The following is a 125,726-nucleotide window of genomic DNA, read 5'->3' as shown; positions in this document are numbered from 1 at the left end:
CACAGTCGGACATCTGAGCAACATCACAAATTGGGCCTTAAAAGAAATACCACAGTCGGACGTCTGAGCGACATCACAGACAGGGCTTTAAACCAAATACCACAGTCGGACGTCTGAGCGACGTCACAGACGGGGTTTTAAAAGAAATACCACAGTCGGACGTCTGAGCGACATCACAGACAGGGTCTTAACAAAATCAAATAACAGGTCTGCCACCATCGGACGTCTGAGCAACATCACAGACAGGGCTTTATAATAAATGTAAATAATGAGATTAGTCCATCCACAAGAATAATCTTTTAACCGGATTTATTACACATAAATCCCACCGGAGTTTTTGTCACTGAGGCTGAATACCTGACAAGATAAGATAATTATAGTACTTGAACAAAGTACAAGATAATTGAAAGATTGAGACTCTGCAGAGTTTGGAAGAACTGAACACAGCCAACGGATTTCCGTAGTCACGAAGGACTAGTTCCGTTTACGGTATTTCAGTAGAAACATATTTAACTAGTACACACCCATTTCACCTCACGTGGCCAGGAGTCACCCTGGACAACGTCCAAAAAAAACTTTGAGACGGGGAGGCCACAACCTCGAATAGCATGGGATCAAATTTCTATACGCGCGCTCTAAGGGGTGCCCCCCTCTCGGTCCCAACCGGAAACACCCATGCCCCCTGACCGGATGACGGGCTTTAATCCAGGGCCATGGAACCCTCATCCCGGCCTCTCCACTTGGTGTGTACCAGGAAAACGATTTGCAACTTACTATGCCATATTCCTTTCGGAAAACATGTGACAGTAGAGGATGGAATGAATGGGAATGTGGATTGTGTCATGACGACACGGAATTCAAATAATCTGGCATAAGACTGGCATGTCACAACACTACCATCTTACCCATCCTCATACTAACACATGGCTTTGCAAATATGTATCCAACAACATAATGCTTTCCGAAACTTACTTTCCGATTATGTGCATGAGATATATCATGCAAAGTGATGTTCATAAACATGCCATGACCATACTAAAATGCAAACACGCAATAACACTCATCATATCAAGAGTTCAAACATGCTTGCCTGGTTCGGAGTAGTCGGAGTCTAACTGGGCGAAGTTTGCAGCTCCGTCACCTCCTCCGGTATCTACGGTATAAAGAAAATACGTACGCAACGTAAATACCGTGAGTGTACAGAAAAGTGTTCCAAATATTTTTCAAATAAATATGATAAAAAACTAGACAAAAAATCTAAAGAGAACAGAAAAAGAATTAATTAAAAATACTTTTCTGATCATAAGTTATAAGAGTTTTGGTCCAAGGACCCATCTGTAATGAAACAGAAAACTTCCATGGGGCTAAGCAGAAGAATCCAGAAAAAATGGTTCAGAGAGGAGGCGTATTTGCCAGAGTACGCCTTCTGCAAACGATTTAAAAAAACAAAAGAGAGGCTAACAGGCAGGTCCCATCCGTCAGGTTTGAAAGTTCAAACAGGGGAGTCGGGGCTCGTCGGCGCCCGAGAGCCGCGGTGGTCGCCGGCGGCGATCCACGGCAAGGCAGGGCGATCAGAGCGTACCTCCGTGATCAGGGCGCCATTCCGCGTCTATGGGAGGTGGTGGTGGTCGCCGGCGAGTACCACGTCAGTGGTGATGCTTGCTCCGGCGGACGGGGATTCGGGTGGTCGTGGATCTCGCCGGTGAGAGCTGCGGAGGTGGAATTGGTGAGGGGGTTAGACTCACGATAGTATGAGGAGGTATCCGACGAGGATAGGGCGCCGGAGATGGCCTTACCGGAGTGAATCACGGTGGGGGCCGAGGCGGAACGGAGTGGCCGAAGTCGGGGAAGGAGAGCCCCTCGTGGCTCGTTCAGTGGCTGAGCGGGGTCTGATGAGGTAGAGGAGGTGTGTCGCGGGCGAGAGCAGGCTCGGGGTGCTATATATAGCCGCCCCGAGGCGGTTGCCGAGAACGGGGTTCTCTGGCGAAGTGATTACGGCAGCGCTGCGGTTGTACGGGAGGTTTCAGAGGCTGAACGTCGTCGTGGGAGCTCCGTGGTTCCGTTTTGGTGCTAACCTCGTCGGGATTTGGGGGTTTAGGGGGAGCTCGACGGAACGGGATGGCGCGGGCCCGTCGGTGGCTGGGAGCGCGCTCTGCGCGTGCCGCGCCATGGCAACGGTGCTGCATGCGTGCGCTGGCAAGGGGGTGGCCACGCGGAGCCACCAGGACGCTTGGGCGGCGCCGAACGGCGTTGTGCCGCCGTTCTTCTTCCTGTCGGCCGCTACGGCGCTACAGCCGCCGCAAGACACGCCGGCGCAGGCGGGCCAGGGTGCTACCGACGCCAGGAAGGCGCCAAGCGTGCGTGTGAGGCTCCGGACAAGCAAGCCTGGCCGTGAGCTACGTGCCAAGCGCACTGTGAGCTCGTGACCGAAGTTACTGACGAAGATCGACACTGAACTTCTGAAGTTAACTGAATATGACTAGAACAGTGCATGCAAGGTGTTCGACAGAATGATCCAGGTATGTAGGGATTTTTCCTTGAGCTGGTTTTTGGTGGAGGGGCCTCTCATTGCATCTAGAGGCTGCCTGAATATTTGTGGAATTTTTGGAGAGGTATAGATATGAATTTCACCAAATTTGGCAAATCTGGTCCAAACTTGCAGTGAGTGCAATTTGAAATATTTGAACAGGAGAAGAGTGGATCAAGATGGTTCTGGGTTGTGGGTACAAAGGACTATCCAGGGGTGTTGAGATGAGGTCAAAAATCAAAAGCATTAGGGCACTTGCTTTGCAATCCACCTAGGCTCAAAAGAAAAGACAGACTTATATTGGGAGGAGAAATAATTGGAATAAAATCCAAAAATGGATTTTATTAGTTTTGACAAAATGTTTGGGTTGAACTAAAGTGGGGGGAAAGGTTTTGGGAAAATTTCACCATAGGAAGCATGGTGAATTTTTTTTGAAGAGATCAAAACCAAATAAAAGCCCAAAACAAAAAGGGTTTTCTTTTTAAAAGAAACAAAATCCAGGAAAAGGATTTTTGAGAGGGCAAACTTAGAAGGTGGTTTTTAGGAAGGGTTTAAATGACCTCCTTCAAACCAAGCAAGGCTCTTTTGAAAAACAAACCACCAAAAAATTTTGGAGTGTCACACCTTTGCGGGCCTGCATCCTGGCCCAACAAAATGTTGAGTTTCTAGTCGTATGCAGGCCGCTTTGGCCCAGTAGGCGGGCTTTTTTATTTTCTTAATTTTTTTTGCTTTTTCATTTGTTTTATTTATTTTTGAGTTGTTTTTTGCTGTATTTAGAATTTCTTTGTGAATATTTTTGCTTTAGGTACAAAAATTTACAAACTTTGATCTGTTAGTGCCGGTAGTTTTCAAATTTGAATAGTTTAAATTTTGAATTATTTGAAATTTGTGTGAATCACTAGTTTGTGAATAACTTAACTTTGGAAAAAGATTTTTCAGTGATTATTTTTTCTTATGTTTAATATTAGTGTGTTTTATCATTATATTCAATTTGGTAATGCTTAGGTTATTTAAAAAATGAAACGCCTTTGTAACATTTCAGTTTTCGTCGGAAACCCTGATACTTCGAAAAAGATTGTCCATTTTGTACATGAAGTGTATCCAGTTTTTGCCGTAACCCTCTCTACTTTTTTGCACATGCTATTTGTATGAAATTATGATACCATGCCAACTTTCAACCTTTTCTGAGTTCATTTCAAATGCTTTTCAATTTCAGGGTCATTTAGCTGGAAAAAATCAATAAATGCATGAAAAAGAATTTGTTTGCACATAAAATTTCTTCGCGTTTCAAATGCCAAAACACATAATTAACTACCCTAACTATTACAGACATTCCCTCCTGGGTGTGAAACACAGAAGAAAGTGATGATAGTGAAGCCGATCACATCCCAGATCTTTGGGTGTGAAACTTTTTCTTCTCGTGTGTCCCTTTGCGCCGTAGCCAGGGAAAATCTTCATCATTTAACTGGATGCTCGGGTCAATATTCACTGTGAATGGAGCAATTTCATTTAACTGGATGCTCGGGTCTTCATCATGTTTCTTTTTCCTGAAAGAACTATGTGGCGCTTTGGCTCGTCGTATGATCCATTCGCTTCCTTATCTTTTCTTTTTCTCGGCCTGGTAGACATGTCTTTCACATAAAAAACCTGTGCCACATCATTGGCTAGGACGAATGGTTCGTCTGCATATGCAAGATTGTTGAGATCCACTATTGTCATTCCGTACTGCGGGTCTTCCGTTACCCTGCCTAGTGTCATATTGACCCATTTGCACCGAAACAAAGGGACCTTCAAATCACCTGATCCATAGTTAAGTTCCCATATGTCCTCTATGTAACCATAATATGTTTCCTTTCCCGTGTTGGTTGTTGCATCAAAGCGGACACCACGGTTTTGGTTGGTGCTCTTCTTATCTTGGGCGATCGTGTAAAATATATTCCCATTTATCTGGTACCCTTTGAAAGTCATTATATTCGAAGATGGTAACTGGGACAGCGAGTACATGTCATTTTGAATATCGCCATCATTCAGGGCACGTTTCTGCAACCAACCGGCGAAAGTCCTCGTTTGTTCGCATGTAATCCAGTCGTCAAACTTCTCCGGGTGTTTGGACTGTAGAAAATTCTTGTGTTCCTCCATATACGGAGCCACCAAGGCGGAATTCTGTAGAACTGTGTAGTGTGCTTCAGTGAGAGAATGCCCGTCCATACATATTATTTGATGCCCTCCTAGCGTGCCTTTTCCTTCCAGTCTGCCCTTATGCCGCGATTCAGGAACACCAATCGGCTTAAGGTTAGGAATAAAGTCAATACAAAACTCAATGACCTCCTCATTTTCATGGCCCTTCGAGATGCTTCCTTCTGGCCTAGCACGGTTATGAACATATTTCTTCAAGACTCCCATGAACCTTTCAAAGGGGAACATATTGTGTAGAAATACAGGACCCAAAACGTTAATCTCTTCGCAAAGGTGAACTAGGACGTGCGTCATGATGTTGAAGAAGGATGGTGGGAACACCAACTCGAAACTGACAAGACATTGCACCAAATCATTCTGTAACCTTGGTATGATTTCTGGATCGATTACCTTCTGAGAGATTGCATTGAGGAATGCACATAGCTTCACAATGGCCAATCGAACGTTTTCCGGTAGAAGCCCCCTCAATGCAACCGGAAGGAGTTGCGTCATAATCACGTGGCAGTCATGAGACTTTAGGTTCTGGAACTTTTTCTCTGCCATATTTATTATTCCCTTTATATTCGACGAGAAGCCAGACGGTACCTTCATGCTGAGCAGGCATTCGAAGAAGATTTCCTTCTCTTCTTTGGTAAGAGCGTAGCTGGCCTGACCCTGATGTATGTCGTCTTTTCCGTGCATACGTTGCTGGTCCTCCCGTGCCTCTGGTGTATCTTTTGTCTTCCCATACACGCCCAAAAAGCCAAGCAGGGTCACGCAAAGATTCTTCGTCACGTGCATCACGTCGATTGCGGAGCGGACCTCTAGGTCTTTCCAATATGGCAGGTCCCAAAATATAGATTTCTTCTTCCACATGGGTGCGCGTCCGTCAGCGTCCTTCGGAACAGGTTGTCCGCCAGGACCCTTTCCAAAGATTACCTTCAAATCCTTGACCATATCATGTACATCAGCACCAGTACGGTGGCGAGGCTTCGTCCGGTGATCCGCCTCACCTTTGAAATGCTTGCCTTTCTTTCTTACGGGATGCCTGCTCGGAAGAAATCGACGATGTCCCAGGTACACATTCTTCTTACAACTATTCAAATATATACTGTCGGTATCATCCAAACAGTGCGTGCATCCGCGGTATCCCTTGTTTGTCTGTCCTGAAAGGTTACTGAGAGCAGGCCAATCATTGATGGTCACGAACAGCAACGCCTTTAGGTCAAATTCTTCCCCCATGTGCTCATCCCACGCACGTACACCTGTTCCATTCCACAGTTGTAAGAGTTCTTCAACTAATGGCCTTAGGTACACATCAATGTCGTTGCCGGGTTGCTTAGGGCCTTGGATGAGCACTGGCATCATAATGAACTTCCGCTTCATGCACAACCAAGGAGGAAGGTTATACAAACATAGAGTCACAGGCCACGTGCTATGGTTGCTGCTCTGCTCCCCAAAAGGATTAATGCCATCTGCGCTTAGACCAAACCATACGTTCCTTGGGTCACCTGCAAACTCCTCCCAGTACTTTCTCTCGATTTTTCTCCACTGCGAACCGTCAGCGGGTACTCTCAACTTTCCGTCTTTCTTACGGTCTTCTGCGTGCCACCGCATCGCCTTCGCATGCTCTTTGTTTTGGAACAAACGTTTCAACCGTGGTATTATAGGAGCATACCACATCACCTTGGCAGGAATCTTCTTCCTGGGGCGCTCACCCTCGACATCACCAGGGTCATCGCGACTGATCTTATAACGCAATGCACCGCATACCGGGCAAGCATTCAAATCCTCGTACTCACCGCGGTAGAGGATGCAGTCATTAGGGCATGCATGTATCTTTTGCACCTCTAACCCTAGAGGGCAGACAGCCTTCTTTGCTTCATACGTACTCTCGGGCAATTCGTTGTCCTTTGGAAGCATATTCTTTATCATTACCAGCAACTTTCCAAATCCCTTGTCAGATACACCATTCTCTGCCTTCCATTGCAGCAATTCAAGTGTGGTGCCCAACTTTTTTTTGTCAGCTTCGCAATTCGGGTACAACAATTTCTTGTGATCCTCTAACATGCGCTGCAACTTCGTCCTCTCCAGATCACTTGCGCAGTTTCTCTTTGCATCGGCAATGGCCCGACCTAGATCATCAGCGGGCTCATCTGATGCCTCTTCTTCAGCTTCTTTCTGCATTGCCGGCTCAGCTTCTTCCCCCATTGTTGTATCATCGTATTCAGGGAACCCATGGCCAGGATAGCCGTCGTCGTCCTCTTCTTCTTCATTGTCTTCCATCATAACCCCTATTTCTCCGTGCTTGGTCCAAACATTATAGTGGGGCATGAAACCGGACTCAAATAGGTGGACGTGAATGGTTCTTGACGTAGAGTAACTGTGACCATTCTTACAGCCAGCACATGGACAAGGCATAAAACCATCCGCCCGCTTGTTTGCCTCAGCGGCAAGCAGAAAAGTATGCACGCCATTAATGAACTCGGGAGAGCATCTGTCATCATACATCCATTGTCGGCTCATCTTCATTACACAACACCGAATAGACCAAATTAATACAAGTTCATACATAAAGTTCATACATAAAGTTCATATACAACACTTAATTAAATGCAACATACAAATAACTCTCTAGCTAAAGAATTTAAATGCAACAACAAATGCGATGAAGATCGCAATTAAGGTAACAATTGATCCAACAGCATAATGATACCAAGCCACACTATCAATGGCATATTTTCTAATCTTTCTAATCTTCAACCTCATTTTCTCCATCTTGATCTTGTGATCATCGACGACATCGGCAACATGCAACTCCAATTCCATCTTCTCCCCCTCAATTCTTTTCAATTTTTCTTTCAAATACTCGTTTTCTCTTTCAACTAAATTTAACCTCTCGACAATAGGGTCGGTTGGAATTTCCGGTTCACATACCTCCTAGATAAAAATATCTATGTCAACTTGATGGGCATAATTTGTCATAAACACGAAATGCAACAACTAGTTTTAAAAGAGAATATACCACATCCGAATCATAACAAGGACGAGGGCCGACGGGGACGGATATCAAAACCATGGCACTATGTATAACAAACAACGTACGGGTAAGATAATTATACGAGTAACTATATATCCAAATCACATAAACATCAATTTGGTAATGTAAAACATTCATGAACAAGAGCCTCACCAGAAGGTGGTGCCGGCGACGGGACGGTGCGGGCGATCGACGGTGGTTACGACGGAGATTTAGAAGGCACTAAGTAAACCACACCTACATATGCAAACTAAGTGTTATTTTTGTGCTCAAATTGCATATAAATCAAATACTAGCAAATATAATTATTCCTCCCAAATTAATCACTATACAAAGCATTGCAAGAGCTAATCTAGCAATGAGAGTTGAAAGGACAAAGTTGCTAACCTTTGTGATCATTTGAATGGATGGGGGCCTTCAAATCTTGACAAATTTTGGGCAAAATTTGTGAGGAGCTCGAGGAGAGAGGGGGAAGAACAGAGGAACTGAGGGGAAAGGGGAAGAATAGAGTGGCTCGGGGGGACGAAGGGTTTATGTACGTCGACCTTTAGTACCGGTTCGTGCCACGAACCGGTACTAAAGGTGCTGGACGGGCCCCGGACTGACAACACCCTGCCACCACCCTCTTCAGTACCGGTTCGTGGCACGAACCGGTGCTAAAGGTTCGCCACGAACCGGTACTAATGAGGACGGCCGGCTAGCCGTTGAAACCAGCACTATTGGACACATTAGTGCCGGCTCAAAATCAAACCGGCACTAATGTGTCTCATATTAGGTCCTTTTTCTACTAGTGGCTATCTCCCCAACGACACCACGAAGCTTCACCACAATGGAATATGGCTCCGAAGTGACCTCAACCGTCTAGGGCGCCCAAGCACCCAAGAGGAACAAGCTCAAGGGTACCAAGCACCCAAGAGTAATAAGCTTCTCAACTTGTAACTTCCACGTATCACCGTGGAGAACTCAAACTGATGCACCAAATGCAATGGCAAGGGCACACGGAGTGCCCAAGTCCTTCTCTCCCAAATCCCACCAAAGCAACTAATGCTAGGGAGGAAAATGAGAGGAAGAACGAAAGAAGAACACGAAGAACTCCAAGATCTAGATCCAAGGGGTTCCCCTCACTCAGAGGAGAAAGTGATTGGTGGAAACGTGAATCTAGATCTCCTCTCTCTTTTCCCTCAAGAACTAGCAAGAATCATTGGAGGCATTGAGAGTTAGCAAGCTCAAAGAAGGTCAACAATGAGGGAAGAACACGAGATCGAAGGATAAGACTCAATGGGGAAGAAGACCCCCTTTTATAGGTGGGGAAAAATCCAACCGTTATGCTCACAACCCGCACAGAGCGGTACTACCGCTAGGGCAGTAGTACCCCTTCGAAACACAACGGCGAGGAGGCAAAAAGGCCAGAAGAACCGTCGGAGCGGTAGTACCGCTTGACCTCACGGTACTACCGCTAGGGGTAGCGGTACTACTGCTAAGGGTAGCGGTACTACTACTTGTGAGCGGTACTAAAAAATTACATCCGTGCCTACCACCGCTGGACTTGTGACGAGTTTTTGGTCCCGAGAGGAAGTAGCCACGGAAGTAGCTGCGGTAGTACTGCTCCAAGAGCGGTAGTACCGCTCCCAAGAGCGGTAGTAAAAAATTACTTCCGCTCCTACCCGCAGTAGTACCGCTGCAGCCTTTTCAGAACACCAAAACTACCACAACTTCTGCAAACGGACTTCGAATTTGACGAAACCAAGTTTGTTGGAAAGCTAGCGACAAGGGCTAACACAATCTTGATAGAAATACCAATAATAAGCAAATGAGAAAAGTCCCAAAAGAAAATGGTGAGAACCCTTCCTCAGATAAGACCGGTAAAACCTCTAACATCGAAAACATCATAGAAGACGCATGCAAACTCCGTTTTCGATGAACTGAAGCGTGTCATCAAGATGATCATAAGCTCTAGGACTCACAAAGAGAATCAAACAAGAACCAAGAAACATGATGCAAGGATGCAATGGTTTGAGCTCTCGACGAACGATACGATCAAGCTACTCACTTGAGAGCCCCCCTTGATAGTACGGCTATCGATCCTATAACCCGGTCTCCAAACTATGACCATGAGACCGGTAAAATATAAAACCTATCAAGGGCAAACCTTTGTGTTGCACGAAGTCCACTTGAGCTAGATTATGACAATCTTGACTCCCTCAAGTTGGACCACCTTTCTTGATTGCATTCGCTCGATGAAGACTAGTTGATTGCTCCCCCATACTCCACTATGGGTGAGCCACTCTTTAGCACATCTTCACAAGTCCATTGATACTATAATGGACGGCAAGCTGCAAGCATGATTTCTTCGTGATGCTCCACTTGAACTTGCACAACACAACCTTGATTTGATGTCATCCTCCATGGGTTGTATGTGATCTTCCTCTTGACGCAAGCCCATGGAAGATAACCTAACCCCACATAGAGCTCTCACAAAGACCATGGGTTAGTACACAAAGCGTAATTGACAATGCTTACCATACCATGGGATCGCTTGATCCCTCTCGGTACATCTTCTATGCTTTGTGTGTTGATCAACTTGAAACACTCTCTGTACTTAGTCTTGATCAACCTTGAATCTTTCCAACTCTATTCATTTGGATGATGTAAGACCAATCTTTGGATAATTCCTGAATAGCACCTTGGTCATCACAAACTCTCCTTGAAACCAACAAATGGACTCCAAGAAAAGCCTATGGACAAACCCTTCAAATATAACTCAAGGCAACCATTAGTCCATAGAGATGGTCATCAATTACCAAAACCAAACATGGGGGCACCGCATGTTCTTTCAGCTTCGCTTTCACCGGATCTATCTTGTCCGCCGGAGGTGGATGTTTCTTAGTTTTTACCGATTCAAAGAAGTTATTCACTTGACCTTCACAGATCTTTTGGTTTTCCTCCTCGCTTCTCTTGTATGGTAACTTCTCTAGAGGCTTGAGAGACGATGGACCGTACCTGTATTGCCTCCCGCCTCTGGATGTACTGCTAGACGCTGGAGCAGCCGGAGCGACTACGGCTGTCTTCTTTCGTTGCTTAAGAGACGGAGCAGCCGGAGGCGGACTGCTACTACGCGCTGGAGCAGCCGGAGCGGCAGCGTCTGAGTTCCGCCGTCACTTACGAGGCGGCGAAGGAGGAGGCAGGCTGCTCGGACGCGCCGGAGCAGGCGGAGAAGGAGGCGGAGTACTGCCTCCCTCATGCGCTGGAGCAGGAGGTGGAGTGCCCTGATCACTTGCCGGAGGAGGAGGAGGAGGCAGAGTGCCCAGCTGACTAGCAGGAGCCGTGAAGTCCAGAAGCTTGATGTGCTCCTTCCGCCATAGACACGGAGTATGTATAGCAAGACCCAACTGAGTCTCCCCATCACCTGTAGGGTGGTCAAGCTCGAGCTCCTCAAATCCCTCTGTTATTTCATCCATCATAACAACAACATAGCCTTGTGGAATCGGATGACAGTGAAAAGTTGCTCCGGGTGAAGGAGGGAACATAGAGCCGACAACCGCCTCGACTTTGAGCTGATCCCATTGCGTCATAAGGACCCGTCAAGTCAGGCTGCTGAACGAGCTCGGTGGAAGCCAGGCTGCTTCCCCGCTGAGATGGGGGGGTAGCTTCTTGGGCAGGATCTCGCAGCTGCTGGTTCTCAACATCTCGTTCCTCTAGCTTTCTTACCCTTGCCTTAAGCTCCTGCAGTTCGCTCTGCTCCACTTTCCTCCTCCTCTCTTGGGTTTTGTAACCGCCTGTGTCGGGAAACCAAACCTTCCACGCAACGGAGCCTGGCGTGCCTCGTGTTCGTCCAGGGTGCTCAGGATTCCTGAGGGCCCTTGTGAGCTCATCGTTCTCTCTGTCGGGACCCTCGGCATCATTCGAAACAGATAGTCCACCGGGACCCTTTCCGAAGATTACTTTTAAATCATTGACCATAGCAAGTACGTGATCACCGGTACGCATGGCGGGCTTCTTCCGGTGATCTGCCTCACATTTGAAGTGCTTGCCTTTCTTTCGACATTGATGGTTGGTCAGAAGGAATCGACGATGCCCCAGGTAAACATTCTTCCTGCATTTGTCCAGGTATATACTTTGGGTGTCATCTAAACAGTGCGTGCATGCGTGGTATCCCTTGTTTGTCTGTCCTGAAAGGTTACTGAGAGCAGGCCAATCATTGATGGTGACAAACAGCAACGCATGCAGGTCAAATTCCTCCTGTTTGTGCTCATCCCACGCACGTACACCATTTCCAATCCACAGCTGTAAAAGTTCTTCAACTAATGGCCTTAGGTACATATCAATGTCGTTGTCGGGTTGCTTAGGGCCTTGGATGAGAACTGGCATCATAATGAACTTCCGCTTCATGCACAACCAAGGAGGAAGGTTATAGATACATAGAGTCACGGGCCAGGTGTTGTGATTGCTGCTCTGCTCCCCGAAAGGATTAATTCCATCCGCGCTTAAACCAAACCATATGTTCCTTGCGTCACCTGCAAACTCCTCCTAGTACTTTCTCTCGATTTTTCTCCACTGCGACCCGTCAGTGGGTGCTCTCAACTTTCCGTCTTTCTTACGGTCATCTCTGTGCCATCGCATCAACTTGGCATGCTCTTTGTTTCTGAACAGGCGTTTCAACCATGGTATTATAGGAGCATACCACATCACCTTGGCAAGTGAAGGAAATATGCCCTAGAGGCAATAATAAAGTTATTATTTATTTCCTTATATCATGATAAATGTTTATTATTCATGCTAGAATTGTATTAACCGGAAACATAATACATGTGTGAATACATAGACAAACAGAGTGTCACTAGTATGCCTCTACTTGACTAGCTTGTTAATCGAAGATGGTTATGTTTCCTAACCATAGACATGAGTTGTCATTTGATTAACGGGATCACATCATTAGGAGAATGATGTGATTGACATGACCCATTCCGTTAGCTTAGCACTCGATCGTTTAGTATGTTGCTATTGCTTTCTTCATGACTTATACATGTTCCAGTAACTATGAGATTATGCAACTCCCGTTTACCGGAGGAACACTTTGGGTGCTACCAAACGTCACAACGTAACTGGGTGATTATAAAGGAGTACTACAGGTGTCTCCAAAGGTACATGTTGGGTTGGCGTATTTCGAGATTAGGTTTTGTCACTCCGATTGTCGGAGAGGTATCTCTGGGCCCTCTCGGTAATGCACATCACTATAAGCCTTGCAAGCATTACAACTAATGAGTTAGTTGTGAGATGATGTATTACGGAACGAGTAAAGATACTTGCCGGTAACGAGATTGAACTAGGTATTGAGATACCGACGATCGAATCCCGGGCAAGTAACATACCGATTACAAAGGGAACAACGTATGTTGTTATGCGGTTTGACCGATAAAGATCTTCATAGAATATGTGGGAGCCAATATGGGCATCCACGTCCCGCTATTGGTTATTGACCGGAAACAGCTCTAGGTCATGTCTACATAGTTCTTGAACCCGTAGGGTCCGCACGCTTAATGTTTCGTTGATGATATAGTATTATATGAGTTATGTATGTTGGTAACCGAATGTTGTTCAGAGTCCCGGATGAGATCATGGACATGACGAGGAACTCTGGAATGGTCAAGAGATAAAGTTTGATATATGGGATAATAGTGTTTGATCTCCGGAAGGGTTCCGGAATTCACCGGAAGGGGTTCCGGATGTTTCCCGAAATGTTTGGGTACGTGAACACGTTATTTGGGCCAAAGGGGAAAGCCCACAAGGTTTATGGAAAGCGCAAAAGGAAGTTTTGTGGAGTCCACGGGCCAGACGTCAGGGTCCCTGGCATCTGGGTCCAGACGCCGGGAACCCTGGCGTCTGGCCCTGGAGTCTGAGAAGGACTCTTGCCTTTCGGGTGAAACCGACTTTGTGGAGGCTTTTACTCCAAGTTTCGACCCCAAGGCTCAACATATAAATAGAGGGGCAGGGCTAGCACCAAAGACAGATCAAGAAACACCAAGCCGTGTGCCGCCAACCCCGTCCCCTCTAGTTTATCCTCCGTCATAGTTTCCGTAGTGCTTAGGCGAAGCCCTGCGGAGATTGTACTTCACCAACACCGTCACCACACCGTCGTGCTGCCGGAACTCATCTACTACTTCACCTGTCTTGCTGGATCGAGAAGGCGAGGACGTCATTGAGCTGAACATGTGCAGAACTCGGAGGTGCCGTGCGCTCGGTACTTGGATCGGTCGGATCATGAAGACGTACGACTACATCAACCGCGTTGATAAACGCTTCCGCTTAGCGATCTTCAAGGGTATGAAGATACACTCCCCCTCTCATTGCTATACATCACCATGATCTTGCGTGTGCGTAGGAATTTTTTTTGAAATTACTACGTTCCCCAACAGTGGTATCAGAGCCTAGGTTTTATGCGTAGATGTTATATGCACGAGTAGAACACAAGTGAGTTGTGGGCGATACAAGTCATACTGCTTACCAGCATGTCATACTTTTGTTCAGCGGTATTGTTGGATGAAGCGGCCCGGACCGACATTACGCGTACGCTTACGCGAGACTGGTTTTACCGCCGTGCTTTGCACATAGGTGACTAGCGGGTGTCTGTTTCTCCAACTTTAGTTGAATCGAGTGTGGCTACGCCCGGTCCTTGCGAAGGTTAAAACAGCACTAACTTGACGAACTATCGTTGTGGTTTTGATGCGTAGGTAAGAACGGTTCTTGCTCGGCCCGTAGCAGCCACGTAAAACTTGCAACAACAAAGTAGAGGACGTCTAACTTGTTTTTTCAGGGCATGTTGTGATGTGATATGGTCAAGACGTGATGCTATATTTTATTGTATGAGATGATCATGTTTTGTAACCGAGTTATCGGCAACTGGCAGGAGCCATATGGTTGTTGCTTTATTGTATGCAATGCAATCGCCCTGTAATTGCTTTACTTTATCACTAAGCGGTAGCGATAGTCGTAGAAGCAATAGTTGGCGAGACGACAATGATGCTACGATGAAGATCAAAGGTGTCGCGCCGGTGACGATGGTGATCATGATGGTGCTTCGGAGATGAGATCACAAGCACAAGATGATGATGGCCATATCATATCACTTATATTGATTGCATGTGATGTTTATCTTTTATGCATCTTATCTTACTTTGATTGACGGTAGCATTATAAGATGATCTCTCACTAAATTTCAAGATAAAGTGTTCTCCCTGAGTATGCACCGTTGCCAAAGTTCGTCGTGCCCAGACACCACGTGATGATCGGGTGTGATAAGCTCTACGTCCATCTACAATGGGTGCAAGCCAGTTTTTGCACACGCAGAATACTCAGGTTAAACTTGACGAGCCTAGCATATGCAGATATGGCCTCGGAACACTGAGACCGAAAGGTCGAGCGTGAATCATATAGTAGATATGATCAACATAGTGATGTTCACCATTGAAAGCTACTCCATTTCACGTGATGATCGGTTATGGTTTAGTTGATATGGATCATGTAATCACTTAGAGGATTAGAGGGATGTCTATCTAAGTGGGAGTTCTTAAGTAATATGATTAATTGAACTTAAATTTATCATGAACTTAGTCCTGGTAGTATTTTGCAAATTATGTTGTAGATCAATAGCTTGCGTTGTTGCTTTCATATGTTTATTTTGATATGTTCCTAGAGAAAATTATGTTGAAAAATGTTAGTAGCAATGATGCGGATTGGATCCGTGATCTGAGGTTTATCCTCATTGCTGCACAGAAGAATTATGTCCTTAATGCACCGCTAGGTGACAGACCTATTGCAGGAGCAGATGCAGATGTTATGAACATTTGGCTAGCTCAATATGATGACTACTTGATAGTTTAGTGCACCATGCTTAACGGCTTAGAATCGGGACTTCAAAGACGTTTTGAACGTCATGGACCATATGAGATGTTCCAGGAATTGAAGTAAATATTTCAAGCAAATACCCGAGTTGAGAGATATGAAGTCTCCAACAAGTTCTATAGCTAAAAGATGGAGGAGAATCGCTCAACTAGTGAGCATGTGCTCAGATTGTCTGAGTACTACAATCGCTTGAATCAAGTGGGAGTTAATCTTCCAGATAAGATAGTGATTGACAGAGTTCTCTAGTCACCACCACCAAGTTAGTAGAACTTCGTGATGAACTATAATATGCAAGGGGTGATGAAAACAATTCCCAAGCTCTTCGCAATGCAAAAATCAGCGAAGGTAGAAATCAAAGAAAAACATCAAAGTGTTGATGGTGGACAAGATCACTAGATTCAAGAAAAAGGGAAAAGGAAAGAAGGGGAACTTCAAGAAGAACAGCAAGCAAGTTGCTGCTCAAGTGAAGAAGCCCAAGTCTGGACCTAAGCCTAAGACTAAGTGATTCTACTGCAAAGGGACTGGTCACTGGAAGTGGAACTACCCCAAGTATTTGGCGGATAAGAAGGATGGCAAAGTGAACATAGGTATATTTGATATACATGTTATTGATGTGTACTTTACTAGTGTTTATAGCAACCCCTTGGTATTTGATACTGGTTCAGTTGCTAAGAGTAGTAACTCGAAACGGGAGTTGCATAATAAACAGAAACTAGTTGAGGGTGAGGTGACGATGTGTGTTGGAAGTAGTTCCAAGATTGATATGATCATCATCGCACACTCCCTATACTTTTGGGATTAGTGTAGCACCTAAATAAGTGTTATTAGGCATTTGTGTTGAGCATGAATATGATTTGATCGTGTTTATTGCAATACGGTTATTCATTTAAAATCAGAGAATAATTGTTGTTCTGTTTAAATGAATAAAACCTTCAATGGTCATACACCCAATGAAAATAGTTTGTTGGATCTCGATCATAGTGATACACATATTCATAATATTGATGCCAAAAGATGCAAAGTTAATAATGATAGTGCAACTTATTTGTGGCACTGCAGTTTGGGTCATATCGATGTAAAGCGCATGAAGAAACTCCATAAAGATGGATTTTCGGAATCACTTGGTTATGAATCATTTGATGCTTGTGAACCGTGCCTTTTGGGCAAGATGACTAAAAACTCCGTTCTCCGAAACAATGGAACGAGCTACTGACTTGTTGGAAATGATACATACCGATGTATGCGATCCAATGAGTATTGATGCTTGTGGCAAGTATCGTTATTTTCTGACCTTCACAGATGATTTGAGCAGATATGCATATATCTACTTGATGAAACATAGGTCTGAAATAGTTGAAAAGTTCAAAGAATTTCAGAGTGAAGTGGAGAATCATCGTAACAAGAAAATAAAGTTTCTACGATCTGATCGTGGAGGAAAATATTTGAGTTAAAAGTTTGGCCTTCATATAAAACAATGTGGAATAGTTTCACAGCTCACGCCACCTGGAACACCACAACGTTATGGTGTGTCCAAACGTTGTATCCACACTTTATTGGATACGGTGTGATCTATGATGTATCTTACCGATTTACCGCTATTGTATTGGGGTCATGCATTAGAGACAGCTGCATTCACGTTTAATAGGGCACCATCTAAATCCGTTGAGACGACACTGTATGAACTATGGTTTAGCAGTAAACCTAAGCTGTCGTTTCTTAAAGTTTGGAGTTACAATGCTTATATGAAAAAGGTTTTCAACCTAATAAGCTCGAACCCAAATCGGAGAAGTGCATCTTCATAGAATACCCAAAGGAAACTGTTGGGTACACCTTCTATCACAGATCCGAAGGCAAAACATTCATTGATAAGAATGGATCCTTTCTAGAGAAGGAGTTTCTCTCGAAAGAAGTGAGTGGGAGGAAAGTAGAACTTGATGAGGTAATTGTACCTTCTCCCTTATTGGAAAGTAGTTCATCACAGAAATCAGTTCCAGTGATTCCTACACCAATTAGTGAGGAAGTTAATGATGATGATCATCAAACTTCAGATCAAGTTGCTACCAAACCTCGTAGGTCTTCTAGAGTAAGATCCGCACCAGAGTGGTATGGTAATCGTGTTCTGGAAGTCATGTTACTAGACCATGATGAACCTACGAACTATGAGGAAGCGATAATGAGCCCAGATTCCGTGAAATGGCTTGAGGCCACAAAATCTGAGATATGATCCATGTATGAGAACAAAGTATGGACTTTGGTGGACTTGTCGGATGATCGGCAAGCCATAGAAAATAAATGGATCTTCAAGAAGAAGACAGATGCTGATAGTAGTGTTACTATCTACAAAGCTCGACTTGTCGCAAAAAGGTTTTCGATAAGTTCAAGGTGTTGAATACAATGAGATTTTCTCACTCGTATCGATGCTTAAGTCTGTCCGAATCATGTTAGCAATTGCCACATTTTATGAAAATCTGGCAAAAGGATGTCAAAACTGCATTCCTTAATGGATTTATTAAAGAAGAGTTGTATATGATACAACCATAAGGTTTTGTCAATCCTAAAGGTGCTAACAAAATGTGCAAGCTCCAGCGATCCATCAATGGACTGGTGCAAGCATCTCAAAGTTGGAATATACGCTTTGATAAGTTGACCAAAGCATATAGTTTTGTACAGACTTACGGTGAAGCCTGTATTTACAAGAAAGTGAGTGGGAGCACTACAGCCTTTCTAATAAGTATATGTGAATGACATATTGTTGATCGGAAATAATGTAGAATTATTCTGAAAGCATAAAGGAGTGTTTGAAAGGAGTTTTTCAAAGAAAGACCTCGGTGAAGCTGCTTACATATTGAGCATCAAGATCTATAGAGATAGATCAAGACGCTTGATAAGTTTTTCAATGAATACATACCTTGACAAGATTTTGAAGTAGTTCAAAATGGAACAGTCAAAGAAAGAGCTCTTGCCTGTGTTACAAGGTGTGAGATTGAGTAAGACTCAAAACCCGACCACAGCAGAAGATAGAAAGAGAATGAAAGTCATTCCCTATGCATCAGCCATAGGTTCTATAAAGTATGCCATGTTGTGTACCAGATCTATTGCATACCCTACCACTAAGCTTGGCAAGGGAGTGCAATAGTGATCTAGGAGTAGATCAATGGACAGCGGTCAAAATTATCCTTAGTGGAATAAGGATATGTTTCTCGATTATGGAAGTGATAAAAGGTTCATCGTAAAGGGTTACATCGATGCAAGTTTTGGCACTAATCTAGATGACTCTAAGTCTCGGTCTAGATACATATTGAAAGTGGGAGCAATTAGCTAGATTAGCTCCGTGTAGAGCATTGTAGACATAGAAATTTGCAAAATACTTACGGATCTGAATATGACAGACCCGTTGACTAAAATTATCTCACAAGCAAAACATGATCACACCTTAGTACTCTTTGGGTGTTAATCACATAGCTATGTGAACTAGATTACTGACTCTAGTAAACCCTTTGGGTGTTGGTCACATGTCGATGTGAACTATGGGTGTTAACCACATAAAGATATGAACTATTGATGTTAAATCACATGGCAATGTGAACTAGATTATTGACTCTAGTGCAAGTGGGAGACTGAAGGAAATATGCCCTAGAGGCAATAATAAAGTTATTATTTATTTCCTTATATCATGATAAATGTTTATTATTCATGCTAGAATTGTATTAACCGGAAACATAATACATGTGTGAATACATAGACAAACAGAGTGTCACTAGTATGCCTCTACTTGACTAGCTCGTTAATCGAAGATGGTTATGTTTCCTAACCATAGACATGAGTTGTCATTTGATTAACGGGATCACATCATTAGGAGAATGATGTGATTGACATGACCCATTCCGTTAGCTTAGCACTCGATCGTTTAGTATGTTGCTATTGCTTTCTTCATGACTTATACATGTTCCTATAACTATGAGATTATGCAACTCCCGTTTACCGGAGGAACACTTTGGGTGCTACCAAACGTCACAACGTAACTGGGTGATTATAAAGGAGTACTACAGGTGTCTCCGAAGGTACATGTTGGGTTGGCGTATTTCGAGATTAGGTTTTGTCACTCCGATTGTCGGAGAGGTATCTCTGGGCCCTCTCGGTAATGCACATCACTATAAGCCTTGCAAGCATTGCAACTAATGAGTTAGTTGCGAGATGATGTATTACGGAACGAGTAAAGAGACTTGCCGGTAACGAGATTGAACTAGGTATTGAGATACCGACAATCGAATCTCGGGCAAGTAACATACCGATGACAAAGGGAACAATGTATGTTGTTATGCGGTTTGACCGATAAAGATCTTCGTAGAATATGTGGGAGCCAATATGGGCATCCAGGTCCCGCTATTGGTTATTGACCGGAAACGTTCTCGGTCATGTCTACATAGTTCTCGAACCCGTAGGGTCCGCACGCTTAACGTTTCGTTGACGATATAGTATTATATGAGTTATGTATGTTGGTAACCGAATGTTGTTCGGAGTCCCGGATGAGATCATGGACATGACGAGGAACTCCGGAATGGTCCGGAGATAAAGTTTGATATATGGGATAATAGTGTTTGATCTCCGGAAGGGTTCCGGAATTCACCGGAAGCGGTTCCGGATGTTTCCCGAAATGTTTGGGTACGAGAACACGTTATTTGGGCCAAAGGGGAAAGCCCACAAGGTTTTTGGAAAGCGCAAAAGGAAGTTTTGCGGAGTCCAGGGGCCAGACGCCAGGGTCCCTGGCGTCTGGGTCCAGACGCCGGGAACCCTGGCGTCTGGCCCTGGAGTCCGAGAAGGACTCTTGCCTTTCGGGTGAAACCGACTTTGTGGAGGCTTTTACTCCAAGTTTCGACCCCAAGGCTCAACATATAAATAGAGGGGCAGGGCTAGCACCAAAGACAGATCAAGAAACACCAAGCCGTGTGCCGACAACCCCGTCCCCTCTAGTTTATCCTCCGTCATAGTTTCCGTAGTGCTTAGGCGAAGCCCTGCGGAGATTGTACTTCACCAACACCGTCACCACACCGTCGTGCTGCCGGAACTCATCTACTACTTCGCCCGTCTTGCTGCATCGAGAAGGCGAGGACGTCATCGAGCTGAACGTGTGCAGAACTCGGAGGTGCCGTGCGTTCGGTACTTGGATTGGTCGGATCGTGAAGACGTACGACTACATCAACCGCGTTGATAAACGCTTCCGCTTAGCGATCTTCAAGGGTATGAAGATACACTCCCCCTCTCATTGCTATACATCACCATGATCTTGCGTGTGCGTAGGAATTTTTTTGAAATTACTATGTTCCCCAACAGCAAGAACCTCCTCCACGGGCGCTCGCCGTCAACATCACCAGGGTCATCTCGTCTGATCTTATACCGGAATGCACCGCATACCGGGAATGCGTTCAAATCCTCGTACGCACCACGGTACAGGATGCAGTCATTAGGGCATGCATGTATCTTCTGCACCTCCAATCCTAGGGGGCAAACAACCTTCTTTGCTGCATACGTACTGTCGGCAATTCATTATCCTTTGGAATCTTATTCTTCAATATTTTCAGTAGCTTCTCAAATCCTTTGTCAGGCACACCATTATCTGCCTTCCACTGCAGCAATTCCAGTATGGTAACCTAGGTTTGTGTTGCCATCTTCACAATTGGGGTGCAAACCTTTTTTGTGATCCTCTAGCATGCGATCGAACTTCACCTTCTCCTTTTCACTTTCGCACTGACTCCTTGCATCAACAATGACCCGGCGGAGATCATCATCGGGCACATCGTCTGGTTCCTCTTGATCTTCAACAGCTTCCCCCGTTGCAGCATCACCCTATTTAGGGGGCACGTAGTTGCCATTGTCCTCTTCTTCTTTGTTGTCTTCCATCATAACCCCTATTTCTCCGTGCTTGGTCCAAACATTATAGTGTGGCATGAAACCCTTCTCGAGCAGGTGGATGTGAAGGGTTTTCTGGTTAGAGTAAGACTTCGTATTCTCACAGATAGGGCATGGACAACACATAAAACCATTCTGCTTGTTTGCCTCGGCCACTTCAAGAAAATCATGCACGCCCTTAATGTACTCGGAGGTGTGTCTATCACCGTACATCCATTGCCGGTTCATCTGCGTGCATTATATATAATTAAGTGTGTCAAAAACCATTACAGAACATCATGAATAGATAATTAAGTGACCAAATTAATATAAGTTCATCATCACATTAAAACCGAAGTACATACATAGTTCTCGCTGAACAACATATAGCTCTCCAGAGCATCTAATTAATTAAACCATACATTGAAACTATGTAAAACATTTCAATGCGAAAACAAATGCGATCATAATCGCAACCAAGGTAACAATTAATCCAACGGCATAATGATACCAAGCCTCGGTTGAATGGCATATTTTCTAATCTTTTCTAATCTTCAAGTGCATTGCATCCATCTTGATCTTATGATCAATGACGACATCCGCAACATGCAACTCCAATATCATCTTCTCCTCCCCATTTTTTTATTTTTTCCTTCAAGAAATTGTTTTCTTCTTCAGCTAAATTTGACCTCTTGACAATAGGGTCGGTTAGAATTTCTGGTTCACATATCTCCTAGATAAATAAAATCTATGTCACGTTGGTCGGCATAATTGTCTTAAACAATAAATGAACTAAATAGTTATAAAGATAATATATACCACATCCGAATCATAGACAGGACGAGGGCCGACAGGGGCGGATACCAAAACCATCGCACTAAATAATAAGAAGCAATAATAAAAGTAAGAAAATTATACAAGTATCTATCTAAACATACAAGTAAGAATTTTTGTTCGTTTCAGAAAGAAGATAAAAAAAGAGGCTCACCACGGTGGTGCTGGCGACGAGATCGGCGTGGGCAATCGACGGTGGTGAAGAAGGGGACGGGATGTGACGGATCGCTAAACCTAGACAAATATTGAGGAAAATGGAGCTTGGAGGTCGAGCTTGTAGAGGAGAAAGCTTAAGTAGTGTGGCTCGGGCATTCCATCAAACACCTCGTGTGCATAGGAGGTGAGCTAGAGCACCATAAAGCTCTTCAATGGCCGGCCAGAAAAACAGAGCAGTGGAGTGCTCTGCTCGCGGGCGAGGGGGTATATATAGGCATGTCATTGGTCCCGGTTCATGGCATGAACCGGGACTAAAGGGTAGCCTTTGGTCCCGGTTTAAGCCACCAACCGGGAGTCCCGGTTTAAGCCACCAACCGGGAGTCCCGGTTTAAGCCACCAACCGGGACCAATGGTGGTGGGCCAGGAGCGAGGACCATTGGTCCCGGTTTGTCCCACCAACCGGGACCAAAGGGGCCAGACGAACCGGGACCAATGCCCCCACGAGGCCCGGCAAGCCCCTGGCCTCATGAATTGGGACCAATGGGCCCATGGGTCCCGGTTTGTGACTGAACCGGGACTAATGGGCTTATCTGGCCCGAACGTAAGCCCTGTTTTCTACTAGTGGTAGCAACCACACAACAAACGTTTGCGTGTGTTTTGCTAAGTTCAAATGAGCGAAGCTCAACGTACTCGTAGCCTAGCTATGCAGGCCCGCCAGAGGCAAACGCACTCACTACACACGGGTAGTCCAAATTAGAAAACATAAGAGCATATGCAAATAGATGATGTATATTTTGGTGGTCCAAACCGGTGATGATCCAAATTTGAAGCACCAAAAAGTGCTTTTTACATCTTCAAAAAATGCTCAACTCCAATCAGATGGTCCAAAACGGTGATGTAAATAAAAGAGCAACTTCAACAGATGGTCCAAAATGAAAAATGCAAAACCGGCCGGCGGCCGCGCGGCTGTTGTTCAGCCACTGTACAGCTGCGATTTTGCATTCAAATATCATTTAAAATTTGAAATAAAGTGCATCATCATCATAATTCAAATCATAACAAATGTGCATCATCATCATAGTTTGAAATCCCTCTACCAAAAGTGCAACGTCCCAATCAATGTTTTTCGGCCTACAAATTATAATACACATGAATATCATTCATGCGGATCATCAACACCACCGGTGTTGTGAACCGTGGTACAATCATCATCATCGCCAGCTTCTTTGTCGACGTTGTGAAGCGGTGAAGTATCATTGTCGAGAGCACGACCAGAAGCACCTTCATTGCCTCCCATGCTGGTCATGTTGCCGCCATAGCCACCCAACGTGTTGCCGCCAATGCCACCTCCCATGCCGGTCATGTTGCCTCCGAAGCCGGCTCCCATGCCACCAAAGCCACATTCCATGTTGCCACCGAAGCCACCTCCCATGTTTTCGCCAAATGCACCATTCATGGCACCTCCCATCATGTTCATGTAGCCACCCATGGCACCTCCCGTGCCTCCTCCGATGGCACCTCTCATGCCTCCTCCCATGGCACCTCTCATGCCTCCTCCCAAGCCTCCTCCCATGCCTCCTTCCATCAACATTTGCCTCATGAGCATTTGCTTCTTCATGAGCATTTCATCGCGACAAAATTCAACATAGGCCTTTGCCTTGGGATTAAGACTAGATATGTCCATGAACATAAACTTGAGTGCCTTCTCCTCGACCATCTTCATCTCCTCGGCCGCCTTTTTCTGTTGGGGAACGTAGCAGAAATTCAAAAATTTCCTACGAGTCACCAAGATCTATCTATGGAGAGACTAGCAACGAGGGGAAGGAGAGTGCATCTACATACCCTTGTAGATCGCTAAGCGGAAGCGTTCAAGAGAACAGGGTTGAAGGAGTCGTACTCGTCGTGATCCAAATCACCAGAGATCCTAGTGCCGAACGGACGGCACCTCCGTGTTCAACACACGTACAGCCCGGTGACGTCTCCCATGCCTTGATCCAGCAAGGAGAGAGGCAGAGGTTGAGGAAGACTCCATCCAGCAGCAGCACGATAGCATGGTGGTGGTGGAGGAGCGTGGCAATCCTGCAGGGCTTCGCCAAGCACCGTGGGAGAGGAGGAGGACTTGGGAGAGGGGGAGGGCTGCGCCAGAACTTCGTGTGCGGCTCCCATGCGCCTCCCCGCTATATATAGGTGTGGAGGGGGCTGGTTTCTTTCCCTCCAAGTCCATTGGGGCGTTGGAAAAGATGGGAGGAAAGAAATGCCATCATTTCCTTTCCCACAGATTGTTATCCCCCCTTTTTAGGGATCTTGATCTTATCCCTTCGGGATATGATCTTACTCCTTCTAAGGGGGGATCTTGGTGCGCCTTGACCAGGGGTGTGGGGACTTGCCCCCACTACCCACATTCATGTGGGTCCCCCCATGCAGGTGGGCCCCACTCCGGAACTTTCTAGAACCTTCCCGGTACAATACCGAAAAATCCCAAACATTTTCCGGTGGCCAAAATAGGACTTCTCATATATAAATCTTTACCTCTGGACCATTCCGGAACTCCTCGTGATATCCGGGATCTCATCCGGGACTCCGATCAACATTCGGTAACCACATACAAACTTCCTTTATAACCCTAGCGTCATCGAACCTTAAGTGTGTAGACCCTACGGGTTCGGGAGACACGTAGACATGACCGAGACAACTCTCCGACCAATAACCAACAGCGGGATCTGGATACCCATGTTGGCTCCCACATGTTCCATGATGATCTCATCGGATGAACCACGATGTCGAGGATTCAATCAATCCCGTATTCAATTCCCTTTGTCCAGCGGTATTATACTTGCCCGAGATTCGATCGTCGGTATGCCGATACCTTGTTCAATCTCGTTACCGGCAAGTCTCTTTACTCGTTCCGTAACACATCATCCCGCGATCAACTCTTTGATCACATTGTGCACATTATGATGATGTCCTACCGAGTGGGCCCAGAGATACCTCTCCGTCACACGGAGTAACAAATCCCAGTCTTGATTCGTGCCAACCCAACAAACACTTTCAGAGATACCTGTAGTGCACCTTTATAGCCACCCAGTTACGTTGTGACGTTTGGTACACCCAAAGCATTCCTACGATATCCGGGAGTTGCACAATCTCATGGTATAAGGAAATGATACTTGACATTAGAAAAGCTTTAGCATATGAACTACACGATCTTTGTGCTAGGCTTAGGATTGGGTCTTGTCCATCACATCATTCTCCTAATGATGTGATCCCGTTATCAACGACATCCAATGTCCATGGTCAAGAAACCGTAACCATCTATTGATCAATGAGCTAGTCAATTAGAGGCTTACTAGGGACATGGTGTTGTCTATGTATCCACACATGTATCTGAGTTTCCTATCAATACAATTATAGCATGGATAATAAATGATTATCATGAACAAGAAAATATAATAATAACTAATTTATTATTGCCTCTAGGGCATATTTCCAACAGTCTCCCACTTGCACTAGAGTCAATAATCTAGTTCACATCGCCATGTGATTAACACTCACAGGTCACATCGCCATGTGACCAAAATCCAAAGAGTTTACTAGTGTCATTAAACTAGTTCACATCATCATGTGATTAAGACTCAATGAGTTCTGGGGTTTGATCATGTTTTGCTTGTGAGAGAGGTTTTAGTCAATGGGTCTGCAATATTCAGATCTGTATGTACTTTGCAATTCTCTATGTCATATTGTAAATGCTGCTTCCACGCTCCACTTGGAGCTACTCCAAATGGTTGCTCCACTATACGTATCCGGTTTGCTACTCGGAGTCACTCGGATAGGTGTTAAAGCTTGCATCGACGTAACCCTATACGCCGAACTCTTTATTACCTCCATAATCAAGAAACATGTCCTTATTTACTCCAAGGACAATTTTGACCGCTGTCCAATGATCCATTCCTGGATCATTCTTTGTACCCCTTGACTGACTCATGGCAAGGCACACTTCCGGTGCGGTACACAGCATAACATACTATAGAGCCTACGTCTGAAGTATAGGGGACGACCTTCGTCCTTTCTCTCTCTTCTACCGTGGTCGAGCTTTAACTCTTAACTTCATACCTTACAACTCAGGCAAGCACTCCTTCTTTGACTGATCCATTTTGAACACCTTCAAGATCATGTCAAGGTATATGCTCATTTGAAAGTACCATTAAGCGTTTTTGATCTATCCCTATAGATCTTGATGCTCAATGTTCAAGTAGCTTAATCTAGGTTTTCACTTGAAAAACACTTTTCAAATAACCCTATATGCTTTACAGAAAACTCTACATCATTTCTGACCATCAATATGTCAACAACATATACTCATCAGAAATTCTATAGTGCTCCCACTCACTTCTTTGGAAATACAAGTTTCTCATAAACTTTGTATAAACCCAAAATCTTTGATCATCTCATCAAAGCATACATTCCAACTCCGAGATGCTTACTCCAGTCCATGGAAGTATCGCTGGAGCTAGCATACCTTTTATAATCCTTAGGATCGACAAAAACTTTCTGATTGTATCACATACAACCTTTCCTTACGAAAACTGGTAAGGAAACTCGTTTTGACATCCATCTACCAGATTTCATAAATGCAGCTAATGCTAACATGATTCCAACAGACTTAAGCATCGCTACGGATGAGAAAATCTCATCGTAGTCAACTCCTTGAACTTGTGAAAAACTCTTCGCCACAAGTCGAGCTTCATAGACGGTGACATTACCGTCCACGTCCGTCTTCTTCTTAAAGATCCATTTATCTCATGGCTTGCCGATCATCGGGCAAGTCCACCAAAGTCCATGCTTTGTTCTGATACATGGATCCTATCTCGGATTTCATGGCTTCTAACCATTTGTTGGAATATGGGCCCACCATTGCTTCTCCATAGCTCGTAGGTTCATTGTTGTCTAGCAACATGACCTTCAAGATAGGATTACTGTACCACTCTGAAGCAGTATGCATCCTTGTCACCCTACGAGGTACGGTAGTGACTTGATCCAAAACTTCATGATCACTATCATAAGCTTCTACTTCAATTGGTGTAGGCGCCACAGGAACAACTTCCTGTGCCCTGCTACACACTTGTTGAAGTGACGGTTCAATAACCACATCAAGTCTCCACCATCCTCCCACTCAATTCTCGAGACAAACCTTTCCTCGAGAAAGGACCCGATTCAAGAAACAATCCCTATTGCTTTCAGATCTGAATTAGGAGGTATACCCAACTGTTTTGGGTGTCCTATGAAGATGCATTTTATCCGCTTTGGGTTCGAGCTTATCAACCTGAAATTTTTCACATAAGCGTCGCAGCCCCAAACTTTTAAGAAACGACAACTTAGGTTTCTCCAAACCATAGTTCAAACAGTGTCGTCTCAACGGAATTACGTGGTGCCCTATTAAAGTGAGTGCGGTTGTCTCTAATGCCTAACCCATGAACGATAGTGGTAATTCGATAAGAGATATCATGGTACGCACCATATCCAATAGGGTGCAACTATGATGTTCGGACACACCATCACACTATGGTGTTCCAGGGAGGATTAATTGTGAAACAATTTCCACAATGTCTTAATTGCGTGCCAAAGCTCGTAACTCAGGTACTCATCTCTATGATCATATCATAGACATTTTATCCTCTTGTCACAATGATCTTCAACTTCACTCTGAAATTACTTGAACCATTCAATAATTCAGACTTGTGTTTCATCAAGTAAATATACAACATCTACTCGAATCATCTGTGAAGTAAGAACATAACGATATTCACTGCATGCCTCAGCACTCATTGGACTGCACACATCAAAATGTGTTACTTCCAACAAGTTGCTATCTTGTTCCATCTTACTGAAAATGAGGCTTTTCAGTCATCTTGCCCATGTGGTATGATTTGCATATCTCAAGTGATTCAAAATCAAGTGAGTCCAAATGATCCATCTGCATGGAGTTTCTTCATGCGTATACACCAATAGACATGGTTCGCATGTCTCAAACTTTTTCAAAAACGAGTGAGTCCAAAGATCCATCAACATGGAGCTTCTTCATGCGTTTTATACCAATATGACTTACATGGCAGTGCCACAAGTAAGTGGTACTATCATTACTATCTTATATCTTTTGGCATGAAAATGTGTATCACTACGATCGAGATTCAATAAACCATTCCTTTAGGTGCAAGACCATTGAAGGTATTATTCAAATAAATAGAGTAACCATTATTCTCCTTAAATGAATAACCGTATTGCGATAGACATAATCCAATCATGTCTATGCTCAACGCAAACACCAAATGACAATTATTCAGGTTTAATACTAATCTTGATGGTAGAGGGAGCGTGCGATGTTTGATCACATCAAACTTGGACACACTTCCAACACATATCGTCAGCTCACCTTTAGCTAGTCTCTGTTTATTCCGTAGCTCTTTTATTTCGAGTTACTAACACTTAGCAACCGAACCGGTATCTTAATACCCTGGTGCTACTAGGAGTACTAGTAAAGTACACATTAACATAATGTATATCCAATATACTTCTATCGACCTTGCCAGCCTTCTCATCTACCAAGTATCTAGGGTAATTCTGCTCTAGTGGCTGTTCCCCTTATTACAGAAGCACTTAGTCTCGGGTTTGGGTTCAACCTTGGGTTTCTTCACTAGAGTAGCAGCTGATTTGCCATTTCATGAAGTATCCCTTCTTGTCCTTGCCCTTCTTGAAACTAGTGGTTTCACCAACCATCAACAATTGATGCTCCTTCTTGATTTCTACTTTCGCGGTGTCAAACATCGCCAATATCTCAAGGATCATCATATCTATCCCTGATTTGTTATAGTTCATCACGAAGCTCTAGAGCTTGGTGGCAATGACTTTGGAGAAACATCACTATCTCATCTGGAAGATCAACTCCCACTCGATTAAAGTGATTGTTGCACTCAGACAATCTGATCACAAGCTCAACGATTGAGCTTTTCTCCCTTAGTTTGCAGGCTAAGAAAATCGTCGGAGGTCTTATACCTCTTGACATGGGCACGAGCCTGAAATCCCAATTTCAGCCCTCGAAACATCTCATATGTTCCGCGATGTTTTGAAATCGTCTTTGGTGCCTCAACTCTAAACCATTTAACTGAACTATCACGTAGTTATCAAAATGTGTATGTCAGATGTTCGCAACATCCACAGACGACATTCGAGGTTCAGCACACTGAGCGGTGCATTAAGGACATAAGCTTTCTACTGTCCGCATAATCGCTACTGTCAACTTTCAACTATATTTTCTCTAGGAACATATCTAAATAGTGGAACTAAAGCGCGAGCTTACGACATAATTTGCAAGAATCTTTTGACTATGTTCAGGATAATTAAGTTCATATTATGAACTCCCACTCAGATAGACATCCCTCTAGTCATCTAAGTGATTACATGATCCGAGTCAACTAGGCCGTGTCCGATCATCACGTGAGACGGACTAGTCATCATCGGTGAACATCTTCATGTTGATTGTATCCTCCATACGACTCATGCTCGACCTTTCGGTCTCTTGTGTTCCGAGGCCATGTCTATACATGCTAGGCTCGTCAAGTTAACCTAAGTGTTTCGCGTGTGTAAATCTGGCTTACACCCGTTGTATATGAACGTAAGAATCTATCACACCCGATCATCACGTGGTGCTTCGAAACGACGAACTTTTGCAACGGTGCACAGTTAGGGGGAACACTTTCTTGAAATTTTAATGAGGGATCATCTTATTTGCTACCGTCGTTCTAAGCAAATAAGATGTATAAACATGATAAACATCACATGCAATCAAATAGTGACATGATATGGCCAATATCATATTGCTCCTTTTGATCTCCATCTTCGGGGCTCCATGATCATCGTCGTCACCGGCATGACACCATGATCTCCATCATCGTGTCTCCATGAAGTTGTCTCGCCAACTTATTACTTCTACTACTATGGCTACCGGTTAGCAATAAAGTAAAGTAATTACATGGCATTGTTCAATGACACGCAGGTCATACAATAAATAAAGACAACTCCTATGGCTCCTGCCGGTTGTCATACTCATCGACATGCAAGTCGTGATTCCTATTACAAGAACATGATCAATCTCATACATCACATATCATTCATCACATTCTTCTTGGCCATATCACATCACATAGCATACCCTGCAAAAACAAGTTAGACGTCCTCTAATTGTTGTTTGCATGTTTTACGTGGCTGCTATGGGTTTCTAGCAAGAACGTTTCTTACCTACGCAAAAACCACAACGTGATATGTCAATTTCTATTTACCCTTCATAAGGACCCTTTTCATCGAATTCGATACGACTAAAGTGGGAGAGACTGGCACCCGCTAGCCACCTTATGCAACAAGTGCATGTCAGTCGGTGAAACCTGTCTCACGTAAGTGTACGTGTAAGGTTGGTCCGGGCCGCTTCATCCCACAATGCCGCCGAATCAAGATTGGACTAGTAACGGTAAGCATATTTAATAAAATCAACACCCACAACTACTTTGTGTTCTACTCGTGCAAAGAATCTACGCATAGACCTAGCTCATGATGCCACTATTGGGGAACGTAGCAGAAATTCAAAATTTTCCTACGAGTCACCAAGATCTATCCAAGGGGAGTGCATCTACATACCCTTGTACATCGCTAAGCGGAAGCGTTCAAGAGAACAGGGTTGAAGGAGTCGTACTCGTCGTGATCCAAATCACCGGAGATCCTAGTGCCGAACGGACGGCACCTCCGCGTTCAACACACGTACAGCCCAATGACGTCTCCCATGCCTTGATCCAACAAGGAGAGAGGGAGAGGTTGAGGAAGACTCCATCCAGTAGCAGCACGACGGCGTGGTGGTGGTGGAGGAGCGTGGCAATCCTGCAGGGCTTCGCCAAGCACCGCGGGAGAGGAGGAGGACTTGGGAGAGGGGGAGGGCTGCGCCAGGACTTCGTGTGCGGCTCCGATGCGCCTCCCCACTATATATAGGGGTGGAGGGGCTGGTTTCTTGCCCTCCAAGTCCATTGGGGCATTGGCAAAGGTGGGAGGAAAGAAATCCCATCATTTCCTTCCCCACCGATTGTTATCCCCCCTTTTTAGGAATCTTGATCTTATCCCTTCGGGATATGATCTTATTCCTTCTAAGGGGGTATCTTGGAGTGCCTTGACCAGGGGTGTGGGGCCTTGCCCCCACTACCCACGTTCATGTGGGTCCCCCCATGCAGGTGGGCCCCACTCCGGAACTTTCTAGAACCTTCCCGGTACAATACCGAAAAATCCCGAACATTTTCTGGTGGCCAAAATAGGACTTCCCATATATAAATCTTTACCTACGGACCATTCCGGAACTCCTCGTGACGTCCGAGATCTCATCCGGGACTCCGATCAACATTCGGTAACCACATATAAACTTCCTTTATAACCCTAGCGTCATCGAACCTTAAGTGTGTAGACCCTACGGGTTCGGGAGACACGTAGACATGACCGAGACAACTCTCCGGCCAATAACCAACAACGGGATCTGGATACCCATGTTGGCTCCCATATGTTCCACGATGATCTCATCGGATGAACCACGATGTCGAGGATTCAATCAATCCCGTATTCAATTCCCTTTGTCCAGCGGTATTATACTTGCCCGAGATTCGATCGTCGGTATGCCGATACCTTGTTCAATCTCGTTACCAGCAAGTCTCTTTACTCATTCCGTAACACATCATCCCGCGATCAACTCTTTGATCACATTGTGCACATTATGATGATGTCCTACCGAGTGGGCCTAGAGATACCTCTCCGTCACACGGAGTAACAAATCCCAGTCTTGATTCGTGCCAACCCAACAGACACTTTCGGAGATACCTGTAGTGCACCTTTATAGCCACCCAGTTACATTGTGACGTTTGGTACACCCAAAGCATTCCTACGGTATCCGGGAGTTGCACAATCTCATGGTCTAAGGAAATGATACTTGACATTAGAAAAGCTTTAGCATATGAACTACACGATCTTTGTGCTAGGCTTAGGATTGGTTCTTGTCCATCACATCATTCTCCTAATGATGTGATCCCGTTATCAATGACATCCAATGTCCATGGTCAGGAAACCGTAACCATCTATTGATCAATGAGCTAGTCAATTAGAGGCTTACTAGGGACATGGTGTTGTCTATGTATCCACACATGTATCTGAGTTTCCTATCAATACAATTATAGCATGGATAATAAATGATTATCATGAACAAGGAAATATAATAATAACTAATTTATTATTGCCTCTAGGGCATATTTCCAACATTTTCTCCTCTAGTTCCACCTTCCTCTCCTCGGCCGCCGCCCTCTTCTCTTCGGTCGCCACCCTCCGCCACTCGGCCTCACTCCTCTCCTCTATTTCCTTGAGCTTCAACATTCTTTTTTCTTCGGCATACTCTTTCCTCGCCGTGACAATGGCATCAAATCCTTCCTTGAGATCATTGTCTTCGGCCTTTGTTCCCTTCACTTACTTCTTTCCATCAGGCCTATAAGATTTTGTCACGGAGTGAGGAGTGGGGCTCCTATCCTCACTGGCATCATCTTCTTCATCCTCAGTCACCACATTTTTCTTCTTTGAAGCATCAAAAGTCTCTCTAGTTTTCCACTTCTCATCCTTGAGCTCTTTGTAGCAATGATGAAAAATGAAAGATTTTCCTTTATTTTTCTTCTTCTCGCCTTTCATGTTCCTCTCTTGAAACAATCCTTGGGCAATCATTTTCTATAATAAAACAACCAACACATCATCATCAAAATGTGGAACAATCCAATATTTGAAAAGGCATACACGAAGAGGAAATTTTTACCAAGTCACTGTCACCCCAAACCACTTGGTTTCATGCGAGTAACATTTGACAAGCAACCGACCCACTTTTGGCATTCGACGTTGATGGTCGACCAATGTTGGCGAAGAGAGTCGCTCGAATGAAAGCGACCACTTGTGTTGCGCTCATTGAAGTAATCCTTGATGCGTTGCCAATAGGTGTTTACCGTTTGGTCGCTTCCAACGGATGCATCTTGAGAGGCTTTCTTCCATGTGGTGCATATCAACACATCCTCCGCGTTGGTATAATTTCCACTTCTCCCCTTCGCAACAAAGCCTTCATCGTCCATGTCAAGATTGTCATCGACATATTGGGTTTCATATTCTTGTGGCACATACTCGTGCGACACATAATCATCATTTGCCACATTTGTTGCGTGCAAAAAAGCTTCATCATCGAGACTACAATTGAAGGTACAAACATTCAACATCACATTCAATTTGAAACAACAAACGAGAGCACAAAATATATTTTTTACCTTTGTGACATATCACCGAACATGTTGGAGGTGGTGGTTGTTGGCGTGGCCACATCTTCCTCCAAGGCCGGCGGTGGCGGCGGTGGAGGTGGAGGAACGACTCCTTGGCTGCTCGAGGACGCCGCTGGCCGTGGTTGCAAATCGGCGGCCCGAGCTGCCGCGACTGCCTTCGAGATTTTGGTCAGCCGAGCCGCACTTTCGGATGGGTTCCGGCCGCGATTCGCCAGCCGTTTGCCTCCGCCTCGTCGCTTTCGTAGGAACCGCCGGCATGGTGGCGACTGGCCGGGGCGGCGCGAATCCGGGGCGGGGGCGGGGACATGGACGTGGCGGCGGAGGGTGAGTTCGCTGCGACAACGGAGGCGACGAGGTCGCCGTCTTCGGCCATGGCAGCGGCGGAAGGCGAGAGGGGGGGGGAGGGGGCGGTCGGGCGGGCCGCGGGTGGGCGGGCGAGAGCGGGAAGGCAAAGGAACTGGCGGTTGGTCGTTTCAGGGGCGGCAGCGGTTTTACGTCACTTGTATCTCGTGATGTAAATTTGCATCATGAAGTTTTCAATTTTACATCTTCAGGAGCCGGTTATCCAATTTTTTAACATATGGACCGTCTGTTGGAGCAGCACTTTTTGCTCTAGAAGCTCCAAAAGTTAGTTATTTTTACATATGGATCGTCTATTGGAGATGCTCTAAGGGCCATTGGTGCTACGACTCTTTCTTTCGCCTTCGCAAGGCTACTAGGGTCAAGGCTTCCCTCCCCTCGATCATCACCGACAAGTCCATGGATTCGCCATCCTTTTCACGACCACTTCGACGATATATGGCGGGGAGGGGAATCCTGATGCCTCGACTTCGACTAGTCGATATGTTAGGCTTTTAGTCCTCGTAGGAGCAGCACTTGGGCGGATAACCCCGCTTCTTCTCCGATTCAGTCTTCTGGGCACCGATCCTCCTTAAGTTTGTCCGCCTTGTTGAAGTCGACGTAACCACGACATGGATTCCTTTCGGTTCCAGGACGACGAGGTTAGGATTCCTCGCCATACGCACACAAGGGCAAGATTTTTGTGTGAGGTTTTTCGGATCAATTCAAGGGTTCAACAACGAAAACTATGGTTTTGGGGTGACAATCCATAGGGGAAGCTGCACAAAGTCCCGAGTGTCATCAATTAGGCGAGTTTGACTTCAATACGGAAGCGGTGACAACGACACGTCATTGGCTCGTTCTGATGGCAGCAATGGTCGTTCCATGGTCCAGATGCTTTGATGTATTTTTTTATTATATTTTAAATGTTTTGTACTTTTGACATTTTTTCATAACAGATCTGTGTCCTTTTCAAGAAAATAGAGAACAAAAGACAGTACTATATTACGATGATCAATAATAGAAATTTAAGTTTCTTTTTTGAGAAAAATAAAAAGCAAGCAATTTAAGTTTTTTAGGGGAACAAGCAAGATATGTAAGTTTTCTTTGGAGCAAAAAGGAAAATAATATTTTAGTTTTTTTGTAAAAAACTAGAAAATTAAGTGGGCGTCTTTTGAGTTAAGGTTAGCACACTCTTGAAAAAGCACAATTAAGTGCACTCATGTTTTTTCACCGTACCATCTGTTTAGGCTATTTTTTGTCGTACCTGGATACTACGTGCACAACTAAAGGCAGAATATCTGGTGCACCAGTGTTTGTGGTGCTACTGGTGCATATTTTAACTTGTTCAAAATTTTTAATTTATTTTAGCAAATTCACACAACATAAATGCAGGCTGTCATAAAATTTGAAACATAGCTCAAAATAATTTTTTTTGGCAAATTCAAAACTGAATAGTACATAACGTAAGTTGGGCTTTAGATTTGGCCCAATATCACACTAATGTCAAATTTGTCATTTTTTATCTCAAGAAATGTATCAAATTTTGATATGAATATTTTTGACAAAATACATTGATGTTGTGTCAATGTTTTTCTGATATTTTGAAATGTATTATGGCATTCGGTGCACTGCTTGCACCATAATTGTTTTTTTAGACATCACACGTTTTTTTACACTCCCCACAATTAAAGCCTGATAGATCCTCTGCCCCGGCCCATACTGGCCCAACAAGTGCCAGCTCGGCCTGGAAGAACTCGTTGTCTACCTCAGTCACTGGAACACACGCGCGCCGGAGCGAGGGAGCGCGTCTGCCGCCGGCGGGCTGCGCCGTGCGGCCGGCCCGAATCCCATCAGTAGCTGGATAGGGCTTCCCACCAACCCGTGGCAAGTCCTGAACGGAGCAGGCCGCACCCGATTCCGCCGTCGGAGGGGCTCGATCTCGCCGGTGGACCGCCTCTTCCACAACAAGGTGCGCAGCCGCCAGTCCAAGCGCGCCTCCAGATCCAGTTCATGGCGCACGAACTACGAGGCCGGCCGACGAAGCGACTCCGGCCGAGAGGTTCAGCACCCGTCTCTGCTCCCTCGATCCCCCCACCCCTCTGTGAATTGTCATGCGACCTTCGATTGAACTTAAATCGTTAGAATCAAGTTCGAATGATTGATTATGTTAAATGTATATAGAAATTTGTTATGCTCTTTGGCGGATCTGTTGATCATAGATAAATGCCACTCTACTGTTTTAGTGTTCGTGTCTGCTCTGTCAAAAAAATTGGGGAAAATCCTGCCAGTTAAGCTGGCTGATTAGTATATATTTAGTCATTTTTAGTGGTAATATATGTCACTCCCTGTGCATGATTGCTTCTCAACAAGTTCCGGAAACTTTGTGAAATATAATATACCACTTTTTATTCATGTATTAGAACTCAGTGTCCATAGCTCAAAATACAGAAACAAATTGTTGTTTACTTGTGATGTTGATACAACTGTAATGGTCTGCGCAATTGGTGATTTTTTCAAAATGTTTTCTATTTCCATGGGGATAAATTTATCTTATGCCTTATGTTCATGCGATTCAGTTCATTTGTTTTGAGTTGTGCAGTAGGGCAAAGCCCCACCCCCCCTGTTATATTTATTTAAATTAAGATTACAAGGCTACAAGCAGAAAATAAAATGTACATGAGAACTATATTTGGAAGAAAAGAAACAAGGGCAAACAAATAAAGGGCCAACAAACACCCACACTACCAGCTACCTAACCAGTCTCTAAGTTGAGAAAGATGTCTTTGTTTTATCCTGTGGGCAACCACTGAAATTCATTTTAATTTGATAATTAGGTGGAAATTTTGAGGTCCATCGAAGGCATTTAGAAGATTCATTACGAACACATAGTTGGGCTTTTACTCCATTCTATAGCCGTCAAATGCTTGATCTTTCACATGTCACATGATGGCAGTACCTTTTTTTTTTATCTTTCGCATGTCACATAATGGCGGTACCATTTGTGATGCAAGCTATGGATGTTGCATTTTTCTGAAGTGAAAAGCAAATTTCACCCTTTGCTGGGGAGCAATTTTTTCCAGCTTGGTTCTTGGTTTAGGGCCCTTGAGTCCAGGTGTAGCTGTTCTTAAGTTCTTCAGGCTACACTACTGTTACAACTTACAGATTTGATAACTTGCCATCTCTACTGATCAACCTTTGAAAGGGATTACATATTTGTTTGTTCCTGTTACGAGGTGGGGTCATGGAGACCGGAGTGTTTAGCCCGTGCAGATACATTCTGAGTCGCATGATTTCAGACTAGACTACAATAGGGTGGATATTGGTTCATTTTTACACATATAATATAATTTCTTGGGAATTATTTATTGATTACCCCTTTTCTCTATTCTGGTCGGATTTTCATACTAGACTAGAATAGGTTGGATATCTAAGAACAATTCTGAAGGAGTGTTACTCACTTGCACTCAGGAATTATTGGAGATCATCTTGTCTTGTACTAGTATTAAGCGTGAAACATATAATGCAACTTATTAGGTATTGTACTAGCACATGGAGGGGCTTACATGCAGTCTGATGAATCACTAACATGCCATCTTGAGCTGAGGAATTAAAGGCGAGGATTCCATATAACAGTCTGGAGGGTGGTGCGGCAGTGCCTGAAGCTGAGCCGGGTCATTGGTCTCCAGCATCTGCACCACCTGGTGCATGGTTGGCCGCAGCAGCGGGTTTGGCTCGATGCACCAGAGCGCCACGCGCGTGAACCGCTCCACCCTCTCCATGTCCTCAACAGTGTCTACGTCAGCATTGCCGTGCAGCATCAGCTCTGTCCTCTGCGTGGCCACCAGCTGCGCTGCCCAACCGAACAACGTGACCGTCTCATCATCCTCCTCCTCACCCTGTGGCAAGTCAGGATGAGACACCGGCTCCTGACACCTCCGGCAGCAGATCATCTCCAGCAGCACGACGCCGAAGCTGTACACATCCGCCTTGGTATCCACGCGCGCGTCGCTGCGGAGCCACTCGGGCGCAATGTACCCTCTGGTGCCCCTGATGTGGGTCACTGTTGTGTGCACCTGCTGGCTCCCCAGTAGCTTGGAGATCCCAAAGTCGGTGATCCTCGGGACTCCACGGTCGTCCAGCAGGATGTTGTCGGGCTTGATGTCGCAATGGATGATCGGTGCGCTGCAGCCATCGTGGAGGTACTCAAGCCCCCGGGCGATGGCAAGGGCGGCTACAGCACGCCAGCGCCACGAAGGCCGCCTCTCTGGGTTGAAGAGGACGCCACGGAGCGACCCGCCTGGCATGAACTCGAAAACCAGCATCCGGTGCTTGCCTTCTTTGCAGTAGCCGATCATACGGACCAAGTTCCGGTGGTGGATCTGCCCGATGGACTGTACCTCGTTCGTGAACTCCTGCTCGCTATACTCGTTTGAGTCGATGAGCTTCTTCACTGCGATGAGATGCGGCTGCGGTGATCTTATCGTTCCTTTGTAGACCTCCCCGAAGCTCCCTTTGCCCAGCAGTTTCTCGAAGCCATTGGTGGCTTGGTAAAGCTCCTTCCAGCTGAATGCTCTTACGCTCGAGCTCAACAACCTCTGGCTATCTCTGTTCCTGACGAGGTAATGATGTGCCAGAAGTCGGTGGCCACCGACTGTGATCAACAAAAGAATGCCCAAGCAAATGGCCACAACCTTGTTGGCCAGTACATTTCTCATTCTTGCTGACGTAATCACCTGAGAATTCCTTGTCCGTACCTTGATCAGCGCCTTTGTCGTCAGGTTGTTTCCCTGCCGTCCATACGCGAGTGCCCCCAACTCTGCACAGTCGGACCCACCGATCATCAGCGCGGCCACGCAGAAGCAGTCGCTGAGGCAGTAATCCCGGCATTGCTCCTCCGAGACTGACGGGAACTTCTTGTAGTATATTGACACCTCCCAAGTGGTGTTTGGCAGCTCTACGAGCGAGAACTTGTCGGGGTTGTTCTGCTCGCCACAGCTCTGCGGCTCCAACTCTGGCGTGCAGCCGCTGTCGCTGTGCTGCGCGTCGATATAAGTGTACCCGCTCGGGCTCAGGCACTTGAGCCGTTCTTTGGTCTCCACACAGTAAGACCCGGGGCCGCACATGCCTTGCATCCTGGTCGTCTTCATCTTGCAGCCCCCTTCACTAGGGAGCGTGCCCGACATGGTCCAAGATGTTGTGTTCTCGCGGCCGTCACCGTTCTTAGGGCGGACGTAGGCACGGACGATGCCGTCGGGGTCCATCCTGACGAACTGGAAGTAGTTCCTGTCGGCGGCGACGGGAGAAATCAAGCTGTGGACGGTGCCATCGTAGAGTGTGTAGCTGAGGTTGCCACGCTCGTCGAAGGTGATAGTTGTGTTGCCATTGGGGCCGTTGGTGCGCGTATCCCAGTATGCGTTTTCCAATATGTTACCGGTGAAGAGGTCGACGCAGAGGACGACGTTACCGTCGTTTTGGGCAGCCAGGCTGAACCGACCAGTGGTGAACTCTGTGTCCGCGCGCTTGGAGAAGAGAAACCCCTGCAAAGATTGCCCCGACAGGAGCGTGTCTGTCGGGAATCCAAAGCTCTCCCAGAGCATGCCGCCATCTCCGAGGAACTGGACATTTCCGGAGTCTCTTAGCACGAGGACGAATCCACGCTTCATGCTGGGGGTTGGGGCCTTCCACAGCTCTACGCTGCCATCGGTGAGCATGAGCTGGCCATCGGCCGGGATGCTGAGGACGGACCGCGCCCTGGCGTTGGGCGTGGCGCCCATGGAGGACGCTTTTGCAAACCACACCACCGACTGTGGGGAAGAGTTGCCTTCACCGAAGCGGAACCATGTGGCGAGGAGGAACTTGGTCGGATCGGAGTCGTGGGCACGGAAACCGAAGGCAAACCCGCCGGACGGGCTGGTGATGCAGTCGGGCGGCCTCAAGGTATCCCCCGCAGTCAGATTGGTCCGCGCCACAGCCACTGGGAGCAAACGAGCTTGTTGCACCAGCATGGCAATCAAGCTAGCGAGCCGGAGGAGCGCAAAGCTGGGCAGTGCCGACATGATGACCACAGGCCACAGCTTCGTGCCGAGCATGCAGCGTGTGTTGCTCTGTTGCCTTAGTGCCGCCTAATTGCATAATATACAACTTGGTCTTGTAGTGCTTCCATATGTCTTCATCTTCTCTGTTCACTTCATCAAGTTGGGAGCAACACGTTTGTCTTACTTCTTCAGTGATTTATTGGTCTTGCTTCCTTTAGTTGGATGACTTTTTCAAAGCGTGATTTAGTCCTCTCTTTGCATATTTAAATCTCCCAGGTGCAGATATTTCCAAGAGTTGTCAACCAGTCTTCCGTTAGACCTTTCAACCTGAGCATTGATAGTTGTGGATGACACTAGGAGAGTTGGGACAATTTTCGTTGGTTTATTTCTCACACAATGCCATGCCAACCTGAGGGGTTGGGGATACATATTTATAGGCTGCTAGCCAGCCAAGGCATATGCTAAGATGCCAGTCTAAGATGCTAGTCTAAGATGCTAGTCTAAGATGCTAACTGACAGTCCTTGATGGTCAAGAACAGAACTCTATCCTAACAGCCAGTCCTTGATGGTCCAGGACTTTATCCTCCTAACTGCCACAAGGACCCTAGTACACAGACTTATCCATCATTCTCCCCCTAAGTCTTGTACGTCGTCTTGTGGGAGAGTTGAATCATCCCAATCCTGGAGCAAAGTTCGAGGAACTTGACCCTCCCAAGGGGCTTGGTGAGCAGGTCTGCGAGCTGATCCTTGGTGTTGATGTAGCTCGCCTCGATGCTCCCTTCTTCCACACAGCTGCGGATGAAGTGATACCTCAGTCGGATGTGCTTGCTCCGTTCGTGGAACACGGGGTTCTTTGCCAGGGCCAGGGCGGACTTGCTGTCCACCAGGAGCTGCACCGTTCTGGTGTCTTGAACGAGAAGATCACCAAGCAGTCGAGCAAGCCAGAGCGCCTGAGTACAGGCGGTGGAGGCCGCTATGTACTCAGCCTCACAGCTGGACAGGGCCACCACCTGCTGCTTGACTGATTGCCAGCTCACGAGACACTTGCCGAGGAAGAGGAGGATCCCGCTCGTGCTCTTGCTGGTGTCGATGTCGCCGGCGTGGTCGCTGTCGCTGTACCCGACGAAGTGTGCCGCCCCAGGGCACCTAGGGTAATGGAGGCCGTGGTCGAGGGTCCCTGCTATGTAGCCGACGATCCTCTTCACTGCCTGCTGGTGTTCCGACGTTGGTCGCTCCATGAACCGACTGACATAGCCGACGGAGAATGCCAAGTCCGGCCGTGTGTGAGTGAGGTAGCGAAGGCTCCCCACAAGGCGTCGGTACTGCGTAGCATCCACTTCCTCCGTCGTGCTGTCGCGACTTAGTTTCAGCCTCTCCTCCATCGGAGTGAGAGCTGGATGGCAGTCGGTGAGCCCAGCTAGCTCAACGATGCGCTTGGCGTAGGCGGACTGTCGAAGCGCGATCCCGGAGTGGTCCTGGTGCACCTCAATCCCTAGATAGAAGGAGAGGAGCCCCAGATCACTCATCTGGAACGTGGCCTTCATGTCTTCCTTGAACGCCGCCACCTCTGCATCTTTGGTGCCGGTGATCACCAGGTCGTCAACGTAGACGCCCACCAGCAGGGCATTTCCTCCACTCCCCCGTCGGTAGACGGCAGCCTCATGCGGGCTCTGCTCGAAACCCATCTTCTTCAGCGTGGAGTCCAGCTTGGCGTTCCACGCCCTGGGTGCCTGCCGCAGGCCATAGAGAGCCTTGCGCAGGCGGAGCACCTTGCCCTCCTGGCCGGGAATCGTAAACCCCGGTGGCTGATGCACGTAGACTTCCTCCTTCAAGTCGCCATTGAGGAATGCCGACTTAACGTCCATGTGGTGGACACGCCAGCCCTCCTGGGCAGCCAGCGCAAGGAGAAGTCGCACGGACTCCATCCGTGCCACGGGAGCGAAGGCGTCGTCGAAGTCGACTCCTTCCTGCTGCAAGAAGCCTCGGGCCACCAGGCGAGCCTTGTGCTTGATGATGGCGCCGGCTCCATCCCTCTTCAGCTTGAACACCCACTTAAGGGTGATTGCGCGATGACCACGGGGGAGGTCAGCGAGCTCCCAGGTGCGGTTTTGCTCGACCGCATCCATCTCCAACTGCATCGCGGCGCGCCATGCCGCATCTCTCTCGGCCTCTGCAAAGGACCGTGGTTCGCCGTCTTCACACACGAGCTGTAGCTGCGCCTCCAGGTCACGTGGCACCAGTCCTGGCACCGGCTGGTCGCCGAGCACATTATCCATCGTATGGTACCGCAGCGGTTCGCCTCCATACCATGCGTCGACCCGCTCCTCGTCGTGAGTGAGCGGGGAAGCGAACTTCATCGGGTTGTGCTCTGCGTGAGCTGGTGCTGATGAAGACGAGCCCGGAGTGGCGACCGCCGGGGCTGGAGTATGCGGCGTCGTTGGTTGTGGTGTCGTCGGTGTAGCAGGCGCCGGAGTCGATGTAGTTTTGGGGGCCGGGGTAGACGTGCCCGGTGAAGAGGAGCTGCTTGCTCCCCCAGCTTCCTTGAAGTGAGCGTACTCGACAATGAAGTCGTCATACGTCGGCGTCGAGCCGTCGTCCACCGCCTTGTCCCATTGCCACCCTCGCCCTTCGTTGAACACGACGTCTCGCGCTGTGCGCACACGTTGTGTCTTTGGGTCGAGGATGCGGTAGGCCTTTGAGCCCTCCGCGTAGCCGATGAAGACTCCCGGAGTGCTCCTGTCATCGAGCTTGCCGATGTGGCCGAGCTCCTTGGCGAACGCAAGGCAGCCAAAGACCCGCAAATGAGAGACCGCCGGCTTCCGCCCATGCCAGGCCTCGTACGGAGTTCTGCCGTCGAGTGCCTTAGTAGGAGAGCGGTTGAGGATGTAGACGGCCGTTAGCACCGCCTCTCCCCAGAAGACAGCCGGCATCCCTCTCTGCTTGAGGAGAGCCCGAGCCATCCCCACAACCGTCTGGTTGCGCCGCTCGACGACGCCGTTTTGCTGCGGGATGTACGGCGCGGAGTAGTGGCGCTGGATGCCCTCATCGGCGCAGTACGACGCGAATTCAGCCGCCGTGAACTCGCCGCCGTTGTCAGTGCGCAACACGCGCAATTTGCGGCCGCTCTCCGCCTCCACACCAACCTGCGCGCGCCTGATGGCGTCCGCCGCTTCTCCCTTACTGCCGAGGATCATCACCCACATGTAGCGGGAGAGATCGTCGACGAGCAGCAGGAAGTAGCGTCGACCTCCTGGTGTGGCTGGCGTCACCGGGCCGCACAGGTCTCCGTGCACGAGCTCCAGCTTCTCCTTAGCCCAAAAACTCGCCTGTTGGGGAAAGGGGAGTCGTCTCTGCTTTGTCAGTACGCAGATGTCGCAGAACTGCTCCACATGGTCGAGGCATGGCAGGCCTCGCACCATCTCCTTGGCACTTAGACGCTTCAGGGCCTCAAAGTGAAGGTGCCCAAAGCGCTCATGCCACTGCCACGCCTCGTCGTCTCGACGGACAGCGAGACAGACCGGTTGTGCCACCTGCACATCAAGGACGTAGAGTCGATTTTCACCTCTGGGCACCTTGGCGAGAAGGCGACGCTGGCGATCCCAGATGCGTAGGACCCCATGCTCAATCAGCACGCGTGAGCCGTTCTCATCCAGCTGTCCCAAGCTGATGATGGAATTCCTTAGCGCGGGGATGTAGTAGACACCGGTGAGCAGCCGGTGCTCTCCCATCTTGGTGGTGAAGATGACGGAGCCGACGCCCTTTATCTCCACAGCGGAAGCATCCCCGAAATTGACGGAGCCTCGCGCATCGGAGTCGAGCTCGGCGAAGAATTCCCTTCGACCGGTCATGTGGTGGGTGGCGCTGGTGTCGAGGCACCACCCCGTAGCCTTGTCCTTCCCGGAGCCATCGCCGAGAAGAGCGTGTGCTTTTGGCTCATCGACGTGGATGAAAGCCTTTGCGACTGGAGTCGCCGAGGGTAGCTCAATGCTTGCATGCGCCATGAACAGAGCCGTCTCCTCCTTCGCCTGTGCGACGTGAGCCTGGCCTTGTCGTGGTTGCCGACACTCATTGGCCCAATGGCCAAACCGGCCACAGTTGTGGCAACTGTTGTCTTGTGCCGGCCTGGGCTTGCCAGCGGCGCCGTCCTTGGCGCCTCCGCGGGCGTCACCTTCGGCACGTCCTTGTGCCCTGCCCGGGGGGCCTCTTCGCGCCTTACGCTGCTTGCCACGCTTGCGGCCGCCCGTCGAGGAGGAAGGCTCCCCCTTCTTCTTGTCACCAAGGCTGGGATCCCATTGCTCCCGAGTTAGGAGCAGCTTCCCGCCGGTGGTGACGGGCCCCGAGGGGGGCTGTGGCTCGTCGGTGTCGACGACCTTGAGTCGACCTATCGCCTCCTCGATCGTCATCGTGGAGAGGTCCAGCAACGACTCGATCGAGCGAGCCATCTGCTTGTACTTCTCGGGAATGCACCGAAAAAGCTTCTCGACAGCTCTCTCCTCGGTGTAGGTGGCATCGCCAAACTTCACCATCTTCTGCAGCAGAGTGTTGAGACGGAGAGCAAAGTCATCAACGTCCTCACCTGGCTTGAAGCCCAGGTTCTCCCACTCCTTACGAAGTGCCTGCAGGGTGGACTTGCGAGCACGGTCGCTGCCGATGCGTGCTGCGGCGATGGCGTCCCAAGCCTCCTTGGCAGTCCGCTTGTTGGAAAGCGAGAACTGCATCTCGGGCGGGACTGCGGCGATGAGGGCGTCCAGTGCCCGTCGATCCTCTAGGTGGTCGACGTTGCTGTCCTGGACTGCCTCCCACATGCGCCGCACCTGGAGCCTGACCTTCATGATCCCGGCCCACTCGACGTAGTTGGTTTTAGTGAGGGTAGGCCACCCAACACTGGCACCAACATCCCTGACCACAGTCCGGACCTCGTAGAGGCCGCGGTCCTGGTCGTTGCAGCCGCCGTCGCGGTGGGCGCCTCCACCTGGAGCGCGGGCGTGCTCGGCTGCCCACTGCGCCGTCCGCTCCTGCGCCACTTTGGCGCGATCTGCGTCGGCGCCGTCGTCCGCAGGCGCGGAGCTGCTGGAGCTGCCGGGGCTGCCGCGGAGTGCCTTGGCATCCGCCGTAGCCTCACGGGCTGCTTCTGCTGCTGCTGCTGCTTCTACCTCCGCCCTGGCTGCTTCTACCTCCGCTCTGGCTGCTGCCAGCTCCGCTGCAGCCAGCCTCGACACCCTTGCCGCCGCCGCAGCCGCTGCTACAGCCGCTCGCTCACGCTCCTCTGCCACGGCGCGCTCGGCCTGTTGCCGGCGCCGCATGCTCGAGGTAGCCGTGTGCTGAGAGCGACCTGCAGACATGGCTCGCTGCAGGGGGGCTGTTGCGTGAAGAGGAGGCTGAGGAAGACGAGCTGCTGCTCGACAGTCCGGAGGGAGGAAGGTAACCAGAGGCAGAAGGAGCAGCTGCTGCTACCGACTTGGGCTGCTCACAGGAAATGCTCAGGGTGCAGGTTAACTTGGCTCTGATACCACTTGTTAGACCTTTCAACCTGAGCATTGATAGTTGTGGATGACACTAGGAGAGTTGGGACAATTTTCGTTGGTTTATTTCTCACACAATGCCATGCCAACCTGAGGGGTTGGGGATACATATTTATAGGCTGCTAGCCAGCCAAGGCATATGCTAAGATGCCAGTCTAAGATGCTAGTCTAAGATGCTAGTCTAAGATGCTAACTGACAGTCCTTGATGGTCAAGAACAGAACTCTATCCTAACAGCCAGTCCTTGATGGTCCAGGACTTTATCCTCCTAACTGCCACAAGGACCCTAGTACACAGACTTATCCATCATCTTCATCTGCAAGAGAGCGACAGCAGTAGGTGGAGTCCATTGGCTCGGTCTTGCACCGCATGGGGAGAAGAAACTTGAGAGCAAAATTCGGTTTCTGCGCAAGCTCTGTTTTCCTTCTCAGCAACAGGCTCTGTAAGGGACTGGTACACAGAGGATGGACCTAGTATGTTGTAATCACTTTTGCACCATCCTTCTCTGGCTTAAATTTGCTGAAGGAAATGGCACACCTTATCTGATTGCGACTGGAGTAATTAAGTAACTAATGATGCATGACTTCCGGGACCAATCCTTTTTTTCTGTTAGTTTATTGCAGAACAGGCAGGTGCTTTACCTTTTCAGTAAGAAAAAAAAATCAACTTGAACTATTGGTAATCTCTGTTTCTATTATGTACCGTTGACTGTTTTTGTCTACAATGTTTTCTGTCCATCTGAATTCTAGTCTACTGATTTGCCTGAAGAATAATTTATGGTTGCAGCTGTACTGGGTTCGTAAAGAAAGAACTGTCAACATTATATTTCTGACTGCTGTTGAATTGAAGTAAGTTGTGTATATGGTATTATGGTATGACAATTGCTATTGTGCTATTGTGGAATATTGGGGTTTTATTGATACCGGTGCAAAGAAACACAGCTCTGGCAAGAAATTTGTGTGAGAAGTAGAAGAAAAAAAACAGAGCAATTTCAATCACCTGTGCAAAATAGCCATTAGAACCTCAAAATCTACTTGATCTATATGATTTCTAGATACTCTTATTTGTATTTTCTGGAAAGATTATTGTTATGCAAAGTCCCCAGTCCGTTTGCTCGTGTCTTCAGCAAGAAGATTGTTGGTTGTCTTAGATCTCGGTGGATTGCAGTGGTTGCCAGTGGTGAAGATATTCTATCTGCAGCAACCCACATGCTCAAGGCAAGGCTCACTATGTTGTTTCCAGACTAGCTTGGTGAGTACCTTATCAACACAACAGAGAGAGCTAGTTTTTTTGCTTGATATAGAGATGTCATATAGTTTTTAAATCTATTTGTGTTACACATTGTTAAGCCCGTCTGTTTTCAGCCGAGATCATCCTTTCAGCTGTTAAGATAACATGATCTGTCCAAATTAGTCCAACCCTAACAGGACGACCTTCTCTTCCTCACACTGCCTTTTGACAACCTTGCTCCACCAGGCGGCTAGGGTGCGTTTCTTTCTGTGGCTCGGCTTGCCTAGCATGGCAAAGTAAACCTAGCTCATTCTAGATTGCTCCATGATAGGGTCCCACGATTTTGGTTGTTGCTCATGCATTAGAGTTCCACGATTTTGGTTGTCAGTTGACGCTGCCATTATTTCCATGCATCGTTCTTCCAACGAGAGCTAGCCAATTTGGCTCTCCTTGGTCAGCTAGCTTTTCCTAGCCACGTGAGGCTAGTTTGCCCCCGAAAGCTACATTTTTTTCTTGGTTCCAGATGCAAAGCCTTGCCAGGCTAGGCTAGGAACTAAGATCCAACCCCCAAAATTCCACTTCCTGCGTTCTGAAATATAAGGTGTTGTAATTTTGTTCCAAGTCAAACTTAGTAGCATCATTTCCCTTGCCACTGGGCTACAGCCCAGTTCTCACATCAGTTTTTTTATCTCAGGGTGATAGGACTTATTCTTGTGGTCCATAACCGATAGGTACCGCTAAATTTCTCCACCAGTTGAGTAACCAAACAGATGGCGATATGTCATTTTCTTCGTCGGTTTAGCCATCCAATCGATGGCGACACTCTAACCACTATACACAAAATTAATTACGGTAGGTTTCATTGCCCATATCAAGATCCAGTCATGCCTTCCCCAAACAGCGCAGCAAGCTCCATTGCTAACAGGTGTGTGCAAGTTTTTATTTTGCTTCGTTCTGCCCATGTTTTGTTACTGTTTAAGATCTGCCAAAATCCCCACTGATCATGTATAGATCTGGCATCGATTTTCATCGTTCTGTATTTTAGTTTGATTTGCATCAATTCCAATTCCATCTATGGTGCTCTTTGGGAGTTTATTTCTATTTATCAAATATTTTGTTCAACAACACAATACAGATTTTGCATCTTCTTTTTAATGCAGAGTTTATTTAATGACATGATTCGACATCTGCATAGGCAATTCCCGTTTGTGCTCCGTTGACCACCAACAGGGCTCAGCCCAAGTCTCCGCAAGTATGCAGTTCCGTGTTTCGAGCATGCCGGGAGGCTAAGACATAGCCATGTGACTCTGCCATATCTTCCAAAGCTATTTATAAAGAAAGGGAACACTTTAGGGTAGGTTCCACTGCATATATATCACGCTAGCTTTATTTGGTCATTTCTTCCCCAACCAGCGCACTCCATTGCTAAGAGGTACGCCAAGTATTCACTAATCAATTTACATTGCTCAGTATTTTGGTTTGATTTGCATCGCTTTCCATTCCATCTACGTTGCACAAAAGGAGTTTATTTCTTTTCATAACAAATTTTAGTCTGCATCTTCTTTGATTCAGGGTTTGTTTCATCACATCATTGGAGCTCTGCATACACAGTTCCCAGTTTGTGCCCCGTTGACCACCTACAGGGCTCAGCCCAATTCTCCTCTAGGTATGCAACTCCTTGTTTAGATGCGCAGTTGTTGCTATGGATCTCTGTAAGTATGTCGAACTTAGTAAAATTAACTTTTACCTCCTAATTTTGAAAGCGCACTGTGTACTTAGGATGGACGACTCGGACATGGAACATGACCTACTGGAGCATATACTTGACGGAAGCATGAAACCAAGGGATCTACCGTTGTCACTTCTGAAGAACATTACAGGCAATTTCTCCGAAAAGAGGAAAATTGGTGAGGGTGGATTCGGAATAGTCTACAGGGTAAACTTCACTTTTCAGAGAAAATTAGTGTTACACCACCTAATTATTTGAGTTTTATACAAGAAATATCTCAAATTTAGAAAAACCTCCCTTTCTTTGTTTTGACAAAAGAGCAAAATATTACTAGTAGAAGAATGTTCCATCAATAGATGCAGATTTTTGTCAAACTACTACAGTAATATGTTTCTGTGCTTTACTGACAAGCCAAATTGTTTGGGTGGTATGCTACCAACGTTAAGTTGTATGCAGACCAAGTTTTCTGATAAGTTGCCGCACTGCATGTTCAAATATTTCCTTATTGATGTGATCCAAGTTTAAGTAGGGTGCCCTCCCAAATGCGGAAGTTGCTGTGAAGAGGATTATTAAGAACGTCCAGACAAATGATGAGAACCTATTTCGTCGGGAAGTTGACAGCATGATGGAGGTCAACCATCAAAATATAGTTCGGTTTATTGGCTTTTGTTCTAATACAGAGCATAAAAGGATCCAACATGGAGTACCAGGAGGATACATTTACGCTGAGGCTAGAGAGCGAATACTGTGTTTCGAGTACATCAGCAATGGCAGCTTAGATAAATATATAACAGGTACCACTATGTGGAATGGGATTGCAACTCTTCTTTTTTACTTACATATTTTTTCCACTTAGATGTACATACTACAATTTCAACTAGTCGCAAGTGGTCGACTAACAAACGACAATATAATATATGGCACTATTCAATTTAACATACACAAATCAAATGTTAGAAGATCCCATGCTCTGCTTTTTTATATTTTTCAGATGAATTAAGAGGACTTGAGTGGGATACACGCTATAATATAATCAAAGGAATATGTGACGGTTTGGAATATCTTCACATGAAAAAGCATATCATTCATATGGACTTGAAACCGGCTAATGTTCTATTGGATAATCATATGGTGGCCAAAATTACTGACTTTGGTCTAGCAAGAATGGACGGGAATTCACACACTACAAACCAGGTTTTCACACTGTAAGCAATGAACAAAACTGACCGTTTGTTTTTGTGACTTTCACTAGATTATGTTTTCTGTATGCTATGATGCAACAATATTTTTTTATCTTGATGCAGGGGATATTGTGCTCCAGAATACCTACTTGGTGGGAGGATGTCAGTCAAATCTGATGTGTATAGTTTAGGGGTCATAATCATCGAACTCGTGATGGGACGTAGGGGCACTCCAGACATCAATAATGTAAGTGTGCTTCATATCACCTTGCACATGGATGGCTCCTTTTATGGACTTGTGCCTACAAATTCAGGTTGTTTGCTGTTATTATTAGGGTAATCTAGCTGGGTGACCCACGCAATAGATATTATATAACTATAATAATACTTTCTTTGTGCCATAATATAAGACGTTTTGGCAGGCTTAGCTAGTCTCTGCTCCAACATTTTATATTATGGCGAGAGTAATATTTAAGAGTTGCTTCTTAAATACTAGGATACAATAGAATGATATGATCACTTGCCAATGCTTATGGTTTTTGATGGGTTTATTTGAGGTTGTAATCCGATCACTTAAAAGACATGAATTGTGCAATGCTGAAGAGGACAATAGCAACCTAACTCTGAGCTGTAGCACTAGGAAATCAATGTTTCTTTCTCTTTGATATTTCTCAAAACTGAAGAAGTCACCTATAAGTTCTGACTTTCTTAAAATTTATTGTGTAGATTCTGCTCCAACTTCCTTCCAGCTAGTTGAAAGTTGAACACATAATAGTCATTGATCTGAGTACGTTGATCACCAGTTTCAAACCATGTGTTGACATGTACTCCCTCGGTTCCATATTTTTTGTCTAAACTAAAACCACGACAAGAATTATGGAACGGAGGGAGTGGCTAGTACATACTACATACACACAAACTCTATCTATGGTTGCGGACCAGCTTCTTTTTTGGCATGTTGGGAGAGTTGAATTCAAATCAAACTCCATATTCTTCTATCCCACTTGTCCAATAGTACATGTGGATTAAATCATAAGTGCTCTTTGTAACTTTAGTACATTAAATCTTGATCTTACATTAAATTTTGAAAATTCTGAACGGTAGAATTTCTATTACTTTAGTAAAAGATTTGATAGTAAATGATCACCCCAGCAATTCTTGTACTTCTGCTGAACATACTTCTGCTTAGTTTTCATACCAAAGTAGTGGATGGCATATCGAATATTTCAGGGTGCTACATTTGAAAAGAGATGTATCGATTTTAGATCTGAGCTGACGTTGTTGCCCTATGTATATACACATATACAAGTTGCACTAAATATTTCATCATTATTTTAAATTTGCATTGTCAAATGGCAGGTACTTAGAAGATGGAGGCACAGATGGGGTAAATCAGCGAATGGAACACCATTCAGATACCAACAAATAGCTAAATTGGTTGAGATAGGATTATGCTGCCAGGAAGATGACCTCTATAAGAGGCCTTTTATATCAGAGATAATCCGTGATATTAAAGAACTGGAAAGCACGGATAGGGAAATCAGTAACACGAACGAATCAGGGAAGGTAAGCTTATGTGCTCCCCCATAACTTCGAAAGACCCATTCGGCTTTAGACTAGTACTACTAGATTGCTTCCCCACTTGTTCTTTAGATGACACTAAAAATTGAATAAGAGACTAGATCCTGGTGTAAATCCCAGCGGTCCACTTACCAAGTCTTTTGATGTCCACATTATCAAGCATGTATCTAGAAGTCCTCGCCTAGGCTATGTGCTGGGCGTCAAACTGTTTATTGCTAGTGATGATGTTAAGTACCACCTCGGTTTTAAAATACAAAACATTTTGGCAGTTCAATTCAATTTAAACTGTCAGAACATCTTAGTTTCAGGAACGAAGGAAGCAGTACCAAAATATGGTTTCCAACAGTTGGAATGTGATAATTTTCCATCTGCATAATGTAATAATTTTTCAAATAACATAATTGCTTCTCATTATTGTACACTAGCGTTGACTTCTTCGCAATTTTAGTTAGCGCTATTCATTGTGCATGTATTTGTCCTTATTGTTGTGCATATACTGCAGAAAAAAGAACTGCAAAATCCGATCCAATTTTTCGTAATCGATTAGTTAACATGGTGGTTAACCGTATTATGAAAGATGGAAAAAAAACCATTGGCTTATCAAATTCTCTATCGAGCCATGAAAAAGATTCAACAAAAGACAGAAACAAAAATTTGCTAGTCCCTTAATTATGGACTGCGTTAGCTGGCGAATGTTCGCCAGGAGTGGTGGCATTTCCGAATGATTTCGCTGGCAGTTTTAGTTGCGAGGGATGACAATTTCTTGAGAATGGCATGGCAGTTTCTTGAGAGGAAGGTATTTTCTTCTAAAAACTGCCACCGTTCGATCTCGCGTCGCAACTAAAATTGCCAGCAAAATGCGTTCGTTTGCCATCCCCCTCCCAGGGAACGCCAACCAGATAACATTTCCGTTAATTATTTGCATCAAACTATGAGATATGTTTGAAATTTCAAACATCATGAAAGAAAAGGAATGTGCAAAAGTTCAAATAACCGTTAGTTTCACATTAAAGGCTGGGCCATCTGCTATGGGAAGCTATATCTTCCTGTCTGGCCCACTAGAAAGTAAAAATGCAATCCCTTATACAAATAGCTAATATGAAAAATACAAAAAATATACAACTGTAGAAAGACTTGCCTTCCGTGCTCGTGCTGTCTTACATGTAGATAAGCACAAGCGAAAAACGTAAGAAAGAGGATCCTGCATTTGCAAGAGAGGACTCTTACATTGATAATATTGCTGAATTATTCCCGCTCTTTTAAGAGCAAGTGGCATTATACAGGCCAGAGCATGCGCCTATATATTGGCACGAACCAATGTTTAGTTTTCATACATGTTAATTAAAACGGTAAATCAAAAGGAAAAAAGCATTTGTTATCCTTTGGCAACTCCTTAAAATCTAGAAGCTTCTATCTTAATGAAAATAGAAATTAGGATATCTATGATAATGCATATTGCTTTATTCTTGCAGATAAGCCCATACTGGGAGGATGACATGCTTGGGGTGAAGCCACTCGAGCTACGTTTTCCATTTGTGCTTAACAAGGAGATATCATGCACACTTGAGGTAACCAACGGGACAAATTCTTATATTGCCTTCAACATAGAAACGATGAGCCCCCTGCCATACTGCATAAAGGCAAACAAAGTCATTGTGCCACCACAATCCAAGTGTAGTGTCAACATAACATTGCAACCACTAGACAAGGTACCAGAAGGTAAGCAGTACTCTGACAATTTCATCATCCGAAGCACCAAAGTCAGCGAGTGTCTTACATCTGAGGATATAACTGAAGATATGTTCAATTTGGAGGAGGGTAAAGTGGTTGATGAGGTGACTCTCACGGTTGTACATGATGAGCCTTTCGAGCCCCATGTGGATCTTCCGCTCGAGTCGCTAACAATTTCAGGTACAAAAAATCTGAACAGTACAGAGAAATCCAATGTGCCATCAGCAGAGACTGAATCGACGGTAATTAAACTTTCAAAGAATTACCTACCTTCCATAACAGAAGCTATATTTTTCGAAGTATTTAGATCCAGTCGACAATTATGCTGGGATATAACTATAACATCGACAAAAAACAATCCCAAGCATCCAACCATTTTGGTATTCTGGCTACGAGAACAGTATAATCATAATTGTAATTTCCTTCATTTGACTATGTCACTATGAGTTTTTTGCAATTTTAAATATAATTTATAATTGAGCAGTCCAAATATTTGCCACTTTGGTTTCCTGGTGAACATCATAATCGTGTTTGCCTTGTAAGCTGCATTCTATAGTTCTGTTGATAAGCTATTGAAACTCTAGAGTCGTACAAAATCTGCTAGCCCAAAGTTCTAGTGTTCTACACCGGAAAAGTGCTCGCTCACTCTTTAATAAAGGAAATTGCTAACTTGTCTTTGCTTGTAATAAGTTTGGCTAAGGTGGATGCGCACTCAGGTTTTTTAATATATTATGCCACTGAGTGCTAATCCTTGGTTGCAATGGTATTATTTTTTATGTATATATGTGTACATAATGCACTTTATAAGCTAATTTCCTGTCACATTACTATTCATCCTAAAAGTGGAGGTGGTGGTAAGTGGAAACATAATAGCAGAAAATTCTGAGAACTTACTTGGACTAAAAGTTGTGTACGTATATCATAGATGTCGAATTCTTTTTTACATAATAAATAATATACTCCTCATTATGTTGTTTGGTTTGGATAATATTCATTTCTTTCTCTTGCATTATTAACAATTCTGTCATTTACGTCACTGTTAAGAATAAAACAATGTTTGCATTTGAGCACAAAAATCCAAATGGTATGCATTATCAATTAGTCTGATCATTGATTTTCAAGAAATAAATATTGAACTGTTGTTCTAAGGTGAGAGTCCCGCTTTGGTCGATGATGATTTTTACTGGTCTTGTGTTAAAAGTATGATGTTTTAACAATTAGCGCTTCAACCTAAGCGCGTGTAGAAAAAGTGGGATTACTTGTTACATTTGGTTAATGGTGCGTACTCTTTTCTACAGTAATAAATAACAACGGAAGCACTCCCTCCTTTTTACAATAGAGTGTATTTTAGAATTTTTAAACAAAATATGGAGTCTTCACAATGTCCCTTTAAATAAGATTCTTGTGCAAAAGTGCATTGAGAATAAGATGGACTCGCTGCCCACTCAAAAAGATTTGATACGTGGAATAGTGCAGAAAAAAAAAGATAATCATGGCATAGAATTTCAATGATGGCGAAAGGACATTGAGAACCAAGAATGCACTATACTTCCATAATTTTGAAAAGGCTAGAGTGCATCGTACTATCATGAAAAAGTAGTACTCCCTCCGTCCCACAATATAAGATCGTTTTCCAAGCTTGGAGTAGTTCACTAGAGAGGCATATGAACGAAATAATGGTGCGGAGCTCTTAAAATAGTACTGTACTATAGTAAACTTGGAAGCTGTAATTTCCGTAGTAGTTAAGTATCAAACTCTATTGTTATCTACTCCCTCCATTCCTAAATATGTCTTTTTAGAGATTCCACTATAGAGGCTACATTCGGATGTATATAGACGCTTTTTAGAGTATAAGTTCATTCATTTTGCTCCATATGTACTCCCTCCGTCCGAAAAAGCTTGTCCCTCAAATGGATGTATCTAGCACCAAGTTAGTGCTAGATACATCCATTTGAGAGACAAGCTTGGGACAAGCTTTCTCGGGCGGAGGGAGTAGTCTATAGTGGAATCTCTTAAAAGACTTATATTTAGGAACGGAGGGAGTAGTTGCAACTTTCCACTAGCCCGATTAATCCATGTCTACATTCTTATTTTTCAGATAAGTTCATCTTTCTCAAACGGCCTGATCCGGTTTGATCCCCCAGAACTCTGCTTCCCCTTGTTGTCAAACAAGACAGTGCTCTCCTCAGTTAAGATAGTTAACATTACAGATTGCTATGTCGGTTTCAATACATATTTCCTGGAAAGAAACGTGGCGTTGTACACCACATCTTATGGAATCGTGCCACCACGGTCCACTCAAGTACTTACCGTAAGAGGGAACTTAAGGGAGGATGCACTAATAGACATGCAGTTCAATGACAAGTATTTTGTGTGGAATGGTATTATGGCCGAAGATGTGAGACATGATATCGACCTTAGTGATTACATGGATAGTGAAGAGAGCGAGGAGTTGCCAATCGTTCTTACGGAGGTAAGTTCACTATTTGGAGCAGAAGTTTGCAAGTCCCTTCATTTTTCTATATTTGTACTCAGTCAGGCGCACAAATCAAGGGAGGAGTATCCACTCCCAATGCTTCTGAATAGGCCAGGGTCTAGACTGGAAACTTGGCAACAACAATATCTTGATTTCCACCCGAGCACCCACAAATAGTTACTCAATTAAGTTTGCATAATTTTAATTTACCGTCTTTTTTGTAGATGCCACTCAGCACGCTTTAAAAATCACCAAACAACATGCCTATCATTACAAAGATTTGATAACACAAATCTAGGAGATCATTGTCCCAACAAAAAATGAAAAAAAATGAAACTATATTAAAAAAATATTGCTTGACGAATAGTAAGGCCTGGATTGTATTTCTTCACTAAGAATACCACGGTTGTCATTTGGTCACCAAACATCATACATGAGTACAATGGTCGACCAAGTTTGATACCCAAAATTGCAGAATTTGTTTGAATTTTTCTATTTTTTTGAATTTACTATTCATGCGGTGTACATGGAACCATGTTAACCTTTGTATTTTCGCTATTTGACCAGCAATCTGAAAAGAGTGAGCCAGAATAGTTGTACAAGGACTCCAACAGCTCAGTAGTATTTTAAATTGCACTTATCATCTATCATAACAGAAGAATCAGATTCAGCATTTACCCTGCAGCAACCCACACTATGAGCAAGTTCCAAATATTTTTGCATTGTAGAAGGGGAGCCTTGGCGCAGTGGTAAAGCTACTGCCTTGTGACCATGAGGTCATGGGTTCAAATCCTGGAAACAGCCTCTTACAGAAATGTAGGGAAAGGCTGCGTACTATAGACCCAAAGTGGTCGGACCCTTCCCTGGACCCTGCGCAAGCGGGAGCTACATGCACCAGGTTGCCCTTTAAAGCTTTAGCCGTAGGAACATTCCTAATGTTATTAAGGCGCCAGGCAATAGCACCTAAACAAGCACCATGATCATATCTCAGAATCACCCCTGCTGCACCCAAGCCATTTTCATGAAACGAGACATCCACGTTTAGCTTCACAAAATTTTGGAAGACTTTGTACACAAAGCAGTACGTAAGTTACTACTAAGTTTCAAAATGTAAGATGTTTTGTAGGCTGTAGAAGTGCATGCTCTAGCCAGTGCAACCAAAAGACCGATCTGATGGAAGAGACTAGACCTCTTGGCCCCGATACCATGTAGAAGTGCATGCACTAGTCAACACAACCAAAAGACCGATCTAATGAAAGAGAGTAGACAATACATTTATACATCAACATAGACATACCAAAACATCTTATATTTTAAAATGGGCGAATTACCTCTTTTTTTATAAGAATCCGAGAGTCCTTCAAACATACTCCCTCCATTCCATAATATAAGAGCGTTTTTGACACTACACTAGTGTAAAAAACGCTCTTATATTATGGGACGGAGGGAGTACAAAATTGCTTAAAAAAACAGATTTACCAAAAAAGGCTTTCGCCCCGCTTTATAGATAAAGCAAACCGCCATATAGCACACATACAGAGTCAAGTCCACACACACACACCCAAGTCTCACAACAAGGTACAAAGGTTCTGCTGAGGGCACAGCTCAACAAGCCCAGAAATAAAAAACCAGAAAAAGCCGGAAGGAAGGAGCGACTAGTCTGGTTCCGGCGGCGGGGGCGGTGGCGACAGACGGACAACCATCGAACGGAGGTCGGCGATGAAGGCGGAGATGGCGTCGCGGTCGGGAGGACGGCTAAGCGGCCACCAAAGCTGCAAGAAACCCGAAAGTTTGAAGATCGCGTCAGTAGCCCGTCGAAGAGGAGTGCGTTGAATCACAAGCTTATTGCGCATCGTCCAGAGGGTCCAGGCGAGGACCCCAATCTCAAGCCACCTAATGTGGCGAGAAGACAAGGGGGACATCTGGAGTTCGGCAAATAAGTCCGGGAAGTTGGTGTGGCACCAATTTCCACCGACCGCTTCGTGAAAGCAGCTCCAGAGGAACTGAGCGGACACGCAGGCGAAGAAGATGTGGTTCAAGTCTTCGGGGACCCCACAAAGTGGGAAAATGCCAGTACCCGGGCCATTTCGCTTACGCACCTCCACCCCGGACGGGACCTGACCGCGAATCCATTGCCACATGAAGATACAGATCTTCAGGGGCCGGCGGATGGACCACACTGTCAATAGGGGGAGGGGGCGGAGGAGGGGGCGATGGCCAGGTAAAGCGACTTGGTGGAAAATTGGCCCGAAGGGTCGAGTCGCCAGCGCACCAGGTCAGGGCCACCGTCCACAACCGGTTCATGGAAAGCAACACAGTCAAGCAACACACGCCAGGCGGCGGATTCCAAGGGGCCAAAGGCCCGCCGGAAAGCAAGGCGCCCTAGGTCAAGAAGGGCCCTTTCTACAGATATCACGGGGTCCACGGAGATGGAGAAGAGGCCAGGGAAGCGAGCCGCAAAGGGGGTGTCCCCGGCCCAGCGATCAAACCAGAACAGCGTCGCCGCCCCGGAGCCGACCGAGATGGAGGTCCCGATGCGAAGGACCGGGAGAAGCTGGACAATCGATTGCCAGAAGTGAGATCCGCCAGACTTCTGGCAGAAGGCGAGGGGCTGACCGCGCAAGTATTTGTTTCGAATGATGTCAAGCCATAGGCCACCATGCCCTTGCGAGATGCGCCAAAGCCAGCGGGAGAGAAGCGCGATATTCATCCGTTTAGAGCACATAATGCCTAGGCCACCCTGCTCCTAGGGCTTGCAAATGTCCACCCAGCTGACCATATGATACTTCTGCTTGTCGTTGTCGCCCGCCCAGTAGAAGCGGGACTGGACCTTGGCGATCTCATGGTGCAGGGTCTTGTGGAGACTGTAGAAGCTCATGAGAAACAAGAGGAGACTAGAGAGGAAAGAGTTGATGAGAATGGTACGGGTTGCCTTAGACAACCACCTCCCCTGCCAGGGCTCGACGCGCGTTTGGAGCTTGGCCACGGAGGGCCGCAGGTCCGTGACGGTGAGCCTGGAGTCACTAATGGGCGTGCCCAGGTAGGTTGTGGGGAAGGAGCACAGGAGGCAATTAAGTCTGTTGGCAATGGCCAAAGACTCCGCGAGGGAGTATCCCATCACCATAACATCACTCTTGTCGAAGTTGATCTTGAGGCCTGACATTTGTTGCAAGCAGAGGAGGAGGAACTTGAGGTTGGAGATGTCCGTCTCCGAGACTTCAACCATGATTATAGTGTCGTCAGCATACTTGGAGGATGGAGATCCCGGAGCCACCGGCGAAGTGGGGAGTAATCCCACGGATATGGCCAGCGGCTTTCGCCTTATCTAGGATGGAGGCAAGCACGTCCACGGCCATATTGAACAAGAACGGGGAGAAGGGGTCGCCTTGTCAAACCCCACAAAGGGTGGGGAAGAAAGGGCCGACCTCACTGTTTATGTTCACGGGCGTGCGACCGCAAGAGACCATTTGCACGACTCTAGTGATCCATCGGTCGTCGAAACCCTTCCGAAGAAGGACTTCCCGAAGGAAGGGCCAGCTAACCGTATCATAGGCCTTATGGAAGTCAATCTTCAGAAAAACCGCCTTGAGGTGTTTGATGCGAACCTCATGGAGGACTTCATGAAGGACTAGGACCCCATCCAGGATGTAACGACCCTTAATGAAGGCCGACTGGTTGGGATGCGTCACACGGTCTGCCAGCAGGGTCACCCTATTGGCGTACCCTTTGGCCAGGATCCGAAAGATCACGTTAATGACTGTGATCGGGTGAAATTGACGAATGTCGGACGCCCCAGGGACCTTTGGGATGAGAGAAATGATCCTGTAGTTGAGGCGCCCGAGATCAATGGCGCCTACGTAGAACTCGTCGAAGATAGCCATGACCTCCGGTTTAATCACGTTCTAGAAGGTCTGGAAGAATTTAACCGGGAGGCCATCCGGTCCCGGCGCCGGGGTTGGGTTCATGCCCTTGATGGCATCCCAGACCTCCTGCTCGGAAAAGGGGGCCGTAAGGGTCGCGTTCTCCGACTCAGACACCAACTGGGGACCAGACCAGCAATCGGGGGCAAGAGAGAGGCCGCTTCTAGGGGCGGCAGAGAATAAGGATCTATAGAATCCGTCGACGTGGGACCAGATGACGCGAGGGTCTTGAAGGAGAGTCTCACCATCCCACAAGAGAGGGATGGTGTTGCGTCTACGGCGACCGTTGGCGATAGCCTGGAAGTATGCCGTATTCGCGTCGCCCTTCAAGACCCATTTCTGGGCACCATGGAGGCGCCAATAGGCCTCCTCATCGGTGTAAATCACGGAGAGCTGGTCTTCCAGGTCATACCGGGAAAGCCACTCGTCCGGAGAGAGACCCAACGTATCAGCCCGCAGGTCAAGGGCCTGGATCGCGGATAGCAGCTCCTTCTTGCGCTCACGGAGGTCACGACCCAGGTTAGCACCCCACCCCTTCATGAACTGCTGTCCGCGCTTCACGCAGAAGTGCCACGAGTCAATGGCCGAGGGGGGCGGGGGTGGGGGTGGGTGCGAGCCTCGATCCACCGAGCGCCAACCGCGTCAATGAACCCGGTTTGGGAGAGCCAGAAGGTCTCAAACCGGAATCGAGGGGTGACTGGTGGACGCTCGTCAGCAAAGGAGAGGAGAAGGGGGACATGATCTGAGCCAATCCGGGTGATGGGGCGAAGGGAGGCTAAGGGGCAGCGGAGGTCCCAATCCAGGGACACTAGGACCCGGTCCAGGACGGACTGGGTCGGGGCGGCCTGCCGGCTGGTCCAGGTGAACCTGGCACCAATCCTATCAATCTCGCGGAGACCAAGGTCAGCAATGAAGTCATTGAACATTTGCATCCGCGCAAAGCAGACATTAGCATTGCTCTTGTCTTCCGCAACGCGAAGGAGGTTAAAATCGCCCCCCGCCACCACTGGAAGGGAGGCTGCGGAGATCTTCCGGTGGAGCTCCTCGAGGAAGGCGGCAGACCGACTATGGTCTGCAGGCCCGTAGACGATGATGACCTCCCACTTGAAGTTGAGAGACCTCTCGAACAGTTCCATGCTCACAAAAAATTCCCCCCGATCATGCTTCCCACCTCAAATGTGGCATCCTTCATGCCTAAAAGGATGCCACCCGAGTGGCCGGCGCTCCCACTAGAAGGGTGCCAATGCCACACAAAGAGGTAGGAGCTCAGACGGTCAAGCTCAGGGAGCGAGAATTCAAGACGCATGGTTTATTGGATAGCAACAATGTCAATGTGTTCCTCACGCATGTACTCTACGAGTTGGCGGTGTCGGCCATCATGGCTGAAACCGCGGATGTTCCAGAACAGGGCACGCATTAAGGCGCCATTGGGGGGGCTGCTTGACCCCAGGACACGAGAGGCACTTTGAGCATGGAAGGCCGCGATGCAGGAGCGAGTGCGACCACGGATTTTGACCTCCCCGCCGGGAGGGGGGCACCTATCTGCCTCAACGCCACCGGGAGAGGGCTCTCACTGGCCGTGGGCGGAACAGGAGGCAGAAGGAAAGCCGCACGGGCCTCCGCGAGCCTCCCATCAAGGATCTCGCGGGCTCTAATAGCCGCAATCTGGACTAAGGGGGGACCAGCTTTCCCCCTAAATATGATCGCCGAGTCAGAGGCCACCTTTGCGAGGTTTCCAAGAGGAATCGACTCAATAGCAGAGAAGGAACAAGACGAAGCCGAAGGGGGAACGACATGCATACCTGGCTCCAGGTTCCGAGCAGCAGCACGGATCTCCGCCCGCTCGGTGATGGGCAGAGCCGGACTGCCCTCGGGGTGAGCAGCATCCAGCCGAGCACTCCGACGAGACGCAATCACCGGGGAGGAGGCTGACCGGCCGCGATGAGAGTAGGCGGCAGACCGTGGAGGGGGGGGGCTGGGCGGCCATGGGGGTGGTCACCCGAGCCTCCCCATCCGTGGTCAGGGCCCCCGTGGGTGAAGCCTGAGGAGCGGACACGGAGCAGCTGAGGAGGAGCGGAGCCGGGGTCGGAGTCGGGGATGAGAGCAGCAGAGACGGTGGTGCCTCGGGAGGGGTGGGCTGAGCGGTCGCGGGAGGCAACGCCGGAGGGGGCGCGTTAGCCACCGGGGGTTCAACCACCTCTGGGGAGACCACCTGATCCGCCAGGAGCAGACTAGGACCCGGAGTAGCCGCTGTGGGGAGGACCAACTCCGAGTCCAGCACGACGGGAGCAGCCGAGGAAGGAGAGCGCGGGGAAGAAGCCAGGTAGATGACCAAACCAACGCTGGAGATGTCGCTCGCCTCGGAGGATGCCGCCGCAGAGTCCGAGGGATCGCCGAGGGTCTGGCTGGGAGCGGCCTGGCGGCCCTTGCCCTCAGCGGCAGGAGGAGGGGGCGAGGGGGAAGGGGAGCGAGAGTCCTTCGAGCCCCCCTCCTCATCTGAGTGGTGGGAGCGGGCACGGTGACGTCCGTGGTAGTCCCCATCGGTGCCCGGGCTGCCGCCGGGGAGGCCGGCGTCGAAGGAGCGGGGGTGGCTGACGTGGTTGGGAGGCTCGGGGGTGATCCTAAGGTCGAAGCCCTGGTCGTTAAAGAAAACTCTAACGGTGGTGCGGAGCTTGGAGGAGTCGAGGCACTTGACCTTGACCCGGACCTCCTCCTCTTTGCGCAGAGAGAGCTCATCGACCACGACCACCTTGCCCAAGAGACGGGACATCTAGCGGATGAGGAGCTCAGACCGCGCAATATCAGGAAGGCCGGCGACAATGATCCAAGCGGTGTCAAGGACGGCCACGGCGTGAGCATCGAGGATCGGCTCAGAGATGTCGACAACCAGCTGGTTGAGAGCGAGCGTGATCCGGCCACTGCGCGTCACGTAGCCGTAGCTGACGGAGTCGGGGAAGACGACGGTGAAGATGTGACCAGCAGTGGGGGTGACCACCCAGTCCCACTGGCGACGGTAGAGGTGGTTGAGCTCGGCCTCAATCATCTCCGGGGATGCCACCCCGTCGACCACGGTGACGACCGCCTGGAGGGTGGGTGAGGGTGGCGGTACGTCAGGGACCTCGAGGTGGAAGAAGCCCAGCCCCTCGATACCGTGGCCGTATATCATGAGCTCCGACACCACCGGTCTATCCAGGCACAGGAGGGCGGGGTGGCCCGGATCCTTGCAGAGATAGCAGCACTGGGGGTTGACACAGTTGACTTGCGAGTGTCCCCCCACCCCGCAATTGAAGCAGGGAGGGTGAGGGAGGCCGGAGACGGGTCCGGGCGTGATGGAAGAACCCGGGGCCGCCGAGGGAGGCACGGGCGGAGCGCCGCGGGCACCCCTGCGCTTCTTCTTCTTGGCCGGCCCCGAACGTCCGCGCGTGACGCCACCGCCCGCGGCTGAAACCAGGGTCGTGGCCGCGGGCACATCAGCGTGGGGCGGCACGTAGCGGCGAGAGGCAGGGGCCGGCGGTGTGGGGCTCCTCTTCGTGCCGAAGAGCATCGGGAGAAGGACGAGAGCTGTCATGGCGATCCTCCGCCCTGTGCTTGGACCGAGTCATCCCGTCGTCCCACTCCCGTGGCATGTCAAGCCGCGGCAGGGGAGGAGGAGACACGGGAGGCGGGGGGGCGCCGGTCGGAAGGGGCGAGGGGGAGGCGGGGGGGGGGGGCGAACGGGGGACGAGGCAGCGGAGGGGGGGGGCGAGCCGGATCGGGGGCAAATGGAGGCGGCGGGGATGGGGACAGGGGGACGAGGGAGGCCGCAGGGGAGCCAAATCGATGGGGCTGGCGCCCTGGGCCTAGGGCACACCATCGGCCCATCAGCAGTGGGACGGCCCAGGGGGAGCTGGCCAACCGAAGGGCCAAGCAACCGGGGTGGGCCGGGGCCCAGGAGCCCAGGCGCAGCATCAGCACGGCCCAGGAGGCGGGGCAACACAGGCGCCCGAAGGGTTTCCCCCCTTAAAGGCGAGCGTCGCCGCCGCCGGCGGCGGAGCTTCGGCGCAGGCAGCCATGGCCACGGAGCCCCGACTGGACGAGAGGAATCGCAAGCTCGACGAACCAAAAGCCGCAATGAAGGGCCTGAAGGGGGAGGCGCGCACGAACGGGAGCGACGGCGATCGTGTGGAAGGAGCCGTCGGGGGGGGGGGGGGGGGGGGGATGTCGCAGGCCAGTCCCCCACCGCCGGGCGGCACCAGGAGGAGCGGGCGGCCCCCCTGTCGGAGCGGCTAACCACGCCCCAGGCTCGCATGCGCCGGCGAAGAACCGACCCACCAGCCAAACCCGCGCCTTTGCACCCATCCGCCCGAGACGAGCTCGAGGGTGTCGTCAGCGGCCGCGGCGTTCGCGGGGCGGCGGCAAAACCCCGCACGTGGGGGGCTGAGCCACCAGCCCGACGAGGCAGCGCAGCGCGACGAGGAACGGCGGCGAGAGAGGCGGAGGGGTCAGCGGGGGGAGGGAAGGGCTCGTCATCGGCAAAATCCGCCCACCGGACACGCGGCGTGATGGGGGCGGCGGCCACGGGCAACGAGAGCGAGGCCGGAGGGGGGGAGGGCGGGGCGGAGCCGACAGTGCAGGGACGGGGCACCCGCCGGACGGCGCGGAAGGGGCGGAGGCGGAGGAGGCTACGGACGGCGGGTGGGCACCGACGCCATCGCCAGAGTCACCAGAGCCAACAAGCGCCATCTCGTTTCTTTCTTTTTAGCAATGATTCAAAACAGATTTAGTAAAAGAGTAAACCGCACATGTGCTACAAGAAGTTGTCAGCTGGATGCATATCCGTACATCATGTTGCAAATGGTGCAAATTGGTACCCTAAGTTGATAGGTGGGTGCAAGCTATGCCACATAGGCTTGTTTTGCCACGCTGTCTGCTGAGCTGGTTGATTAGTGGCTTCAGCGTGATTATTAATTTTGGGCAGGAATCAATTATAGAGTTTAGGACAGACAGTAATTAATCTGGTTGGTGGGTGGGCTCGTCTTCTACCCTAGAACTAGTCCTGAATTCCAAATCCTCACTCCATCCTAGCATAGAGCATTTACAACCGGATACGCCAAATCTGGACTCTCAAACACCCGTGGACAGTGACCGGTAACACCTCAATTTTTCATTTCCACAATCAGATACCTCAGTTATGAATCCTCAAATTCATACAATTACATATACTCCCTCTGTCCCATAATATAAGAACGTTTCTGACACTAGTGTTGTGTCAAAAACATTCTTATATTATGGGACGGAGGGAGTAACATATAACATAATTTAAATCTACGGCAACGTCACAGTTGTGCCCATGTATGGCGGCCGGCTGAGCCCCTCGGAAGGAAGGTGTGGTCGCCGGCGAGGGAAGAGTAGGACATGGGACTCGAGGCCCCGCCGTCCCCTCAGAAGGTTTGGTTCGGGGAGTGGATGGAAACGAATATATGTGGGGTCGGGGTGAGCCAGCGTGGGCCCGATCCGACATGGCAGACACGCCCGGGCCTTCCCATATCTGCCCTAGATCTGGGTTAGATATGAGGCGTGCCGAGGACTCGGTCTAGTCATTTTTTTTTTCACCGAACGGTCCGCCTGGCCGTATAGGGAGGGTTTGAAGAGCCCGACTATAGATGTTCTTACGAAGTTGGCGACGCTACTGCTTTTGTCTCTGTTGGTAAAAGTGGAGGTTACGAGAGGCGAAAGCATCCAACTTCAGCCTTTCTTTGTCTTCTTTGAAGTTTTTGACGATGTTTGGCTTGCGTGATAGAGCATGTGCGCTTCTCTTTTTTTTACTCTCTCGTGGTGTTTGGTTGGGCTGTGGATTTCTGAAAGCAACAGCCAAAAATTTATTGGGGAAAAGGAGTTGCCAAAATATATTGTGAGAAAGTTGTAGGCCATTGGGCAAACTAGTTGTAAATATCTGAAGTACCTAAGAGTTGAGAGATTGCTTGCACGTTGTTTAATGATAATAAGATATTACATGTTGATTTAGAGCACTAATAAAAACATAATAAAATAATTATCTGACTCTTATGACCAAGATGATACTTTGGCATGGGAAAGAGTAGGATCTTTTTATGGATCAATACAACAGTGTGGTATTAGAACTCATCACAAAATTCACAAGCAATCTAAACCTGCCATAGAAATTGATCCCACAAAAGCCCACTTTCATACGCTGATGTGGCATCAATTTCTCATTAATTACAAAAGGGTCCCCATTATTTTGCAAGAAAGCCCCTCACACATCGTAGAAAAGAAAAGCAATCGGATCCTTCTCCTTCAAAGTCGAACGAGCACCAACCCAACCCCACCACCATCCTAGTGCGCTGCCACCTCTCCTCCCTTTGAGATCTTGCTCCACCACAACTCATCTTCATGGTGGTGGCTAGTACTCGCGAGCTGGGGAAGGAACCGGGAGACGAGGCCTCCCTAGAGTGGATCGGCCGCGGAGGTGAGGAGGCTTGCTCTACCACAACTACTCCTCGTGCTCCTCCCCGCGAAGGTTGAACACATGAAGCCCCTACATGTTAGCGTCCAACACGACCTAGCCCACATTCACCCACGTGTGCCAACATTCAACGGGGAGACCACTTCATCCCAAATGCCCAGACTGAAAGGAGGAGGGATACTCTTCCTTATAAGATGGTCATGGCCTCCTCCCGTAGGCGAGGTGGGACTAAACAGAGCCAATCTTCACCGGTGGACATCAGCCCTAACAACCCATCCCCCTAAGAAGCCCCTCCGGAAGGCATGGTGGTGTTGGCTCTGATACCAGATGTTAGTGTCCAACTCGGCCTAGCCCACATTCACCCATGTTCTGGACGTTTATGCACACATGGGCCAACATTCAGTGGAGAGCCTGCTCCATCCCAAAATCCTGGACTGAATGGAGGAGGGATACTCTTCCTTAGAAGCTGGTCATCGCCTCCTCCCGTAGGCGAGGTGGGACTAAACCGAGCCAGCCTCCATCGGTGGACAACAGCCCTAACACTACAACGTTTGCTAGGTCCAGCGGCACTATCCCCTCGACGTTGTTGCCACTAAGGTCGAGCAACAGGCCACAGTCAGATCCATGCGCTAGGGGAGACACAGGATAGGAGGACGCTGCTCCATGCCCAATCCCGTTGTTGTCGATGCCAAGATGCAGCGGTGGCCGATCCATTGCCTCCTCTTGTGGTTGCCCGGCAATGGAGGAGCGGTAACACGTTGTGGGTCAACCCATGATTCGTGTGTCACTCGCGAAGGGGATAAGAAAATTTGAACTTGACTACTGAATGGAAAGGTGGATAATTTCATCTCAAGTGGAAGGGTAAGCACACAGCCAAAGCGAAGGAAGCACCTCACTTCGGCAACGATCGGTCTCCTTTCGAACCAAGCCAAGGCGACACCATATCTCATGAAATTGCTCCTCGGCTGCTTAACCAACACAATAAGGAGCCGTCAGCAAACAAACTGAGAATCCTCAGACACAAGTTCTTTAAAAAGAAAGAAGAGTCACAGATACAGTCCGCAACAGAGCTCTCAAGTGCCACAACCCGACGGTTCTCATCATCCAACAAATGGTGTAGCTCCTCCACTCTCGAAACAAGAGCGGCTCAACGCTCTGTCAAGACCTGCGAAAAGTATAGTTTCACTCAATGCAACATAACAGTTCAAGGAAGAAACCTCGAGCCCATTATGGCAAACCACAGTGCACTCAGGGCTCGGGGGCTACTAGGAGGGTGACAGACTCTTTGACACTTCGACATACCTTTGTTGCGAGCTTCGTCACGCGGCATGCGTGCACGAGCAAGCACACTGCTCTCCTGAAGTGCAGACTTCATTTCCTTCGACATATCCGAGCCTTCAAGATCATCCGAGGTAGAAGCAGGAGCCCGCATGGAACAACTCATAGAATCAGTGCCCAACACAGACCCACGATCCGGATCCACAACTTTGTCACAACCCTGGACCGATGGGGGCTTCGCAAAGCATCTCAACTCTAGCTGGTCCTGGCCTGCAACAGCTGAAGGGGCTGGGTCGCCATAGGGCCACTCTCCAAAAGGCAACAAAATAATAGAAGGATGAGGACTCGAGTTCAAGCGGTGGCCTGCAAGTTTCTTCCTAAGGTGTGTGGCTCTACAGGATTATGAAGTCGCATAAAGAACAAAGGAAAACAATCGATCAAAAATCACGGATGGAGGAAAAACAATACTTGGATAAGGGTTTTCGAGCACCAACCTTGGGCCTATGACGGGGGATCACTTCAGGCACGACAGCATGCGATGTCATCACTTTGGGTGGGCTGGACGATCTAGCGGCCTCCACACTTGGGGAGTCCACCTCACTTGATTGATGCGGCGGCTCTCTTTCGGTGTCAAGATTCGGTGTTCCAGCCATACCCTTGCCAGTCTCTGTCAAGGTGCACAAAACGGAGGTCTCCTGGGGCTCTTGTTCGCTTGAAGCCGAGACCGACGAACTCACATGTAGCTTGTGGGTCCCAGCACTCTCGACAGCTAGGCTTGCAGACGGTGTGGTTCAAGACCACATGACTCTCGCCAATGGAAGGGCGATAGTCATCTTCTCGACCTCTTCTGTGACCTCCCTGGCGACAGGTCCGCTTGTGCATGCACCGCACCCTCGGAGTACACCAAGGAGGCGGCCACGAAGCCTTGACACAATACATAGCCGCATCAGCACAACGGGGCTGAGGAGGGATCAAGATGAAATCCTGGAAGGTCTAAGAACAAGCAAGCAACATCAACACAAGCAAAAGGCAAGTTTCAAATATAAAAAGGCATCAAAGCAGGTCACCATGAGTTACCTCGGGGCAAGGATTGCCCTGGTGATAGGGCTCCATGGCGACCCCCAAGCAGATCTCACCTAGGAGGAGACCAGTAACCAAATGCATATGGAGCTCCATGTCTGCCTCCGTGATCTCCCAGTCGAGAAGGTGATTGGGTCCTTAAGACCTTTGTAGTCAAACATAGGAAATTCCCTCCATCCCGGGGACTGGATGTTCCTCTCCATCTAGGTCTTCAGGATGTGGACGCCCTACAACCCTATATCTGGAAGATGATGGACTACCTCTATCAGTGTGGCGGTCTCCAAGGAGACCTCTAGCACTGAGCCCCACTCTGGCTTCTGCCATGAGGGCACATTAGCAAACGGGGCAGTCCGACCTTCGTGTAATGCCCCACTATGTCTGGTGCATAGAACAAATACTACTCACATTCCTTTGCCTCAGGAGGTGATGTGAGCTCAAAATATCGGGAGCCAAGGCCAGGCCAGATGGCTGCTCCTCCATAGGCCAGAATATTGCCTTTCATCAAACGCGACACGAACTCAAAGAAGTGCTTCCAGAGGCCAAAGTGAGGGAGGACCCCAAGAAAGCACTCACAGAGGGTCACATAGCAGGCTAGATGCAGTAATCCACTCGGGGTCAAATGACGCATATGCAGCCCGTAATCAGGGTTGCAAATGAGTCGAGTTCGTTCGAGTTGGATTAGGCTCAACTTAACTTATACTAAAATTTGGGCGATCTCAAATCGAGCGAAGCTCAAGGTCGAGCTGTAGAAAGTGGCTCATGCTCAGCTTGTTATGATCTCGAGTCGATCTCGAGCTAAATAAGATGAGTTATTTAAAATAAATTTTCAAACAAGGTAGGCCACAACACAACATAAGAAGTCATTAAATAATTAAAATTATTCTCTCTCTCGTAGAACAACTCTAGGTAGCAATCACATCTACACCATTGTAATCCCTCGCATGAGGTATCCCCACCATGGATAGCAACAAAGAGTAGGACGTAGGGTATTACCCTCGGGAGGCCTGAACCTGGGTAGCTTGTGCATGTGGGTTCCATCCTGGTACTTCCGACCTCGCCAGACACCCTACCGAGTGTACTAACAATTTCTGTTCCATCAGCGCAAAGCTCTGATTGTAGTCGGACTGCCTCCAGAATCGCCGGAGTCAGAGGAGGAGGACAGGCCGGACCCGGCCATGGAGGACATAAATCTGGAGAAGGAAGAGGATGCATGTGAGGTGGATTCAGCTGCAGGCTTTGCCAAGGACAAAGTGTTGACGGAGTTCGATGTCGCCCAAGTGGAAGAGGCGGCTGAGTAGCAAGCCGTCCTCGATTTCATACGGTCGGAGCTCAAGGTGGAGGCCATCCACCGCTTCCTCAAACACACGTCCATGGAGCGCGACGAACTCTTCGTGGTCGTAGATGAGGCGGCCAACGAGTAGGAGGTCGATCCATCTGGGATCGCCCACACAGACGTCGTGTACATCTCCGACGATGAGTAGTGTTAATAGGCTAGTTCATATCTCTATGTAGTAGTATGTGGGTTATTTTGTGTTTGCAAGGGTAGTACGGTTTTCTTTAAAATAGTACAGACACATACGCTTATACATATGTAATACACTCACCCCTAGCTACCACTGAACGCACATAGCCGGAAGGCCTGAAATAAATACAGAAATGTGTGAGGACATGTTCAAGTCTAGGAATTGAACTCCGGTGGGTTGGGAATACCACTGTCCTCCTAACCAGCCCACCACAAGTTGGTTTGTTGGTAGGATGGGTTTGAGGTTGTAAAGGGTTTGAGATTGTAAATTTGTGGTATGTAATTGTAGAGGACCAGATGTAGGGGTGATCAGGCCGGGGATTTGGATCATTTGCCCCATTTTATATGGGGTTTGATGATTTTCCCCAGGGTTCTCTCAATGGCTAGTGGGTCCGGCCCACCCGTCAATCTTAAGGGGGGGAGGGAATTATCCAAGTTAGAAGTAATGCAGGGCAAATAATCAATTTTCTCCCGGGCCTATCCGGGCCGCAATCGACAGACATAGGAGAATCATGCTTGCCATAAACTTCCGGCTCCTCCCCTCTCCCGCTAGCGGCGGCCCCTCCCTCAACTATTCCTCGCCAGCTGTGGCCCCGGCACCGGCGCTCCCAAACTACCTCCTACCCGCTTTGTGTGGTGTCCCGCCTGTCCCGACGTTTTTCTCTGTGCACCTTCCTCTGCCCAGATGCGTTCGTCCGGCCGCAAGGATCTCGTGCGCGCTGGGCGGGGCAAGATCTGCACGGCCGGCGCCTGGGGCCCAACTTTCGCAAAGAACAAAGACAAATTGTCGCCTCCCTCGATATGAGCATGCTGCCCATACGGGTCCTCACCGAAGATAAACTGAGAGTGCGTTGATACAAATACACTAGGCAGAGTGTGCGCATAGTCACAACTTGTCCGACATTTGGGGTGCTGCCGCGGCGGAAGGAGGAGCACGATAGTCTCTAGTTAGAGGGTGCCTTGCCGTCTGCAGGGAGCCATGGCGGCCAGTCGCTATGATGCGGAAGGAAGGAACCGACTGAAAGAAGACGACACTCCACTCTTGAGCCACTCCGCCCATGCCCCCCTCTTGCCAATGGCCAGTCCGGCCCCGTCGCCCACCCAACCAGCCTCCATGGCCTCCCCCGCGCCTTGGGTTGGCAGGAGCACAGCCCCTCCTCGGTAGAAGCCAGCTCCTCGCGTCGGACGCCGCCCTCCTTCCGCGAGGCCCTCTGCTCCACCCATCCAACGGCCAACATTTTGGTGCCCTTTCTGTTTCATCAAATATGAGGGCTTGTTCGTTTGGAGGAAACAAAAACATAGGATTTAGGAGTAGTATATGAATTTGTTAGGATGACACTTGCCATCCTAAGGATTTGTCTTGCCTCGTTCCTATGCAAAAAATGAGGCTTTGAGTGGATGTGTAGAATTCTCCAAAAACAGAGGAAATGAATAGTATTCCTATGAAATTCTTGTATGTGTTTCCTACAAACCGAATGCACCTATAGGAAAATTTCCTTTGGAATCCTTGTTTCTATGTTTTTCCTGTAAAAATCCTCCAAACCGACGAGGCATGAAAATGCAACACACATCTTCACGGATCGTGCTTTTGCTAGGACCATTTGGCGAAAGGTCGACCCTTGGACAAACCTATTGGCTTTCATTCTGGACAGCTGGAGGGGCGACGATTCCCTCCCACAGTGGTGGTCAAACAGAATCAAAACCTCTAAAATCCTTTTGGGCAAAGAGGGCAAGAAAACATCGGCAACTATGGCAATGTTGTTACTATGGGAACTTTGGAAGGAGCAAAACAGAACAGTCTTTCGAAAGACATCGTGTTCCACGGAGGAATTAGACCGGATGATAGACCATATGATTAAAGACGAGGCCTTGCTGTGGGGAAGGGCGGGCGCTAAGGGTCTGTTCCAGCAGATCCCGGTCGTAACTGGTTAACGGAGTGGGCATGGTTTTTTTTTTGTAGTTGTATAATCTTTGTTTTCTTTCTCTTTTCAGTTTGCGTTTGGGACTCTATGATTTTCGTGTTTGTTTTCTTCGGGTTGCCTTGGCGATTTCTAATGATTGAAAGCAGCGCTCATGGTTTTTTAAAAACAAAAAACTATACAATATCATCTCATTGGGAATATTGTTGCTGGTGGCACAACGTCCCAACTTTGTGAATGATGATCAATTTATTTCAATATGAAACGAACAAGTAATGTTCTCTGCTTGCATGTTTCTCAGATTAATATTAACCCATATCTGTGTTCATTTCGGCAGATGACCCCATGTACCTCAAATGATCTGATCCAGTTTGATCCACCTGAGCTCAGAATCCCCTGCTGGCCAAACAAGGCTTCAATGGCATGGCTTAACATAGAAAATATTACAGATTACTATGTTGGTTTCATTGCATCTTTGTTGACTCTAGAAACTACATCTTCGTTGACAAGAAATGTGGTCCCAAGATCGGGTCGAGGAATTCTACCACCACGGTCCACTCAAAGAATCCTTATAAAAAGGGTAGCAAAGAAAAAAGAAACAGAAATAGAAGATATGAAGTGGGAGAACAAGTTCTTTGTGTGGAACATGATTGTGGCTGAAGGTGTCGCAGCTGACAACCTCATTCCTTTCATCACTGAAGAAGTGCCTAAGGAGTTGCCCATAAATCTTCAGAAGGTGAGTTCTCTAATTATGCAATGCAATAGTTTTGCTTTTTGTTACCCTTATCTCTGGCCTCCCATACCATCTAGTAGAATCATGAGGTCTCCATTCCAATGGAATGATCCTTGTGGTGACAATTAACCCTTTGACCCATGTTTTCTTTACATGATAAATATCTTTGCAAACACAATGGAAATATGTTGCAAAATATCAATGGCAGCCAATTTAATTCCTCACTCCTCACTGTCATCTCGACTTGTGATGTGCTTTAGAGCTACTTCACCCATTAGTAAACCTGAATTGCTCCAAAAATTATATCTTGTACGCTGAAGGCGTTTCACACTTAGATCGCTTCCATGTGAAATCATGAATAGGTCAACGATGATTGATTTGTTTCAGTAGAAATGAACTGATGGCGATGTTCACATTGCATCATTTTCCGTGTCATTTTTTCAAGAAAAAAAATCAAGAATTCGTTTTCCGTGCCTTATCCACAGTTCTGTTAATTTTTGCAGATAAGCCCATGTGCTTCAGACGAGCTGATCCGATTTGATCCTCCTGAACTCTGCTTCCCATTCTTGCCCAACAAGACATCGCTGTCCTCGGTTAATATGGTCAACATGACAGATTACTCCATCTATTTTAAGAACTATGTCTGGAAAAAAAATAAGGCGTGGTACGACACAGAACCAAGAAATGGAATTGTGCCACCACGGTCTACTCAAAGACTTGTGGTGAAAAGAGAAACAATGGAGAATGAACTAGAAGATAGCGAGAGCAAAGACAAGTGCTTCCTGCACAATTTCATTCTTACTCAAGATGTCAAAGCCAGTGATCTCCTTTTGTTGAATGAAGAAGGTACGGAGTTGCCCATTGACAACCTCTGTGATTGCGTTGTGGAGAATAAAGATGGTACAGAGTTTCCCGTCTACCACAGCCGTACTTGTCATGTTGCCAACGAAGAGATTACAGAGTTGCCCATTGTTCTTGCCAAGGCGAGCTCCCTAATTTTTGAATGCATTAGTTTTACTTTTTGTTACCCTGTGTATTTGGCCTCCGAATCTTAAACTAAGATTTTAGAATACAAGATAGTGAGCTAGCTCCAAGCACCTTACCTTTCTTTTTACTAGATGATGCCCCGAGTGTTGCTGCGGGAATGTTGGTAAAGCAAATGCATAAATAGATGCTAAAAAACTAAAACTATTGCAGAAACAAATTTGGGAATGCTCTCGGAATATATTGTGAAGACAATGAAGTATATGAAGCAATGATAAAATGTTGTATAAAAGAACAAATTTATTGGGTTGAAGTCAAACGGGGTGCCATTTTTAATAATAAAAAATGTGTAACATGACCTACATATATTTGCTCCAAGTACAAAAATGTAGCGTGTAACATTTAGTGAAACAAATTGACATGCATGCTTGCTGAGGTGGCATGGTTGCATTAATAGATTAGTGCACAAATTGTAACTTATCACCACATGCATGTGACTTGATGATGTGGCATAGTTGCATGAAGAGAAAAAAAAAGGTAGTGAGTTCCAACTATTTAAGAATGGAGGATGAGTGAGTTCCTACTTTAGATGATGGATATGTTTGCAACACAGTGAAAACACATCACTATATTTTTTAGATAATGGAAGCTTTTATTGAACTCAGACAATTACATCAAGATGATACAACCATACTGAGATCACTCCCGCCTCTGCATATCTAAGGTTCACACAACACTGTAATCAGTGATGGTTCACTAGACCGCCACCCAATATGTTCTTTAGTGTCTAGGCCTACAATGTTATTCCTCACTGTCATGCCGACTTGTAATTTCTTCCAAATCCTTAGACTTCTCATAATTATTTAAACCGTTTCTTTTCTTTTAAAACATCAATATGATTTTTGGCTTTTCCAAACAAGCAAAGTGGTTCTGTGTTCAACACTGGTTTGATTAGAAGGTTAAAGCTCTCATTATTCCTAATAATTTTCTTAATAATGATTTCAAAATAATAATAATAATAGTTCGTCACGAAAAAAATCGTTTTTTATTCACCATTGGCCTTTTCAGTCTATATTGCATATTCTAAATTTTAAAATTTTCATCCAAAGTTTTAACAATGTGAAATTTATTTTACATGAGTACTTTAGGGCATCCCAGGCCAGAAATTTTACCCAAATTATGGGGCATTGTAGAGTATCTGGACCATCATTTTTTCATTAATAGTCATTGTAATCATAGTATCAAAAAAAGGACATCTCTCTCCACTCAGCCATAAAGATTAGATTGGTAATTAGTGATCACCGTTTGTGAGGTCATCCAAGTAATTAAGAGAGTTAATAAACCTTGGAACTATATATAAGTTACTACTCCCTCCTTTTTCTTACTCCTCTCTCATTTGGTCTGAGTTTTATACAATCCTCTTTATTTGAATAGAAGGGGGTATATGCCAATTGTAATGCAGACTAGCGGGTTCTATTCGTGTAGCAAAATTTTAAAGTGACTTACAAAAACTTGACATTTTACAAAATATGGTCCCATGAAAATATGTTTACTTATTACAAGTTTAATTTCGAGATAGGAATCAATACTAAAATGTAGTTTTAGTCCATACTAGATTTAACCCCAAAGCATGTCAAGATACATGGACATGAGCCCAACAATTAAAACCGAAGACTCTATCCAGCGAGGCAATTCCAAGGCTTTGTTGACGACGAGTCGCAGAGGTGGCAGAACATCACCGCAGTCAAATCGTTAAGACAATGAAGACAATGAAGTATAACGGAATATATTGTGAAGACAATGAAGTATATGAAGCAATGAAGACAATGAAGTATATGAAGCAATGATGGAATATATTGTGAAGACAATGAAGTATATGAAGCAATGATAAAATGTTGTATAAAAGAACAAATTTATTGGGTTGAAGTCAAACGGGGTGCCATTTTTAATAATAAAAAATGTGTAACATGACCTACATATATTTGCTCCAAGTACAAAAATGTAGCGTGTAACATTTAGTGAAACAAATTGACATGCATGCTTGCTGAGGTGGCATGGTTGCATTAATAGATTAGTGCACAAATTGTAACTTATCACCACATGCATGTGACTTGATGATGTGGCATAGTTGCATGAAGAGAAAAAAAAAAGGTAGTGAGTTCCAACTATTTAAGAATGGAGGATGAGTGAGTTCCTACTTTAGATGATGGATATGTTTGCAACACAGTGAAAACACATCACTATATTTTTTAGATAATGGAAGCTTTTATTGAACTCAGACAATTACATCAAGATGATACAACCATACTGAGATCACTCCCGCCTCTGCATATCTAAGGTTCACACAACACTGTAATCAGTGATGGTTCACTAGACCGCCACCCAATATGTTCTTTAGTGTCTAGGCCTACAATGTTATTCCTCACTGTCATGCCGACTTGTAATTTCTTCCAAATCCTTAGACTTCTCATAATTATTTAAACCGTTTCTTTTCTTTTAAAACATCAATATGATTTTTGGCTTTTCCAAACAAGCAAAGTGGTTCTGTGTTCAACACTGGTTTGATTAGAAGGTTAAAGCTCTCATTATTCCTAATAATTTTCTTAATAATGATTTCAAAATAATAATAATAATAGTTCGTCACGAAAAAAATCGTTTTTTATTCACCATTGGCCTTTTCAGTCTATATTGCATATTCTAAATTTTAAAATTTTCATCCAAAGTTTTAACAATGTGAAATTTATTTTACATGAGTACTTTAGGGCATCCCAGGCCAGAAATTTTACCCAAATTATGGGGCATTGTAGAGTATCTGGACCATCATTTTTTCATTAATAGTCATTGTAATCATAGTATCAAAAAAAGGACATCTCTCTCCACTCAGCCATAAAGATTAGATTGGTAATTAGTGATCACCGTTTGTGAGGTCATCCAAGTAATTAAGAGAGTTAATAAACCTTGGAACTATATATAAGTTACTACTCCCTCCTTTTTCTTACTCCTCTCTCATTTGGTCTGAGTTTTATACAATCCTCTTTATTTGAATAGAAGGGGGTATATGCCAATTGTAATGCAGACTAGCGGGTTCTATTCGTGTAGCAAAATTTTAAAGTGACTTACAAAAACTTGACATTTTACAAAATATGGTCCCATGAAAATATGTTTACTTATTACAAGTTTAATTTCGAGATAGGAATCAATACTAAAATGTAGTTTTAGTCCATACTAGATTTAACCCCAAAGCATGTCAAGATACATGGACATGAGCCCAACAATTAAAACCGAAGACTCTATCCAGCGAGGCAATTCCAAGGCTTTGTTGACGACGAGTCGCAGAGGTGGCAGAACATCACCGCAGTCAAATCGTTATTGTCTACCTTCAGATTCTTGATATTGCCGCGTCTTCTTGCTAATGCATGGGAGAGTCCCACTTTGGTCATCAAATATTACTTTACCCTACTAGAAAAAAGCGGAATGATGTACTCCCTCCTTAAAGAAATATAAGAGCATTTAGATCACTACTTTAGTGATCTAAACACTCTTATATTTGTTTACGGAGGGAGTAGTTCACACTGCAAGATGATGTTCTCCTATTGCATGATTCGTTTGTACCCCCTCCGTTCCAAAATAGATGACTCAACTTTGTATTAATTTTATACAAAGTTGAGTCATCTATTTTGGAACGGAGGGAGTACCAGTTAATCTACAGCTATGTTCTTTTCTACAGATAAATCCATCTACCTCAAATGAGCTGATACAGATTGTACCCCCCGAGTTATGCTTCCCCTTCTCGCCAAAAAAGAATCTGTTGTCTTTAATAAAGATTGTCAACATTACAGATTACTACATCGGTTTCAATACATTTGGAAAGGAAAATAATGCGGCATTGTACAACACCGAGCCACCGTGTGGAATCCTGTCCCCACAGTCCACACAAGAACTTGTGGTAACAAGGATACAAAAGGGAGATGCACTCGAAGAAACGCAGTGCAAAGACAAGTACATTGTGTGGAGCAGCTTTGTGAATGAAGGTGTTAACACTGTCGACCTGAAAGGATGCACATCTGAGAAGGAGAGTAAAGAGTTACCAATAGTTTTCATGGAGGTAAGTTCCCTAATAATGTAATGTGTCAATTTTAATTTTATATACTCCTGCGGTCCTGCCTCCCTCTCCAACTAAAACTAAGATCTAAAGCATGCGAATTGATGCCATCTGAAATTCTGTGGTTACTTTCATTAAAAAATATTGTGGTTACTGGAACCCTTTGTCAATGTCCTTTTAGTGATCTCAGTAGTTCTATGTACTTAATCTGTTTCAAAATAGACTAAAATAGCCTATCAAAACATCTTATATTTTGGAACGGAGGTAGTACATTATTTTTGCCAGTGGGCTCCTTGTACCTTTTCAGCTTTTGCAGCTCAATGAGGACTGCTTGCAGAACATTTACTAATGACTACCTTTGCAATATGTACTGTCATTGCCTCTAAATTTCTCGAGAATAAGACTTCTTGCCATAGTCCAAACATTATATTTTTCTTTTGAATTCTTTGAGGAAGTAGTTAATCATATGAAATTGTTCCATGTTTGAACCTAGTGGCATTACAATGTTAAGAACACCCGTTATTACTTTTTTTTAAACACTCGTTATTACCATGCTACCCACTAGCTAGTCCAAAAGTTCAAACCATCTTTTCATACAAATCTTTCAGAAAAGAAATGTTCCTTTACCAAAAAAATCAATTCAGATTTCTTATTTTTTATACTTATTCTGAATTAAATATTTTGATATAAAGTTCCCACAAGTTGGAATTCAACTCTACTTCAGAATAAGTCCAAAAAATAGTCAACATATGCATCCTCCACTTCGAGAACCCGACACTCTACGTTCATCAAATCATTCCAGAACGTTTTTAATGACAAGGCATGCGTAGAGGTGGGGGACTGTTAGGAGCGCCAACTATTAAATGTTACCCATTAGCTTGTCATGGTTGTTATGTCAGAAACAAATAATGTATTGTTGCAATGTTGCTTGGAATCTTGGTCAATGATGCTTGGGTTACTCAAGTCGAAGGATAATGATTGTGTAGTTTACACGGGAAGATAATGTACTCTACTTAAATGTTCTTATGGGACCAATTGATCCACAGCTATTTCTTTTTCTTTCAGACAAACTCAAATGAGTTGATTCAGTTTGATCCTCCTGAGCTCTTTCTCCCCTTGGTTCCAAACAAGAGTGTGTTGTCCTCAGTGAACATAGTCAACCGTACAGATCACTTCATCGGTTTCAGTATATGCACCAAGAAAAGCAATTCAGCAAAGTATTTCACAAATCCGTCAGAAGGAATTCTGCCACCACGGTCCACACAATTACTTATGGTAACAAGCATAACAGAGGAAAAGGAACTGACAGACATGCATTGCAAAGACAAATATATGGTCTGGAACGGCATTGTGAGTGAAGATGTCAATGATGTCATTGATAGCATGTCTGAGATAAAGATTACCGAGTTGCCCATTGTTCTTACAGAGGTGAGTTACTCTGTTTTATGTTTTTGTTTACCCTTGTATTTTTCCTCTTGACCCCTAGAAAGATCTAAATACCCATTAATTAATTACCCCCAAACTCATTTGCATACTGAACCTTTGGAGCTCCCGAACCTGTTACGTTAGGCAAATTTTAAGCTAGTGAGCTCCTTGTACCCTCTTCAGTTCAGAACACTTTTTGACTTGCTTATTTAGATTATTCTTCTCTTCTTAAATACGAATTAAGACAAACAACAAACACTGGTAAACATTCAAGAATAATAGGAGATGTATATACTTGAGAGCATACGAAAAGAACAGTGAATCAAACGAAGTGCCAATGAGTACAGAATTGGAACACTACAGCTTTTGATGCTTAGTGGTTACATTTATAGAAGTAGCATACGCTTAATCCATGTGTTTGTTCTGTTTTGCAGACAAGTTCACCGGCCTCATACGAGCTGATCCATTTTGATCCACCCGAACTTTTCTTCCCCATCTTACCAAACAAGAAGGTGCTGTCCTCAATTAAGATAGTCAACATTACAGATTACAATGTTGGTTTCAATACATATAGCAGGCCAACAAATGCGGCATGGTGTCACACAGAGCCAGCAAGAGGAATCCTGCCACCACAGTCCACACAAAAACTTATGGTAACAAGGGAACGAAAGGAAGAGGCATCAGAACATATGCAGGTCAATGACAAGTACTTTGTGTGGAACAGCATTGTGACCGAAGGTGTCAAAGACAGCGACCTTGGTGATTATATGGTTGAAAAAGAGAGCAAGGAGTTGCCTATTGTCCTTAGCAAGGCAAGTTCACTGGTTATGCAATTATTATTGATTTTTGTTTTGAAAAATCGTTCCCATTTAGTTTTTCACTCTCTGATACCCAAATAAAATGTCTAAAATATCCCAACAATCAACCCCAAGGACCCAAACAGAATCACGAGGTTGCAACTGTAGGATCCTCTTGCCCGTGTCACTCCCGCGGGCAGCTCGGGAGAAACCCCAGCCGCCACCGACACCCACCCCACCTCCCTCTTACTCCTCCCACTGCCGCCGGAGGGTGTCGCCGGGGACGGCTCTCCCTCCTCTTGTCCAGACGTGGCGCCGGAAACTCACGTGTGAACAAGGGCACGCATTGGCAGTGGTGGCGCCGTGTCGTGCGGAGTCTCGGACTGCTCGGTCAACCGGGAGATCCAACACCGCTCTGTCACGAGGAGCTCCAGCCCTAGATCTAGCTCCCTTTGGACAGCGGCTTGCTCCATTTATCGGCGGTCCCCACGCCCGTGATCGGGGCCTGGTGGCGCATGGCGGAGATGGTGGTCAGCGCGGCATGTTGGCTCATGCGACGTGGTGACTGTGGTGAGCTGCCGTGCGCAGTCTAGGGGCTCTCTATGCCCAGATCCAGCTTGCACGGCCATCAGTGACCATGGCTGCGTCTGGGGGTCGGTAGTGGCTGTTGTTGGTGGGGTAGGCGTGTGCTGGTAGGGTGGTGTGGCTGACGGCGAGGGAATGGGTGCGGGTGGCAACTGAGGCCGATCCAACTCTGTGCGCAAATGCTCAAGGTGAGCGGATGCGATAGCCGAAGTCTCTTGCTGGACCTAGCAGGGACGGTGGCCGTGGACTGGTGGGAGGGGGAAGGTTTGAGCTGCCGGACTCGGTGGCCGGCGTTTGCAGAGTCGGCCGGGCCGGGATGCTTCAGATGAAAGCCTAGTGCCAACCTCATCGGCAACGATGATAGCGACTCCCCCGGGCGTTTTTTCCCTTCATGAAGATGTCATTGGGGAGCTACCATTGCCCGCTATTTTCCGGTGCTCCAGGCGAGACCAGACGATGCTGACATCTTTAATGTCGTTTTCCCCCTTGGGGGCGTTGTTTTAGGAGCCAGGGATCCATGGTTGGTTGATTGATGTCTGGGTTGGAGCGTTGGCTTAGTTTGTTGGATTATAGGGCGGTGGCGGTGGAGGTGCTCTGTGGTGGCGACCAATGCCTTGGTCATCCTATGCTGATGGTTGACCTCTCTTTTTGGTGGCTCGTGGCGGCAGTGAGGTCTCGGTGTTCGATTTCCTTTGACGGCGTCTGAGGTTTGGTGGCCTCGCATAGTGCTCTGGTTCTCTCTAATTGTGATGGTGGCCATGGTGTGGCCCAGAGGAGGTGTAGGACTGTCTCGGCGGAATATTGCCCTTCGGCACGGCTCTTTCTGTCGCGACGTTCCTAGGCAGTGGGATGCCCTTCGACGATGGTTGCAACTTCCTAGCTCTTCAAGGTGCAGAGTGATTGCACAACAGGTGACTTCTTCTCTATGTCTTCTCGGTGGCGGATCTCCCTTTGACTGACCCAACAAAGCTAGCTCCCTCTCTTCTTGGTCCGCTCGTGGTGATGATTGCAAAGTTCTTTGTGTTGGCTGCTTGTTATAACTCGCTTCTGGTTGTCCTTCTGTTGCTCCTTGTTTCCGTGTCGGGTGTTGTTGTTCCTTGTTCCTTGTTGTGTGTGTCAGGTGTATCTGTTGTACCCATCATGCTGTATGCCACTCTTATTTATAATGAAAATAGTTCATGCTGGCGTCAGCCCGCCGTAGCACCGTCAGAAAAATTGTAGGATCCTCTTTTGGTAAGTGGTGACGATTCATTAGAGCCCAATGGGCTGTGTAGACTGCATCACTGCCTCGGCCTGAACCAACTGCCGCAGACCACTGAGCTTCAAAGTCTATTCTCAGCTCTGGTGCAGGCTCCGACGTGGCCTATGAGTCATGGCTACTCTAATGCCTTCCACGCTTCTTTGGGCTGTAGTCTATGGACAAGATGGCAGGAGCAGATGGAAAACGAGCGGCATGGCAATTGAATAGAGCACTGGATCGCCGGTGCCCTGCCCTCTGCCATATTCCTTCCCTGAACCGATCAACTTCAGGGGCTTCCTCCTTAAATCCAACCACACCGCCGGTCGCCGGGTTACCATTAAAAAAATTGATACTAGTCTTAGATCACTTTAGTTACTTCAGCATAAACGAACTGAGAAAGAAGTTTTCTCATTGCATATTTCTCCGTGTCCGATCAGTACATAGCTTCATAATTGTCTTTATTTTGCAGATAAGCTCATTAACCTCAAATGAGTTGATCCAATTTGATCCCGCTGAGCTCCACTTCCCCTTTTCGCCGCAGGAGATATTTCCGTTCACATTTGATATAATCAACATTACAGATTTCAATGTTGCTTTCACTGTATATAGCGTGGTAAAGAATGCAGCAAGACGTAAAGAATCATTTATGGAAGGAATTCTGCCACCAAGATCCACTAGAGAAAGCACGATGGTATGGCAATTGAAGGAAATGGGACCAGGAGGCAAGGAGTACGAGTTAGAAGACAAGATATTTTTTTGGAGCCGTCTTGTGACTGAAGGTGTCGAAGCTAGAGACATCATTGGTTATATGAGTGAGGAAGAGAGTAAAGAATTGCCCATTTTTTTTCACAAGGTGAGATTCTAAATTATGCAATGCATTGTTTTTTATTTGTATTACCCTTTCTATTACTACGTCTACAAAGGATACCTAAAGCTCATGATCCATTGCATACAAGTGATTGTAATCATATTTAGAGCTCATGCAATCCACAAAGAAAGAGGTTAATGCTACATAGCCACTTGCAGAAACCCCGTTGCCTCTATATGGATTATGGACTACTCATAACTCATTTTTTTTTGAGAAAGCGCAAAAATCTTGGGCGTCATTGCATTGAAAGGGTAGGAGAATAGGTTCATGCACAAAAGGGTAGAGTACAAAGTAGTAGGAAAAAAGAATGTGCTAATTAAACAACATCCACAGGGGTGGGAGAATAATTCTTAAGCCCCTTAAGCCGGCATCATCCCAATTCTGTGCTGCGTCCTTGATGCAATCCGCAGCAAAGGGAGATTCGGCATCACGTTGTTAAAGGTGCACATTGCGGTGCTTCCAAAGTTGCCAGGAAGTCAGAAGCACAACGATCAGCCACCAGTTGTGCAGCAGGGATCCCATTGCCAGCGACAGTAGGTGGCGTGAACCAGGAAAGCACCCACAACCAAAGCTCATGGGCAAAGAGGCAGTCCACAAGCAGGTACTGCATCATCTCCAACGTCTGATCACAGAACACCCAGGTGGGTTTGTGCTCGACGCCAAGGCGTTCGAGGCGATCCGCCATCCAGCAACGATCACGAGTGGCAAGCCAAACCCAGAAGGTTATTCACTCAGGGTAGGTGCGATTTAATTGGATACCTCCTTCCACCTATACATACATCTCTCATTTGGAATAAGATTTTCCAAGAGGTGAGGTTTAGAGCAAACTTGCAAGGGTGCTCTAGGGCAACCTAAATGGTAGCCTTCCTTGACCTAGAGTTAAGGGGTCCCAATTCCCAAAGTTGGACCCAACTTGACCTAGTGATTAGGGGTTCCAAAAGGAAGCCTAGTAAGATCATTACCTACTAATGTCACCCTTGATAGGACTAAACTGATCAGGTGTGGATGGTCGAACCTATTTAAAATCCTTGTATACAATCACCTTTTAGTATGACGGGCCCAACCGGTAGGGCTGCTGTACACACGCAGACATTGCATTTACGTACCCTGGTCAAGCACGTGCCCGTTACAGTTGTTTCTAACACAACAACACTACTATCTCACTACTCTATTATAACACGTCTCCAATTTGTCTGCAGATTTCATGATTATTTCACATTAAACATATAAAATTGCTATACTATGAAAGAACACTTCTCATGAAATATGATCATCTCTTTTATCTGACAGAAAACATTATACTTATAGAAAATCATTGTATATTTGCAAATATATATGAATGAAATAATACATATACATGTGACGGCTGCTTAGCTTAGAAGGTATTCGTGTTTCTTGCTGAATTATAAAAAAACATCACGAGACTATACTTCTCTACTAGACTTCTACCCAATAGTTCTTTGGTATATATACCACTTTTAGTGCAGAATAGACTATCCATCAACGAAATGGATGTCTCTGTTCAGATCATGCTACAAAATATGGTTATATGAATTAGTTTCTTAAAAGTATAGATTTGTGATAATTTTCAAACAAAAGGTATTTTGTGAAATTAACAAGTAATTGGTTGACGTGAGTACTAGCAGCAAGGAAAAGTGGCACTATACATATATCCTGTTAGAAAATATGCAACTTGTATTCCCATGAGGCCATAGGGCAGTATATATACGAGTACATGTGTAGGAAATATGCAGAAAACCCCTTATACAATGGGGTAAATACAAAATGCTACATGGCTATATATATAGTACTCTAACACCCCCCCTCTCAAACTCATGGTGGATAAACAACACTGAGTTTGGAGAGCTAGAAGCCATGTTGTGCTCTATTCTGGGCCTTGGTAAAGAAATCCGTCAATTATAACTCGAAAGGCACATACTGAAGAGCAATAACCTGGTCATGCACATCAGCGTGCACATAAAAAGCATCAACACCAATATGCTTGGTGAGTTCATGCTTCACGTGGTCCCGCGCAATTCTAATAGCACATGTATTGTCAAACAGTAGAACAGTAGGTTTAGTGACAGCAACACCAATGTCCTGGAGCAACCACCGTAACAACAAACGGGAAACTGCAGTCTGTTTCTTTGTCTTCCAAGCAATGAGAGAACCACCAAGAAAAACACAAGTAAGCAGAAAGTGAACGACCATCCGAGGGATTGTTAGGCCATATAGCATCTGAATAGGCCTGAAGCTATAATGAACTAGAGTGAGGAAAGAACACACGGTGAGAGATCGTGTCACGAAGATATCAGAGAACACCAAGGAGGTGACTGTAGTGAACCAAAGTGGGAGCAGAGACAAATTGACTCAGAATATGGATTGGATAAGAGATATCCGGACGAGTGATAGCCAGATAGACAAGACTCCCAACAAGATGACGATTACGCTCAGATCAGACAAGGGTCACCATCAGTATCACAGAGGTGAACATTGAGCTCCATGGGAGTCTCAATGGTGCGGTCATCAGTAAGTGCTGACGAGCAAGAAAATTCTGGATATACTTTTCCCGGGAAATAAAAAAGCCCTCAAAGGTAGAAGGGACCTCGATCCCAAGAAAGTAGCGAAGAGGGCATGGACAATAGCAGTCGAAGCAGTGATGAGACGGGGCGGGGTAGAGAGAGCAGCGATGGCTGGTAACGAGACGCCGACGACGTGAATAGAGGATCAAGCACGAGTTGCGCATGCTTAAAAGACCTGAGCTCTAATACCATGTTAGGAAATATGCAACTTGTATTTCCATTAGGCCATAGGCCAGTATATATACAAGTACAGGTGCATGAAATATGCAGAAAAACCCTTATACAATGAGGTAAATACAAAAGGCTGCATGGCTATATATAGTACTCTAACATATCCTACTTAAGTGGAAGAGTAACGCCCCTAACCAACCCCCAAAGTGGCATTTTACAGTTTTTACATCCTCGGTTAGTGCAAGAGCAAAAATATTCCCTTATTACTAGTGACTTACCACAGGATGGCCGAACCATCATTTACTCAAATAATCAGAGTACTCCATGTTTGTGTGATAATTGTGGTCGGGTCATGTAACAGTACATCTTTGCTAACTGTGAGCACCCCGCTTTGATCTGTGATAAAAATCAGTAAACATGAACTGATGATGATTTTCACGGACCAAATTAATGAGCCGATGTTTTCATTTTGGCAGGAAAGTAGTCCATGTGCCTCAAATGAGCTGATCCAATTTGACCCGCCTGAGCTCAACTTCCACGTCCTGCCAAACAAGGTGTGCGTGTTCTCAGTTAATGTAGTCAACAGTACAGATTACTACGTGGCTTTTAGTACAGGTTTGCCAAACAGCAAAGTGGCCTGGTATGTAAAACCGTCTGAAAGGATTATGCCACCAAAGACCACTCAAAGACTTGTTCTAAAAAGGACAGCAAAGGAAAAGGAACTAGGAGACATGCAGTGCCAAGACAAGTTGTTTTTGTGTAACAGGATTGTGAGCGAAGATGCTGAACCAAGTGACATCATTGGTGACATGGATGGGGATTTGACCACTTTTAGTAAGGAATTGCGCATTGTTCTTCACATGGTAAGTTCCCTTATTATGTGATGCATATATAAGTTTAAAGTTTTATTTACAATTGTTCCACACTGAACCGCCTAAAAGAAGATTTAAGACATTACATTCCAATAATTATTCTCAGCTCTTGAATCACCACGTCTCCTTGACAATGGAATTATCATGTGATGATGATCCTTTGGAACTCCATAGTCCATACCTTTAAAACTTACTGAGAACTCGTGGCCGAACATCTTTTTTTGGATCATATTCTTAGCGTTGCTACCTTGTCCTGCTACTCACTCTCATTTCAACTTGTTGTTTCTTCCCAATCCTAAAGAATAAGACTTATTGCAATAGTTCAAATTAACATATTTTTTGTTTTTTAAATTGAGCATCATCAGCTAGCTCTGAGCCCATCAGTCAGCTAGTCTGAAATGGCATGGCAATCTCATTTCACTGATGTGGTGCCAACCGTATGGCTGGCTAACGGGCCAATCGTACCATAACACGTTGCAAAGTTTCGAAGTGTATTTGTAGAGACATTACATGGTAGAAAGTTGATCAGTGGTGGTCAGTTTACTTCATCGACACTGGTGTTTCTCTGGTACCAATTAATCCACAGCAGCATTATTTTCCCTTTTTCTCGCAGACAAACTTATGCACCTCAGACGAGTTAATCCAGTTTGATCCTCCCCAACTACGCTACCCCTTCTTTCCAAACAAGAAGGCACCCATGGTGTGCTTACTTAAAATAGTCAATGTTACAGATTATTGTGTGGGTTTCCATATATTGGCCCACCATGGCAATTCGGCGAGCTACACTGCAAATACACCGGTAGGAATCCTACCACCACGGTCCACACAGGAAATAAGAGTAAAAAGGATATCAAAGGAAAGAGAGTCGGGAGACATGCTGTGCAAAGACATGGTTAGTGCGTGGAATGGAATTGTGACTGAAAGTATCAAAGTTAGCGACATCAATCATTTCAACGATCTTGCAGAGAGCAAGGAGTTGCCCATTGTTTTTACAAAGGTGAGTGCACTAATTACATAATAAATACTCCCTCCGTTCCTAAATGTAAGTCTTTGTAGAGATTCCACTATAAACCGCATACGGATGTATATAGATGCATTCTAAGTTTAGATTCATTCATTTTGCTCCGTATGTAGTCCACCTAGTGGAATCTCTACAAAGACTATATTTAGGAATAGAGGGAGTAAGTTATAAATTTCCATTTACCCTTGTTTTTCCCTTCCTCAGCAATTTATCCAGTCTGTAACAACTATGTTTGTTGATAATGGACTTGCTAATGAATATACACCAGGAAGACTATAGTTTCTTTTGTAGAAAGAACATCTTCATCGTAAATCTAGTTACAGATACAACTATTATGCCCAATGAATGATACAATTAACCATGGACTTTCTATTTTTACAGCCTGGAGAAAGCAGTTCGATGTAGGCTCGACTTGGTCGAATTTTAAGATGTAAAGGCTTGAGAAGGGTAGCTTGTTTCTTAATGCTACTTCTCTACTTGTCTAACAACACTATTTCTCTGCGATACTAGATTTTATAAGCACACTAAAGTGTAATGCCCAGGCGGATCTCGATCTAGAATTGGGGTGAGGAAGGAGAAAGCAGAGTAGGTGAGAGGCGTGGAGAAGGGGAAAGAAAGACTCGATCAATCACTCGCTGCTTCTTTCGTCCTGAGAGTCGTATATATGTAGCTGCCCCACTGGGCCACCCTTACAAGGTCACAGCCCAATCACAACCCACACACGCACTCGAACCAGCCCAACCGTGGGTTGCAGGTTCAGATAACTTAACTGCACTTGTTAGTCCGCTGCAGGTGCAGTAGCAGCATCTGCAGGCGTGACATTGCCTCCCTCTTGCGATGCAGACTCTTCCCAGATGCTTCCTGATGGGTACCGATGACGAAGGACGTCGTAGTCTTCCCAGTTTGTAGCCGATGATGGCATGTTTGCCCACTGAACTTGCAGCTGCACCACTGGAGCATCTCCTTTCTTCATCATACGCCGCTGTAGGATTGCCACTGGTTCGGTTTGCTCTCCGGCGAGGTCCGGTACTCGTGGCAGTTCAGAGAACACCGGAGTATAGTCAGGAGTAAACGGCTTCAATTGAGAGACATGGAATACCAGGTGGATGCTGCTGTTTGGGGGAAGTTGCAGTCGATATGCCAGCGTGCCGATGCGTTCTGTCACCAAGAATGGACCGAAGAACTTGTAGGCGAGTTTCTTGCATGGGCGATTGGCGATAGAGGATTGTGCATACGGCTGCAGCTTGAGAAGGACCTGTTCGCCAACGTCGAAAGCTCGTTCCGCTCGGTGTCGATCTGCTTGTTTCTTGAAGCGAGCTTGGGCGCGGGCCAGCTATGCACGCAGCAGGTTAGTGTGGGCAGCCTAGTCCGGATCGCCGGACGTCGCGTCGCCAGGGAGCGCGGTGCTCAGGTGAGGTAATCCCCCCAGATTGGGCTCTCTGCCCTACAACGCCTTGAAGGGAGAGCAATTCAGGGAGGCATGATGCGCTGAATTGTACCAGAACTCCGCCGCCGGTAGCCACTTGCGCCATTGCCGTGGCGTGTCGTGGACTGCACACCGCAGGTACATCTCCAAGCACTGATTGCCGCACTCGGTTTGGCCATCCGTCTGGGGGTGGTACGCGGTGGAGTAGAGTAGCTTGGTTCCCGCGGCGACGAGCAATTCGCGCCACATCGCGCTCGTGAAGATCTTGTCGCGGTCGGAGACGATCGAATGGGGAACGCCATGGAGCTTGATGATGTGCTCCCAGAAGGCGCGCGCGACCTGAACGGCGGTGAAGGGATGACGAAGCGACATGAAGTGCGCGTACTTGGTCAGCCGATCGACTACGGCCATGATTGCGTTGGCGCCTTCAGACTTCGGCAGCCCCTCCACAAAATCCATGGTCAGCTCCTCCACAAGTAAAGCTGACTCATCCAGCTCTGGATAAGATTTGCTCTCATTGTCTTCACTCGAAGACATAGGATTTGGTTGAGCATCACATCAGTCACTCTGACTTTGTTCACTTGGACCCCACTTAATAGTACGGTGGTTCCTATGACTCAACAAAGAAGAAAAGGAAACTACGGAACAACTATGTCTTCGTACTCCATAATCTTCACTCGATGTCTTCTCATGTCATAGCCTTCAATGTGAATGTCTTCACAGACCACCATTGTCTTCAATGTCTTCACACATTTTTAGGGGTCATCTCTGGTAGGTAAACCGAATCAATATGGGACTACTACCTGTGTTATCCTGCAATTCTCACAAACACATTAGTCCCTCAACCAAGTTTGTCGTCAATACTCCAAAACCAACTAGGGGTGGCACTAGATGCACTTACAATCTCCCCCTTTTTGGTGATTGATGACAAACTGGTTGAAGTTTTCAACAGGGATAAAAGTATGTGAAAGTTTAATGTTGTGAGTATTGTCTTCATACATAAGGCGAGGCTCCCCCCTAAAGATGTGCATATAAATGATTTGTGTTTGAATGCAAATGCACATAGCAGGTTTTGCTTTGTGGAGGCCATCATCAAAGTGTGAAGACAATGCATTATGAATATAAGAAGTAACAAAGATAATGATATGCATAATGACAAATGGACGTCTGCAGAATGACTTCATGCGGGATTTATCATCGCATCACAGAATAACAAATAAAGTAGTAGTTGACCATCAAATTTACAACTCAAAGAACAAAATGTATCAAAAAAACGAGAGTTGTAAGACTTGGCAAAATAATGCAACCACTCATAAGGACCCGCTTGAAGACTATCAACTCATATGCTTCTCCCCCTTTTGTCAGTAATTACCAAAAAGGTTTGAAGACATAGAGTGTCTACTCATTCCCAGAAGGAGCAGGGTCGATGTTGGAGTTTGGTGGTGCAGACGGGCCTGGTGCAGTGTTGATACGCGCTGAAGTGGTTGTTGGTGATGTAGCATCATCTTCATCATCGATGACTCTGGCATTGACAGTTGCTGCCGAAGAGGAGTACTCAGAGTCTTCGAGTGAAGGAGTCCGACGTAAGACAACATTCCTGGGAGGAGTGGAATCAAACTTGAATCTCTCTGTGAAGCCATCTTGCTGAAGATCATCTTCAGAACTGAGGAGTGTCAGACTCTTCCACGAATGCCGACAGGTTTCATGAGTGACAAATGCATTCTTGGTGGGAGATTGCGAATGCGATTAACATCCATCAAGAGACTCTGCATCTGACGCTTCAGCCAGTAATGATGCTTATCATGTTTCTAATGCAAGGCCACAAGAAGCTCTCAGTCATTGAGCACACGAGATCTCTTCCGAGGCCTTGGAGCAATAGTGCTTTCAGTGGCTTCAGTATGGGCACGACGAGGTGCACGAGTATTTCCAGCCAAAGGATAAACACGAGTGGTAGCATGAACTCCTTCAACATGTTGAGAGAAACTTTGACGATCGACATTGTGAAAATAAATTGCCTCCTTGGCAGGTTTTGGGTATATGGCTTCAATAGACATTATCAACCTCTGGCAAGAATATGAGATGGTTGCGCGCAGAGGGCTGATAGTTAACAACAAAGTGAAGCTTGATCAGACGCATTACCCATGGAGTATAGAACTTCAGACCAAATATATGTGAGCCAGATGCAGCAAGTTGGCGAATGAAGAAATCCTGAGCATTGAAGCTGATGCCATTGAGAATATAGATGACCAATGTCTTCATTGAGCCTTCAAGCTTTGCTGAAGAAGAATGTCCTTTGATGGGCCATAGAGTTCGCCTGATAATGTGATAGATGGTGCGGGGCAGATACTCTAGGTCTTCAACAAAGAATTCCTTAGGATATTCAGCATCTTGTGGCAGAGGCTTCATCATACTCAGCATTTGGCTCATGTTGGGCTCAGGCTTCTGGAATATGCTTTCCAAGGCATTGCGGTGAAGCTGACAACCAGGTTCATATAGTTCACCTAGAGTGGGCAGGCCAGTAAGCTCAATGAGATCAAGAGCTTTGGCTTCATGGTGCACATTGCCTGTCATCCACTCAAGGACCCAAGTTTTGATGTCCTTGTTGTAGCCGCGGATGTGAAGTGTAGCATAGAATTGTAACAGAAGCTCTTCATTCCAATTTTCCTTGTCGGTTGCTAGTCTTGAGCTTGCATTGGTTTTCCTTGAAGAGGAAAGGGTGATGCAGCAATAGTAGCGTAAGTATTTCCCTCATTTTTTGAGAACCAAGGTATCAATCTAGTAGGAGGCTCCTCAAAAGTCCCACGCACCTACACAAACAAACAAAGAACTCGCAACCAACGCAATAAAGGGGTTGTCAATCCCTTCACGGCCACTTGCGAAAGTGAGATCTGATAGATATAATACGATAAGATAAATATATTTTTGGTATTTTATGATATAGATTGGAAAAGTAAAAATGCAAATAAAAGTAGATTGAAAGCTTATATGATAAGAGATAGACCCGGGGGCCATAGGCTTCACTAGTGGCTTCTCTCAAGATAGCATAAGTATTACGGTGGGTGAACAAATTACTGTCGAGCAATTGATAGAAAAGCGAATAATTATGAGATTATCTAGGCATGATCATGTATATAGGCATCATGTCCGTGACAAGTAGACCGACTCCTGCCTGCATTTACTACTATTACTCGACACATCGACCGCTATCCAGCATGCATCTAGAGTATTAAGTTCATAAAGAACAGAGTAATGCATTAAGAAAGATGACATGATGTAGAGGGATAAACTCATGCAATATGATATAAACCCCATCTTTTTATCCTCGATGGCAACAATACAATATGTGCCTTGCTGCCCCTGCTGTCACTGGGAAAGGACACCGCAAGATTGAACCCAAAGCTAAGCACTTCTCCCATTGCAAGAAAGATCAATCTTGTAGGCCAAACCAAACTGATAATTTGGACAGACTTGCAAAGATAACTTAATCACACATAAAAGAATTCAGAGGAGATTCAAATATTTCTCATAGATAAACTTGATCATAAACCCACAATTCATCGGATCTCGACAAACACACCGCAAAAAGAGTTACATCGAATAGATCTCCAAGAAGATCAAGGAGAACATGGTATTGAGATCCAAAAAGAGAGAAGAAGCCATCTAGCTAATAACTATGGACCCGAAGGTCTATGGTAAACTACTCACAACTCATCGGAGGGGTTATGGTGTTGATGTCGAAGCCCTCCATGGTCGATTCCCCCTCTGATGGAGCGTTGGCGAAGGCTCCAACATGGGATCTCGTGGATACAGAAGGTTACGGTGGTAGAAATAGTTTTTCGTGGTCGCCTTTGATGTTCTCGGGGTATGTGGGTATATATATAGGAGGAAGAAGTAGGTCGGTGGCCGCCCGAGGGGCCCACGAGATAGGGGGCGCCCCCTGTAGGGGTGGGCGCGCCATCCACCCTCATGGCCGCCTCGATTGCTTCTTGACTTGCACTCCAAGTCCTCTGGATCACGTTTGTTCCAAAAATCACGCTCCCGAAGGTTTCATTCCGTTTGGACTCCGTTTGATATTCCTTTTCTTCGAAACACTGAAATAGGCAAAAAAAACAGCAATACGGGCTGGGCCTCCGGTTAGTAGGTTAGTCCCAAAAATAATATAAATGTGTAAAGTAAAGCCCATAAACATCCAAAACGGGTAATATAATAGCATGGAACCATAAAAAATTATAGATACGTTGGAGACGTATCAAGCATCCCCAAGCTTAATTCCTGCTCGTCCTCAAGTAGGTAAATGATAAAAATAGAATTTTTGATGTGGAATGCTACCTAGCATAATTCTCAATGTAATTTTCTTTATTGTGGCATGAATTTTCAGATCCAAATGATTCAAAAGAAAAGTTCATATTGACATAAGAAATAGTAATACTTCAAGCATACTAAATCAAGCAATCATGTCTTCTCAAAATAACATGGCCAATGAAAGTTATCCCTACAAAATCATATGGTCTGGCTGTTGCTCTAGCTTCATCACACAAAGTATTTAATCATGCACAACCCCGATGACAAGCCAAGCAATTGTTTCATACTTTAGTAATCTTAAACTTTTTCAACTTGCACGCAATACATGAGCGTGAGCCATGGACATAGCACTATATGTGGAATAGAATGGTGGTTGTGGAGAAGACAAAAAGGAGAAGATAGTCTCACATCAACTAGGCATATCAACGGGCTATGGAGATGCCCATTAATAGATATCAGTGTGAGCGAGTAGGGATTGCCATGCAACGGATGCACTAGAACTATAAATGTATGAAAGCTCAATAAAAGAAACTAAGTGGGTGTGCATCCTCGCTTGCTCACGAAGACCTAGGGCACTTTGAGGAAGCCCATCATTGGAATATACAAGCCAAGTTCTATAATGAAAATTCCCACTAGTATATGAAAGTGACAACATAGGAGACTCTCTATCATGAAGATCATGGTGCTACTTTGAAGCACAAGTGTGGTAAAGAGGATAGTAGCACAAGTGTGGTAAACGGAAGTAGAAAGCTTCCTAGTAGATTTATTTTGAGCATTGAAAATTTTATGCCAAGCATCTTTTAAATTTCCTCCCTCCCTTTGCTTAAAATTAAGAATTTCATGTTCGGGAGTAATAACAAGGATAGGAGGACTAGCCATTACAACAAGGTAAACGATCTAACACACGAGCAAACAAAAAGAGGCAAACGAAAGAGAGAGGAGATTGGGAAAGAAAGGGCGAATAAAACGGCAAGGGTGAAGTGGGGGAGAGGAAAACGAGAGGCAAATGGCAAATAATGTAAATGCGAGGGATATGAGTTTATGATGGGTACTTGGTATGTCTTGACTTGAGCGAAGACCTCCCCGACAACGGCGCCAGAAATCCTTCTTGCTACGTCTTGAGCTTGCATTGGTTTTCCTTGAAGAGGAAAGGGTGATGCAGCAATAGTAGCGTAAGTATTTCCCTCAGTTTTTGAGAACCAAGGTATCAATCCAGTAGGAGGCTCCTCAAAAGTCCCACGCACCTACACAAACAAACAAGAACTCACAACCAACACAATAAAGGGGTTGTCAATCCCTTCACGACCACTTGCGAAAGTGAGATCTGATAGGGATAATATGATAAGATAAATATATTTTTGGTATTTTATAATATAGATTGGAAAAGTAAAGATGCAAATAAAAGTAGATTGAAAGCTTATATGATAAAAGATAGACCCGGGGGCCATAGGTTTCACTAGTGGCTTCTCTCAAGATAGCATAAGTATTACGGTGGGTGAACAAATTACTGTCGAGCAATTGATAGAAAAGCGAATAATTATGAGATTATCTAGGCATGATCATGTATATAGGCATCACGTCTGTGACAAGTAGACCGACTCCTGCTTGCATCTAGTACTATTACTCCACACATCGACCGCTATCCTGCATGCATCTAGAGTATTAAGTTCATAAAGAACAGAGTAACGCGTTAAGAAAGATGACATGATGTAGAGGGATAAACTCATGCAATATGATATAAACCCCATCTTTTTATCCTCGATGGCAACAATGCAATACGTGCCTTGATGCCCTTGCTGTCACTAGGAAAGGACACCGCAAGATTGAACCCAAAGCTAAGAACTTCTCCCATTGCAAGAAAGATCAATCTAGTAGGCCAAACCAAACTGATAATTTGAAGAGACTTGCAAAGATAACTTAATCACACATAAAAGAATTCAGAGGAGATTCAAATATTTCTCATAGATAAACTTGATCATAAACCCACAATTCATCGGATCTCGACAAACACACCGCACAAAGAGTTACATCGAATAGATCTCCAAGAAGATCAAGGAGAACATGGTATTGAGATCCAAAGAGAGAGAAGAAGCCATCTAGCTAATAACTATGGACCCGAAGGTCTGTGGTAAACTACTCACAACTCATCGGAGAGGCTATGGTGTTGATGTAGAAGCCCTCCATGGTTGATTCCCCCTCCGGCAGAGCGCCGACAAAGGCTCCAAGATGGATCTCGTGGATACAGAAGGTTACGGTAGTGGAAATAGTTTTTCGTGGTCGCCCCTGATGTTCTCGGGGTACGTGGGTATATATAGGAGGAAGAAGTAGGTCGGTGGATGCCCGAGGGGCCCACAAGATAGGGGGCGCGCCCTCCACCCTCGTGGCCTCCTCGATTGCTTATTGACTTGCACTCCAAGTCCTCTGGATCACGTTTGTTCCAAAAAGATTGCTCCCGAAGGTTTCATTCCGTTTGGACTTCGTTTGATATTCCTTTTCTTCGAAACACTGAAATAGGCAAAAAATAGCAATACGAGCTGGGCCTCCGGTTAGTAGGTTAGTCCCAAAAATGATATAAAAGTGTAAAGTAAAGCCCATAAACATCCAAAACGGGTAATATAATAGCATGGAACAATCAAAAATTATAGATACGTTGGAGACATATCAAGCATCCCCAAGCTTAATTCCTGCTCGTCCTCGAGTAGGTAGATGATAAAAATATAATTTTTGATGTGGAATGCTACCTAGCATAATTCTCAATGTAATTTTCTTTATTGTGGCATGATTGTTCAGATCCAAATGATTCAAGATAAAAGCTTATAAAACATAAAAAATAGTAATACTCGAAGCATACTAACAAATAATCATGTCCTATCAAAATAGCATGGCCAAAGAAAGCTTATCCCTACAAAATCATATAGTTAGGCCATGCTTCATTTTCATTACACAAAATACTCTCATCATGCACAACCCCGATGACGAGTCGAGCAATTGGTTCATACTTTTTAACGCGCTTCAGCTTTTTCAACTCTTACGCAATACATGAGCGCAAGCCATGGACATAGCACTATGGTGGTATAAGGTGGTGGTTGTGAGGACAAAAAGGGAGAAGATAGTCTCGCATCAACTAGGCATATCAACGAGCTATGGAGATGCCCATCAATAGATATCAATGTGAGTGAGTAGGGATTGCCATGCAACGGATGCACTAGAGCTATAAATGTATGAAAGCTCAACAAAAGAAACCAAGTGGGTGTGCATCCAACTTGCTTGCTCACGAAGACCTAGGGCATTTTGAGGAAGCCCATCATTGGAATATACAAGCCAAGTTCTATAATGAAAAATTCCCACTAGTATATGAAAGTGACAACACAAGAGACTCTCTATCATGAAGATCATGGTGCTATTTTGAAGCACAAGTGTGGAAAAGAGATAGTAGCATTGTCCCTTCTCTCTTTTTCTCTCATTTTTTATTTGGCCTTTCTCTTTTCTTATTTGGCATTTCTTTTTTTAATATTTGGTGGGCTCTTTGGCCTCCTTTTTTTTAAAGTCCGAAGTCTCATCCCGACTTGTGGGGGAATCATAGTCTTCATCATCCTTTTCTCACTTGGGACAGTGCTCTAATAATGAAGATCGTCGCACTTTTATTAATTTACAACTCGAGAATTACAACTCAACACTTAGAACAAAATATGATTCTATATGAATGCCTCCGGTGGTATACTGGAATATGCAATGAATCAAGAGTGACATGTATGAAAATTATGTGGGTGGCCTTGCCACAAATACAATGTCAACTACATGATCATGCATGGAGCAATATGACAATGATGGAGCGTGCCATAATAACGGAACGGTGGAAAGTTGCATGGCAATATATCTCGGAATGTCTATGGAAATGCCATAATAGGTAGGTATGGTGGCTGTTTTTAGGAAGGTAAATAATGGGTGCATGATACCGGCGAAAGTTGCGCGGCACAATAGAGGCTAGCAAAGTGGAAGGTGAGTGTGCGTATATCCATGGACTCACATTAGTCATAGAGAACTCATATACTTATTGCAAAAGTCTACTTGCCTTCGAAGGAAAGTACTACTATGCATGCCCCTAGAGGGATAGATTGGTAGGAAAAGACCATCGCTCGTCCCCGACTTCCACTCATAAGGAAGACAATCAAAAAAGCACCTCATGCAACAAATTTGTCACACAACTTTTACCATACGTGCATGCTACGAGACATTCCAACTTCAACACAAGTATTTCTCAATTTCATAATTACCCGGTAGCATGACTCTAACATTACCACCTTTATATCTCAAAACAATGATCAAGCATCAATTTGATCCTAGTGTTTAATGCACTTTCTATGATAGTTTTTATTATACCCAACTTGGACCAACTTTATAACCATAGAAAATACCATGCTGTTCTAAAATACTCTCAAAATAATATAAGTGAAGCATGAGAGATCAACAATTTCTTAAAAATTAAGCCACCGCCATGCTCTAAAAGATATAAGTGAAGTACTAGAGCAAAAACTACCTAGCTCAAAAGATATAAGTGAAGCACATAGAGTATTATAATAAATTCCACTAAAGTAGGTTTCTACAAAAAGGTGTGTACAGCAAGGATGATTGTCGAAAACTAAAAAGAAAAGACTAATATCATACAAGACGCTCCAAGCAAAACACATATCATGTGGCGAATAAAAATATAGCTCCAAGTCAAGTTACCGATAAACGAAGACGAAAGAGGGGATGCCTTCCAGGGCATCCCAAGCTTAGGCTTTTGGCTATTCTTGAATATCTTGGGGTGCCATGGGCATCCCCAAGCTTAGGCTCTTGCCACTCCTTATTCCATAGTCCATCAAATCTTTACCCAAAACTTGAAAACTTCACAACACAAAACTCAACAGGAAATCTCATAAGCTTCATTAGTGAAAGAAAGAAAAACCATCACATAAGGTACTGTAATGAACTTATTCTTCATTTATATTTGTGTTAAACCTATTGTATTTCAAGTTCTCTATGGTTCATACCACTTAATACTAGCCATAGATGCATCAAAATAAGCAAACAACAAGCGAAAAAACAGAATCTGTCAAAAACAGAACAGTCTGTAGCAATCTGTAACCCTCGAATACTTCTGGAACTCTAAAAATCCTACCAAAATATGAAGTCCTGGGAAATTTGTCTATTGATCTACAGAAAAAAGAATCAACGCAAAACCACATTTATGTGAATTACTAAAATTATTTTCGTGCGCGCAAAGTTTCTATTTTTCAGCAGAATCAAATTAACTATCACCATAGGTTATCCTATAGGTTCTACTTGGCACAAACACTAATTAAAACATTAAAACACATCTAAACAGAAGGTAGATGAAAAACATATTACTAAACAGAAGCAAAAAACAAAAAATTAAAATAAAATTAGGTTGCCTCCCAACTAGCGTATCGTTTAAAGCCCCTAGCTAGGCATTGATAATTTTAATGATGCTCACATGAAACACAAGAATTGAAGCGCAAAGAGAGCATCATGAAACACGTGACAAACATGTTTAAGTCTAACATACTTCCTATGCATAGTCATATTATAAGCAAACAAATTTGCAAAGCAAGCAAAAACTAGCATATGCAAGGAAGAAGAAAGAGACGATAGCAATCTCAACATAACGAGAGGAAATTTTGTAACATGAAAATTTCTACAATCATATTTTCCTCTCTCATAAGAATTACATGTGGGATCATAAGAAAATTCAACAAAATAGCTATCACATAAAATATTTTCCACATGATCCACATGCATGCAAAGTTGACACTCTTCCAAAATAGTGGGATTATCATTAACTAAAGTCATGACCTCTCCAAACCCAGTTTTATCAAAAATACCATAAGATTGAACATTATCCAAATATGTGGGATCTAAAGTTGACACTCTTCCAAACCCACTTTCAATATTATTTCAAACACTATTATCAATCTCATATTCATCATGGGGCTTAAATAAATTTTCAAGATCATAAGAAGAATCACCCCAATCATGATCATTGCAACAAGTAGTAGACATAGCAAAACTAGTATCCCCAAGCTTAGGGTTTTACATATTATTAGCACAGTTGCCATCAATAGAATTTATAATAAAATCATTGCAATCATGCTTATTATTCAAAGATCTATCGTGAATTGCTTCATAAAGTACTTCATCACAATTTTCAGATTCACATATTTCAAGCAAAACCTCATAAAGATAATCTAGTGCACTCAACTCACTAGCAATAGGTTCATCATAATTGGATCTCTTAAAGAGATTAGCAAGTGGATGAGGATCCATAAACTTTTAGCAAGCGAAGATGCAAGCAAAAAGAAGGTACATGGTAACACAAGATCGAACGGAAGGAGGGCGAAGAAAAGGATGGAAATAGTGGGCGAAGAAAAAGATCCATAAACTTCTATGGATCTCGCGGATACAGAAGGTTACGGTGGTGGAAATAGTTTTTCATGGTCGCCCCTGATGTTCTCAGGGTACGTGGGTATATATAGGAGGAAGAAGTAGGTCGGTGGATGCCCGAGGGGCCCACAAGATAGGGGGCGCGCCCTCCACTCTTGTGGCCTCCTCGATTGCTTCTTGACTTGCACTCCAAGTACTCTGGATCAGGTTTGTTCCAAAAAGATCGCTCCCGAAGGTTTCATTCCGTTTGGACTCCGTTTGATGTTCCTTTTCTTCGAAACACTGAAATAGGCAAAAAAAAACAACAATACGGGTCGGGCCTCCGGTTAGTAGGTTAGTCCCAAAAATGATATAAAAGTGTAAAGTAAAGCCCATAAACATCCAAAACGGGTAATATAATAGCATGGAACAATCAAAAATTATAGATACGTTGGAGACGTATCAAGGTGGGGGAGTACTTGGTGAGCTTCGACTTGGAGTTTCTGGTTGGGGGCGATCACCCCATGATGCATCCTAAGCAATTGGCGTCAAGGGACGACCAATGCTGATGATTTCACTGTTCGTGAGAACAGGCGATGATACCATATGGTGCTCGATCTGAGGAAGAACTTCATCATCTACTACATTGTCTTGGGGACCAATGTCTTCAGCTGCGGTGGGGTCAACAGCTGGAACTTCTTCAGGTTCAGGAGCCTCTGTGGAAGCAGGCTCGTGAACAACAAACTGACGCTCTTGGTGGGGGGACGCAGGACGAGCAACTGATAGGGGCTCGACAAGAAGGGGCTCCGAAGGAGCAGCCTGATTCTTCTTCAAAGACTTTGTCTTCCGCTTCTTGGTTAGTGGAGCATCATCAGAGGCATTCTTGTTCTTGAGTTTTGTGGCTTCGGCCTCAGCTGCCCTTGTCTTCTTCAGTTCTGAAGCCACTGTGGGGACCTTAGGCTTCGAGCCTGTCATGCTGGCAGGGAAGACAATGCGAGGTGCTTCTATTCTTGATGCCTTAGCTTGAGTCATAGTAGGCTTCTTCCTTTTGGCAGCCATCTTGGGGTCGATGCTTGGATGCCCAAGGCCTTGCGCTTTTTAGCTTCATTATGAGCCTGAACACATTTTGCAGCGAGATGTTTCATCCGCTCTCTTGAACCTTTTGCCTCTTCACGTTTCTTGTGAAACGCTTCCTTGAGATCATGCAGCAACTTCTTGAAATTCTGAACATCAGTGACATTGAGCTTGTCCATGTGCTTCTTGAACCGAGCCTTTCCATAGTTAATCTTGTTCTTGAGCTCGACTATCTTCTGAGCCAGAGCTAGCTCATTTGCAATGGCACTGTGGAAAGCGACACTGATGCCAATGGGAAGTTGAAGATCATTTATGCTGAGATCCGGATTGGCAAACCACTCATCAATGAAGTTGTTGAGGATGTACACATCAAAGAGGGGGAAATCGTTGAAGATTTTCGCCTCTTGTTTGCTCTTTATCAGCAGCTCAAAGCATCTTCACCAAGATCATCGTCACTTGACAGATCAATGGCTTCATTCTTGTTCCTCAGAATGGCAGCTGGGGTCAGTGCTTGGCCAGAACTCAGGATGGGCTTCTTCTTTTGCCTAGACTTCTCGGTCTTCTTGGAGATGCGAGATAGGTCTTCAGATTGCATACTTGATGCAGGAGGGGCAGTTGCCAATGGCTTCACACATGAAGCTTTTGGTGCAGCAGAGGGTTTTGAAACCTTAGTTTTCTTCTGCTTCTGTGGCTTAGGAGGAGCTGGCACTTCATCAGAATCTGCGACATCAGCTGAGTGATCCACATTAGCACCTTCGACTGCAATGTGAGTGATGAGGCCTTTGAGGTTGTAGAAGGGGCCGATTCTGTTTTCATTGGCTTCACGGGTGGCATCATCCCGAGGAGCAGATGGACCGAGGTTGAAGTCAAGTCCAAATGCCTTCTTGTTCTTCACAGCAGAATCTTTGGCAAACTTGAAGTTGCGCTTGAACAGATTGTCTTCTCGACACCATAGCAGAGAAGATGGGTCAGCATTCTCTGGTTGTGATCCGCGAACCATGCACAGATAGAAGCCTTGATCAATAGCTTCAAACAGGGACTGCAGTTGAAGATTTTTGTATAATATATCTCCCCAGGGCTGCTTGATGGCATTCTTCTTAGCATACTCAGTCGTGACAAATTTGTACTTGTACCACTCTTCAGCCCAATATCTTCGAATCCATTGGATTCGAGTTTTGCGTTCACCATAAGTTTCTTCAGGGTCTGTCTTGTACATTTCATGCAGATCTGATGGCAAATCTTTGGATGTATTCCCACGGCGCTGTATGCCACCCTTTCTAGCTGACTTTTCAGTTGCCATGAAGCTTAAACTGAATGGCTTCAGAACTTGCAAAGGCTTCCGACGGCTGGTCAGACAAGAACTGGCTTCAGGAGAATTTATGTGACTCTGTAAGAATTCTGCAAATGAATGCAGACTATGAGAACCAAGGGATTCTCCCATGGACATGTACCTGTGACAGCATTAGAGGTGCCAGGGAAGGGGAAGAGGTCATATGCATTCCCAGAAGATTTTGAAGATAAATCAGTTTGAAGACATTGACCTCATAAGCAAAGACATTCACTTATTTGTTATGAGTTGGTTCTAGATTTGTACGAATCCAAAAATAGGTACAAGTGAGGAATCTAACTTGTAGTGAAGCACAAGTGAATAGACTAGGCATAATATGAGATGTAGAACAGGATAGATTCAACTTTGGAATTATAGAAACCACTTTTGGTAGAGAAGGATGAACCTACCAGATCAAAAAGATAGTAAAAAGTAAGTTTTAATTACCACACGAAGAACTGCTAGACAGAACGGAGTTGGAGGCCGAGCAGTTCAATCTCCCGTGCCCTAACTTGGTGACGAAAGACACCTACGGCGGCGGAGGAGAAGACAAGGTCCGCGGCCGGCGTGAGGACGGCGTCGGTGAGGTCGCGGCAGCTAAGCGCCTAGATTGTCGGATGGTCGTTCTGGCTTCTCCGGTTTTCAGGCAATAATGATGTAGCATTAAAAACAGATTAAATGTTTGTCAGATTGACATCAGCTGACAAGGACTCAGTGAAGACAATTGACAGGTTTCAATAGAATGTATATGATTTGGACAGATAGAGTTGAGGTAGAAGCATAGACAGGTTAGGGTCCGATCACATTCACTTAGATCAAAAGATTCAAGAGTGAAGACATAGCTATAAGTGAATGCTGTAGAGGACAGAACACAAATATATATATACAGCCAGTTTATTCTGCTAATATTAGCAGAATAACTATTCTAATAACACTTCCGCACTGCACGCTCAACGCAAGTGCACGTCATTGTTTGAAGCAAGTGTGCTGCAGTACTCAGGCGAGTGAACTTCATGTCGAAAAAAACTGCACGCAGTGTTTTTTCGATACCATTTTCGCTCTAATTTTTAACCGTTTATCGGAATGATGCGTATAATATACCGTTGGAAAGCTATGGATTAGCCGCAACTTCAACATGTTGAACGTGTTTCGAGATTCCTCACAGTTTAAGAGCAGTTTTGAAAACGGTGTGGTGGATGATGAGTGGCAGCGAGCGTATTTTCGTGATTTTTTCTAAACCGTTCATCGGAACAAAGCAAATGATACACCATTGGAAATATATCGTCGAGGCGCATCTTTTTCATATGTATTGTTTTCTCTAATTCGTTATGATTTAAGAGCAGTTTTAAATTTACTAAATCGCGGAATTACATTTTTTAAAATTTCTTTTCAATTTTTGATACTGTTTTCGCTCTAGTTTTTGAGCTGTTTGTTGAAATGAGGCGTGTAATACGTCGTTGGAAAGCTATGGACAAAGCGCAACTTTTATATGTAGAAATGGTTTTGAAATTCCTTACGGTTTTAAGTTAATTTTGAAAATGGTGCGGCGGACGACAAGTGGCAGTGGTTGTTTTTCGCAAAAATTTTACAAACCGCTTGTTGAATGATCCGAATGATATGCCGTTGGAAAGATATCGACGAGACGCAATTTTTTCATGTAGAACACTTTCTGTAATTCCTTATGGTTTAAGAGCAGTTTTTAAATTAGCGAAATGCGGACACTCTGTTTTTCGCAACACATCTAAATCGATGAGTGAACTACATCGGTCAGAAAACCGCACTGCTTAAGACTGAGAACCGCACTGCATCAGACCGACAAGTGCACTGCATGATTTCTTTTTTGTGGGACATAAATTTTTTCAAACGAGGTGGAGTGCACTCCATGTCGAGTGTTGGTGAACCGTAATACTATGAAAAGTGAACCTCGAGACCACCGTAAATGGGCCGCGACAATACCAAAAGTGAACCGCGTGAGTTTTTTCCAAACTCACTATTTTTTACATGCATAGACCGGGCGAGTGGACCGCATCTGACAGAAAACCGCACTGCATCAGACCGATAAGTGCACTGCATGATTTCTTTTGTCAAGCGTAAACTTTCTCATAGGAGCTTTTGTTGTCTTCTTTTTTCAACTTTTTTTTATGAATGGGCAAGTGAACCCCGACATGCATCAAAGTGTACTACGTCGTTTTTAGCTTCTTTTGACTACATGGTCAATGCAAGTAAGCTGCATCAAATTTTCTACGGCAAGAGGAAAAGGTTGGCTCACTTCGTGCACACAGATAAATACTATGTCACGGAGTGAACCATAAAGAATGTGCCATTTTTAACTGCAAAAACCTTTTTTGATATGTAAAAACGTAGAAAATAGTTAACCAAATGGACTGCTTTTCGGAAACAATTACAATACAGTTCGTTCAAAATTGCACAATGTTAGATTTACAAACAGATCCACACGTCTCAAGTGATCTTTTTTTAATATATGGAGCGACCAACAGAGTGAGACTGATCTGTTTGCATCCACTTCATAGTCAAGTATGCAATTTTCACTACATAGCAAAAAATCAGAGAGAACAAAATGCATCCACGTAGAAACGACGACCTGATTCACAAAAATCAGAGTCAAGCAAGAGCACTGCACGTGCAACACCATTGGATTGAACTGACTCAAACCGCGGACCGCACATTGGTGCGCCCAAGTACTGCATCCCGTGAGGCCGGAGTAGGTCGTCGTTCTCCCGGTGCCAGGGACTGCCCCGCCCGGCGATGTGCACTACACTAAGTGTTGAAGTGACCTGTTCGGCATTAGGGGAGAAGAGAGAAGAGAGGGTCAGAGAATGATGGCGAGGAACAGACAGGGTTACCGTCGGCGGCGGTGCTCTAGGGTTGAGTCATTGATGGAGTCTTGAGAGAGGGAGGAGTGCACTGCCGCGACCGTCGCCGGCGGAAGGAGAGACGGCCCTGGGGGCGTTGTATCTCATGTGCGTCGCGGTGGAGGGATGGCGGGGCCGCGCAGTCTAGTGTTGGGGTTGGGGAGGAGGCTTTGGAGGCCGACCGTGGCAACCGAGCTGCAAGGGGGGTGGCAACCGAGCTGCACGGGGCTGGCAACTGAGCTGCACGGGGCTGGGTCATGGTGGGTGGTCGCTGCCTCAGATCCTTCGTCGGGGACCCCCGAGATAATCGAACCCCCTCGAATCTTTTGAAACCAAATGCCCGTGACGCCCCTAGGATGGCTAAGTCCCTTGGCTGTGATAGTGGACTGCATGGCTCAACAGCAAGGGGGGAGGAGAGCTCGCCGGAGCAGGGGAGGCCGGATCCCACCGGCGGTGGGGATCCCGCCATGGCCACGGGATGCGCCGGGGCGCCTGAGGGCGACGCGACCGGATTCGCGCCGTTGCGCAGGGGCGCCTGGTGTGGAGGTGGGCAGGGCACCTGGCGAGGGAGGTGGGGGCGGCGATGGAGGGAGGCGGCGTGCAGATCCGGCAGGCTTGCTGGCCGATGGTGGAGGGAGGCAATGTCGGGGGGAGGGGGAGGTGGTGGGTCAGGAGGGCACGCCGGAAGGTGGTCGGGGCGGGGGTGCGGCGCTGTCGGGACATGGCGGCGTGCCGCGTCGGGGGCCAGATGTGGTGGGGCGGCGGGTGGTGGGATAAGGAGGTGGAGAAGGGAGTTGCAGAGTGGGGTGGTTAGATCGAGAGGAAGGTGGGAATTGGGGTATTGTGGGCCGCCGCCGGCCGAATCTGGCACGGGGGAGGTCCTGCGGCGCTGGGAGGAGGCCGCGGTTCCTCCACTGTCGGGGATATAACTATTTGTGTAAGCCGCCGAGGAGGGGCCGGGTTACGCCAAGAGGATTCACCAGAGAGAAGCCCAAGACCAAGCATGAAGAGGGCGGTTCAGTAAAGAGCTTAAGGCCCATAGGCGACTTAAGGCTCGTTGTAATAAACCGCCATAATGGCTTGACTTGTATCATAAGGTAGATTTAACTAGTCACCGAGCCGGACACTATTGATAAGCCGGTCGGGACTCTGTAAGCCACAGGGCGTCAACCCGAGTATATAAGGGGACGGCCTGCTCGCGGCTTAGGGCAAGAAACAACTGATCGAGAGCCGGGCATAGCGTATCTCGCTCCCTGGTCATCGAAACATCAATACCAACCCAACTAGACGTAGGCCTTACCTTCACCGTAAGGGGCTGAACTAGTATAAATCTCTCGTGTCCTTTGTCCCGATTAACCCCTTCAAGCATCCTAGCTGCGATGGCTCCACAACTAAGTCCTTTCACGAGGACATCTGACGTGACAATTCCACGATAGTTGGCACCCATCATGGGGCCAGCGCACGGTGGATTTGAGTTCTTGAAGGGCAACTTCGAAGGGCTCAACGGATACGTAGTGGGCCGGATGACCAAGAGTTTTCACGGCAAGATCTACATCGACGACAAAGGCTGGGGTCCCGACGCTGGCTCAGTTGAGTACGGGTACCGGGTCCCCTTCAGCGAAATCCATGTCTTCATCGGCCGGATCGATGAGCCGGGCCCTGAGCCGGACAACTGCACCGACCTCGTCGAGACGGCTCAGCGTGCGAGGAAGACCCGGATTCAACCTGTTATGAAGCGTGCCTTCGTGGGCTGCGTCCACGGAGAGGAACTATCGGAAGGATCTGGAGATGGTGGTGAGACGGCCGTCCTCTCAGATGGTGATTTGTCCGCCGGCTTAATAGATTCGTTGTACCAAGTGCAAGACGGCGTGCTCGGGGGCTGTTCCGTTGGCACCAGTATTCCGGACCCCTGTGATCTGCCAAGATGGGCAGGAGTCTTTATGGCTGGGACTCAGCCCGGCTCAAACTCTACAGCTGCTGCAGCTGTGACGTCCGGGTTAGGAGCAGCCGGGGCAGGCGGCCCCGTGCGTCCACCGGCTCAGGTGCTGATAGATCTCATGGACAAGCTTACGACCCTACTAACCGCAATGGTCATTCTTGCAGATAAAGATGAGCATGACGCGGAGGTGGCACGGGTGCGTGAGGAAATAGCTCAGGCCAAGGAGGCCTTGGCAGCTGAGGACACTAGATTAGCCACAGAGCGGGCGGCTCTAGACGCCCGGGCGCAACGGCTACAGTCGGAAGCTTAGTAGCTCACGATGAGCTTAAACGCGTCCAATGAGGTGATGAGGAGGAGGCATCAGAAAACCCAGTCCTGTTTACCTCCGAATTATGACCCTCGGGTTCTTTTTTCTACACCCGAAGCCGGCCCAAGTAACCCGCCAAAGGCCAATCAACTTATGACAGCCGGAACAGGAGGGCCGGCTCAGCCTCGGGAGATGGCACCGCCTCATGTGAGCATGGCACCGCCGCATTATGTGCCGATACCACCGGGTCACTTTTCCAACCCCATGGAGAACTTAATCGTGGCTTCAGCATGTTTAGCGGCTCTTCCCATGGACGGCGATGACCCGACAGAAGTGGAGACCCGGAGGGTTAGAGAACTTCTCCAGACGACCTTAGCTCATCAAGAGACCTATTCTTACAGCCAGGACAGGATCCACTCAACTCCCCCGTCTTGGTTAGCGCCGCCTCGTCAGAACCGGAGCCCGAGTTACAGCAGGCACATGGAGTCTAAAGCTTTGTCAAGCAACGCCCAATGCCGTAACCAGTCGGGTGGCTATAATCCGGTGCAAGACCGAATACGTCAGGAGAATGAGCGGGCGACTCAGCTAGTGGCTCAACAAACGACACATCAGGATTTCCTAGAGTATCCAACGACATTTGTTGAGGCGGGAGTAGCCACTAGAACCGGCGGTGTTCCTTGTCTGGTACCAGCTCTGCGTAACGTGCGCCTGCCCATGGACTTCAAGGGACCTCGAAAGGTGCCGAATTACATGACCGACCTACAGCCCAGAGCTTGGATCGGAAGTTGTGAGATGGCCATGGAGTTATTGTAAGTCAGCGACGTGGCAATGGCTAAATACTTCACCATGATGTTAGATGGAACAACCCGGTCCTGGTTGAAGGGTTTGCCACCCAATTCCATTGGTTCATGGGCAGAACTGAAAGCCCGTTTCATCCAGAACTTCAAAGACACCTGTAAGCAGTCTATGTCAATTATGGACTTGACAAATTGTAAACAGGAGGAAGGAGAATCTACGAATCATTGGGTACGCCGGGTCAAGGAGATAATACATTCATCTGACAAGATGGATGCCGTCTCTGCAGTCCTCATGTTGGAAAAGAATTGCCGTTTTGAGCCGCTAAGGCAGAAACTGGGGCGCCTTAAGCGTGATTGCAATGATATGGGTACGCTGATGGCGGCTTTAGTCAAATATGCCAATTCTGATAGTACCAAGGATCCTGCGTCTGATGAAGAAAAGGCCGGGAAGGGAAAGAAGAACGGCAATGGAAAGAGTCAGCAGCATAACCAATGAATCAAGGAGGCAATAAGTGTAAGGCGGATGGTAACCCGGAGTTTGTGGCCAATGCCAATGCGCAAGGTAACAATCAGAGACGTAAGGTTAAGCCGCCTCGATCCAGCGGGTCAGGCCCATCTCTTGAGCAGCTACTCAATGAGCCCTGTCCGAGACATGGCAGCAGGGAGTGACCCGCCACACATCTGTGGAAAGATTGCGCGATCATGAAAGCATTTAAAAATTCCAACACCTTTGATGGAAATAACGGGTCTGGTGGCGGTTCAGGGGCTGGCGGTTTTCATGGCCCGGGCAGCGGTTCAGGTTCCGGCTTTCAGGGACGTCAAGGCGGCTATAATCAACATCAGTCTGGTCAAGGAGAGCAGCAGCAGCAGCAATCGGGTTATCAAAGCAATCCGAAGCAGTTGAATGGTGGGCAGTACCATGTGTTTACCACAAGCTTATGCAAACGCGACTAGAAGGTTCATAAGAGGGCCGTGAATTCTGTTGAGATGGCAGTTCCTCGTTACTTGAGGTGGTCAGAACAGCCCATTGTATGGAGCAGAGAAGATCACCCTCCACGGGTCGATAATCCGGGTCAGTTGGCCTTGGTGGTAGCACCTCAGGTTGGTGGATATAAATTCACTAAGGTACTCATGGACGGAGGTAGTAGCATCAATATCCTCTATTATGAGACCTTTCGACGCATGGGGTTAACTGATAAGAATCTGAGGACATCCAACACTGTTTTCCATGGAGTGGTCCCTGGTAAGTCGGCTTACCCAGTTGGCAAGATTCAGCTGGAGGTGGCCTTCGGAGATGAATATGACTCTAGGGCTGAGAAGTTGACGTTTGAGGTGGTCAAAATCAGGAGCCCATATCATGCTCTGTTTGGGCGGCCGGCTTATGCTAAGTTCATGGCCCGGTCGTGTTATGTTTATTTGCAGCTCAAGATGCCGGGTCACAAGGGCACCATCACTGTGCACGGAAGTTGGAAGGTGGCGTTGGAATGTGAGGAGGGTGACGCGGCTTATGCTGAGTCTGCCTGTGCGGCGGAAGAGCTCAAATTTTATCAAGATAATGTTGACCCAGCGGATATGACCTCCCTGAAGAAGCCAACTACAGAGCACGACCCGGCGTTGAAGTTTAAATTGGCCGCCGAGACAAAGCTTGTTGATTTTACCCCAGGTGACCCTTCTAAGCAGTTCAGCATCAGCAGCGATTTGGATCCCAAATAGGAAAGCGCGCTCATCGAGTTCATCCGTGAGAACCGGGACATCTTTGCATGGAAACCTTCTGACATGCCGGGTGTACCGAGGGAACTCGCTGAGCATACTCTCAATATTGATTCGAAGTATAATCCGGTCAGGCAGTTTCTTCGGCGTTTTAACGAAGAGAGGCGGAAAGCTATTGGAGAGGAAGTCGCCCGGCTCTTAGCGGCCGGGTTTATTATTGAGGTTTTTCACCCGGAGTGGTTGGCTAACCCGGTGCTTGTCCTCAAGAAGAACGACACTTGGCGGATGTGTGTGGATTACACGGACTTAAACAAGGCTTGTCCGGCTGATCCCTTCGCTCTCCCCCGTATTGATCAAATCATTGATGCTACGGCGGGTTGTGAACGCTTGAGCTTTTTGGATGCTTACTCTGGTTATCATCAGATCAAAATGGCAGTTAAGGACCAGGAGAAGACGACTTTCATCACTCCGTTTGGGGCCTTCTGTTATGTATCTATGCCGTTTGGACTCAAGAGTGCTCAGGCAACTTATCAGCGATGTGTGCAGAACTATCTACACGATCAAATCGGGCGTAATGTTCATGCTTATGTAGATGACATTGTGGTGAAGTCCAGAGAGAAGGAAACATTAATATCCAACTTGAAAGAAACCTTTGATAATCTCCAGGTTTATAAAATGATGCTTAACCCGGCCAAGTGTGTATTTGGTGTACCTGCATGCAAGCTTTTGGGTTTTCTGGTATCAAACAGAGGCATTGAAGCTAATCCGGAGAAGATTAAGGCAATTACCTCTCTGGCTAAACCGGCGTGCATCAATGATGTTCAGCGATTGGCAGGTCGTGTTGCCGCTTTAAGCCGGTTCATAAGTCGGTTAGGTGAGAAGGCCCTACCACTGTATCAAATGATGAAGAAAACAGACACTTTTGTCTGGAGTGATGCTGCTGATGCTGCCTTTGAAGACTTGAAGAGACAGTTGTCTGAACCACCGGTTCTTGTGGCTCCCATTGATAAAGAGCCGTTGCTGTTATATGTGGCTGCCAATTCACGAGCCGTCAGTGTTGCCATCGTGGTGGAGCGTAAGGAAGCTGGCAAGGAGCATCCGGTTCAATGGCTGGTTTACTACATCAGTGAGGTGCTCATTGAGTCTAAACAAAGGTATCCACATTGGCAGAAACTTGTTTATGGAGTGTTTATGGCCAATCGGAAGTTGAAGCAGTACTTTCAAAGTCATCCTATAACTGTGGTAAGTTCTGCCCCTCTGGGAGATATCATCCAAAATAGGGAGGCTACAGGACGAGTCGCCAAGTGGGCCATCGAGCTTGGGCCTCATGATTTGAAGTATATGCCATGTACTGCTATTAAGTCTCAGGCTTTGGTGGACTTTATCAATGATTGGACAGAGTTGCAGGCCCATGAGGAGAAGCCAGATAACACATATTGGACTATCCACTTTGACGGGTCCAGGCAGCTAGAAGGCTCGGGGGCTGGAGTTGTTTTAACTTCCCCTTGAGGTGACAAATTTTTTGATGTACTCCGGCTTATGTTTCCGTGTACTAACAATGCAGCTGAGTACGAGGCTTTACTCCATGGTCTCCAGATGTCCAAAGAGATGAACTTAAGCCAGGTAAGGTGCTTGGGCGACTCAGATCTCGTGGCTCAACATGTGTCAGGCAAGTGGGATTCCAAGGATCCCCTTATGGCGGCTTATCGTCGTGAAGTAGATGCTGTGGCTGGTCACTTCAAGGGTTATCAAGTGGAGAACATTGATCGAAGGAAGAATGAGGCGGCTGATGCTTTAAGCCGGTTGGGATCTCAACGTAAATCAGTACCGCCTAACACCTTTCTCGATATTTTACATAACCCTTCTGTCAAGGTGCCTACCGAGGAAGAGCTAGCGGTGCCAGACCCGGAGGCACAACTAGTGGCGGCTCTTCACGTTATCCCGGATTGGACAGTGCCATATCTAGCTTATATGACCCGGGGAGAATTACCTAAGGATGAGACCTTGGCAAGACAAATCGTCAGGCGCTCCAAATCTATGACGATTGTTAACATCGAGTTACATCACCTAAGTGTCACGAGGGCGTTTCAACGCTGTGTGTCACCTGCAGAAGGCCAAGAAATACTTCGTGAGATCCATGAAGGGGATTGTGGCCATCATGCCGGGTCGAAATCTCTGGTAGCCAAAGCTTTTCGTCATGGTTTCTACTGGCTGACGGCTCATGCTGATGCGGAGGATCTGGTCAGTAAATGTGATGGTTGTCAAAAGTTCTCACGACGAGCTCATGTGCTGGCTCAAGAGTTGAGGATGATCCCAATCACTTGGCCGTTTGCAGTCTGGAGGCTTGACATGGTTGGACCTTTCAAGAGGTCTAAAGATAAAAAGACACATCTCCTGGTGGCAGTGGATAAGTTTACAAAGTGGGTTGAGGCAGAGCCAGTCAGTAGGTGTGATGCATCCATGGCGGTTCAATTCATGAAAAAGGTGATCTTTCATTTTGGTTTCCCACACAACATTATAACTGATAATGGCACTAATCTTTCCAAGGGTACCATGGAAGAGTTCTGTCAACGAGAACATATCCAGCTTGACGTTTCGGCCGTTGCTCATCCTCAATCCAATGGTCAAGAAGAAAGAGCTAATCAAGAGATCCTGAAGGGTATCAAGCCCCGGCTCTTAGTCCCCTTACAGCAAACTCCGGGTTGTTGGGTGGAGGAGTTACCTTCTGTGTTATGGAGCATCAACTGTTAGCAATAATCTTGAGTTAGTAGTACTTTATGTCCAAGTAGTAGTCTGATTAAGGATTAGTTGCACGTGGGTTAGTAGCATGCATGGACTTGTACGTGAGGACTTGGGTCCTTACACGTGTGGTGTTAGGAAAGAGTAGGAGTACTGGTATGTCATGTCTAGTAGTCCATCTAGGTTATTAGTAGGAGTCCCATTAGAATTGGGTCAGGTGTTCAAGCGTCGGTATGTGTATATATACACGGACGTGTGCGTGAGTTTTGTATCGACAGAGAAAAAGGAAAAAGAAACAAAGAGAAGAGACGCACGACACGTGCATTTGGCAAAAGTTTTTGTGTGTGCTTGTGTTCGTCTATAATTTGATGTGATCGATCCTGTGGGCAAAATCCCAACAAGTGGTATCTAAGCAAGGTTGATTCGAAGCCGCGCTTGCCCCGGGGTCGTGACCCGATTAGCGCCTCGGGGCGGGCGATATGGTCGCTGGGTGGTGTAGCGACAAGGAGCGGTGGGCCATGAAGTCACTAGATCGTGCAGCGGCGAGGAGGATCATGCGATCGTTGTTCGATGGAGCGACAAGGAGGGAGACGGCGGGCTGTCGTCGGCAAGGCAGTGGAGGAAGATCGTTGACGGGAGCGGTGGTGCCAAGGTGTGGTGCCGGAAAGTCGTCAAGATCGTCATCCGGGAGTTAGAGTCAAGGAGTCGTGCGGATTAGTCGTCGTCGTCGTCATGTCCAAGTGCTTGTCTGCATGAGGAGGCGTTGAAGATGAAGCGCACCCAGGTCGTCTATGTGTCTCGACGAGAGGATCAAGTTCAAATATGTGGGGGCGGTAAACCAGTGAAGGTGAGTCTCTTCAATGAGGCCATGTCTCTACATGAGGCTGGAGTGCATGGTGTAGTGCACAGGGTAGTGTGATCCACAAGGAGCCGGCATGTATCTGGCTAGGGTGGATGGTGTAGTGCACCGGGTGGTGTGTTCCACAGGTTACTGGCGAGGCTGGGTAGTCCAAGGCATATTTGAGGTGGTCTGTAAATTCGCCAAGTTGAAATTGGGAGAGATTGTTGCAGTCAATGAAGCCTATCAGTTTAACTTGTTGTGGTGCGAGCGGATGAGTCGACAAGGGATGAATCGTCAACGAGCCAAGACTGGAGAAGCACACAAACCAAGATGTCAAGATTAGGGAGAGATTGTTAGCAATAATCTTGAGTTAGTAGTACTTTATGTCCAAGTAGTAGTCTGATTAAGGATTAGTTGCACGTGGGTTAGTAGCATGCATGGACTTGTACGTGAGGACTTGGGTTGTGACGCCCCCGATTCAATCGTACACTAATCATGCACGCAAATGTGTACGATCAAGATCAGGGACTCACGGGAAGATATCACAACACAACTCTACAAATAAAATAAGTCATACAAGCATCATAATACAAGCCAGGGGCCTCGAGGGCTCGAATACAAGTGCTCGATCATAGACGAGTCAGCGGAAGCAACAATATCTGAGTACAGACATAAGTTAAACAAGTTGCCTTAAGAAGGCTAGCACAAACTGGGATACAGATCGAAAGAGGCGCAGGCCTCCTGCCTGGGATCCTCCTAAACTACTCCCGGTCGTCATCAGCGGGCAGCACGTAGTAGTAGGCACCTCCAGTGTAGTAGGGGTCGTCGTCGACGGTAGCGTCTGGCTCCTGGACTCCAGCATCTGGTTGCGACAACCAGAAAGAAAGGAAAGGGGAAAAAGGGGGGAGAAGGCAACCGTGAGTACTCATGAAAAGTACTCGCAAGCAAGGAACTACACTACATATGCATGGGTTTATGTGTAAGGAGGCCATATCAGTGGACTGAACTGCAGAATGCCAGAATAAGAGGGGGATAGCTAGTCTTATCGAAGACTACGCTTCTGGTCACCTTCTTCTTGCATCAAGTATAAGAGAGTAGATTGAAGTCCTCCAAGTAGCATCTCCAAGTAACATCTCATAGCATAATCCTACCCGGCGATCCCCTCCTCATATCCCTGAGGTAGAGCGACCACCGGTTGTATCTGGCACTTGGAAGGGTGTGTTTTATTAAGTATCCGGTTCTAGTTGTCATAAGGTCAAGGTACAACTCCAAGTCGTCCTGTTACCGAAGATCACGGCTATTCGAATAGATTAACTTCCCTGCAGGGGTGCACCACATAACCCAACACGCTCGATCCCATTTGGCCGGACACACTTTCCTGGGTCATGCCCGGCCTCGGAAGATCAACACGTCGCAGCCCCACCTAGGCAAAACAGAGAGGCCAGCACGCCGGTCTAAACCTAAGCGCACAGGGGTCTGGGCCCATCGCCCATAGCACACCTGCAAGTTGCGTATGCGGCCGAAAGCAGAACTAGCCCCCTTAATACAAGAGCAGGCTTACATTCCAATCCGGCGCGCGCCGCTCCGTCGCTGACGTCTGAAGTGCTTCGGCTGATACGACGACGTCGGGATACCCATAACTACTCCCACGTAGATGGTTAGTGCGTATAGGCTCGTAGCCAGACTCAGATCAAATACCAAGATCTCGTTAAGCGTGTTAAGTGTCCGCGAACGCCGAACAGGGCCAGGCCCACCTCTCTCCTAGGCGGTCTCAACCTGCCCTGTCGCTCCGCCACAAAAGATCCACACAGAGGGCCGTCGGGACAAAGGTCCTTTCAGCCCCCAATCCGTGAATCACTCGCGGGTACTCTTCGAGCGGACTCGACTTTAGTCACCATCTGTATAGTATGTATGTATGTATAGTATATACCCATGATCACCTCCCGAGTGATCACGGCCCAATAGTATAGCAAGGCAGACTGACAAGAATGTAGGGCCAATGATGATAAACTAGCATCCTATACTAAGCATTTAGGATTGCAGGTAAGGTATCAACAGGTGTAGCAACAATGTCAGGCTATGCATCAGGATAGGATCAACGGAAAGCAGTAACATGCTACACCACTCTAATGCAAGCAGTATAGAAAAGAATAGGCGATATCTGGTGATCAAGGGGGGGGGGGCTTGCCTGATTGCTCTGGCAAGAAGGAGGGGTCGTCAACTCCGTAGTCGAACTGGGCAGCAGCAGCGTCGGTCTCGTAGTCTACGGGAGAGAAGAGGGGGAAGAAACAATGAATACAATGCAAACAAATGCATATCGATGCATGACATGACAAGTACGATGCTAGGTGCGCCCAATCGCGGTAGTTGATGATACCGACGAAGGGGGAAAACATCCGGGAAAGTATTCCCGGTGTTTCGCGTTTTCGGACAGATGAACCGGAGGGGAAAAGTTGCAAGTTCGATAGGTTAGGGGTGTGTGGCGGACGAACGGACTGCGTATCCGGAATCGTCTCGTCGTTCTGAGCAACTTTCATGTTGAAAATATTTTAATCCGAGTTACGGATTAAAAGATATGATTTTTAAAAGATTTTAACAATTTTGGAATTTAATTATTTATTTAATTAATTCGAAAAAAGGTATTTATGACGTCAGCATGATGTCATGCTGACGTCAGCAGTCAACAGGGGTTGACTGAGTCAACCCTGACATGTGGGTCCAGTGGGACCCACCTGTCATTCTCTATTTAGGTTAATTAGGGTTTAGGTTAATCTAATTACAGTTTAATTAATCTTAACTAGTTAATTAATTTAATTAAACCGGATTAATTAACTTAATTAATTAATTAATTAATTAATAATTTTATTAAATCATTTTAATTTTATTAATTATATTTATTGTTTTTATTTATTTTATTATTTATTTATTTTTTTTATTTTTATTTTTTTATTTTTTTATTTATTTTTTAACGTTCTGGGGCGGGGCCCCCTAGTCAGTGGCCCGGGGGCCTTAGCGGGCACAGGGCGGTGCGGGTGCGGGTGCGAGCCCGACTGGGCACTGGGCACCCGTGCCCGAGGGCACCGCAGCGAGGGCGCGAGGCCCAGCTGCGTCGGCGGCCTCGCCCGACAGCGGCAGGGGGCGGGGAGCAGGGGAGGCCTCGGACGGCGACGGCCCTGGCGGGCGCGGCCAGGAGCCGCGGGAAGGAGGCGGTGGTGGCCGGCCGCGGGCGTCGGCGACCAAAGCCACGCGCAGGCCGGCGTGGAGAGGCGAGGCCAAAGCGAGGGGAGACGAAGCGGGACGCGGGCCACGGCGAGGGAGGACGGCCGGGGCGCGCGAGGCCATGGCACAGTCGGCACGGAGGGGGGGGCGAGCAGGGAGGAGGGGCGCCCGTGCGGGCGGTTGACCAGGCGAGACGCGTCGGGACAGGGCGACGGCGCGCGGCCAGGGCGCGGCCCGAACGTGGTGAGCGCGCGTGCGCGCGGTAGAGGAGGTCGAGGCGTCGGGCGCGTGGCCTGGACGCGCGTGGGGCGCGCGGCGCACGCCGTCGGGCGCGGCGACTGGGTGCGGACGTCGCCGGCGACAGAGGGGAAAGGGAGGAGAGGAGCTCACGGGGAGGGACGCGTAGGGTCTCGGGAGCGAGCTCGGGGGAGGTTGGGGAGGCCGTCGGGGACGAGCGGGCGACGGGGAGCAGGCCGGCGGGGTAGGAGCTCCGGGCGGCGGCGTCGTTCCACGGCGAGGAGGACGGGGGCAGGCCGGGGCGCGGCGCCGTTATCCTCCCGATCCAATCGGGAGGGAGGGGGGAAGTGGATGCGAGTGGGGGGGGGGGGTGGCTAGGGTTTCCGTCGTGGGGGGATAAGGGGAGAGGGGTGGGGGCCGGCCGGGCCTGGTGGTGGCCCAGTTGGCCTGTGGTCAGCTGGGCCGAAGCCCAGGGGGTTTCTTTTCTCTTTTTTTGTATTGTTTTCTGTTTTCTTTTTATTTATTTTCTTTTATGTTTTTTATTTATCTATAAACACTTAGGCATTTAATAAAAATTTGTTTGTTGCATCATAATTACCCTTGTAATATTCGTCAACCACCGAACAATTTTATTTTAAATTTTGAAAACTTTTATTGTTTTCATCAATTTGAATTTTGAATTTGAACGGTTTCGAATTATTTCGAGGATAGCAACAGTAATCGGGATGACGTGCCATGATTAGCGTGGGATTACTGTAGCAAGATTATCCGGGCATTACAAATCTCCTCCACTACAAGAAATCTCGTCCCGAGATTTTAGGAGGTAGAAGGAAACAGTGCGGGGTATTCATCACGCAGGCGATCCTCGCGTTCCCAGGTGGCTTCGTCTTCAGAGTGATTCGACCACTGGACCTTGAGGAACTTGATCGCCTTCTGGCGTGTGCGGCGTTCAGCTTGGTCGAGAATGCGGACCGGATGTTCTTTATAGGAGAGGTCCTGTTGCAATTCGAGCACTTCATGATCCACAGCTCGGATTGGGTCCTTGAAGCAACGGCGGAGTTGTGACACATGGAACACATCGTGAACCTGAGAAAGGTTCGGCGGAAGCTCCAATTGATATGCCACTTTTCCACGCCTCTCGAGAATAGTGAATGGGCCAATATAGCGAGGAGCTAGCTTGCCCTTGATCCCGAAGCGGTGAGCACCCTTCATTGGTGTAACGCGAAGATAGGCCTTTTCGCCAGGTTGATAGACCATGTCTTTATGATGACGGTCATACTGACTCTTTTGACATGACTGAGCAGTCTTGAGATTCTCGCGAATAATGCGGACTTGTTCTTCGGCATGTTGGATAATATCCGGACCGAAGAGTGGACGTTCCCCAGTTTCTGACCAGTTCAGAGGGGTTCGGCACTTTCGTCCATATAACACTTCGAAGGGGGCCATCTTCAGACTAGCTTGATAGCTATTATTATAAGAGAACTCAGCATACGGAAGAGATTCCTCCCATTTCTTGCCGAAGGAAATAACACAAGCTCGAAGCATGTCTTCGAGAACTTGGTTGACACGTTCAACTTGCCCTTGTGACTGAGGATGAAAAGCAGTGCTGAAAGACAGATGAGTGCCCATAGCTTCTTGGAAACTTGCCCAGAATCTTGAAGTGAATAAACTTCCACGGTCTGAACTGATAACCAATGGAATACCGTGAAGCGAGACAATTCTGGTCATGTAGAGGTTTGCCAGCTGACTAGCAGTGATCGTTTCCTTGACAGCCAGAAAATGTGCAACTTTAGAAAGTCGGTCAATGACGACAAGAATAGCATCATTGCCTTTCTGTGATTTGGGGAATCCAGTAACGAAGTCCATCTCGACATGGTCCCATTTCCATTCCGGAATAGATATAGGTTGCAGAGTTCCAGCAGGCCTTTGATGTTCTGCTTTGATACGACGGCAAACGTCACATTCAGCAACATAACGAGCAATGTCTTGCTTCATGTTAGACCACCAGAATCTCTGGCGGATGTCTTGATACATCTTCGTACTACCAGGATGGATACAAAGAGGCGTATCATGAGCTTCTTTCATAACCTCCTGGGTCATATTCAGGTTTTCCTTCTTACACGGCACCACTAGGCGGCCTTTGAAGTACAAGGCGCCATCATCAGCAATAGTGAAGGATGAGGAACCTCCTTCCTTGAGGTCTTGCTTAATCTTGTAGACTTCAGAGTCAAATCCCTGCATTGTCTTTATGGTGCCCACGAGATCGGGTTCAACAGCCAGGGTATAGAGGGAACCCTGGGAAACAACACGGAGATTCATCTTGCGGAACTCCGGGGGAGGGGAGCGAGTGCACCCGGAGGAACAATATGGAGGTTTAGCTTTCTGAATTCTTCAACAAGTGAGGGCTGAACTTTGTGAACCTGGAGGTGGTTGCAGTAAGACTTGCGGCTCAAGGCATCAGCCATTACATTAGCCTTGCCTGGGGTATAGGAAATACCCAAATCAAAGTCTGCAACAGTCTCCATCCATCTCTGCTGACGGAGGTTCAGGTCTGGCTGAGTAAACAGATACTTCAGACTTTGGTGGTCAGTGAAGATCTCGCAACGATTACCGAGTAGGTAATGTCGCCACTGTTTTAGGGCATGAATGACAGCAGCAAGTTCGAGGTCGTGAACTGGGTAGTTCTCCTCGTGAGGGCGCAATTGCCGAGAGGCATAAGCAACCACTTTGCGCTCTTGCATTAGGACACAGCCTAGTCCTTGACGGGAAGCGTCGCAGTAAATGACGAAGTCCTTCTTAGTATCAGGAGGAGCTAGTACTGGGGCAGAAGTCAACTTGTCCTTGAGTGCCTGGAAACTTTCCTGACATTTATCTGTCCATTGGAACTTGACGCCCTTATGCAATAGGTTAGTCAGAGGCCTGGCAATCTTGGAGAAGTTCTCGACGAATCGACGGCAGTAGCTGGCGAGACCGAGAAAACTTCTGACTTGCTTAACGTTCTTCGGAGGAGTCCAATCGAGAATAGCCTGAACTCGTTCAGGGTTGACGGCAATACCATCCTTAGAGATGACATGCCCAAGATAGGTTACTTCGGGAAGCCAGAATTCACATTTGGAGAACTTGGCATAAAGTTGATGCTCTCGTAGCTTTTCCAGCACGAGGCGAAGATGTTCAGCATGTTCCTCTTCGTTCTTGGAAAATACCAGAATATCATCCAGATAAACCACGACGAACTTGTCGAGGTAATCCATGAATATATAGTTCATCGGGCGAGAGAAGGTGGCTGGAGCATTGGTTAAGCCGAAAGACATGACGGTGTACTCGTAAGATCCGTATCGAGTCACGAATGCGGTCTTGGGGATATCTTCCTCACGAACACGGATCTGGTGGTAACCCAACCTCAAGTCGAGTTTAGAGAACACTGATGATCCAGCCAATTGATCATACAGATCATTGATCCGAGGAAGAGGATACTTATTCTGAATGGTAGCTTGATTTATAGGACGGTAGTCTTGGACCAATCGGTTTGTCCCATCTTTCTTCTTGACAAAGAGAGAAGGTGCTCCCCAAGGAGAGCAACTTGGGCGAATGAAACCACTTTGAAGAGATTTATCGATTTCCTCCTTAAGCTCAAGGAGTTCATGCGGCGGCATCTTGTAGGGTCTCTTGGCTATAGGAGTGGTGCCTGGTTTCAAGTCGATGACGAATTCGACAACTCTAGCAGGGGGAATCCCTGGGAGTTCTTCAGGAAAGACGTCTAGGAATTCACGCACGACAGGAATGTTTTCAATGCCCTTGAGTGGTGCAACGTTCAATGCGTTTAAGGCATAAAGCCTGGCCTCGGCATTCCGAACCAGATGAGCATCATAGCTAATTATTTCATCAGAAGGGTGTAGCAGATGGACGGTCTTGGTGGCGCAAACGATAGAAGCAGTATGCGCCTTTAACCAATCCATTCCCAGAATGAGGTCAATGTTAGACGATTTTAGTATAATGGGCGAGGCACGAAACTCCAACCCTTCGATTTCCACAGGGACGTCAATGCCAACCATGGAGGTCTGACATTGTCCCGCGGGGGTTTTTTACCACTACCGAAGTGTTCATCTGCTCAAATTTAACATCGTGCCTGTATGCAAAATCTTCTGACATGAATGAATGCGATGCACCTGTATCAAATAAAACGGATGCTGGTACTGAATTTACGAGGAGTGTACCCATCACAGTAGCAGGCTGGTCTTGAGCTTCATTCAGATCAATGTGGTTGGCATGAACACGGCCATAAGACTTGGCATTGTTGTTGCGGGTCTGGTTGTTCCCACGGCCAGTTGCTGGAAGGGCCAGTTGATTCTGTTTCTGGTTGCATTCCCTAGCACGGTGCCCTGGTTGTCCGCACCTGAAGCACAACCCATTCTCGGGGGTAGGAACAGGAGCTTGGGGTGGTGGAGCTGGAAGCCTCGGCTGCCTAGTTGGAGCAGCCGGCAGACGAGGTGCAGCATAAGACTGCCTTGGGGCAGGTGCAGTTGGGACGGTACATGCTGTTCGGGATCCATATCTTACGCTTCTGCGAGGGCGGGCCCGAAGATGAGCCCGTGTCACGGTTGCGCCTTTGAGAGCTCTGGTGTTCTTGCAGACCAGTCTCGACATTGATGGCCTTGTTCACCAAGGTGGCGAAATCGGCAAAGTCATGCACTAGAAGTGTGAGCTTGATGTCAGCTTGAAGGCCTTCACGGAACTTCTCCTGTCTGCGAGCATCAGTTGCAATGTCTTCTTCAGCATAGCGGGATAAGTCCAGAAACTCCCGCTGATAAGCTTCAACAGTCTTGTTGCCTTGGGTGAGGTTGCGAAACTCACGCTTCTTCCTGTCCATGATTCCCTGAGGAATGAAGCGGGCACGGAAGGCAGCCTGAAAGTCTGGCCAGGAGATGATTGTCCCAACTGGCAGAGTACGCCTATGGCTGTCCCACCATTGAGCTGCGGGTCCCTTCAGGAAGAAGGAAGAAAAAGTGACATAGCTGGCAGGGGCTACATCAGCAGACTCCATCTCATAGGTGATGTCACGGAGCCAGTCATCAGCATCCAGCGGCTGGGTTGAGCTGCGGTACCCACTTGGGTTGAGGCGTATGAAATCCTGCAGAGTTGTTGTGTTTGGATGCTGGTTCATATTGGGGCGAGGAAACTGAGCCATCATGTTTTCCATGAACTGGCGATTCATCTCAAGCTGTTGGATCATACCAGCCATGTACTCAGGCGGTGGTGGGAAGTTGCCACCACGACCACGACCAGCTGGTCTAACCATCCTGCTAATATACAACAGGGGTAGTTCAGTATTGAGAAATTTGCATAGACAAGAGTCATTCATGATGAAACATGCATAATGAAAGGAGCACGACAGATACCACATAGATAGTCGGCATAACTTACAAAAGGGGTCGGACATATAGTTCAGTACACAGAGTTCCGTACATAGACTAAGTCATCATAGGCGGCACGCAGGCTCGCGAGTGCATCTAAGACTAATGAACAAGACTACATCAGTCCCAGGAGGTACTGTGAAGGTAGCTGTAACCTGACAGCTGGTAGTGAGGCAACGGATAGTCCTGCACGTCAGTGGCCTGGGGGCCGTGGATACTCTGGTGTAGAACCCGACGCTCAGGTGGCAGAAGAGGACCAAGTGCGGGAGAGTAGCCTCCCACCTCTGGCCATCCGACACCGTGGGGCATCACGGTCCTGGCTGGGTAGATCGCAGAACGCGGCAGCTGTCCAGACCGGACAAAGGGGTGCAACCGCATCAGAGCCCTGTAAAGGTGCTGACGAGTGGTGTACAACTCGTGGCGAAGAGCTCTGTTAGCTCGGTCCAGCCCATCCGCATGCAGGACCAGGCGCTGATGGTGGAAAGGCTCTCGGGTGACGGTGGAGTAGGCGGCAGTGTAGTATCCCTCCGCACCAACGTCAGATGCGATAGGAATGTGCCTAAAAGGGGAAGTGTCCAATGCCTGATACTCTCCACGAAGACGTGTCAGAGCAGCATGAGCCGCATCGTGGACTGCCATCTCGATGGTCACTCCAACACCACGAGCGGTGTGCAGCACGGTAGTGGACTCATACTCCCGAGAGTAGAGGTGGACGATGGCACGGTACTGCTCCTGGTTAAAGTCCTGGTACTCCTCGTAGACGTTGTACTCAGGGTGCCAGCGATAACCTAGATAGGTCATCATATCAGCTAGCACAGCAGGTGATCCTGAGGCACCAATGGCCGCAGTGTGGCGCACGACCTGCCTCGCGGGTTCCATCTGAAAACAAAGATGTTTCAATGGAGTCAAATGACAACACGGGCACTATCCAAAATGCTATCCTGCAGAATAACTATGGTTTATCCAACTTTGGGGTGAACGTGGTAACGGGATCCTAAAGTCAGAGCAGGTAATTTCGTTTAACCCGAGTAGAAAAGAGTTCAGAGTCCCAGAGTAAAGGTCGAGGAGTAAAAGATCCTAGTACCACCCGATGGCGACGTGGGCCCGTAAGGCACACAACCAAGTTAGTAAAAGTTTTTGTAATGTCTAGACTCGACTTCGGCCAAGGAGTGCGGAAGGGGGATTCCTACAGGCAGTCGGCTCTGATACCAACTTGTGACGCCCCCGATTCAATCGTACACTAATCATGCACGCAAATGTGTACGATCAAGATCAGGGACTCACGGGAAGATATCACAACACAACTCTACAAATAAAATAAGTCATACAAGCATCATAATACAAGCCAGGGGCCTCGAGGGCTCGAATACAAGTGCTCGATCATAGACGAGTCAGCGGAAGCAACAATATCTGAGTACAGACATAAGTTAAACAAGTTGCCTTAAGAAGGCTAGCACAAACTGGGATACAGATCGAAAGAGGCGCAGGCCTCCTGCCTGGGATCCTCCTAAACTACTCCCGGTCGTCATCAGCAGGCAGCACGTAGTAGTAGGCACCTCCAGTGTAGTAGGGGTCATCGTCGACGGTAGCGTCTGGCTCCTGGACTCCAGCATCTGGTTGCGACAACCAGAAAGAAAGGAAAGGGGAAAAAAGGGGGGAGAAGGCAACCGTGAGTACTCATCCAAAGTACTCGCAAGCAAGGAACTACACTACATATGCATGGGTTTATGTGTAAGGAGGCCATATCAGTGGACTGAACTGCAGAATGCCAGAATAAGAGGGGGATAGCTAGTCTTATCGAAGACTACGCTTCTGGTCACCTTCTTCTTGCATCAAGTATAAGAGAGTAGATTGAAGTCCTCCAAGTAGCATCTCCAAGTAACATCTCATAGCATAATCCTACCCGGCGATCCCCTCCTCATATCCCTGAGGTAGAGCGACCACCGGTTGTATCTGGCACTTGGAAGGGTGTGTTTTATTAAGTATCCGGTTCTAGTTGTCATAAGGTCAAGGTACAACTCCAAGTCGTCCTGTTACCGAAGATCACGGCTATTCGAATAGATTAACTTCCCTGCAGGGGTGCACCACATAACCCAACACGCTCGATCCCATTTGGCCGGACACACTTTCCTGGGTCATGCCCGGCCTCGGAAGATCAACACATCGCAGCCCCACCTAGGCAAAACAGAGAGGCCAGCACGCCGGTCTAAACCTAAGCGCACAGGGGTCTGGGCCCATCGCCCATAGCACACCTGCACGTTGCGTACGCGGCCGAAAGCAGAACTAGCCCCCTTAATACAAGAGCAGGCTTACGTTCCAATCCGGCGCGCACCGCTCCGTCGCTGACGTCTGAAGTGCTTCGGCTGATACGACGACGTCGGGATACCCATAACTACTCCCACGTAGATGGTTAGTGCGTATAGGCTCGTAGCCAGACTCAGATCAAATACCAAGATCTCGTTAAGCGTGTTAAGTGTCCGCGAACGCCGAACAGGGCCAGGCCCACCTCTCTCCTAGGCGGTCTCAACCTGCCCTGTCGCTCCACCACAAAAGATCCACACAGAGGGCCGTCGGGACAAAGGTCCTTTCAGCCCCCAATCCATGAATCACTCGCGGGTACTCTTCGAGCGGACCCGACTTTAGTCACCATCTGTATAGTATGTATGTATGTATAGTATATACCCATGATCACCTCCCGAGTGATCACGGCCCAATAGTATAGCAAGGCAGACTGACAATAATGTAGGGCCAATGATGATAAACTAGCATCCTATACTAAGCATTTAGGATTGTAGGTAAGGTATCAACAGGTGTAGCAACAATGTCAGGCTATGCATCAGGATAGGATCAACGGAAAGCAGTAACATGCTACACTACTCTAATGCAAGCAGTATAGAAAAGAATAGGCGATATCTGGTGATCAAGGGGGGGCTTGCCTGATTGCTCTGGCAAGAAGGAGGGGTCGTCAACTCCGTAGTCGAACTGGGCAGCAGCAGCGTCGGTCTCGTAGTCTACGGGAGAGAAGAGGGGGAAGAAACAATGAATACAATGCAAACAAATGCATATCGATGCATGACATGACAAGTACGATGCTAGGTGCGCCCAATCGCGGTAGTTGGTGATACCGACGAAGGGGGAAAACATCCGGGAAAGTATTCCCGGTGTTTCACGTTTTCGGACAGATGAACCGGAGGGGAAAAGTTGCAAGTTCGATAGGTTAGGGGTGTGGCGGACGAACGGACTGCGTATCCGGAATCGTCTCGTCGTTCTGAGCAACTTTCATGTTGAAAATATTTTAATCCGAGTTACGGATTAAAAGATATGATTTTTAAAAGATTTTAACAATTTTGGAATTTAATTATTTATTTAATTAATTCGAAAAAAGGTATTTATGATGTCAGCATGATGTCATGCTGACGTCAGCAGTCAACAGGGGTTGACTGAGTCAACCCTGACATGTGGGTCCAGTGGGACCCACCTGTCATTCTCTATTTAGGTTAATTAGGGTTTAGGTTAATCTAATTACAGTTTAATTAATCTTAACTAGTTAATTAATTTAATTAAACCGGATTAATTACCTTAATTAATTAATTAATTAATTAATAATTTTATTAAATCATTTTAATTTTATTCATTATATTTATTGTTTTTATTTATTTTATTATTTATTTATTTATTTATTTTTTTATTTTTATTTATTTATTTTTATTTTAACGTTCTGGGGCGGGGCCCCCTAGTCAGTGGCCCGGGGGCCTTAGCGGGCACAGGGCGGTGCGGGTGCGGGTGCGAGCCCGACTGGGCACTGGGCACCCGTGCCC

General features: G+C 46.7%; 2 protein-coding genes across 17 annotated transcripts; one reads left to right on the top strand and one right to left on the bottom strand.

The window, feature by feature from the left end:
• Positions 1-35,968: 35,968 nt before the first annotated feature.
• LOC123068751 (uncharacterized) lies at positions 35,969-87,865 on the top strand. Of its 16 annotated transcripts, none has more exons than XM_044491389.1 (22): positions 35,969-36,296; positions 46,580-47,044; positions 47,718-47,948; positions 48,184-48,455; positions 48,596-48,689; positions 48,803-48,959; positions 49,282-49,546; positions 49,744-49,957; positions 50,057-50,180; positions 51,293-51,499; positions 52,987-53,233; positions 53,312-53,487; positions 55,344-55,718; positions 72,241-72,639; positions 73,140-73,619; positions 77,348-77,725; positions 78,788-79,150; positions 79,582-79,959; positions 82,239-82,622; positions 85,867-86,253; positions 86,852-87,259; positions 87,665-87,865. In XM_044491389.1, the coding sequence occupies exons 6-22, from the start codon at positions 48,804-48,806 to the stop codon at positions 87,686-87,688; spliced, it is 4,965 nt and encodes a 1,654-aa protein (XP_044347324.1). In that variant the 5' UTR covers positions 35,969-36,296; positions 46,580-47,044; positions 47,718-47,948; positions 48,184-48,455; positions 48,596-48,689; position 48,803; the 3' UTR covers positions 87,689-87,865. The 16 variants fall into 16 exon arrangements, 15 of the variants coding, with proteins under 15 accessions (XP_044347324.1, XP_044347325.1, XP_044347319.1 ...); XM_044491384.1 differs by having other exon boundaries at positions 35,970-36,296; positions 47,718-47,754; positions 47,880-47,948; positions 48,219-48,455; positions 52,987-53,487; XM_044491382.1 differs by having other exon boundaries at positions 35,970-36,296; positions 47,718-47,754; positions 47,880-47,948; positions 52,987-53,487.
• On the bottom strand, positions 37,718-40,344 carry LOC123068753 (G-type lectin S-receptor-like serine/threonine-protein kinase LECRK3). The gene has a single exon (XM_044491396.1). The coding sequence runs from the start codon at positions 40,324-40,326 to the stop codon at positions 37,819-37,821; it is 2,508 nt and encodes an 835-aa protein (XP_044347331.1). The 5' UTR covers positions 40,327-40,344; the 3' UTR covers positions 37,718-37,818.
• Positions 87,866-125,726: the final 37,861 nt, after the last annotated feature.

The sequence above is a fragment of the Triticum aestivum genome, chromosome 3B (genome assembly GCF_018294505.1).
Source record: "Triticum aestivum cultivar Chinese Spring chromosome 3B, IWGSC CS RefSeq v2.1, whole genome shotgun sequence".
NCBI classification, from domain to species: domain Eukaryota; kingdom Viridiplantae; phylum Streptophyta; class Magnoliopsida; order Poales; family Poaceae; genus Triticum; species Triticum aestivum.
Note: the sequence above shows the minus strand (reverse complement) of the source record. Positions and strands in the feature narration are given on the sequence as shown.

Coding starts and splice junctions, on each gene's coding strand:
- LOC123068753 (XM_044491396.1), bottom strand. CDS start 40,326: ATGCTCGGCACGAAGCTGTGGCCTGTGGTCATCATGTCGGCACTGCCC.
- LOC123068751 (XM_044491386.1), top strand. CDS start 48,804: ATGGACGACTCGGACATGGAACATGACCTACTGGAGCATATACTTGAC. Junction 50,181..51,292: donor GCACTCCAGACATCAATAAT/GTAAGTGTGCTT, acceptor GTCAAATGGCAG/GTACTTAGAAGATGGAGGCA. Junction 79,151..79,581: donor TGCCCATTGTTCTTACAGAG/GTGAGTTACTCT, acceptor TCTGTTTTGCAG/ACAAGTTCACCGGCCTCATA.